This window comes from Melospiza georgiana, chromosome 11, assembly GCF_028018845.1.
Source record: "Melospiza georgiana isolate bMelGeo1 chromosome 11, bMelGeo1.pri, whole genome shotgun sequence".
NCBI classification, from domain to species: Eukaryota; Metazoa; Chordata; class Aves; order Passeriformes; family Passerellidae; genus Melospiza; species Melospiza georgiana.
Window position 1 is genome coordinate 4,683,499 of NC_080440.1, and position 113,854 is coordinate 4,797,352.

At 47.7% G+C, this 113,854-nt stretch overlaps 1 protein-coding gene across 1 annotated transcript; it reads left to right on the forward strand.

Annotated features, from left to right (window-relative positions):
* The first annotated feature begins 26,221 nt into the window (after positions 1-26,221).
* FRMD4B (FERM domain containing 4B) lies at positions 26,222-104,938 on the forward strand. Its single transcript, XM_058031847.1, has 23 exons — positions 26,222-26,383; positions 45,491-45,556; positions 46,245-46,339; positions 48,172-48,264; positions 51,325-51,409; positions 63,212-63,268; positions 64,169-64,191; positions 77,376-77,459; positions 78,646-78,711; positions 79,771-79,828; positions 80,725-80,811; positions 90,404-90,480; positions 90,865-91,003; positions 91,496-91,637; positions 91,767-91,900; positions 91,996-92,115; positions 93,349-93,577; positions 96,164-96,220; positions 97,677-97,824; positions 99,517-99,642; positions 100,726-101,531; positions 102,098-102,230; positions 103,215-104,938. The coding sequence occupies exons 1-23, from the start codon at positions 26,222-26,224 to the stop codon at positions 103,333-103,335; spliced, it is 3,108 nt and encodes a 1,035-aa protein (XP_057887830.1). The 3' UTR covers positions 103,336-104,938.
* The last annotated feature ends 8,916 nt before the right edge of the window (positions 104,939-113,854 follow it).

The following is a 113,854-nucleotide window of genomic DNA, read 5'->3' on the forward strand; positions in this document are numbered from 1 at the left end:
CTACTTCAGGCAGCCCCTTCTCACAGTGTGTGCTCTGAATTTGTGTCCCTTGACTGTAAATGGTGTGGGAGTGCAAATTGAGGACTTTGGCTACCACAGTGTGAAAAATTCAAGTCATGGTCGCTGACTGCAAAGTGACCAGACAGGGGAGTGTGGAGAACTTCAGATGGAGGGGACCAAAGTTGGCTGTCACCCATCAAACTTAGTTCAGAATCTGATTCCATTGAAATTAAAAGGGAAAAGCTTTTGTTCCTTACAAAAAACAGGGGAAACTTCTTACTGTGGTGAAGGAGCCTCGTGTGTGTAGGTGTTGTTTACATAATGTACCATATCAGGATATCTGCTAAATCCAAAGTGGCATCCTCAGCTGCAGTCAGCCACCTTCTTTTCTGCTATAAATAATGAATCTATTTTTTGCTGCAAAAGCAGTCCCATTGGGGAAAACTGATCAAGGCCATTTGCAGGGTTTTGGAGCTTTTAATGTGTTTTCCAGCTGGGATGCTTTTTCTGCTGTGCTGGTCCTCAGGCTGAGCTGCTCTCAGTTGGTGTGACACAGCCTCAGTGCAGTGTGGTCACCCTGTAAAGTTTGTCAGGGGCTCGGTTTGTGTCACATCTTTGGCAAAGAACTGGAGAAATCTGTGAGTAACTTCCCACCCATCGCTTCCAAGAGTAATCTGAAACACCCTCCCTTTGCCTGTGTCAGGTATGTTTTACTCTTTTAGACTTGAATGGATCATTATCTTGTTGTAGCTTGATCTGTGAGGATTCACTGATTGTTTGTAAAGCAGTCTGTGATCTATTACTGAGATGAAATCATGTTGTCTTATAGCTGTGAAAATGTAACTGGTGTTGAGTTTAAAAGCAATAAGGCTTCTGTCAGGCAAGCTTTTCCTGACTCTCTTCTGAGGATAAATTACTTTTTAGGAGCATTCTATTACACGGGGTCGTGTGGGTGGGAAGACTCACAACTCTGCTGCTGCATCTGTCTGAGAAATTAGAGGTGCAGCAATTTTAAACAGTCTTTGTGGGGAAGGAGTGGTGTTAGCTGGTGCTCTTGCTGAAGGGCAGTTTGAGACCCTTTAGATGTCATTTGAGTGTCAGGCTGAGACCCTTTAGATGTCATTTCAGTGTCAGGTTTCATGTGAAAGGGCAGCAGGGGAGTGGAGGAGGTTGAGGCTGCAGCCATAGGTGCTTCAACCTGGCAGTAGGTAAAGAGGTAAAGATTGCCTTGGAGCATTTCACTGATACTGCTGGAGACAGCAAAGCGTGGCTTCAGTGATCAGAAGCTCCATTGGCAAATTCAAACTAAAGGGAACTGTTTCTGTTGTGTGTTGTTCACACAAATTCAGCCAATGAATAGTGGGTTTGTGGTTACGGAATGGTTTGGCTTGGAAGGGACATAGAGATCATCTGGTTCCAATGGGCAGGGACACCTTCCACTATCCCAGGCTGCTCCAGGGCCTCACTGCCCTCACAGGGAAGGATTTCTCCTCAATATCCCATCCAGGCCTGCCCTGTGTAAGTCAGCAGCCATTCCCTCCTGTGCTGTGCATCCCCTGCCCTGCAGAGCAGTGCCATGGGCTGTGCTTGCTCATGTTGGGGGGTGCCATCACTTCTGCTGCTTTTCCATTTTAATTTGCTCTCCCACTCCAGCTCTGGGCGTTAAATACTTGCAGCTGGAATGGGATGGGCTCTGATTAAAATAAACATGATACAGCAGTTAGGCATGTGATTGTAGAATCTGTGCTCCCACCATTGTAGGTGGGTTTAAACAAAAATGAGGATGGGTAAAAGTGGAAACAATTTGTATTTAAAAAAAAAAGTTCTCTTCAGGGCTGTAAATCAGTTTGTCAGATTTTTAAGTGCTTTGATTCAAGCAAAGGTTTCCTTTTGGTGCCCTAAAATCAAAATGAAGCCAAAAATCACAGAACTCAATTAATTATCTTTGAGTTAAATCTTGCAAGTAATACTGTTTAAACACTTGAGATCCAAGGGGGATTACAGGCAAATACTGAGCTGGTGGAACAGTTTAGGGATGTTCTGAATTGCAAACCAGGCATTTAGAAATTATTTCTGGAGCTGCTCCTCTGGGCTGGGAGAGCATGGAGGGCAGGGTGAGGCAGCTGAGGGCAAACTCAGAAGGAACTGGACCTGGCTCTGAGCCTGGAGAGCCTGAATGAGAGGAAAGAGAATGGCTGAATGTCTGTGTCAACGAGGCTTTGCCCCCTGCTCCATCCCAGCCATTCTCAGGTGCTGCCAGTGATGTTTGCAGTGCTCCATTTGCTCAGGGGGTTTGGGGAGTTTCTCTCAGGAGCTGTGGCTCAGGGTGGGTGGAAGCTCTGCCTGCTCCAGTGATCTTGAGGAAACATCTTTGTGTGGATCTGTTGGCTCATCTGGGAAATGAGCATCAGCCACAGCAGGGAACTTAAATCAACTGAGCATCGGGTGCTTGGGATGGAATTTTACTTTGGCTCATTCCTGAAATAGAGTGAGGTGTGAGATTCTGTGTTACTGTGGTGTGGCATAAATCACCTCACTGTGACAGCAGGGCAGGGGAAGAGAGAACTTAGGTGTTTTTTGTGCTGAAGGAGAATAATTAGTGTATTGCATAGCTTTTAATGCTATATCAGGACAGGTATCGAGTGCCAAATTCTTTCTTGTTCAATACAAATGAGTTCTTTATCCTCTCTGTGTCTGTAATAAGACTACACATGATTAAATAATGGTTTCATTTCCCAAAGAACAGTAGATGAATCTAAAGTCTCTATCTTTCCTGTACAGGCACCTACAGTGATTTTATATTTGTTATAGAAATAATTTTTTCTAGAATTGAAATAATTATATCAAAACAATAACTATTTTCTTATAGAAAATAAGAAATAATTATTTCTTATTAGAAATAATAAGAATGAAGAAATTAATTTCATTCATAAGTGAGATGTTACTTTGTTTTGCTAGCATTGTGGAGTTTTTCCTCTGTTTGAAATGCTTTGACTTCTCTGCTCTCATTTTTTGCTGCTGTAACTAGTGGTGCAAGCTCTCCCTGCACATTTCATTTTCCTGGATGATTTATTTACCAGTGACACTGCAGAGCCCTTGACACAGTAATTGCAATGATGTGATCATCCAAACATCAAAGGTAGGAGCCCCTGGTTTCTCATCTTCCTCATGCTGCTGCAGTCCTCCCACCTCTGCCTTTGTGCTCCCTCTTTGTTGCTTTAATCCTTCAGGGGAAGGAAAGAATTATGTCATAATTGGATAAGAACTGGGGAGTGCAGGAGCAGGTTTCTGTACATGCCTGCCTCCCTGGCTGGCTTTGCTCAGAGGTGACAAAATGCACTTTGGGCTTTGCTGTCCCCATGTCCCCTGGCTGTGTCCCAGCAAGGATGGGCAGAGAGCAGGATGGTGCCTGCTCTGCCCTTCCTGGAGAAACACTGGGGCTGGGTGGGTGGGAGAGCCCTGGTTTTCATCTTCCCCACCTCTTTCTGCATCTTCAGGGCTCAGACACGTCTTGTGCGAGAGGGCAAGGTGCTCTCCCCTTGGTGGGCTGAGCAGGACCTGGCTGTGCTCCAGTCTGATCTCAGAATCACTGAGGCTGGAAAAGCCCTCCAGACCATTGAGTCCCAGCACTGCTGCTCCAGCACTGAACCACATCCCTAAGCACCACACCCACATGTTTTCTGAGCATTTCCAGGGATGAGGACTCCACCAGTTCCTTCATTTTCTCTTTGCCTGCTGCCTACAAGCTCAGCCTGGTCTCAGCCTGTGCGGGAGGGAGACCTGAGACTGGTGCACAGCTCAGACCTCTCTGTCCTTGTCACCTCTGCTCTCTGGAGCCTGTCCCAGGCAGAAGTGATGCTCTCCCTGGCTGTCACTGACCCTGGCTGGGGCTTCAGAGCAGTCCCAGTCCACTCCAGTGTGTGCAGCAGGTCCTGGGTACAGCGATTGCTGCAAACCAGAACCTGAGCGTGCTGCATTAACACAGCATCCTAGAAATGTTTCCTTTTCTCTTTGCTCTCTTCTATCATACAAGAAAATACATCTTGCAGGAGAAGATGCTGGCAGGATGAAGCAGAATCAGACTAGGTTTCATTCAGCAGGAAGGAATTTTACTTTTAACTTTGAGGCTCTTTGCTGGTCTGAGCTCATCTCGTGCACGCTCTCCTGCCAGTTGCTGTGGGCTGGGCAGATGTTGCAGATGTTCATCCCCCTGCAATGCCAGCTCCCTCTGCAGCTCCTGGGCTCAGTGGGAACTGGGATGCTGCTGTCTCGAGAACAGGCTCCCCAAGAGCTGGTTCTGGAAGAGGCCCCTCAGTAGGGAGCTAAATGTTAATGTGGGGGATTAAAGACTGCTTGGAAGGTGAAAGTCTGGCAGCGGTGTTGAAGTGCTAAATCACTGCTCAAGGCATGCTGGTTTCACCAATTCAGGTTGAGACCATTAATTAACTTGTTCTGTGAGTGTGCACATCTCATTTAAGCAGCTTTCTATTATTTGGGAGGAGAACAGAAGGGGGAGAAGGTACTAGGAAATATGATATTTCTTCATCTCTTGAAAAGCAGCTGGAGACTCCAGTTCCTGCTGAGAGCAGAGTGGGGTGAATTCCCACTCCCAAGATAATGTACTCTGGGATTTGGAGGGACCAGCTGACCCAAGGCAATGCACTTAGCCCTTGGCACAAATTCTCTCTCTTCCCAGACTGCAGGAGCCAAGGCTGCTGCTGCTCCATTACATGCTAATAGTCTGAGAAATAAAATACAATTATTAGTTGAATTGTTAAATGGACCTAGAGCCTGAATCAGAAATTGCTTTCCAACAGCAACTGGAGCATACAGTAACAAAACCAAAACAAAAAGAGGCAAAAGAAGGATTACTGCAGGGTTTATTTATTTTACATGCTTAAGGATAGTGCAGTGGACTGTTTGGTAGAGGGGATGCAGCTCTGGGTGAGGCTGGGATGTAGCTGTGCTCCAAGCTCTGGAACTGGATTTTTGTGTGCAGCCAGGTCTGTGCTTCACTTCCTTTATAATAAAAGAGTGAGGTCTGTGAGCAGATGGCAAAATCCATCAAGTTTAATGTGGTACTCTGCATTAAAGCAGTGAATAGCACTGTGTTCAGCCCAATGCATGTCAAGTCCAGCACTGCCATCCTAGAGCAGAATGGATTTTATTCTTCTGAATCTGGCTGTTGAGTGCTTCAAAACAGCCAGCAAGTCCTGGGGCTGCATTGGGAGGCCTTGTGGGCAAAGCTCCCCTCTCCCAGGGGATGATAGAAGAAGATGGGGTGGGATGGAAGCAGGTCCAACATGGAAAAAGCCTGGCTCTTTGCTAGGTGCTGGTAGCTTTGCTGCAAATTTTGCTGTGGGTTATAGCCTTTTGTCTCTTGGTGAAGGTGGGAGAACACAGGGAGCCACCAGCCTCTGCCTGTTCCCCTGCAACAAGAAGGATTCTCTTGGGAGACAGCTGCCCCCAGTCTCTCCCAAAAGAAGCCAGGCCAGCAGTGTTGAAGCTTGTCTGCAGAGCTGCAGGTCAGCATGGGATCTGCTCTCCCCACAATGGAATGCACAGTGGGGTGTGGAGGGAGAGCATGTTTGGTTCTGAGGGCTTTGTTTGTGCCAGGAGCTTGGCTGGGTGAAGGCAGATGGAAGTAATTTCAAGGGACAGGAGCCAGCTGACAGTTGCATGTTGATTCTGAACAACTGTGGGTGAAGTTGGAGGAAGCTTTTACCCTAACCCCTGTCATTTAGTGGTTGTTCTGTGCCCTAACAATGAGGGTTTCTGCTCCCTTGCTGTCTGCCCATGGTGTTTTTAGATGCTGCTGCAGCTCCAGCCCTTCCTGGTAATCCCAGAATGAGAGATCACAGATGATAGGGAATGAGGACTTCCATGATATTTGTAGCTCTTAAAGGGTTCTGGCCCTTTGCTTGAGATTCCTTTTCTTAAATCTTCAAGTCCAGACTCCTGGAGTGTTGATATTGCAGTAGCTGCTCTCCCTTTGGTTAGTGTGTGACTCTCAGGGCAGCTGAGGAGATGCTGGAAACAGGAACCTCAGAAGGCAGATGGAAAGGAGCCCAGATGATGATAACTGTATAATGCATTTCTCACTGCTTTATGCTGTCTTATCCCAGACAAAGCTTTATCTCTCATCCCATAATTATGTGATTCCCTGTAGGCAGCTTAAAGTCGGCTTTCCAAAGGTCGATAATTTTATCTATTAGATGCCTCCTATGATCTCTAAGTGCAGACATGGGTACTTGAAGGAAGGTTTCCAGGGCAAATTCCTGTAGTTTCAGTGAACTTCACTATGAGACTCAATTGTTTTGAGCCTGTTTAGCAGGATTGTCCACATTTGCATTTGTGATATGGTTGAGTAATTCACTGCTGGAGGGGGTTCCTTCCCCTGCCACCTTCCCTTTCAGCTTAAGCTTTGAATGCATTCCTCCAAGATCTTTTCTTTTACCATACCTGTCCCAGAAAATGAGCAGAACCAACAGCTGGCTTTATTTTTTTTAATATTTGGAACTTAATGGGCATTTAAAACATGTCCAGTTGTTTTTGCTTGTGATTTTCTTCTAGGTTGCATTATGTGTTATGGTTAGACTAAAGGAAAATAAACTTTCCTAGGTGGTGAAGGGAATAGATGTTTTCCAGGCTGAATTCAGCTGCAGCTGTGTAGGACAACCCTTGCAGAGAGTGGCTCAGGGTGCAGGGAGCACTCAGAGCAGTGATTACAGAGGCCACATCCATTCATCCCTCTGTGCTGCCCATGCTGGGACGTGGCCTTTCCCTAAGGAGAGGGGAAAAGAGCAAACCTGTGAGCTGCCGGCTAAAGCAAACAGATAAGGAGCTTTGAAAACAGATGGGACTGTTTTGAATCAAATCCTGCAAGGGGGAGTGGAAGGCATTTGGGGGCTGATATGCAAAGGGGAGGACTCAGTGCTGTTGTCAGCGAGGTCTCCTCTTGCAGAATTAGTGATTATTGCCTGAGAACATCATTTACCAGAACCCAAACTGGAGACAGAAGTTTTTAACCTGAGACCCCTTAGCACTGGGTCATTTCTGCAGCAAGGTGCCCCTGACTCTTGCTCAGTGCTGCAGAGGGTCCTGCAGGCTCTCAGGGCTGGAGATTCACCAGCCCTGCTCCCTGGAAAACCACAAGCACGAGGAACCCTTGGGGGATTGCATTGGGGGTTGATTTGGCTGATGCAGGGATGAAGTGAAATTGTTGGATTCATGTTTGGAGGGAAAAGTGCCTCTAATCCTGAAGTGCCTGATGCTGTGGGAGCCTGGGTGTGGAGTGTGCTGCCAGCTGAACCTCTGCTCTCCCCTCAAAATGCTTTCCTTCCTTTTGTCCCAGTAATTGTGAGTTTGGATGTGGTACCTGCAAACTGGCCCATCATTGGGTACATGTGGATGTGTGCTGGAGAGGGACTCTGCTGCCATCTTCTCACAATCCTGGTCCTGGCTGTGTCTGATGGGTTTTTAGGAACAGCTTCTCTTGCTGAGTCTCTGCTAGATCTAATCTTTAGTACAGCCTGAGTTTTATTTAGCTACAACAGATGCTAACCAGTGCTTTGGTTAGAGTGCTTCTGGATGGAAAAATATCAGAAAATATCTTTCAAAATGCCCCTACCAAATCAGCCAACCCGTACCCCTGGAGATGTCACAGATCAGAAGAAATGAAGAGCTGCCAACCTCCCCCCTGCTGCACAGGTGCCCGGTGAGAAGGCATCACCTGGAGAATGTAACAGCCCTGGCACACAGAGCAATCCCAGGGACAGGGATTCTTCCTCTCCTGGGTGATATGGCCCAGGTATTGTGTGCTGTGTATCCAAACAGCCTCTTGAGGAATTGGGCTCAGCAGCTCGAACCAAGCCCCTCATTGCCTTGTGGGGCACTGCAGATGAGTGCTGGGGCAAGATTGGGCTTTAATTAAAGTAACATGGAACAAAACAGGGAGAATTAGTTAAAAATAACAACTCTCACAAGTACAGCTTGTCTTTTTATTAGCCTTGTCCTCACTTTCTCTGCTGCTCTGATAAGGAGGATGTTCTCCCTCTGGGGTGGAGGGAATAAACTGGGATGGAACTCATTTGTTGGGGCATTATCTGTTAATTAATTTTGAACACTAATCCTGTTCCCCATACACTGTTGCTTTTTCTCCTGGTTTAGAATGTAGAACACAGTTCTGTTCAAGGAGAGGAGGGGCAGCTTGTGCTGTGGGGAGGTTTTCCCTAACCCTGTGCTGCTGCTCACTTTTGGGAAGGCGGGAGCTTTGCCAGAACATGGATAATTTAAAATTCACCTTAAAGGACACCCTGAGCCTGAGCTGCAGCAGAAAATTATTTAGTTGATGAAAAAGAAAATATGATCATATATTTTTTCTATACATTTTTCTTTTTAGAATAATCTGAAAGAATATTTGAGCCTCTGGACCATATGAGCTGGTTTCCTTTTGTACCCAGTCTTCTGATGGAAGACATTCTGGTTTTAAGTGGTCTCTTTAATCTGATGGGAAGTTTGCCATTCAAACAGGGGGGAATGTGGGCTTTCTTTAATCTTTTTTGATTAAGTGATAATATTTTTTTTCCTATTCTTTGTAGTCTTTCTCTGGCTCAGCAGTTACTCCTGGCTGCCCCTGCATCCTGCTCATTGAGCTTTGCCTAGTCTTTCAAAATCAATATGTGCTGCTAAATTACTGGAGTTGGAGAATAAAATAAAAAAATAAATCCAATATGAGGTTTTGGCATGTAAGTATGGCTTGTAAAGCCCTAGGATGGTCTTTAATACAAGCCATCTTGCTTTCTCATTTCTGGTGTATACATAAGAGTCCATAAGTGAAAATCCCTGTTCAAGGAAAGGAGTAGTAATAATATTCAGCAATCCTGGAGAAGGGCTAATTCTTCATTCTGTCCAAGTTTCTAAGCTGCTGCAGGTGTCTCAGGCAGTGACTTCATGTGCTGCCCTGCAGATCCTTTCCCATAGTGGCTCACTTTCCAGTAACAGAGTGCAGGGTGACCTCTGTGCTGTCATCGTGCTTGGAGTTCAGGTGGATTAAGGGACAGACTGGAAAAAATGTGTATGAAACAAATTCCAGCTTGCCAGGGTGCTCTTAGAATACACAGAGCAGGAAAACATTAATTACGTGCTGGCTATGGGCAAGGCTGATTTCTCACAGGGGAATTCTTGGATATGGTTTGTTTCATTCCTTAAAGCAAGGAGGCATTTGGGATCTGGGTATGGAATTGGGACCATGATGGCCTTGAAGTGCTGAGAGCAATTTACAAGGAGGAAAATAATCCTCTTCTTAAAAAACAATGTTCTTTTTGGCAGTATATCTTAAACTATGTTCCTTTCTAGTCCGAGACCAAAAAGAGAGATCATTTTTTGAAGACTTTTATCTGTAATAAAACTGAATTTGGTTGGTTGAAAGGTGGAGCAGAAGTGACTGAAGGGCAGGCCCTGCTGAGATGGGGTCATCCAGGGGTCTGTGCTGGGTTCTGGCCCCTCAGAGCCAAATGTTGGCACTGGAGGGGCTGACCCAGCCTGAGAAGGCTCCAGCAAGTTTTGGCTCAGATTGCTGATGGCAAAGGGTCCCCTGGGAATATCTGATCTGTTTAACTGTTGTTCTGAGCAAATCAGTCCCAGTGGAGGTTTTGAAATCCTGGTGAGAACTGACACTATCTGCCTCAAATCCTATTCCCGTGATATTTCCTACTAAGACAAGGTATTGTTGCCATACAAAGGCAATTACACCATGGTGAGCATTTACTGTAAATACCCAAAATGCAGAGCTCTCCCGGCACTGGGGTTTGATCTCTCTGTTTCTGGCATGAAGGAATTCAGCTGGTGAGGTCCTGGGTATTCCCATGGGAAAGGGGAACTTTCCTGTGCTGCTGTTGATTCCTTGATTTATATTTGTCTGGTATATAAAACAAAATTAGGGCCTAGGTTTGTTTTTTTTTTTTTACACGTTTGGTTTTTTGTTGGTTTTTGGGGATTTTTGTTGTTGTTTTTTGGGATTTTGTTGTTCTTTTAGGGATTTTTGATTTTGGGGGGGGGTTTTGTTGTTTGGGGTTTTTTTTTTTGGTTTTTTTTTTTTTTTTTTTTTTTTTTTGGTGTGTGTGTGAATTGCTGGGATTCTTCCTGAATTTGTGTTTCCCCTCTGTACGTAGCCAAATAACTCTCTGCCTCTCTCTCCTGGTATTTTGGAGATAAATTTAGAGGTTCTGTTGAAAAACCTGAATTGTCCAGTAAATATTAAATGCACTTTCATGGGGAAAACCATCAAAAGCTGGGTTTGATATTGGAGCTGGTGAGGGGATTTGAGGAGTGAGGGTGCTGGGAGCAAGGGATGTGCCTCTGAGAGTGCCTGTCAGTGCCACACCACAGCCACAGAACAGTTAATAAAGTATTTTATTAACTGGCCCTCAATATTTATTATAAATAAAATATATTTATTCCTCCCTCACCCCACTGTCCCTCCTGAAGTCGCTCAGTGCCTTCGTGCTGAGCTCTGGGAGCTGCAGAGGTTTGGTGCTGGCTGCCCTCTAGTGAGGCACTGCCCAGCAGGAATAAATAAATGAATAAATGAATGAATGCAGAGATCCCTGCCCAGCCATCCTGCTCTCCATCTGTGGCATCCCCGGGGTTTTGATCCATCCCTGGAACCTCAGCCTGGTCCTGCTCTGCCTTCCCGGTGGGAATCTGCTCTCAGCCCATTAGTGGGTGTTAAATGAGAGGGGGAAATTCAATTTTCCTCAAGAGCATCACCACTGCAGGGGGTGCAAGGCATCTGTGGGGTCGTGGTATCCATATAGTAAAATTTAAGAAACTTTTGGGAGGCTTTGGACAGTGTGTGCCCTGTGCTGGGAGCCCCCGCTTCCTCTCGGTGTGCTGGCATCCTTCTGTGCCAGCTGCACCACTGGGAAAGGCTTTGCTTCGTGTCCATAGGGCTGAAATACCTCGGGATGGGCTTTTTTTTATCCTGTATTTCTCTGTCTGTTTGTATATTGTAGTAATTGTGATGTGGGGAGAGTGCAGTCCTGCCACCATTGTCATTGTGATCACTGGGATTAAAAATGCAGTTTTTGAGGTGAGGTTGGCAATCCTGGAGTCCTTGGGGTTGGGACTCCCCAAGAAACGTGGGAAGCTCCCCTAGGCTTGAGGTTTATGTGTAAGGGCCCCCAAAACTGTGATCCATGCACGCTGCAGCTGCTGACGAGAAAAGCCAGGGAGAGCAGGAGATTTTGGCAGGGCTGGGTGTTTTTTAGGCTGGAGCTGCCCTCTCTAAGAGCAGGTGTGTGGATGCAGGAGGGGAGCCCAGCAGGGGAATTGGACAGATTCCTTGCATTAAAGGCAGCCTTGAAACCCTCACCAGCGCCCTGGGCCGTGGAGAGACCGGTCCTGCTGCTGCTTTTTGGGGATACCCAAGGGCTGCAGGAGGGAGATTGGGCAAACAGGGCTAGGAGAGCTTAGTCAGGATGTGTTTGTTTAAAGGATCTGCTCCAGCCTGACTCTTGTAATTTGGTAACGAGTGTGTTTCTGCTCCTTGGCAACATTTCATTCATTAGCCTAATGGAGGGGAGGATTATGCAGAGGTGAACCTGAAAGGTGCCAAGCAAGGAGGGGTTTGCATTGGGCTGTGCAGCAGGAGTGGCTGCTGGGCTGGGGGACACAGGAGTGTCACCATGGGGCTGTGCTGTGGGTGCCAGGGGCTCCTGGCTGTGTCCCTGGTGCTTTCTGTCTGCTGTTACAGGCTGGGACATGGAGCTTGCTCTGTGTGACTGCGGGTAGAAATCTGCAAAAATGGTTCCATTTAGGACGCATGAGTTTTTGCAAGGGAGAATAGATGTTCTGCCTTGTCGTGTCTCAAAGACACTGCAAAAATCGTGAAGAAATGAAAAGGATGAAATCCATACAAGGTGTATAAAACTGAGGATGGAGAACTGTGAGGATAAACTGATCAGGTTTCTCCCAGCAGAGCAGTCCAGCAACAGGCCAGAAGCACAGATGCTTTAAATCCTGAATGTCAGAATCTCCGAGTGGAGCATTCTGGATGCTGCAGGCAGGGCAGTGGCTCCTTTGGGAGTGCTGATTTTGCACACACCTCTGGGATGCACGGTGAAGCAGGTCAGTCTTTCCCCAAAAAGGTCGTTAGAGGGCTGAAATGCAGCAAAGCACAGGCACTAACAGTGCTGCAGTGGTGAAGGATGAGGTGTCCAGTGACTTCTCCCTAGGAAGTCATTTTATTGGGAGAAATGAGGAAAAAGCATCCCAAGGTCTGAGCTCATTGGGCTCTCTTGAGGAACTGAAGTGAGATTGTGTCTCTGATGGCATCAAGGGAGAGTCCCCCAGGCACAGGTGGGCCAGTGGCTCCTGTGCCAGGCTGGCTTGGCTGGAACCAGCCTTTGCCTTGGCTCTCTGCTGGCTCAGAGCTGTTCTGGTGCATTTGTGTGGTGCATCCCTAAGGCAACAAAGCAGCTGCTGAAACCTGCAACCACAGGAGGTGAGATATTCAGGGTGTCAGGAGAATATAACAGGTTGTACTTCCAGATCAGCTGGACCTTTTTGAAGCATTGGTGGATCCTCTCTTTTCCTTCCATGGGAGATGAGGGCAGGAGGTTTGTGAAGTGATGCCATTGTCTGGATTTCTTACAGCCTGTGACATTGATGGGGCAGGAGGGAAGAGAAGTGAGAACAAGACTCCCCATTCCTGACTGAACAGTAAAATTAGGGCTGTAGAAGAGGAGGTGCTTATATGTAAAACAAAATCTGGGAGGAGAAAGGCTTTGTTTTGCTACAACTTTGGCATTGAAATTCTAGGTCTTGTTTTGCCCTTGTTTCAGTCATCAAATAACCTCTTTGAACGTAATTAGGTGAAAGCCTTAAATCCTATGAAACCACTTGATTTTTGGGTTTGTTTTTTTTTTTTTTTCCAAGCTGGGGCAGGAGTGAACACATGACCTGCACCCCTCCCGTGCCGAGCTGGCCCTGAGCAGAGGCAGCAGCAACAGGCTGAACCAGTTTGCTCCCTGCTTTGTGTGCTGACAGGCGCTCTCCTCTCCCTGCTGTCCCGCCTGCCCTGGGAGGTGCTGCAGGAATTGCCCAGCCTGCAGCCACAGCTCGGTGCCCTGCTGTGTGCCCAGCAGCTCTGGCCAGCTGCAGCCACCCGGGGAAACTGTGCAGGACAGCCAGGACAAGGTGGGGACACTGAGAGGAGCATCAGCACACGGATCCAGGAGTTTTATGGCGTGTGGCAGAGCGTGAGGAGTGCAAGCAGCTTTCCCTTCCAGGAGGTGCCTGACTGACTGCTGAGGCTCAGGTGAGAGCGACTTTGAGCTGATGTTAATTGAACCTGGGGGGCTGTTACCAGCATAGGAGTTGGGGGGATGTGGTCGGTGGAGGTGCTCCTGGAGCTTGGGGCGGAAGGGACAGAGCATGAAGGGTATCCAGAGGGTTCTCCCAGGTTTCTTTTGGGTGTTGCTCGTGGCAGAGCTGCTCCTGGTGTGGTTCCTGAGGCTGGGCTGGCTGGTGGCTCAGCTGGCCATGATGTTGCCCGTGGGTGTTGAGGGGATGGAGGCTCACAGCCCCAGAACACTCAGTGCTGCTCCAGCTGAGCACAGAGCCCCACCAGCTGCTCTGCAGCAGAACAGCAGCGGTTTGGGGCCAGTTGGAGTGAGGGCTCTGCTCTGTACTGTCAGTCTGTCCAGCAGCAGCTCGAGGGAGCTGCAGATGGGCTCTGCACCCCAGCACTGGGGCCTGGCACCCCCATGGGGATGTCACCCTTGGGGTCAGGTCTGTGCTGGGCTTTGGTCACTGTTTGAGATCTGAAACCATTCACACAAGAGACTGGCAGCTGCCTGACTGACATCTGAGGCTCCCACAAGCACTTGTGTACCAGTCCCTTGAATTTCAGTCTAAAGATGTGGAACTGTTGGCTGCTTTTCTCCTCCTCCCTAATCATAGTGGAAAATTTGCAGCAACCCCTGGAATATTTAGAAGAGAAACTGCTGATCTGAATGTGCTCTGGCACAAGGCACCAACAGCTGGAAAATGTGCCTTCCCCTGCAATGTGTTAAGGATGTGTAGCATCATCAAGGGCTATTCACTGGAGCTGGCCCTGTGGGCCTGTGCTGTGTGACAGAAAATAAATGTTCTGTCCCCACCTTTCAGTGGGTTGTGTCCCCAGTGGGGAGGTGACAGATCCCTTTCTCTTGTGACAGATGCTCTGCCTGGGGAGGGCTGAGGGAGTCAATCTCTGCCATGGAAGCTGGCAGCAAGCAGATTGGGAAACAGATGGTGCTGTGCTACAATTTTACCTGCTCTAGGGCCAGTGCATCACTCAGCAACGCAGAAACATGAGTTGCAGTCCCGTGGCTGCTGTGTTCTTGGTGGGGGGAGGCATAATTTGATTTAACATTCAGCAGCAGGGGAAGGGGAAAAGGATGTTCAGTGTAACTCTTCTTATATTATTTTTTTTTAACTCCCTGAGGATTTGAAAATGTAGCACCAGCCAGATTTGGTTTTGAAGCCCAGAATTTATTTTCCCTTCCTGTGTGAATTCTAGCCATGAGTTAGTTCTGTGCAGAAGGGAGAGATGTCCATCCCCATGTCCCTGCCAAGGCCACTGGGTGCCTGGGGAGGGTGGGAAGGACAGGGCTGTGATGGGGGGACAGTCCCCTCTACCCGTGCTCCTCAGGAGCAGTGTTACTGTCTCTGCAGGCAGCCTGTGGGACACTGGAGCCCCTTTCAGCCTTCAGCTGTGCTTTCTTTGCCCTCCAAAACCCCAGTCCTGGGGCTGTTCCCACCCAAAAGCTCCTGCCTGCCTTGAGGAACAGGTACATGGGGAGGAGGGAATCAAAGTGGGTGTAGAGGGTCCAGCCAGAAGCAGCTGGAAGTTCTTCCTCCTGATGTAGAAGAGGACCAGGTGCTCTGGTTTCCCGGGGCTGGATGTTCCTGTCCCCCTCAATCCACATGCACGGGATGGAACTGAGTTTCTGGGAGCATCCTCCAGGACCAGCTGGGCAGGACAGAGCGACCTGCTCAGACAGGCAGGCAAAGGGCCCTTTATGCTACAATTCTGCCCGTTAATGTGAATGAGAACAGCAGGCTTCAAAAAAAAAAAAAAAGTCAGTTTGATCCTCTGACCGGGCGTAATGTAAGCACCCCAGCTCTACCTCCAAGCATCCTCTTCCTGCTCCAAATGGCTTCCTTTTTCCTTGGCTAAGGTCTCATGTCCTCTCCAAGGAGGAAGGGGAAAATTCATTATAATTCTGCAGTCTTGGCAAGTGAGGAATCACACCCATGAAAACAAATAGCTGCTAATCAGGGCCATGAGAAGCTGATTGAATCACAGTTCCGATAATGACAAGGGCAGTTTTCAAGTCTGCTTTACATCCCAAGGGGGCAGGGAGAGGGAAGCAATGGGATTTATTCTTTTAGGAAGAAAAGAATTCTTCTTTAGGAAGCCATTTTAGCCCCTCTTTTCCATTAATTTAAAAATTTCTCTGCCAACAGGTACTACTCAGTCCCCAGTCTGCATTGTTTCCATTGGAAGTGAGGGAGGAACTGAAGTTATTGCCTGGGATAATTGTTAACAAATGGAGAATTCTCATTTGTGCCCATTATAGCAGGAATAGCTTTAAAAGTGTATGGATGGTCTCGGATTGACCCCCATTGGGGAGTTCATGCTGTTGCAGGATGGCCAAAGAGAAATTAGGGAGCTGTGGGAAGCCTGGCTGGGCTAAAGCCCCCTCACAGCAAGTCTGCTGTGCTTCCCTTTTTGCCAAGGTGATGAGGAGGGAAAAGCTAAAAGGAGTTAAAAACTAGAAGAAAACACTGGGGTCTGAAGTATATTGAGTTTTAACAGCCTGTTTTATCAACGGTCCTCTGGCAGAATGGGAGAATGGGCTTTACCACTGCCTCTCCCCAGTTAGCCACAAAATGAGTGACTGAGCTGTGGGCTGAGGTGACATCCCTGCCTCTGTGTCCTTGTCCTCACCCTCCACAAGTGCTGGGATAAGTAAAAAAAAAAAAAAAAAAACAAAAAAACCAAACAAAAAAACCCACCGTTTTTCCTGTGGTTTTGGCCATGGCCACCAGCTGTGGGGACAGATGTGCTGGCAAGGGGAGGGTTGCTGTGCCCCCTGTGTCTGGTGGGGCTTGTGAAAAGGGTATGAGGTGTGGGTGAGCCCCACCCAGCAGGGACAGGGCTCCATGCCCACTCCTCACCCTGTTGCCTGCACAGTGAGGTCCTGTTGACCTCCATGGGCTGCCACTGCCCCCGTGGCCACCCCAGCTGTGCCCTCAGCCTTTCCCTCCCTCTTCCTCTCTCATTGTTTGTGTTTCTGACATTTCCCCACGTCACTGCTCCCACCCTGCAGCGTCCGATAGCGCTGCTGGCGTCAGGCCTTTCTCTTGGGGATTCCTTCATAAAAAAGAGGGAAAATTGCATCAGGACTTGAGGCTTTCAAAGGAGGTTTGCTCACTCTAAACTTGACCTCTCTTGGTGAGAACTTGGAGTTTCTGGAGCATCAGTGCAGGTTTTTGTCCAACTCCTGAAAACTCCTGGGCAAACATGAGGGTGGCAGCTGAGAGGGACTGAGCTGTGTGGTGGCTCCAGAAGGAACCTTGTGAAGCTCAGAAGCAGAATTCAGGTTTTTAATGCAGATTTTGCTGACAACAGCTACATCAGCAGTAGGTTCATGCCTGTATGAGTTCCTGGGACTGCATAGAAAAATTTTATTTTTATATATTTAATTTATACTTGTATTAAATAAGTCTATTTAATATAAGGGTGGCTTGAATAGCTTGTGTGGCTTGAATAGCTGATGACTGCAGAGTGCCTGCTGGGACTGAGGAGAACAGAGGAGCTGCAGGAGGTGAGGAGTCCCCACTGGGGTCACTGTGTTTGTTGGTGGGGCAGCTCATGGGGCTCCCAAGGCATGCCCAGCCTCCCCAGGAGCCTATTGAGGGCAGCTGGAGGCTTTCCACTGCTCTCAATGGGCTTTGGATGGAGCCCATGGCATGCTGCTTGTTTGTTTTGGATGCCTTGTGAGGCTGAAGGCGTCCTTTCAATGGCTGCTCTTTCTCCTTCTCCTTTGGACCAGCTGCTCCTTGCACCCCACAGCCACAGAGTGACCCCGATTTGGGGAAATGCCACGAGCTGCTCAGCTTGTTTCCTTCTCCACAGCCAAATTCAGCCAGGCTCACCTTCAGGAGATGCCTTACACCACAGCTCATCTGGTCTAACAACAAGACATCCCAACCTGCCTCCTTTCAAATTTTAGATGATTATTGCCCATTTATTTGTCCAGAGCTGGCAAATGAGCACTTTAACAGGTACTTTGTTAATAAAATGAGGCGCTAATTGTTGTAGCAACAGATGAGCCATTGTGAAATGGTGGTTTTGTGTTTCCTAGCTCTGGAAGTGCGATTGCGGCAGACCTGTGCTCACGGAAAACATCAGTCCACAGCACTAAAAATGCTGGCAATTCATTATATGGACTTACAGCACTAATTTATTTTTGCCTCTTCTATTAACAAATGCTCTCTCTTTCCCCTGGGCAGTGATTCTCCCCTGGCTGGGAAAATGCACAGCTCTGCCTCAAAGGATCTGAACTGAGCTCACCTACAGCAGGTGCAGCAAGATTTGTTCACTTCAGGTTGTGCAGGATCAAATCCCAGATGAAAACGTGCACAGGACCATTCTCTTGGGTGTGCTGGAGTGTTGGGGCTGGGCCCTGGTGGAGGTGGAGTGGATGTCACTATAGGACACAAAAGAACACAAGTGCACACTGCTGTTCTCGAGGTGAAGAAAAAAGGGAAGTTTATTTTCTGACTCCAACATTTATAGTTTTCTAGAAGGGACAGTGGATTGGAGGGTGACAGTGCCACCTCTCCAATACGCTGGACAAACCAACAGTCCATCAAATTTTTCTTCTTTCATAAAGGAATGCAAAACAATGAGTTATTTACAGAAAGTGTGGGAGAACATTCGCTACAAGAATGTCAACATCAGAAGGCTTAGAAAATCTTAAAAAATCAGGGTAACAAAGTGGGTGCTGGTGGCCCTGGGACAGCATCACCTGTGCTGCTGCCCTCATCCCCTGCCAGCAGCAGCCCTGAGGATGGGCTGCTTTAAATGAGGATTTTGATGGTATCAGCACTGGTGCTCTGCTGTGCCAGATGCTGAATGGCCACAGGAGTGAATCCTGCTCTGCTGGGTTTGTGGCCTGGAACTGGGGATGGAATGAAGAAGCAGAAAGGCATCCAAGATGTTGTCTTGGTTCGTGTTTGATGGAGTGCAGTGATCTGAGCTCTGTCATCTGCTGCCTAGGGAAGGGTAAGTCCTTTCCTGGGTGCACCTTCCCTGGGCTGGGCATGACCCATAAAGCCTAATCAAGGGCAGAGCATTGCTCTGTGTCATGGTTTTTCTGGAGGCTACAGCATCCTGAGTTACTCATGCTAAGAGAATGAATGCACTGAGGATATAATTATGAGAGTTACATATCACTTATTCTCACTCTTTAAGAGATTCTTGTCAGGAAGCTGGTAGGTTTGGGCTCTTTTTTTGTCTTTGTCCATATATATCATGCAGAATGCTGAAACTTTACTATCTCATTTATGCTTCCTCTTACAGAGCTGTAGATCTCTGCCCAGTATTTATGTGCTAATTCTGCCCCATTTGCCACAGATTAACGAGGCTATAAAACCACCCTAAAGCTGGGGCAGCCCTGGCTTTCTGTGCTCCTCACGTGCTCCCATCTCCTGTGAAACGCTTCACCCAGCAGTAATTAGCTGGCTTCTCCAAGCTCCCTTTAATGCCCAAAATGAGGGAGACGCTGCTGCCCCATGTTTGTCTGGGACATTATCAGGGCAGTGGCAGCATCCATGGTGGTGCCTGGGGGAATCTGGGCAGGTGTGGCACCTTTGGGGAGCAGAGTGTACACCTGAGTGACCAGAGCTGGGGAGGAGCCCCTCCTGCAGCCGGGGACAAACCTGTGGGGCTGGATGTGTCACCTGCCTGGAACCCTTTGGCCCTGCAGACTTGGGACCTGCCAGGTCTCTGATAAGACCCTGAAGCACCTCATGGCTCCAGTGAGGTGATGGGCAGGGGAGTGTCCAGCCAGAGAGAGAGGGACCTGGCCCTGCTCCAGCTGCTGGGAGGTGAAGGGACTGCAATGACTCACCTGAGTAATTGGGCACAGGAGGTGGAATTTTGTCAGCATGGTGTGTGAGTGCACAGCAGATGTTACAGTTTTGCCTCCAAAACTAGGCTGTTGGAAGTATTTTGTGCACTTTATTACTCCCTGCTGCCAGTCTGAGGGAGGTAGAGGTACAAGACCACTGAGATTGGAGGTGCAGAGGGTGTTCTGTCTCTTTCTATAATTTATGGTCATAGGGTGTAATTTATTTTCATGGGGTATAATTTGTTTTCAAAGGGTCACTTGCCCTTTGCTCTGCAGGGTCTCAGTCCCTCTTTGGAGGCTCTTTGTTCCTTCTCAGGCTTGGGGACCATCTCTGAGGGCTGGTATTGGGGCAGGAGGCACAGCACAGCCTGCATGGTGGTGAGAGTGACCTGCTGCTGGGCTGGGACCCAGTTAGGGAGCACTGAGGTGAGATCAGCACCTTCAGGTGGGTGAAATCAGCAGCTTGGAGAGGAATTGCTTTTCCTGCCCCAGCTTGCAAAGGCAGCCAGAGTCTCTCCCCTCTGTGCTGTCACATCCCCTGGGTGTTTCCCATCAGGACAGCCCTGAGCTGGGTGTTGGGGTGTCCTGCCTCTCACAGGGGCTGCTGGGCTGAATCATTTCCTCAGGGAGGCTTCTGGGTGAAGCCCTCTCTGTTGGTGGTGCCAACCTCTGCAGCTCTGAGGATGCTCCACGGTTCCACCCTGTGCCATTTGATCTCTGCTTTCCTCCAGATGTGACCTGGGAGCAGAACCAAGAGCAGGATGGTTTCCCATGTCACTGGTGACGACTGTGCCCTCCTGAGGGAGCTTTCCTTGAGAAGGAAGCCCTTCCCACAAGAACAGGAGGGTGGTTTTCCAGCGTCCTGCCCCATCCTGGAGCAGGGAGGGCAGTGTCACATCCTGAGCTGTGTCCCTGGGCTGGTCTCTGTGCCCACAGAGGTGCAGATGGTGCTGCTAGTGGCTGGGTAGGTGTCAGCCTCCCTGCTGGTCCCCATCTGCTGTGCTGGCCATCACCATGCACCTGGGAAAGGGCAGAAACCTGTATTTAGAAAGCATTCTATATTGGATGCTTTGTTGTGTTTGATAGAGACAAACCCTCTTTCAGTTGGAGATCAAACTCTTCTCTCCCATTTCCTCACCCTTCTTTCCCCACAGCTCTGGTGTTTCTCCCTGCCAGGTATCTTTTTGCTACAAACTGACTTTGAGGCTGTAAAGTTCTCCTACCTTAAACATTTAAATTATAAAAATTTAAATTTACAAACATTTGAATGCAGTTTGTGTGTAGCTACATGTTAACAGTGACCTGCATTGAAGTCATGCTGCCAGATGTCACGTAGCCTCCTGGAGCATCCCCACCTGATGGGGTTTGGACACGTGAGGTTTCACTGAAGCCAGTGGAGCTGTGCTAAATGACAGCCCTGCTGCACTGGCCACAGGGCATGGAGGAGCTGGGTTTGTGATCTGGGAACTGGGTGGTGTTGTTCTGCTGGTGATAGCGTGGCAGTGCAAGGTGATAAACCCTGACTCGTGAAACTGGAGCATCTGCTGCTTGTTTTGAACCTGACCTGATTTTGTACTTCTGGGTATGGCAGGTATGAAGTTTGCTGTTTGAGGAATCAGACAGCAGCTGCTTAATCATTTATGAAGTTAAAAGACTGTGGCACTTGGTTTCTGATGTGAAGTGCTAATTAGTTTACTGTGGAATCCAGACTGCAGGAAATTTGTGTTTCTGGCACAGTGGCTGTTCATCTTTAAAGATGTGTTCATCACGGTGTTGTGTTTATATTATTAGTGTAGAGCAATATAGTGCAGCCCAGGCTCTGTGAGAGGAGGGAAAACAGCAGCACCTCCTTTAGAAATATGTAAGGCTGCTGTTAAATAAGCTTATTAGAGGCTGTGCCTCATCCACGTAGGCATCAGCCTCCCTCTGGAGCTGTGCATTATTTTGGGTGTAGTTGTGGCTTTCAGCTACATCAGGCACTTGACACAGGTGCAGTTCAGTGGGCAAAAGCTGGGAATTGAAATTCCTGGTGTAGAACCTGATAAAGAAATAGCTACACTGGATGCTGTTGTTTGCCTTAAAGAAGAGTAGCGTGGCCCTTTCATTCTTTCTAAATTAAATTTTGATTATGTGAATGGGAGTGGGTAAATCTTTGTGGAAGTGTAGAGTTTATTTCTGAGAGGTCTCCAGATTTGCGCAATGTGAAGGATTAAGTAGGTTAGTTAGAGGCACATTGTGATTAATTCTTTTTTATAGTCTCAAGGAACAAAATTGGTTTGCAAACACTTTTACCAGAAGTTGAATCTTCCATCAGAAGCTCTCGAGCAGGGCAGGCTGGATTACAGATTTATCCTGTGCACTGGTGCTGCTGCTTAAGCATCTTATGCACTGAGAGGGTAGAACATCAAAGAGAGGGTGCCCAGTGCCTGCATTTCACTTTATATTTAAGTTGGTAATTAAGGGCCAGAGTGTAGCAAAACCGATTTTTGAAAAGTCACTTCATCTTTATTTGGGGTTAATTGCATTAATGCTCACAGCTTGACAGCCTTGGTTCATGACAGGAATTTAAAAAATAAAGTTGTAGGGGATATACAGCCTTCAGCATTGTCTGAAAGTCCTAATTCCCAAGTAATCCTGTTGTTCATGCTCACGAAACCGCCTACAAAACAGCACCTTTGAGCAGTGCTTAAGTTTATTTTTAAAGGCAGTGCAATTGTGTGCTGTTGCCTTCTAACTTGAGCAAAATGGGAAGATTTTCATGCAGATTTGCACAAAGATTTGTACAGAAAGGAGAAGCGTGTCTGGGTGAAGCAGGATGAAGTGGGGCTGCAGCTGGTTCCTGGTGGCAATTCAGAGGACAAGGAGGTTTTGGGGTTCTAGCACAAATCTCAGTGATGCTTCTCATTGTCCTGGGTGGGCTCAGGGCTTCAGGGCTGGAGCCCTTGGAGTGCAGGTAACAGCAAATGTCAGTAGTGGTGTGTGCCATGAACCAGAATTGTCTCTCATAACTTTGTGAGGGCTCCTTGTGGGTTTATTTTTGTGTTCCCTGAACTTTACTGCTCACTCTACAGAATGTTACAAATATTGGCTGCAATCAGGGGTAATCAATATGAGTGCAGAGTATGGATTAGAGCATGTTTGCAAGCTCTGGTCAGGACAGACATCTGTGAGCCTGCAGAATTATTAGACATTTTATGCATCTGCACAATAATTCACCTTCTTTTGTGGAAGGTTCAGAGACTGAAAATGATCAAAGCTTTAATTTCATTTGCTGTCACCAGGGACTTTGTGTGTGTGTGTCCTTTCCTGTATGCCTAATCAAAAGTCCTGTCTAGGAGCAATACTGCATTGTAGATTTAAAAGCAGATTGATGCTCTTGTCCTCTGGCCTCACAGGCAGATGAATTCTTTATTCATCTTTATTCTAAACTTCATATGAGCAACTTTGAAAAGAGGAGCAGCAATTCAGCTAAGCCTCATTCCATTAATTTTGGCATAGAAGATAACATGCAAGGAAGCCTGAGAATCCACTTGGGATCATCTTTTCCTATTATGTTGGTAGCAAACCTTTGTTCTTTTTATTACTCATTATTCTGGATCTGCAGTCAATAATGTGAGGAGATGCATGAGTCTGCCACACATCAAGTTTTCTGTTGCCTTTTCAAGTGACATTCTCCTTAGATCACTGTTGTGTAGGCTCATTCCTTATCAGCAGTGAGTGCTGTGTTGTTCATATGAGTGCACATCAAACAGATCTGCAGTAGCTGTCTCCTGTGCTCCCCTGACAGTGGTACACGGATCTACAAAGACATTTTCTGAGAGCTCTCTCCCCCTCCTTCCCCTCACAGAATGGAAATCTGGATGGTACAGCCTTTGGAAACCACCTGGGTATTTATCCTGCTGCCTTTCCCTTGCTGAATGTTGTTTTCTGTTCTGACTCTAAGGAGCCTGGGTATTATTTAGGAATTTCAAACTAACTCGCATGCAGTCAGGTTCTTAGAGTGGAAGTCAATAAAAGACTCAGACTGATGTGAATGGATAATTCATCAGCTGCATATAACTCCACCCAAATGATCCTAAATTGTATTTAGCTGCTCTTTGCATCACAAACTTCTTTTGCTTTTTATTTCTGTGTGTGTTTAACACTGCCCAGGTTCAAGGGACAGTGCACTCCTGTACTTGGGTCAGCTGGGAAGGTGAACTCCAGGTGGGACTTAATTCTTACTTGTTTTATCACCTAGGGATGAAAAAATGGGTGAAGTTCATGAGACTGGACTTGAAGTCCATGTGCCCTGAATAAGGGTGGAGAGAAGATTCTTGCCTTGCTCCAGCAAACCCATGGAGCTGTAACTTTGCTGTAGGAGCATAAAGCCTGCACAAGGTGATGGGAATATTGATGGGAAAAGCAGCTGGGAGCACTGAGGAGGGAAGGCCTGAGTACCTCTGGCTCTGCCCTCTGAGATGGAGCATCTGAGGCCATTGCTCAGGCTCATAGGAGCTTGTGAAGCATAAAGAAAACTGTGCAGAAATGTAATTTAAGTGTAAAGATACCATGGATCACAGAGCTATTGAAAAAAACCAAATATGCAAAGAAACCCAAAACCAAAAAAAACTAGCACAAATCTGCTGTGCTCTGTTGAAAGAGAAAATCATCATCCTTATTTTTCAATCTAGTTAGGTAATGGGGGAAAAAAGGCAAAACAAAAAGGCACTGAGGGCAGCAGGCACAGCACAAAACCACGTAAACTTTTCCTAGTGGGCTGGTTGGATTTTCCTGGCACAGGACAGTTCCCTGCACTGTTTCTTTAGCTACAAAGATCCTTTTCTTTTCTTTTAGAAATGGCACTTGAAAACGGAATTTTTTTTTTATCTCTGTGTTTAAATTTGGGTATGACTTGACCGCAGTGAGCGGATGCTATTGGAGATTTTCCTGGCTGATTCCTCTCCAGAGCAGTGTTCTGGGAGGGAATGGCAATTCCCTGCTGCCCAGCCTGGCACTGCTGCTGGCTCGGGTTATTGGAGTAACCCCATGGATGTTTGTCACCACTCCCTCCCAGTGGAAGAGGCAAACCTGTTCTGTTCAGTACCTGTGGATTGCTGTCAAAGTCCTCTAAACACAGTGGTGGGCAGCACAGGAGGAGGAGGAAGGTTTTTTTTTTGTGGTTACAGGCTCTTAAGTAATTCCAGGGGACAATAAAACCCATGGAGTGGGAATATGGATGCTAGATTTCAATGTAGAGCCCAAATCTTTGCGTATCTCTTGTTACAAGCAGCCATATCCTCCCCTGCTTGGGGCTCACTTTGCAGCAGCTTTACCCATTTGAAATGTGGTTGTTGTTTTCCCCATATGAAAGCAAGGCTTGGAGTGACCAAAACCCTCTGGCAACAGCACAGCCAAGGGATGCCAGCACCGAGAGCACCAGGGCTGCTTTCACTGTGCCGTGCACGAAAGGGAAGACGGAGATCCCGGAGACACAGGTCCACAGCCTGTCTCAGACAGGCAGGCAGGCATCTGCCTGCAGAATTACATCACCCAGCTGCCACGGCAGCGCTCGCCGTGTGCGAGCTCCTGCAGTTGGGAGCAGGCTGATGAATAAGGGATGAAGGGGGGTTTGCGAATGCCTCACGAACTGTGCTGTGGGCACACAGGTGTGTTCCTCCCTGAGGGCATTCGGGAGAGGCAGGCAGTGCCCTTTGGGGAGATTTGGTGGGATTTAGCTCTCCCACCCAGCCCGTGTGCCGCCTGTTGTGCCCCTTTCCATTCATTGCGCAGCACAAGAGTTCGCTCTTACAGGTCAGCCTTGCTGATGATTTTAGCCAAAAATCCGCTCCTTGAATCGTTTCTTAACAAGGTGCTGATGGTGGCTTCTGTCCCAAAAAAGCTTAGAAAGTGTCAAATCCTTTGAGGAGGGGTTTAAAAAGATTAATCATCTTTTGTCTTCCACCTTCCCTTAGCTTGTAATAGGGAGAAGTGCTCAAATTGGAGGTTTGGGAGCTTTAACACTTTAACCCCAGGAGGGCAGGGTGCTGTTTAATTTCAAACTGGCTCGGGGCAAGGCTGGAGTCTCTCGAGGGTGATTATTGCAGTGTTTATTTGCTGCGGGCTGTTGTGAGGAGCTCGGCTACAATGCCCAGCTTTGTTTTTCTCATGCAGCGAGTGCTGTGTTAATGGAGTTAGGTGAAGAGTAGAGTTTAATCATCTCTTCAGCACGTTTGGGGTGTTTTCCCCATAGGATGCAACAGCCGAGGGGGAAGTGTTGAACAGAGGTATGGCTCTGTGCTGTCAGAGCTGGAGGAGAAGTTGGTGCATCTGTTTTACTGCGAGGCACTGGCACAAGTTGTGTTCAAAGCCAGCTTGGATGGGGCTCTGAGTAACCTGATCTAGTGGAATGTGTCCCTGCCCATAGTAGCAGGAGGTTTGGGACAATATGAACTTTAAGGTCTCTCCCAAGCTATTCTATTTCTGCAGGACCGATTCGCCACCCTCCCCTCCTACCCCTCCCTGCTTCCCTGCGCTTGCTGGTTTCCCGAAGTGCCTTTTTCAAGTGGGATTTCTGCTGTATAATTTGAGCACGGGCTGCGCCGCGAGAAGACGATGACAGCTTTGTTCCCCGTGTAGCGGATAATGAGGTGTTGGAGGCAGACAGCTCGGGATTCGTGTGTGCAGCGCCTGCCCAGCTCCCCGGAGTGCGGCAGCGCTCCGCGTCCTCCTCTCCTCCCGCAGCATCTAAACGGGCTCCTTGTCGGGGCATCTGGCAAAAGGGTTAACATTTAATTAGGAAACACAGTGCTAGCTAGCGGAGCTTAACGGAGCTTTATATAAGCCGCTGAGGACAAGGCTGCTGTGTGAGCTGCTGGTCGCGCCGAGCTACTGCAGCCGCTGGCCGGGCGTCAGGAGCCAGGGCATGCCTGGGAACCTGCCCAGGAAGCGCCGTGAAAGAGGAGTTTGTTTGAAGGCTCGACCCCGGCTCTGAGCGGCAGCATAAAGCCGGGCAGCAGCCTCATGCCAGGCGTGTGAGCGGCGCCCAGCCCATGGCTCCGGCGCTGATGTGCGGCGTGGAGGATGTGCTGTTCGGCGGCGGCCGCCTGCTCTGGACCGTCACCGTGGCCGCGCTGCGCCGCTGCTACTCGGCCCGGCTGCGGGCGGCACGCCAGGCGCTGCGAGCCTGGTGCGGCCTCCGCGATGTCTACCAGGTAAAAATCAATATATATCCAGATCAGCGTGCTGGCTTTTCCTCGCAGCAGCATCCCGGCACCTGCCCCCGTGCGTGCTCTCTCTCCGATGGGCTGAGGATCAATGAGGCGGCGCTTGGAAGGTGCTCGGAGGGTCCCGAGCTGCCTCTGAGCTGGTCCCGGTGTTGCTCTGCAAGTGCTGGCGTTCGGGGGTTGGGGGGATGCTTTCTGTGCCAAGTGTGTTTTGTCAGTCAATCCACAGGTGTGTTGGCCAGCTGCTCCCCATATAACGCGCCCTGGGAGCCCCTCTTGCTGCTGTCACCATCCGTGCCCTCGGGATTTTGGGGCAGAGCTCCGGGAGCTCCTCTCTGCCTGTGCCCTCTCCCATGGGAGAGCCTGGCTGTGGCTTTTCTTGCTGTGTTTGTGTCACTGAAGAGCAGCAGCTTGTAACGTGATAGTTCTGTGCATGGCAAAGTGATTGCTGCTCGGGAGGGATGCAGTGGGTCCTGGAACAGAGGGATTGCTGCTTGGGAGGGATGCAGTGGGTCCTGGGACAGAGGGATTGCTGCTCGGGAGGGATGCAGTGGGTCCTGGAACAGAGGGATTGCTGCTCGGGAGGGATGCAGTGGGTCCTGGAACAGAGGGATTGCTGCTCGGGAGGGATGCCGTGGGTCCTGGAACAGAGGGATTGCTGCTCGGGAGGGATGCAGTGGGTCCTGGGACAGAGGGATTGCTGCTCGGGAGGGATGCCGTGGGTCCTGGAATGGCAATTAGGGGGCTGCCCTTAAACACAGCCCTGTGCTTGCAATGACTGTGTCGTCCAGTTGCAGTGAGGGTGGTGTCACTCCTTCTCCAGTCTGTTTTTGCTGGCATTATTTATTTCTGTGTGTCTGTATTTCTGTCTCGCACGTGAACTTGTGCTGCCTGCCTGCTCTCAGCCTCACTGTGTGTGTTTGCTACACCAGGGTGAATGTTCCAGAGCAGCTTCTCCCCTCTCCCGGGTGTGTTGCAATACAGAGAGTGGCACAGCTCATAGCAAACAGCTCTCCAGAGCCACCGGGGCGCAACTTCCATGGGAAAGTCCTCATGCTAAGAGGACATCTGTGCCTGTTTAATCCTAAGGTGATCTGCTGGTATTGAGCTTTAGGGAGGGCTCAGGAGTGGGAGAGCAGCTTTGCAGTGGTAAATGTACCAGTGTTTGGATGTACCTTGGGCAGATCATGCATGGAAACGCTGTGGGGTGTGTCTGACACAGGTATCACTGTGGATATGGATCCATATATGGATCATGATTAGTTAGGGAATGCAGAAGTAAAGGTGTCATTGCTCGTCCTTTGCCCACTTTTACTGACCTGTAGGGATGTGGTGGGATGCAGCCCTGACTCTATTATTCCCCTCTAAGTAAAATCCAGCTGCACCTGTGCTGTGTGGGTGTTATTTTCAGGTCCGTTCACATACAGAGCATGCAGCCTAGACTGCCTTCCCTCCCCACTGCATCCCCATGGAGGTAAAACCCCATCCCTCCAGGGCTGGAACAAAGACTCAGTGGGCACCAGCTCAGACAACAGCTGTATTCAGCCTCTTCATCGTACTCTGATGGCTGGCTTGAGGTGAAAAGAGATTTTTTTTCCATACACAGTGCAGCTGTATCTCTGCCCAAACTTACTGTGTCCTGGTGGCTGCTTTGTCTTCTCTTTTCTTTATGAAAAGCATCACTGACATTGTGCCAGTGTCTGAAAGTGGGGATGTGAAAATGGGGGAAAAGAGGAGATTGGGGGTATGAAAATGGGTGAAAAGAGAAGATTGATTCTTCTCTCAACCTTGAGCCAGGGAAGTGGACAGGGAGTGCCCTTCCCCTCTGCCCACAGCTTGTCCTGTTGGGGACAGGCAGGGGACCTGTTGCTCCTCACCTGCTGCTCTGAGAGCCCTCCCTGGGAGGTGAAACCTGGCAGGAGCAGAGCAACGCTCACATTTTAACATCAGGAATTTGCCAGTGGCAATTTGGGGTGTGTTAAAGTGAGATGGCTGAAGGAAAGCCCTGCAGCCCTTCCTTGCTGGGTTGTGTAACACTTTGCCTTTTGTGCTGGCCTTGGCTCTCAGCTGCTCAAGCCTCTGGCTGAGTCCAGTGAGTGCAGGACTGAGAACACGGTGCTAAAGGTCACCCAGCTGCTCAGATATCAGAGCCTTGCAGGAATCACATTGGTTTTCTTAATTTTTTAAGCACTTCAAGCTATGGAAACAGCTAGAGGCAGTGGCTCCTGCTTACAGGGAGGCGCTCTGAGCCACCCTGGGTTACATTTCTTCACCTCAGGCTCGGTGTAGGAGCAGCAGCAGTGCAGAGCACTCCATGGGGCTGTTTCTCTGAGGAAGTGGATGTTGCAGTGTCTGTGGAACAGGACTCTAATCTTGGGTGTGAGATTTTGTGCCCCATCATTATCACAGATCCTTGTTTTCCTCTGTTCCCCTGTTCTTTGTGGAAAGGGTATAGCAGCACTCCTTCCTGCCAGGGATGCTGTCTGTCATCTCAGATTTTTCCTCAGAAGTCCTGTAGTTATTGCAGCACCATGAAAACACCTTTTTGCTCTGTGTTCTTATTAAAATTAACTCCTGGACAGGTGCTTAACATTTCCCACCTTGGCTTCATGGAGAGCACTCACATTTGTGTGGCTCCTTTGCATTCATATCTCAGATGTGAAAAATGCCATGGGTGTCATATAGAGGTTTTTGTGGTTACACATGGGCTTTTCCCCTCTCTGAGGGTTCCCTGGACTGTGCATGATGTGACAGACCAGGACACCAAGCAGCACTCAGAGCACTGAGCTGCATGCAAGGGATGAGCAGGGTGAGGTGAGGTGACAGGCACTTGTGCTGCTGATCAGCCCTGGAAGCCTCAGTTTGCTTGATCAGTATTTGGGGGTCACATTTTGTGGGCCAGTGGCTGTTTTTGTGTGGGTTGGATGCTGCTAGTAAGTCTCTTATTTCATCACCAGTACATCTTTGTGGAGAAAGGAAAGCAAACAGGATTCCTTCTCCTTGGGGTGGCACGTGTGTTATTGTGGTGAGGGGGATTTTTTTAGTCTTTTTAAAATGCGAACTATTTGGTAGCCTGGTGGGCGAGCTGAGCTCGAGCTGCAGCACAGAGAAGCCCCAAACACCTCTGTGTGTCTGAGCAGGGTCCCAGCTGTGCTTGGGAGCTGGCAGGTGCAGAGGTGGTCACGGGGCAGGCTCCAATCCTCTCTGCCTGCACAAAGCCCTTACCTGCCCTAGCAGCTTTAAGCACAACTAAAACCCACCCCAGCAAGCACAAACCAGCCTTTGTCAGTCACCTTCTCCTTGGTCTTTGTGTTTCTGGCACGTGGATGTGGGAAACCTTTTCCAAGGCTTTACCTGTTGTCTCACCTGGGCACAGCAACTTCACCCCAGCCCAGGCACTTCCCCAAGCTGATCCTTGCTCCAGGATCCTTCCCATCATCTGTCAGAAGGGATGTCCTGCTTGCCCAGAGCCCATTCATCTGGAGGAGATTGTGAGCCAAAGCACTGCTGGGGTTTCCCATTTCACTCTGAAATAACCCCAAACCCTCAGGAGGGAAGAGGCTGCACAGTGTGAGAGTTGATTCTTGAGCCCTTGGCTTCTGTGCCAGGGAACATTACCTTGTCCATGGCAGGGAGCATTTAAAGCCTGTCCTAGAAATAACAGATTTGCAGAGACAGCTGATGGAAAAGCTGGCACTGGTCGTTTTTCTAACAGCAGCAAGTCAGTATGAATTACTGGGGCCGTTAGGGAAAATTCCTGGAGGAGAATTTGGCATAGAAACCTTTACTGAAGGGTTCCCATTTCCTACCAGAGAAAGGACTGAGGGCTGTATTTTGTTGTGGAGCTCTGGCACATAGTGCTGTGGCTTTGGGGGGTCTTCCCAGAGCCCCTCCTGATGCCTGAGATGGGACAACATGGCATTTCTTGGTGTCCTGATGCTATTCCCAGAGAAAACTTTCTGCAGGACCCTCCATGTGCTGGGTTTATAGGCCACCTGTCTTAGATTTAATTATAGGGCAGTAAAACAAAGTGAAATTTTTATATAAATGAGGTCAATAAGCAGCTGCAAGGCCAAAGACTTCTAGAATCAACATTTATCCTATGTTTAGTTACCTACATTACCACTGGCCTCATTTTCCTTGGGGTACTGACACAAAGTTTTCCTCTGAGATATCAATGCCAGTTGCCACCAGTACATCCCACAGCACAGGGATTCCTCAGTGGGGTTAAGCAGGAATGGGACATGGCATCAAAGTCTATTTAATGATGCAGCCAACTCTTAAAAAATAAAAACTGGTCAAGTGAAAGGTTTAGGGTCAGGGTTGAATGTGTGTCAGTCAGTCTGCTCCACACAAAGTGGTAAAAAATTGGGAAAACTGTTCCCAAACTCCCTGCAGAATACAATGGCAGGTTGAGATTGATCTGCTGGATTGATATGGGAGCATCTCTGTGATGAAGCAGTTTAGGAGTAACTGAAATTACCAATTGCACTGGTAATTAGCTGATAAATTATGGCATAACAGTGTAAACTTTTCACATGGGTCTTTTGGACAAAGTGCTTTTTAACCTCTGAAAGGTCATTTCCTCTGCATGAAGTGAAAAATGTTGCTGATGAAGCACAAGAAATCAGCTTTGTCCGTGTGTCTGGCCCATGGCACCTGGGGTGGGAGAGGAAGTGGCTGCCTTGTGTTTCCTCCAGTGCTAACGTAGTTGGTTTGGATAGTGAGCACCATGCTTCCTCTGCTGCCACACCTTAACTTTCCACTATGAAAAGTGCTGACAACAAACTGAGGTGCCTTTTTTCCTTTCTCTTTTCACAATGATGAAAAGCAGTGCTGGAGTGGTGAGGGAGAGCACAGAGCTGGGGCTGTGCTGTCAGGGCAGGACTTTGTTCCACGCAGACCCCAGGAGTGATGCTCAGCAGAAGCATCTCAAGGTGTTCTTATGGGTCAGGGCTTTCCAAAAGGAGCTTGAAAACCTTGTTAGAGGACACTGAATATGTGTCTGTGTTCCTTCAAAGATTTCAGCTTGTGCACTGGGGATTGCTGGTTACCCTGGGAAAGCTTTGCTCTGGCTGCTTTCATCCATCCAGCTGTTTTTCTTTTGGAAGGGGTCTGGTCTAATGCAGTGGTGCTGCTCCTGTGTCACCTGCTGAAACTCCATCATGTCCAAAGCTGCCATGGGGAGGTGTCCCCATGGCTGGGACCTTGGGGCACTGCCTCCTGACAGCTTAGAGTTAAACTTGGCTCTGCACACTTCCAACAGCAGCTTTCCAGAGCTCTCTGCCAGATCCGTTTCCATCTGAGCTCATGATACAGCGTTTTCTGTTCGAGAGAGCTGATTCAAACAAAAATATCATTTCTTTTTTATGGCTTCTCCCTCTTCCCTCGCTGACAAACTTCACAACCAGACTGTGAACTCCATCTCATTTCCTTCGGGGTGTGATGGTGCCAGTTTCAAACAGTGCCTTCTATTCACACACCACTTGGGCCTGTGTAAATATTTTCCCCCTGGACGTGACGCAGCTCGCAGAGAACGTTGGATTTCGAATGTCGCCGGCGCCGCTTCCCAGAGGCAGCAGCTCCTGCACAAAGGTGTCACTGTATGGGCTTGCCTGGATAAATCTCCATTCTGGCCCTTGCAGAGAGGCAGGCCAGCTTGCTCTGACTGGACACAAACTGTATGGAAAGGTAAATTTAAAAGTATTCCAGGCACGTGCTGGTTTTTCCAAGCTTCCTTTTCATCCTCCTGTGTGGTTGTGTCTCTGTCACCCCTTTAGCTGGCAGCACTTTGTGATCTTGGATGGACTGTCCATGTGCTTAAAATAACACTGTGCTATCTTTGTCCCCTCATTTTCTGAAAATCAGGCCACCCCTTGTACAGTCTGCGTTGCTCTTAAAACCTCTGAGTCATAATTAGTGATTAGTGATTCTACTAATCTTCTGTACAGATGGAGGCCAGTTCATTCTCAGAGACTGCAAAGAGGATAAAGCTATCAGTGCTGGAATATATTAGCTTAAATACCCTCCCACACACAAGTACACATGTACACTTTTCCCCACTAATTGATCTGTCACTCATTTAAATGTGCAGCAGTGCTGTGTTGGGGAAGGAGATGGGGAGAACAAGTGTCACCAAAAAGCTGAGAAAAGTTTGAATGTGCTGGATTTAGCCATTAAAAGTCTTCTTTGACAGTCCAAGCAATGCTAGGATTAAGACTGTGGTGTTTCTGTTTGGGACTGCTGGTGCTGTGCTGCTTCCTGAGCATCCTGGCTCCTCCTTTGCTTGGCCCAGTGGTTTCTGGACAGCAGGTGTGAGCTTTTGAGCAGGCTGGTGTTTGTTAAGCCATAGTGAAAGTGGCAGTAATTCCTCTCCCATATCAAGCTCAGTGCATCTGTTCACCTTGCTGAGGGGGCCAGGGTGTGCTTCATTCCCTGTAGGGTCACCCTTCACTGAAGGGTTGTGGCACTGCTATCCCCAAACCCAGCTCATTCGTGCCTCAGAATTTCCCTGTGCTCAACTCCCAACAGCTTCCTACCTCTTACAGGTGTGCTGTATTTCTTTTAAACTCTAATTTTTTTTCTCAGTGAAAATAAGTTCTCTGTGCAGCTGAATTATGCAGCCCTGCTCTGTGTGTGTTTGGAAGGCACGGATCCTCCCAGGAGCTGAGCTCTCTCTCCTCCAGCTATTCCTGTCATTGTGGTTATCCCAGCAGGGCAGGAGCTGGCACCACCCAGGTAACCTTCACATCATGTCTCTAAGGAAACATGACTCACTGTCTATTTTCCATCTTATTTTTGGGGCTTTGGAGTCTGTTTTGAAAACAGATGCAAGCTGGTTGCTCTGAAATCCCTTCCCAAAACTGTCTCTAAGGTTGCTGGTGCAGTCTGGACCAGCTGGCTGGACCTGACCTGGCACCCTCCTGCCTGATGTGGGGCCAGCTTATGGTTTTTTCATGAAACCTGTGATATTGAGCACAGGGTGGAAAGCTTTTGTAGTCTCATGACTATGAGAATGTTGGCTTTTACAAAGTAACTTTGGGAAAAAAGACAACTCTTTTGTCTGCAGCTATTGAAGGGGTGGATATTTGATCAAAGCTGGTTCTTCTGAATTAAAGGAGGGTGAGACACCTCTGGCACCTCACTGCATCCCAGTGTCTGGCGTAGCTGCCCCTGGAGGTGTCTGGATTGATGTTATTTAGGGAGAATGTGAGGGAATGCTCTCCCAGCATTGTTGGGAAGGCTCTGTCCCTACACAGCTTCATGGAACCTGTTCTTGGCCTCGAACACCGGGCACAGAGCCTCCTGTTTGGGGCACTTCAGCTTGGCCAAGGGGCTTTAGGACCTCTGAGAAGAGGGAGCCACATCTGAGGTGTTGCTGTCCAAAGTTTGACCTGTTTTCATTCTGGGAAAAGCAAGGTAGTTTGTTCCAGGTGTTGAACTTTAATAGAAAAAAAAATTAAATAGATCCCTGCATTTTTAAAAGTGGGCTAGGAGAGTCTTCATAGTTTGTCCTCTGACTGCTCAGTTGAGAGCATAAATAACTGAGTAAGAGTATTCAGATTTCTGAAGTAACTGCATGTGTAAATTTGAGACTGTCTGCCTGTTCTGTACCTCTGCCTGAAGGTCAGCTTGGAACTCTGGATGGTGCAGCTTCCTGGAGTTGGGTGCACAGCTCTTTGTTGTTCTGTTTTTCCCATTTTCAGTGAAAGCAGTGTCACTTCTTTGAGTTGTCTTTGAGGAGAGCTGTTTCTGTGTGACACCGGTGCTGTGCCTGACCCAGTACCACAGTTTGTGCAGCCTGCTGGGTTGATGTGCCAGTGGGGAAGGAATCAGGCAATCAAAGCAGAGCTCAGTGTTTGGCACACAGAGAACAGCAGGCAGGTGATTTACTCCTCTGCCAGCAGCCAAGGGCACTCCTGTGGGGCAGGAGCAGGTTCACAGTGATGGCCAAGGCTGTGACAAGGCCATCGCAGCCATGATGTCCGTGCTCTCGGCTGGACACGAGAGCATGTTGCTCTCAGTTCCCTCCCCAGAGTGCAGCAGCCAGCTCAGAGCAGCAGAGCTGTGCTCTGGGGGGCAGTTTGGGCAGCCCAGTGCAATGCTGTGCCTGGGGGTGTCTGATGCAGGGAGGGGCAGTGCCGGTATCAGTTGATGGATGGGGTGAGGGTGGCTGTGCTGAGCAGAAAGCTCTGGTTGTCTCTGTATCCCTTCAGATGCTGCCGCAGGGCTCAGCCTTGCTCCAGGGGGTTCAGACTGGGGGTGGATTGAGGTTTTAGTGCCAAGTTTTAGCACAAAGGCCCCTCCTGACCCCGGATAGGAGTGTGTGGGGTGGAGGAGCTGGAGGGGTGATGGCAATTCCCAACAAGCACAGAGCTGCCAGCATGGGGCACTCTGTGACACAGGGACCGTGATCCCACACTGAGGTGTCTCCCTGCCCCAGGACTGCCACCTGTGCTGTGCCTTTGCTCACTAACTCCTGCTTGTTCATTCAGTTTTGTTTTATAATAACGGGGTTAATATCACAGGCAGGAAAAAAAAAAAAAAAACACCAAAACCAGCCAGCCCACAATTGTAATGCTTTCCCATTTTTAACAATCCCATTTCAACCCCTTGTGTCCCCTGACTCACTCTGGAAGGGCTTTTGTTTCTGAGTATAATCAAAGCACAAACACTAAGGTCACTTCCTTCAGACTGTATGGCAACGGAAGGAGCCTGGGATCGTGTCTCCCTTCTGCCCCCAGCTCACATGCACGGAAAACATGAAGGCTTAGTGCATGCATGCATGCTGGGGATACTCCTTGGGTTTCTCCAGTCCGTTTAAACCAGCAGGCTGTGCAATGTGGAGGTAAGAGGCTGTATTTTAATTTCTGGTGCTTAGCAGTGACAGATAACGTTATTTAGTGCTCCTGCAGCGTGTCCTGGGGTAAACATCATGCAGAGCTCAGAGCTGGGAGCCCCAGAGAGCCAGGAAGCAGCACAGAGCAGAGAAAGTTTGGGGTGGGGTGGGTTGAAACCTTTCTGCTTGCTCCTCTCTTTGCCTTGGAGGATCAGTCCATAAAAATCTCTTTGCGTCTTTTGCACTCCATTGAGGAGATAAGGGGCTGCTTGTTTATCCCTGCATTTACAGCTGCTTTTTCCTGCCTTTGTTGGAAATGCTGCCTTGGCTACTTCAGCTAAATCCAAGCTGGATTCTGGTAACTTTGCTGCAGCTGGAGCAAAGATCTCTAACTTCTGGTTAGAGAGAAACCTCTTTGCAGAGATTACCCTTATGGGCTGCCCTGAGATATGATTTAACCCGAACAAAGCACGGATTCACGAGACAAGGCGGTCGGTGCCTGGTACAGTAACTCCTTTCAGAATTCAACTGTTAAATATCTCCTCATGAGGTCCCCTCCTCTCTCACCCCCTGAAAAACCCCTGGGAAGAGCGGCCTGGAGGTGCAGCAGTGCACACAGAGCTGGGGGGAACAGCTGCTGAGAAGGAGCCTTTGATCCAAGGCACTTGTTTTGCTTTAAAAGTGAAATGTGGAACCATCTGGATCAGCCCCCTGAGTGCCTGGCAAGCTGCTGGCACTGGCAGTGTTGGCTCCTTGCCTCCACAGAAAGGCTGCTCACTGCCTGCTCCAGCCCATTCCGACTACTGTGACTTCTCTTGCTTTAATTGTTTGCTCTCTGCAGTTTTTTTTAAAGAGTTGCAGATTTAAAGGACTTGTGCTTTAGCCTTCTTCTTCAATTATTTTTCATCTCCCTCTTACCTGATGTCAGTCCAAGGCTGGCATACGGGTTCCTGAGGGTCTGTTGCCAAGCATGAGTGGCTGGAAAAGTCCAAGGGGAAAATGCTGGGTGCAGGGACCTGGATGGAGCAGGGGAAGAAGAGATTCCAGATGACTTTGGAGGATGAGATGGTGCCTGGAGGGCATGGTAGTTATTTGATCAGGGCTTGCTCTGCATGTATCTCCTGCTTTGGGAGCCTTCCCTCAAAAACCCAACTCAGGGGTGAGCAGGGGACAGAGGAGCATCCTGTGAAAAGCCATCAGAAATGGGGGGAGCTTCAGGGCTGGGGAGAGGCAAAAAGGCATCAAGGACAGGGTGTGGGGCTCCAGGGATGTGAAACTACTCTTCTCTAAGGGTATTTTTTCATCTTCTGTAACTATTCCTGTAACAGGCAAAGCTGAGTTTGTTCTGTGGGTCAGGGATGGCTTCTGGAGTGAGGTGAAACTCAGGAGTTACCAGAAGCTCTGCACAGAATAAACCCCGAGATTCCTGTTGTGGAGACTTAAGCAAAGAAGCTGGAGCTTAGCTGCTTTGTGTCCTGGCTGAGGAGCAGAGGTCAGGGCAGGGCACAGGGGGGCAGGTGGCCACTCCTGCCCTCTGTGGGCACTGCTCATGCAGGGACAGGGGGTGCTGCTCCCTCATGGGCAGCATTTGTTGTGCCAGGTAGCAGCAGGAAAGCACTCTGATCCCACAGGAGACCTTTTTCCCCTGAATTCCCAGGAGATTGCACTGGAACAAAGCACCCCAGCGGGCTGTGTGCAGTAATGACCTGCCTGCAGTGTCTCAGCACCGCTGCTGCTGCTGAGTGTGTCTCCAGCAGACACCAATTTGCTGCCTGTGTGCTGCCAAGGAAAGCAGATGTTGGATTTCATTGACTTGAGATTTCTACTGATTGTTTCCTATTAATTTTCCAGATAGGTTTTTTTTTTTTTTAGTAGCATTAGTGTAGAGTTGCCTGCCTCTTCTTTTCTCACTGTTGTTTTAAATACACTCAAAGTGGCAAGAATGGTGTGTCAGCACATCTGGAATGACACGACCTGTTCAGTTTTCAGCTTGAGACACCTTTAAAGAGCATGCTTCTGCACTAAAGGTGCTGATCCTTCAGAGGATAGCAAACCTCTCCCCTCTGTCAGAGGGACTCAGCATCTGGGATAACACTGCCAGGGAGATCCTGTGGCCTTGAGCAGTGCCAGGATAGGTGAAATGCTGCCTGGGCCCTGCTTGGCAGCTGGAGAGTCTGCAGAGCCAGACTTTAGCAGCAGTTCTTCCCTCTGCCTCCTGCGCTTGAGTGCTTTCATCCTGTGCTGGTGCACAGTGAGCAGCCCCTGCACCCCCATGTGGGATGGAGCAAAGGCAAGGACAGGAAAAAGCCATCAGGAAAGGCAGCCACACTGCAAGATTTCCTCGTGAATAGGAGGGGGGTGAGTTTTTTACACTGCACACTCCTGGTTGGGAGCATAAAGCTGCAATTCTGCTGTTTATATTTTGCTCTTGGCAAAGGGCTTTAACTCCTGGCTGGGTTGCTGGATTTATTATTTTGAGGAAGATTGAATTAATTGGTTTCCTGGATTTTAATTTATCGCTGTTCTTTGGTTTTGTTCAGTTTTTTGGGGTCTTATTACAGCATACTCGTGAGATTTAGAGCCCCATGACCTGCTCTGGTGAGCGGGATCTTTCTAATAACCCCAAGAGGCCGTGCCTGTCACCCTGTACAAGCCATCAATGCAGTGAATCAAAGAGTCCCTTAAATCTGCCATCCCCTGCAATGAGGAGTAACAGAATAAATGGGGAAAGGAGGGTTGCATGAAAAGTCTGTTGGCACGTGGCCCTGCAGAGCCCCAGTCCTGCAGTGGGGGAGAGCACTTGGGCTGTTCCTGTGCCAGACTTGTCACTGGCTCAGCTGGTGGGGCTTACATGAAAGTCACTTGATGCTCTGCAGGAGCCAGCTTTTTCATCCTATCTCCAGCTCTCATGGCTATTTTAGGAAGGTGCCATGCAACCCAGGCAGCCTCTCTGTTCCAGGCACTGCTTTATCTCCAGCTCACTGCCAAACTGCAGCACAGCCAACATTTCCATGTAGACCATCATCAAAGGGGCTCCAAAGTGCAAAGCTTGCACTTTTTTCTCCAGCCTGTCTCATCTTAAAACATTTCTGTGCCTGTCATTCAGTTATAAGCGTCTGTCCCTGCCTGGCTGGTGCTGGGAAAGAGAATATCCTGAGGCCTGGGAATGGCTCTGCACAGTCCCTGAGTGCTGTGGGTAAACATCTGATGAGTGTGCAGAGCCCAGGTGGCCTCTGGGGCCCTTGGGAGGGATGGGGGATGGCACCTGGAGTTACCTGGTTGGTCCTACAGGAGGGTTTGCCAGAACACAGAGGATGAAAGATGCAGCCAGCCACTGTGCAGCATCACTGGCTATTGAGCATTAGGCAGATAGTGGCTTCTGTTAAAGGTTAATGGTAAGATAACAAATTATTTAAGGCAAAACCCTGACCCTACTAAAATTAATGGCAAAATTAATTGACTACACTGGAGACAGGACTCCAGCCAAAGGCTTCTTTATGGCTTGGAGATTAGGAAGGAGAGGCAGTATGTCTGGAGACGTGATCTGCCCCCATAAAGCTGGTGGGAGCTCTGCCCCTGCCCTGGAAGGGATCAGTGCAGGTTTGTTGTGTCTGTGTGAGCCAGACTGTGGTGTTGTGGCTGCCACACTGGCTGGTGTGAGCAGAGACTGGGGAAACTGGAGTTTGGAGCCAGAGCTGCCCCACTGGGCGCTGCAGGAGCTGTCAGTGAGTCCAGAGGGGCTCTGCTCTGATCTGAGGCTGCTGGAGAGGCACAGTGGGGTAGGATGTGCCAGTGGCTTGGGGCAGTGCTTCCCTCCCTCACATCTCCACTTGTGGCAGAGTGGAGCATTTCCAATCCTCATCCATCGGTTTCATCTCCCACCCTGGGACCCTGAGTGGTGGCACCCACACTGGTCAGGGCAGACAGGCTCCCCAGAGTGTGCACCAGGGTGTTTTGGGAGATCTGTGCAGATTGATTAAAAAGCTTCCACAGCAATGCTGGTGTAGCCCCAAACTTGTGTCTGTTATTTTCCTGCTTACTCCTTCCAGCTCTGAGTGACTCCAAGTGCTGGAACACGATGAAGCTTTGCTCTCCCCACAGACACACCAGGAAACTCTGAGGTCATTCCAACCATTATAACTTTTTCCCTCTTCCCCCCAGCTGCAAGCAGGCCCCTTCCTTCCAGAAGGACAGGCAAAGGTTTTTATTTTCCTGAGATGTGCCTGGCTGGGGCAGCTCCTTATGGCAAGACATTCTTGCGTGTGATTTCACATTTTGATCAGGCTGTGCACGTTCAGGGCCAGACATCAGCTGGCTGGTTGTACCAAAGTCAGTGAAGCAGTGCTGATCTGAGGAGCTGATCCCAAATGCCTTCAGAACCAAAGGAAAAACCCACCTCAATGCCAATGAAAACCTGAAGTGTGGGGGCTTCAGTATTAAGCTTTGAAATCTCTTACAGGCTTATGAGTTACAGAAGAGAAGTTTGGATTATAAAAACAGAACCTTTACATGAAATTACTGGTGATGCTTTAATGGGTGGTAAAGTGCAGCTCAGGCAGGGATTTGGACATGGTATCCTTTAAAGATCCAGGCTGGTTCTTTAGTGCACCTGGAAAGCAGAGCTGCTGCCTCTGTGCCAGTGCCAAAAGCAGGATGGAGGCATTTTGGGATGCCCTTTGTGAAGTCACTGTGCAAAGGGACAGCATTGCCTTGTGAGAGAGGGAATTTTGCTTTTTTTACCTGTATTATTTTCTCCAGTGCTCTGACTGCCTGAGATGCTGTGCTGTGCCTGTTTCAGGAATAAATGAGCCAGTTTTTATAATCTATGTATTAATCAAGTGCCACAGTCCAATTTCTCACTTTTCCAACTCCGGGTTTAAGGCTGTGTGCTGCCCATTTATGTAGTGAAAATGGTTCCCCTTTCTCTCTCATCACTGGATGCATCAGCACAGGTGACTTTTTCCTTCTTTTGGAGCTATCCATCTGCCAGTGAAGTCTAATTTCACACAGTTACCCTGCCAGGAGCTCATGGAAATAACATGCACAGTTCAGTGCACCTGGGACCGAATCCCTGGTGTCACCTGGGATGTTTCCAGGAGCACCCAGGCCTGAACAAAGGGGTTTATACTGGGAGAAAGGAAAGAGGAGAACTGGGGGGAGAGTCCAAAATAGTTCTCATGGAATTCAGAGCATTAGAGTGTGAAGCCTTGCTGGATTTGGGTGGTTTTAAAGCTCTGCTCATGGGTATTTAGGTGGCTGCAGGAGAGGGCTCTGAGCCTGTCACGGCAGACACAGCTCCCAGTTTTGTCTTAATTATGTGTAGCTTACGTGTAATCCTCTCTTCTTTGGCCAGAAAGTTTGTAGGCTTTGGATCTTGTTGGCTCCTTTTCTTTATTTTTTTTTTAATTTTCTTTCTCTAGACCTTAAAACAAAAAAGGCTTAAAAATAGACATCAGTGTCCATAGGCCAAGTGAATTCTTTGTAACTTGCCCTGTTCTGGGAGGGAGAAATCTGACCTGGAGGGAATACAGCACATTGGGGTTTGCTCCTGACCCCAGACCCTTCAAAATTCTCCATTCTTGAGCTTCCCTTCAGGAGATGTGTTATTCTGACAGCTTTGGGGGTTTTTTTTGGCTTAAGGGTGTTTTTTTGAGATTTCCTGTTTACACCCTGTCTAATTACTCTTTTTCTTATTTTTTCCCTAACGGGATGACACACATGGATGTCTAAAAATATTGCATGTAACAACCAGCTTTGCATAAGGAGGATGTTTCTGTCCAAGAGAAATAGCATAAATATCCTGCATGTGCTGTTTTCCCAAATAAACAGTCAGGCTTAGGATATTGTAGGGAATTTGTCTGAGTAGCCAAGAAGTAGGGGTTTTTATTCTCTGCCTTCTCTGCTGATTTTCTTTTTAAAGGATGCATGTTCTGGAAAATCTGCTTTGATTTTAGGTGGAGAATTTGTCTTTTTTTTTTGTGTGTGTGTGACAAAAAGGGAGGGCAACATGTTGTTTCCTCCCAGCTAATGAAACCTTTATGGTAATGCTAATTTTCTATGTAGAGCTACAATCTCACCATATGCTTTAATTTCCACACATGAGTATTTTGAGAATTGTTTGTTTCCCTTCATTATCTGCCTTTTTTACCTAAGATTTGGGTGAATCAGATTCTTGCTGACAGCCTGTAAATTAGGAGAGCTGCAGTTTTTTGGTGTAACTGTATTTCTGCAGTGGAAAGCGTGTTTCTCCTTTCAGTCCTCTCAGTTTTTGAGGTTTTGCTGCTTACTTGTGTACAGAGAATATGAGTGAATTTGGAATGCTGGATTTTTGTTGTTTCCCAGTCTCTCAGTATGGTTTTGCCAAAAATAGGGCTGTGTAATGTCTCTCTCCTAATTTCCTGTTGGGAATGAGATGAGACACAGAGATGCTTCATGAATTTTATGTTGCTACTTCTTTTACTGGATAATAGCTCAAATATTAGCAGGCTTTTAAAAATAACTGCTAAGATGACCAATTTGGGGGCACGTTGCAAAAACTGTTCATTTGTACAGACAATGCCAAATCAATGAGAATAAGCTGAAAACAGATGTGTGTGTGTATAAATATCTCAAGACTGTTCACAGCAGCTCTTGACTGAGGCAGACAGCTGTGCTCAGCTCCTTATGGATTGGTCCAGCACATAGAGAAAATCAATTATATTGTCCAGATTAGCTGGGTGTCCTGAATTAAAGATGAAAGAAAATATATTAGTAAGGGGTCCAGGGCTTTGGGGTTTTGAGGATCTTGGTGCCCTGGGATTGGGACACAGCACAAGTCCCTTCCCACAGCCTGAGGAAACAGACCTGCAAGCAGATGTGCTGTGGGGAATAAATGTAATAAATCACCCCAGTGTCACTGGGGGAGTTAAAAAGGAGTCCTTTGCTGCTGTGGCTCCAGGAGCTCAGTGTCTCCAGCTGCTGAGCTGGGGGCACCTTTCCCTGGCCAAAATCCATGGATGAAAGTGATGGAAGCCTCTTCAAGAAGCTCTCCAGCTTTTCTCCATGCAGGAGGATGGGACCAGGCTATTGGTACCTGTGACAGTGCTGGGGCATTGCTGTGCCACTGTCATGTCACACCTGGGGATTGACACTCCAGAGCCTGTGGGGTGAGCTTGCAGCCGCCACAGCTTCCAAAGCTTTTGGTTCTACCTCCTGTACAGAAAAGGGTTGTGGAATGAGTGCTGCCCTGTAGCTCAGAGCCCTGTGTGCACAAGGAGGCAGCTGGATGTGAGGAGAGAGCTGTCTCCTGGAGATGAGCTCTCTGGTGGGCGACATTCCTGCTGTGGGACGGGCTTGTGCTCCCCCGTGGTGGTAATTTGGAGTGATTTCCCTCTGATTGCAAGGACAGGGTGAGCCAAGTGCTGTGCTCTCTGCCCCACCAGGAATGGGGTGGGGATGTTGGAGTGAGCTCCTGCACAGCTGCAGGAACCAAGGTGCAGCAGGAGAAGGGCTCGGTCCAGGCTTTGGTTGGGGATTGGAGCCTGCAGATGCAGAGCTGATGGTCACAGCAGCAGATCTGTGCTCCTGGAGCAGGCTGTGGTGGCACACAGTGAGTATCCCTGTGTCTCATCCTGGCTGGAGGAGGTGTCTTAGCGGCAATGTGGCCCTCAGGTGTTCAGGAATGGGCTGGGGGGGCAGAGGGGTGCAAGCAGCTCTTCTCAGAGCTACAGCCACAGGCATTTCACGGCTCTGGACATCGCTGTGGCTTTGTGGTTATGTCCCCAGCTGTTCCTGGGGTGACACGAGCCCGTGGCCACAGAGCGCTGTGGATCCAGGTTTGTCACAGCAAAGGCATTTCACAGTGCTTTGTCATGGGCACCTCGGCATCTTCTGCAGCCTCTTCACTGAGCTTCCCACCACTCTGGGAAGTGGATGTGTGATTTCTGAGCAAAGATTGCTGGTGCCTCAGGTTTTAAATGTTGTCAGTGTGTATATTTGTAAATGAGACTTCTAAACTGTTTTCTTATGTTGTCCTCATCAATAAAATCAGGGATAATTATATCTTGCCTACTTTCAGGGCTGTTAGGAGTTTTATTTACTTTTAAGGTGCTTTGCAGTTACCTTGGATAGCTGAATTGAAGCACAGATGATGCTTGGTATTTTTTTTATATTTTAATCCTTCCAGATACCTTTCTTTCTCCACAGCATGAGGCTTTGTGGACGTGTTTGCTCTAACAGAAACCTTTTTTACTTAACAACAGACAATTGAGGCAATTAAAACAGTCAGAAGTGATTGATGTGATTCCACTGGGTGAAAACTGAAGCAGCTCACAATTAAATAATGGCAACCCTCGTGCTATCTCAGAGCAACAGATGGGGAATGATTTAAAAACAGTATTGGATCCGACACTTCCCAACAGGGGCAGATTGGTAACAGTGTGTCAGAGCCAGAAATCTGCTGCACCTTCAAGGGTGTGCTGATTAAATGATTAATTGATGGTAATGGGCAACTTAGTTATGAGCCTGCCCTGGCAGCCCTTCAGCTCTGGGGAACAAATGGAGCTGGGAGTGGATCATGATGGGTTTAAGGGTGCTGTGTTTGGGCAGCAGGGAAATCTCGGGGAGCCTGCTGCAAGCTGGAGTTGGGGTGCTGCAGCTCGGCTTCCAGAACCGAGGGATGGATTGCTGGAGGTGTGCCTTGGGCCTGGGGATGATGCTCTGCAGGGAGCAGCAGCAGGGGATGCAGCTGTGGGATCGCTGCTGGCTCAGGGCTGGAGCAGCCCTGTGCTCTGAGCTGCTGCTCACCGTGTGTCACTGCTCACCTGGCACTCCTGCACAGGTTCATGATTGCAGCAGCAGTACAGGGAAAAGAAGGGATTTCTGTCCTCTAGACTCACTCTGCAAGCAGTCCTTGTACCAGTGTTGCTGTTTTATGGGTGGTGTGATGCTCAGCAGTGCCCAAAGTTGCTGCTGCCCAATCTTCCAGACCACTTCAGGGAGTTGTGCCTGCAGATGCTCCTCTCTGACCTGCCTGCAGAGCTCCTCAGGAGGGCACTCCCTCTCGCCTTCTGGTCCAAACGAGCTCAATGGAGCTTTGTTGCTGTGGGAGCTGGGGGCAGAGGCTGGCTGGTGACAGAGGTGGCTGTGTCCGGGCAGCCCTGGCTGTGCAAACGGGGGCAGAGCTGCGAGCTCTCTGCGGCCCCACTGTGATCACACAGAAATTGTGTTTATTTTTAAGTCTCTGCAGCGTGCACAGGGGCAGGAGGCGATGAGAGGGGCTGATGGCACCACAGCTCAGCCCTGTCCTTGTCCCTGTCCCTGCAGAGCCAGAGGGATGTGAAAGGGGAAACCATTGTGTGTTGCTGCTTAATCGCTCTGGGAGCCTCTGTCTAAGCAAACACCCCCGGCCTCTGCTCACAGCTCACAATTTATGGTGTGCTGTCAAAAAAATGAGCTACTTTGAGGCTGGGAGAACAACTATGAAAGCCAGGTTTCCTTCACCAGCTCTCGCCCGGAGAGTGTTGCAAAGCTGGTCCTCACTGGAGCTGCTGAAAGGCCTGGAATTAGAACAGATATTAAATAATGTAAAAGCTTTCATTGAAATGTATTAGATTTCAAAGGGCAGATGCTAAAAGGGCATAATGGGCAGCTATTTCTGAATTGCTTGTCTGCTAAAGAGAGGAAGAGACTTAGTTTGCAGGAGATAAATGTGACATGAAAGAGGTTGCTCAGATATAGCATCACCCCATTCTTAGTGATGCAGTTCAAGCACCTTCTTGATGTGTGCAGCTCCTGTTTAAGAATCCAATGGAAGTGATGACTTTCAGTAGCTGCACAAGTGAAAATGTTACTCCATCTGTTCTACAGACAGGTCAATGGACCAGACCTGGGCTGACCCATCTGCAGGGAGGTTTGGATGGATCTGGGTTTCTTGAGTCCCTGTCATCTCCTCACCAGAGCAAAAGCCCAAGGCTGCAGCACTGGCCAGGCTGGTTCATCCTCACGTTTAATTCTCACGGCATTTATGGTTTTTTTAATCTGATCCTGAGTGCTGCTAAGCACCCTTAATTCCAGCGTGGGGTTGACAGGAACTGCCAGTGCTGAGGCAGCTCCCAGATGGAGTCCTTGGAGAAGGACTGGGCTCTGGTACACAGTCAATTCCCTTATCCATCAAAATCAGACACTGGCTTCACCCTGCCCTTGTCCCCAAGGCTCCCATGCTCTGGTGCAAGCAGGAATGCTGTCCTTGCTGACAGGCTGTGCTGCTGTCTTTGCAGATGACCGAGGGCCGGCACTGCCAGGTGCATCTCCTCGATGACAGGAACTTGGAGCTGCTGGTTCAGGTACTGACCTCGCTCTTTTGGGCACTGGCAGCCAGGGCCAGGCTCCTCTGCTTGTCTTCTTTTGGGGGCTGAAGTGAGGGCTGAAGACAAGTCATTCTAGAATAACTCACAGAATGGAATAGGTGTGCTGAGGCAATGTGTGCTTCTCCTGACACTTGGATTGGCTGAAGGATTTCCCCTGCCATCAGTTCTGCATTCACTTTTTGCTTTCACCAAAATTCACACAGGACATTAAACATACCCCTTGTGCTGGGGTGGTTTTTTTTGTCATTTAGATGGGAAGAAAACTCTGTGGTTTTGAGGATGTTTTTTTCCCCATAACGGAACTCAAAGCACGAGATCCTCCACTACACAATGTTTTCTTAATTGCAAAATCCTTCCTGCCCTAAGTGCAGGAAAGCCTGGATGCTGCCTTCTCCCCCAGCAAGAGGAAAGCAGCACTCAGTCTGTGCCCTTCAGCTTAATGTCATGGATTAAGCACAGAATTGCCTCTCCATGCTCCACACATCCCACACAGCTCCACTGAGACACCCTGAGTCTGATACATCACTTCTGTATTCACTTGTACAACAGGGGTTTAGCATGGCCATGTGTACTTAAGTGTCAGTATTTGTACAGAAAAAAAAATATCATTTTTTATTAAAAGCCTGGACTGAAATGAATACAGTTGATTTTATTCTTTCAACAGCCCAAACTTTTGTCTCGGGAGTTGCTGGATCTGGTGGCCTCACACTTCAACCTGAAAGAAAAGGAGTATTTTGGGATAACATTTATCGATGACACGTGAGTGTGTTTGTTTATTTAAACAGCTGTGTCATTATTGCAATGTAAATCCTCTGATACTGTGGCAGCTTGGCATGATAGAAAAATTTCTTTTTCTTTCAAAGAAGAAAGAGTTTCCTACTGTGTCCTTGTGCTGCTTGGCTGGGGAGAGGGGAAGGCCCAAAATAGAAAATATTTGGAAAATATCTTCTGGGCCCAAACCAGAGAATCCTTGTAAAATATTTTCCTGATGATTTCACATTTCATATTTGTCTCACACAGTGAAAAAACTGATTCAGGGATAATTTCCCATTTCCCATGTGAACACCCTCAGCTTTCTTCCTCTGCACTTTTAGTAACAACAAAAAGGTTTTGCATTTATTTCCAAAATGAATTGCTTTGCACCTGAATCTCAAATACATCATTGAGCCTTTTAACCCCAAATTTCCCGAGCAGAGTGAGCTGTGAGGTCAGCCCTGCCCAGGGACCATTTTGCTCTCTCTGAGCCTGGCTGTGATGCTGTGGGAGATGTGTTCCTTGGCATTAACCCAGAGTCAGATGGGTTCATTACCTGCAGTCTCACCTGGTGCTCATCTCCCAGCAGGGCACCGAAATGCTTCCCCACATCTGCTGGCAGTGTCTCTAGTGGAGTTACCTTCAGCTCCCCCAAAAAGCTGGAGCAGAGGTGCTCAGGGCAGTGAGGACGTGGAGCTGTGCACTACAACAGCCCCTAAATAAACCTCTTGTCTAATGGGAATAATGTTGTGACAGTGGTCACAAGGGTTGCAGGATGAAGAGAGAGACAAGAATGTTAACTTCATGTTCAGAAGGCTTGATTTATTATTTTATGATATATATATAACATTATGACTATACTAAAAAGAAATAGAAGGAAAAATTTTCAGAAGGCTAGCTAAGAATAGGATAGAAAAGAATGAATAACAAAGGTGTGTGTCTCAGCAGAGAGCAAGACTCAGCCTTGCTGTGAGTGGTCAGTAAATCCAAACATCTACAGGAGACCAATCCCAGATGCACCTGTTGCATTCCACAGCAGCAGATAACCATTGTTTACACTTTGCTGCTGAGGCCACAGCTTCTCAGAAGAAAAATCCTAAAGAGAGGATTTTTATGAAAATATGTCTGTGACATAACATTGCTTCCTGCTGCTCTCCATCCCCACTTTCTATGCAGCCCTGGATGGAAGCCTCCACCTACAGATCCCATCAGAGCCGTGTTTGGGGCCACCCTGCTGATGCCCATCCAATGTGGGACACCCTGGAGCTCGTGGAGCTGCTCCCTCTGGGGCCCTGACCCCAGCCCTCTGTTATTTTTTACCAGCCACTCACATCTTGGGCTATCCCTGGAATATTTTTGTCCTTTCACTTGCTGGAAAATATTACCCCCAGCTCTTCTGTAAATCCCTTGAGCATACTGTTTGTACTTGGCTTGTTTTTTTTGCCCCAGAAGAGCTGCCATGAAATCCTTCTGGATGTTTTTGGTTGCTGGCACCGAGTCTTGGTGAGGTTTGAAGTGCTGCCGGGGGATTATCTGAAAGCTGCTGGATTCCCCAGAAACTGCAGTGGGGTTCCAGGGCCTGCCTTGGTGTGTGTGCACAGGGCTGGGTGCTTGGAAGGGAGTGTTGGCCTCTGGAGGGCACCCATGGCTCAGCCTTGCAGGGTTAAGGGTTAGGAAAAACAAAAGAAAGGAAATTATTCCATGAAGTGTTTGCCTGCCTTGGGGCTGAGGCTTGAACTTTTTAAAGTAACACTTGGACTAATTGGGGGCACTGAAAAGAACCAATTTCTGTGTTTTCCATCCCAGTTTTTAACCCTCTCCCCAACCTGTTTGCACAGAGGTCAGAGTGTCTGGCTGCAGCTGGATCACCGTGTCCTGGACCATGACTTGCCCAAGAAACCAGGCCCAGCTACTTTGTACTTTGCCGTTAGGTGAGTAATTGTTTCCACCAAGCAAACATCACCACTTGGGTTTATTTGTCACCAGGGGGGTTTTGTTTAAAGGAGCTGATTACAGATTTGATAAAGGAAATAAATGTCAAAGCAATGTGTTATTTTTAGAAGAGATTAGGGCCTGGCTAAGTGCTGCTCTCTTTTGTATGTAACTGTGAAATAAAGTAGGTTGGAACCTGCTACTTTTTAAACTCATATTAGGACATGATTCCTAGGGTGGGTTTGGGTTTTGTTTTTCATTTAAAACCTCATTTTTTAAGTATCTTCTTTGCCTGACGTGTCTTTGAGTGTGCTAAATTTCAATACGCTTTATTCAAACAATTTAACTTACTTTTTTCTTTCTGTTTACTTAAGGGCTGTCTGTACTTTAAAGGGATTGCTGATGGCTGTTTTGCTCACAGCTTAACCAGGCCCCAGGAAAAAATAAAATCCCTGGCAAAATGATGATTTTGGCCAATGTAATTGCATTACTTTAGGGCTGTTGCTGGCAAAGCTCTGCTGGTTAAGGGCCTGAAAAAAAATCCACATCCTATGAAACAGAGCTGGCAGAAGAGCTCAAACATCATATTCTTAATATTGTTGGAGTCTTTGTTTTCCTTGCAGTCTGTGAGGGAACGTGAGAGCAGACTGACCTCATTTGCTTTTCAGATCTGGGTAAATTTATGCCTGGTGTGCTTAATTATTTGAAGCACTTCCAAAGCAGAGCCTCTTGTGTAGCTGGGTCAGTTGGCGCTGGTGCCTCCCCGTGTCCCCCACTGTCACCAGGGAATGGGACAAACAAGTGGCACTTTGTTCTGCCTCAATACGTGCTGCGGTGTGATGGTGTCCAGAGCTCCTCTTCCACACTTTGCAGAAAGAAAAAGCTCCATTTATAAAGGGGTCATGGGCTCTTTACTGTGTTTGTCATGATCAGGATCTGGGAGGCCAAAACCTGTGGCTGCCCAAGAAAGCTCTGAAGGCAATCCTATTATAACTTGAGCATTCTTTTGGTTGGAATTTATGCTCTTTGCTCATTTTGGCCCTCTCTGTTGCAAGATGGTTCTCAGCAGGACAGGGTGTGCAGAGACTTGGGCAGGAGTTAATGTGTGAGGAGTGGGCTTAGAAAGATCAATATTCAGAAAGGAATTTTAAGCCTGACTTACTCTGGGGTCATGAGATCCAAAACAGGTACCCAAGGAGGCGGGCAGTGAGATGCAGAGCAGGAGGAATAAGATACAGAAATAAATAGCACTGCAGAAACTGCCTGATCCATGGAAAATAGGTATTCCAGCAGAAATGCCGCTTCAAAACCTGCAGTTTCCAGTTGCATTACTGGAAATGGAGGAATCTCCAGATTGCTCGTTTTTCTTCACCTCATCCCTGAAATTTGCATTTGCTGTTCAATAAGGAAACATGATAATCCTTTGAGATTTTAATTATTGCCAGCTGGCATAAAGTCAATCCAGTCAGAGGTTTTTGGATGGCACACTCCGCTGAAGGGCTCTGTGATGCAGATTGAGGACTTCCAGAAATGTCATTTTAGTTTCAAGGATGCTGACAGCACTGGAAGTAGAAGCACAATTTGCCCTTTATGGTGCTCCCAAATGTGCCTGCCATGCCCTGAACATCCTTATCTGTCCTGGGGTGATGAGAAGGTGCAGCTTGGACCATGAAATGGAGCTGGGACTGGGGCAGTGCCCCCCGTGCCCTCACCCTAAATCCACAGATCCCACAGCTTCCTGCTTTGTACACGAGTGACCGGGAGCTGCCTCTCTTCAGAGCCAGAGCTGTCCTGCTCCTGAGCCACACCTGAGCCTGGCTGAAAGAACCTGGAAGTGCAAATGAGGTCATCAGCTGAGGAAAATCACTTCAGGGTGCAGGGAAGGCTGCAGCAGGCTGAGGAAGGTCCACTCTGGGAAGGGCTGGTCTGGCAGGAGGATGGGAAGGGAGGAAGAGTGTGGGTCCTGCCCTCTGCTCTGCATTTCTGAAGAGAAACACTCAAGGGTGTTTAAAGTAAAATTTAGCAAAGCTGTTGGGGGAAAAAAAAATATATCAGGTGAGATCAAGAGAAGGTGGAAATACCTGTGGTTCATAGAGTTCATGGGGAAAGGTGAGTCATGGAAATGTAGAACAGCTTTTCAGATGTCTGGGGCTGCCCCTTGGCCAGGCTGCATGCCTGTGAAATGGGTAAATCATCTGCAGAGGCGTTCTGGAGAGTACTTTAAAATTAATTCAATGGGACATGCTGCAGGAATGTGAAATATTAAAGCAATTACTATTTAATGCATCACTTTCCTGAAGTCACAGCATAAACACTGCAAGCATTCCTGACACCTGTGGCAGGTCCCAGCTTCCCTGCTGCCTAGCACGAGCTCTGTGCTGCTTGTTCAAGTGTCCTACAAACCCTCCGTGCCATGGTCATCGGTCAAAATTCGGGGGATGGAGCTTGAGGAGCTTGTCAGGAGCCTCAGGAGCAGCCTGGGGAGAGATTGGTCTGGCTCTGGTTGCCCTGTGTGGGTCACCCAGCCCCCTGCCCCCCGGGACAGGACATGGGGAAGCCCTGGGTGATGTGCATTGCTGAGGCACTGCTGGGCCAGGTGTTTGCTTGGCTGGGAGAAAGCTGTGTCTCCTGCCTGGCATTTAGTGGGAGCTGGAGTGAAGTTAGGGGTTCTTACAAACATCTCTGCTCCAACCCCTGTCCTCCAGCAGAGTGCTGGACTAACTTCCCCACCATGTCTGGAGTGGCTTTTCCACTGCTGTGACTTTCCCTGCAGAGGAGAGATGGGCTTTGCTCCTGTAGCGTTCAGAGTTTTCATCTAATTTGAAAAGTCATCAGATATGCAGGATCTGTTGAACCAGGAGTCCCTGTGTGCTGTCAGGCTGTGATTTTCTGCTTGCTCCCTCCTAAAAGGCAGGAAATTAAGTGCAGTAGCTCGTAGTTCCTCTGTGCTATTTTATTGCTGGAGAACAAAACACTGAGGAAATAAAATGACTTGGGAGGAAGATGAAACCTATTCAAGAGAGTCACTCACGGTTTTTGGTTCTTTTTTTAATTTTCAGGTTCTACATTGAAAGCATTTCCTTTCTCAAGGACAAAACTACGGTGGAGCTGTTTTTTCTGAATGCCAAGTCCTGTGTACACCAGGTAAGACTTGGAGCATTTTTGTGCATTTTTCTTCTATTGCTTTGCCACATGCTCCGTCCTGAGAACTTGGTAGGAGCTGTGTCTGATTTCTAGAGCTAATTGAAGTATTAAGATCTCAGCATGTTGACTCCCTCCCTCCTTGCCTTGAAAGCTGTTGTTTCGTGCGCATGAATGAGGCTGATGATGGTTCCAGCCCTGCTGTGTGCTCAGTGCTCTGCAATGAGTCTGAAATACTCAAAAGCTTTTAAGCTTCTTGAAATCTGGGCTGTAACTTCCCAGGTAGGCTCTGCTCAGTGGCACATCCTCCTGCAGTCTGCATAGCAAACACTCAGTGCAAGTGTCTCTTTACTGACCTTTAATCAAACTTGTCTTAAGAAGAAAAGGCCTGTGAGGAAGGTCCTGTGTTGTGGATTTGGTCCCTAATTCCTTTATTTCCTGCCTTAATTCAGTGAGATAGTAAAGTAACAGTAAATAGTAATAGCAAATCCTATAAAGTAGCAATCACAACCAGTTGTTTGAATATTTTCTGTATTTACTTTCTGGTTGAAAAGTTTCCACTGTTTTCTTAAAATATTCAGATTGGTAAAATACATGTTTTTAAAAGGCACATCAGGATGTGGTAATGAAAATCTAAAGAATAAGGTTGATTTGCTGCAGGTACATCTTTCTCTGGAATAAGAGTGGTGTGACAGCCAACTTTGCCATGCCCCTACACGCAGCTGCAGTTCTGTGAACTTTACTCTCATGCTTCTGGGATTTTCCAGTTAATGTCCAACTCTGGTGCCTTTTGTTTTCACTTGTGGTTCAATCAGTCTGAGAGGGTCACTTGGTTCTTACAACCTTTCCTTGGGACACAATCCTTGGTGGTGGAGCTCGGTGTAGCCAGCCAAAGCTTTCACCTTCAACATGCTTCAGATTTTGGAGGGTTCTTATTCAGGATGCAGTGTTCATTGTTTTATGAGAGAATACAGAAACCTGAAAGTGGTGATGGCAGAGCTGTAAGTGCTTTGTACAGGAATTGCTTTCTGGAGGAGTGAAGGAAATTTGGTGCATTTTTACAACATGCTGAAGTTTGAAAGATGCTCAAAGAACTTGGGGCCTCACTGGTTATGGTTATTAAAAAGCAAATCTCCATTTGATATATCTGCCACTTAAAATGAAGGGTCTTGGCAGCTTGTAGCCATCCTTAAATTGCTCCTTAACTGGAGCAGCTTAACAAATAATTTTGGAATTGGAAAATGGGTCTGGTTTTGGGATGGAATGTGGTAAATGCCACTGCTGTTGAAACAAACCCTACCCAATATTAACACATTTGGGTGCCAGTATATGTGTTTATGTGTAGGTATAAGACATATCAGAAAGCAAGGGAGAAGAGAAGCATAAAAAAAGAAGTTTGAAGGCAGACTGGCTCTTTTATTTTTCCCTATGGTTTGCAAAGTGTGTGCTCTAATTGTAGCCACCCAGAGTGTGGCATCCCTGTTCCTGCAGGCAAAACTGCCAGAAACAGGAGGTATCTGTTGTGTCCAGTTTCTGTGGGCAGCAGAGGGATGAGGATGAGGAGCATCCCTTCCTCCTGAGAGGAGATCTCTGTGCAGCTCCGGGTGATTCAGCACACAGGGAGAGCTGGGGGTGCCTGGCTCTGCTGCAGCCCTCTCTGTGCAGTTTCACAGCCCAGCTCAAGCCTCTGGCTCCTCCAGCAGGAGCCAGTTCCTCTACTCCCAAGCAGCTTTCAACCTTCCAATTAACTCCTGTAAAAATATTCTGTTCTACGTGACAAACTTCGGGTCAGTCCCAGGCAGTCATGAAGGGCACGTGGGGCCAGCCCTCATCCTGAGCCCTGGGATGGGGCAGGAGGATGCACAGAGGCCCCTCAGATGTGCTCCCACAGCCTGTGCTCTCCCCTGGTGCTGCTGGCTCCTTTGTGGGGCAGGGAAGGAGCCAGGGGTGTCTGAATGGGAGCATCCCCAGCTCCGTGAGGGAAGTGGCTGATGCTCAACGATGACAGCCAGGAATGTTCCCTGGCACTGCTCAGTCCTTAATCCAGCTCCAGGAGGTTAGCCTGCCTCAGCTTGGCTTTTTGGTTTTCCCTTTTTTTTCCCATTCCTTTTCTTGTCGTATTCTTGGAGTGAGGAACCCCCAGTGTGTGAAAAGCAGGTGCTCACACCCAGCCCATGTGCCCAGGCAGTGCCAGAGGATGCCCTGCCAGGGCAATATCCTAACCTGGATCTCTGCAGGAAGCCCGTGCTCTGTGTGGGCCAGGAATGTGGTTTGGGATAGATGCTGCAACACCTGGGCTGTGCTGAGCCCTGTGTGGATGAGATTGCTTCAAAGTCAGTCGTGTTTCTTTGCTTACACAAAGGTGTTTCCAAAGTTTTCGCTGCAGCTTTTCCCCATAGGGGAAACCCAAATCCAGGGTGGTGCAAATGCCTGATGCTTGAGTGCTCTTGTGACATTCCTGAGCACTGGCACGTGTTGACAGCACAGCAGAGTGTGGGTACCTGTGCTCCCTTGTCTTCAGGGGGCAGGGATGTTTTTGTGAGCAGGGAGGGGGTGATGCTGCCCTGTGTGTGCCATGGGGTGCCAGTGCTCCTGCTGGCACGTGGGCACACCAGGAGAGCCGGACACAGCCAGCACAATGGCAAAGCTCTGTGCCAGCCCTTCCTGTGCAGGGGATTTATCCTTGGCTAACAAAGTACAGAGGCTGCACTAGAAATGTATTTAGTGTTCTTTGAGATGTCTGTGTGTGAAATCCTGTAAGGGGCTGTTTCTAATCAAAGAGAATGGAATCCTCCTAAGGAAGTCCAGCGCCTCTGGGGTCAGGCTGGAGCTGCTGGGCAGTGTGTTCTGGCTGTCTTGTAACAGCTGGATAAAAACTTAGGGTAAACACTATACCATTTTATATTCTTAGTTACATAATATATTACAAAATATGATAATGAGTAATAAGTAATGAAATCAAAACCTGCGTGACAGCTCTGAAAAGGGTGAAGGCTTGCTTGGTGTTCTGCAGTGCACAGCCATTATTCTCTTCCTCACCTTTCAACCCCACATTCCTTCTTGCAAGTCTCTCTGCTCCTTTCTGAAATCAGGTACTGCTTCACCCTGCCAGGACTCAGAGGAATCTGGGCCTTGTGCGTTTTGCAATCTCTGTAGACATTCTGGCAAGGAAGGGACAAGACAGACAATGAAATCTCAGCTGCCAAAAATGTATTTCTTTCTACTCCCCACCCACTCCCCCACCTCTGTGCTCCTCTACTGTCAAAGCTGCTTTGTGCCTCTGGGACCTTTGCTGGCACCTGCCAGGTTTGTGCATCCTCTGTGACCTGTGCTGCTCTCTGTGCAGTCTCCTCTGCCTCTGGGGAGCTGGGGGAGACCCCTTTGCCTGAGGCACAAGAGGGCTGAGACCTCATTTTAACTTTTGTGAAGCCCCCTTTGCATGTGAACAGAGCACAGCGTGTGCTGCTGCACTTGGTGCCCCCTCACTGCACAGACCATGGCATCCAGCTGAGACAGCAAATGCTGCCAGAGCTCTCACCCTGCCCTCTGCCATGCCAAGCTGCCCGTTTTCCCCTTGGTCTGGTCCCTCTCAGTGCTGTGTGGTCCCAGCAGCTGGCTGGCTCCTGCTCTGCAGCATCCACGCTCTTGGAGCTTGGAGAACTCGCATCCATTGCCAGGAACAGCTTGGACCACCGAGGTGGGAGCTGCTGGTAATTATATATCCAGGTCTGCTCAAGTGCTTTCCAGTCACTTGGTTAAAAACTCATTTATCCACATGTATTCTGGGAGGATGCAAAGGCTGCAGTTGCCTTGTGTACATCTGGCCTCTCTTTTCCAAGGCATTGAGTGTCGCTGCCTGAGAACCTTCAGTGGTGACAACTTCACTTTAAAAGCCTTCTCACCCACCATTGACTTCAAGAAGCTGAGTTAAGATTTATAGCTGTCTGAAACCTGCTGGAATTCAGGAGAGGGCAGCCTGGTGCAGTGGGTATCTGGAATGGCTGTGTTTGCATAGGGAGCTCTGTAAATGTGAAGTGTTCAGTGTGTTATTGCACAGCCCATGACCATAGCTGGGGTGCTTGCAGGGAGGTGGGTCAGAGCTGGTCACGCACATGCTGGTGATAAATTTGGAAAGATAAATTAGTCTTTTCTTCTTTTGAAACAGCCAAGTTTGGAAAAATAACACCCTGCTTGGCTAGCAAAGCACTGTCAAGTTTATTATGCATTAGGGCTAACCTCCATATAGCTCTGCAGTCGTATGGTTGAGTCTTTGCCAGGCCTTAAAATATGTTCTGTAAACTTAAGATCTTGGTCAAGTTGGCTGTGTTCCCCATTTCCTCTGTATCTCTGGGTGTTGGGGGGTTTATTTAAATTCCCATTTGTTTCAAGGACTTGTAAGAGCTGCTTTAAAAAAGGGAAAAGTTAAAGGAAATGTAAGTTTTCAGGGGAGTCTGTGCTCGCTCCATGAACAGCAATGCTTGTGAGCACTTGGCAGCCTGGGGACCAGTGCTTACCAAGAAGAGCTGTTGAAACAGACCCCTGGTGTGAGCATGAAGTCTGGCTGGTTCCTAGCTCCTGGGGAGCACAGTGGTCATATATCAGAGAGCTCTCGAAAGTTTTATAATGGATATTTCCTAGTTCTCCCCGTCCTCCAGGGAGAGGGGAACGTTCCCATGTAGCCCTGTAACAGTGTGTAGTCTGATCCTAGCCAAGGCCATTAAACACCCTCTGTCCCTTGCCTGAGTTGGCTGTTCTGCTCCCAAAGACAGCACATGTGAAGCCCAGGTTGAGGTTCAGCAGGAGCAGTTGGCTTTTTCCTCCTCCAGGGCTGTTCTATCCTGTGGATTCTGTCGTGGCAGCCACCTCCATGGCCCAGCCTTCATGTTGGCAGGTGAGGAGGATGGAGCCTGTGAATAAAATGTGATAGGACCCCACTCTGATGCAGTTTGGCAGATCTCCATGGGGCCCCCATTGTACCCCCAGAGACCTCACCTGGGGCTGTGCTGGTGGCTTTGGCCATGGTGTGGGGACAGTCCAGGGCCTCCTGAGAGTGCTGAGGTCAATCCAAGTCCTGCTCTAAAAGGTGCCCCAGGGACCTGTGGGGCTCCTGGGGAGGTGCAGGTTGTGTCCCAGCTGGGCTGGCACACTGAATATGAAAATTCAATTGATTTGCAGCCAGAGTTCTGCTCCTCACATCTCTGGATGTACTCACCTCCTCCTGGGACTGACAACTGGGTTAATTGCCATGGAGAGTCCTGCACCTTTGATGTCCTGGCCACAGAGCAAAGGTGCTGTGACAGCTCAGCCAGTTCTGTTGTTGTGTGTGTTGATATCTCCCCGTGATGGTGGGGTAGCAAAGCAAAAGGCTGTGATTATATGTTAAGGCTAATGACACTTGCTATGTGCCCTGGTTTGCAAACCAGGGAAGTCTTCAGGCCTTTCCCCATTCTCTGCTTTTACTCTTGTGTTAATAAGAAAGTAGATGTGTTCCTGTTGCACAGTGCAGGTGAGTCCTGGAGTAGCTGCTCCTGTCCCTGGAGTTTCACCTAAGTGTTGGCTGAGGCACAAAAAAGGCAGAAGGAAATGAATGAGAGTGGCTGGCAGAGACAGCAAAATAAAGGGTGTAACAGGGAAACCTGAAGCTCTCCCTTACCATTAACAGCTTTTATTTTTGAGCTGGGTTGGCCTCAGCCCCTGAGGTGGGAATCAGCAGGAATGGCCAGGGAGGAGCTGCATCAGCCTCTGCACCTGCACTGAGCTGTGCTTGGTCTCAGCCTGTGCTTGGTGTGAGGGGCTGTGGGGCTCCATACATGAAACAGAACCCATCATGGACCATCTCAATGCTGTGGAGCAGCTGTGAGGCCTTCTGAGCCACCCAGGCTGCAGGGCCCATGGGGGAAATGCAGCACAAGTGGAAATCCGCAGTGTTTCTCCCAGGAAGGTCAGGAGGAGCAGAGTGCCATTTGCTCCTCTAGCAGCTCGTATTCTGCTGCTTTTGTGCTTTGCTTTACCTCCCTGAGGTGCTGGAGGCTGACACTTGCTTTGCTGTGCTTTTTCTCAGCTCGGTTTGTGTCCTTGGAGCAGAGTCCCAGCTCAGGTGCTCCGCCAAGCCTGGGGCAGCTGCTGCAGGAGGGATGGGATGGTGCCCCCAGTGCCCTGCAGGGCAGTGAGAGCAGCAGGTGACAGCACCAGGGCTCAGGTGTAGGTGTGAGCGCTGGTAATTGGGACAGGCAGTTGGAAGCTGGAGTTATCCATGTGTTTGTCTCTGTGCAGTAATTAATTCCCCAGCACAGGCAGGGTGAGCGGCAGGATCTGCCTGACCCAGTTCCTCCTGCACAGCCTGTGTGGTGGAACAGGTTGTGGCCAACACCCACTGCCCTCCCCAGCCTGGCACAAAAAAGCCTTAAAAACACTGAAAAGCTGCTCAGCTTTCTGCCCTGCTGGGCCGTGCCAGCCCATCTGAGCACACAGAGCAGGGATTCTGCATCCCTGGTGGCAATCACCTCACTGCTGGATCAGGGCATGGGGTGCTGGGACTGCTTTGTTCCCTTGTGCTGGCTCCACACCCAGATAATTGCCTGCCTCGGTTTGGGTCCTTTCTTTCCCTCTGCTAATTGCACCCTTCTTTCAGCTTTTTTTAAAGCACCTTTCGGTAATCACTGGTAATTATATTCAGTCTTGTGGCTGTCTCGAGGCTATTCAATCATGGTGTGTGCATTTTTGGGGGTGTCTTTGGCTAACACAAATTTTTAAGGAATTAGTTTGAGGGAACAAGCGTGTTGGTATCTCAGCTCTCAGATCTGCAGGTGAAATGATTTTGTTGTCAGCCTTTAACCTCTGGAGGTTACATGTGGTTTGAACAAACCATGTCCATTTCCACTTCTTGCTCTAAAGAGTTAAACATGACAGTTCCTGCGTGTGCTTATTTTTTTAAATCTGCTTTAATCTGAGTTTACAGCCTAAAGATTTGCTTAACACAGTTAATGCTCATCTGACTATCATCACTCTTGATCTGAGTTTTCATCAGGATTTCAGACTTGTATCTCTATGGCAGTAAATTCTAGTGTTGTTGCTGTGTCTAATGAGGGTTCAGTGCTCTATTCATGACCAAGCTTGTGATTTTTATCACATTCTAAGTCTATGTCTGTGTAGCAAGAGCTCTTATCTGAACTGGGGGCTGAATTCTGCCCATGGGCACTGAAGGTTGAGTTGTTCTTAACCAGATGCTGAGATAGTGACCCACTCCTGCTCTACAGTAATTGCCAACCAGTTTGGACACCTGCTGCAGCCTTTTATTGCTCTGATGTTTATCAGGATGACAAAAGCCAGCACCTGAATCCGCTGGACCAAGTTCAGTGTTCAGATAAGCCAGTGGTCTCCTGGCTGAATCTGTCTCACTGGTTAAAATGATCAGCCCCTGTGCAGACTCTAATTGAAAAATATCCGTTTCATCCCCTCCCTGGGGCTGCAGTCACCAGTCTGTTTAAACTCATTTACATCTCAAATGTAGAAGAGTCAGATTCCATTATCTGAATGACATACATCTGCTTAACCTCATGCTGCTGACCTTGTTCCCACTTGGATAAATTTAGGAAAATCTTCATCTTCAACATGTGGCTGTGGGAGCCCTGGCTGCCCTGGCTCTCAGGGCCCCCTCACTTGCCCACTGAAGTCTCTGCTGGAATTACCCTGGCAATGGCAGGCAATAAAAATTAATCTTCTTACAGTCATTTTCCTCAGCTATTTTTGAAATATGACCTTGCTGATAAAGCAATACTAAGAGAGAAACCCTCATCTGCCAACCTCCAGGCTGAAGGATGATTATAAAATCAAAATATTGCCTGAGTGAGAAGAGTCATGATCCTGCACTTCAGAGCAGCACATATCACTGTCTGGATTTGTGTCAAGCCAAGGGCTGTCCAAACTCCATGACAGCCTAGAGCAGACCTGGATTACATTACAGCAATGGCCAATTGGTGAGCCAGATGGCAAATAATGTTACATTATGATGAAAAAGTACTTGCAGGCTCAGAGGGAATTGCCCAGGACACTGTCACTTGGAGAGCATTAGTCTGTCAAACACAGGCTGAGCTGGGCTTTGGCATCCTTGGCTTCAAATCCTCGCTCTGCTGCTTAGCTACTGCAGCACTTCAGGGCAGTCCCCTCACTTCCCTGCACCTTTTCTGTGATCTTTAATCCCTTTAAAGGGTGGGTTGTTCTTAATGTTGGTTGGTTGGTTGGTTTTTTTTGTTTGTTTTTTTTTTTCTCCTGAGCCTTGCTTAGAGTGGCCTCAGTCTCCTTCCACTGTTACTGTGTGGGCAATAACTTGGGCTGTGAGGCTTGCAGCAGCTGGAGAGAATGATGGCAGCCCTGCCCCTGGGGTGATCTGTTTGTCCCCTTTGCTTGGTCAAGAACATCTTCAAGAGGACTCTCTTGCCTCTTCACTCTTTACAGCTTCTAAGCAAGTTTGAAACTGAGAGCACTGGCACAGCAAATCCCTCACTCTGACAGCAAATTGAAACCTCCTCACCTGGATAAGCCAGTCCCCCTTCGTGCTCTCTTTGGTCTCCTAAAACCCTGAATAAAGTGGTTTGTGGAATCACTGTTAACACTTGTGGCCATGCCATGGCAGCCAGTGAAATGACCAGAGTTTCTTAAGGCCAGTATCTAGGAAAAAGCAAATAAACACAGAAAAGCAGCCTCATAATTATTCTTGCTAATTAGTTAATGGCTGTGAGGTGCTGTGAAGATGAGAAGTGAGGAGGTGCTTGGTTATGAAGTCCCAAACACCCCTGTGAGGCCAGCAGCAGCTCCTGCTGTGGGTCAGCAGAGACTCTGCTGCAGCAGCTCTGAGTGCTCTGAGCTTATCTGGGAGCCAGCAGTAAATCAAGAGGGCTTTGGAGAGTTAAATCTCCTTGAGTTTCTTGTAGGCTTAAAAGGCAACGAGCCCCATGTAGCTGACTCTGCCTTGGGGCAGGGCAATGCTCTTGGTGAGCTTTTAAAGCCCCTTCTGTCGCTGTTTTCCCTGATTTTGTGATCCAGGGCAGCTTTGCTGAGCCAGATCTCACCTTTCCTGCTGAGCTGAGGTTCCCTGTGATGGCATTTTCTCATATCTGAGTTCTTTGTGTGCTGGTGAAGGACACCGTGGTGCTGGGGTGACCTGATCTCCTGTAATCCTCTCACCACCACAGCTGGCATCAGAGGTTGCTTGCCAGATGCAATTTAAGCTTTCAGAAAGCCAGCTCAGATGTGCATGACAAAGACTAACCTGATACAGACCTGGAAGTAACAAAGTGCCTTAAAATTGCACCTACATGAGGAGTTTTTGGGCTGCAATCTTGCCTCTTTTCTTAAACACTAACATGAAAGAGATGTGAAGGAAGGATGCACTTCAAGCTGTTTTTTTTTCTCTGAACTTCTGATGTGCCCCTCCTCTTCTTCTAATAAAACATGTTTGGGAATGCTTTGGGGGCTTCTCCTGCATAGCTGGTGCCACACCTGTTGGGAAGGGGAAATTCCTCCTGGTCTGCCTGTCAGAGAGGCCTGGGGGAGTGCTGCTGCTGGAATGTTTTATTGACAAAGCTGGCAAAAACACTTCCTTTCCATGAAAATTGAATTATTTGTTTGTTCAACTTTTGAATTTAGTCTCTGTGGGCCAGACCTGCAGCTGGGGTAAATTAGCTCAGCTCCAGATGTGCCCTAATATATTTTGAGATGTCATTTCCCTGTATCTGTATGTGGTTCTCTAGATTTTGCTGCTGCCCTGGTTTTGGCATTGTTTCAGCTTTTGGTCTGCTTTGTCTCCTCATTCAGCCAACAGATCCTGGGGGCGAAGGGTGTGCTGGGATCTCAGTGACATGAGGCAGGCATCATGTCCACTGTCTGCATTTGCAGAAGGTCAATAAGAAAACTCTGTGCTCCTGGGCTGCTCCATAGGCTCAGGTTTGTGCTTTGCCCACTGTGTGCAAGGTGCAGGAGGAGTAAAGAGTGCCACGGTCAGTGCATCTCCTTTGCTCTTCCAGTGTCACTGCTGGTCCCTGAGTACAACCAAGGCCAGGGGCTTTCCTGGTAGGAAACTAACGTGGAAAGTTTGTACTTAAGCTTGTAAGCAGGAGGGAAAAAAAAGGATCCTTGTGTATTTTTGATGCTTTGGCACCTGTGGAGTTTCTGAGTGCACAGTGCTGTTAGGACAGGGCTGGTTTTGGGGTGGGCTTCAGGCACACATTTTCATCATGGGGTCCATGCAGTTTTTCTGAACATTGCTCTAGAGCTCCAGTGGAGTTGGAAGGAAGGAAAGCTGTAGGATGCAGACCGAGCAGGACAAAGGACTCAGTGATGCTGTCCTTGTGATTAATCAGTATGGCTGGTTTAGCACCAGGGCCTGTGTACCACAATCACAGCTAACAAGGAAAGGCCCTAAAACTGTAAGCAGTAAAACTCTTTACGGAGAGATGGATGTAGTTCTTTGGTTTTCTCTTGGCTGGGACAGGGCTGTCCCAGTGGATAGATGCACCCAAATGAGTGGAGAGCACAGAAATGAGCTGGGGAATAAACAGCTTTCCTTGCAGATGAAAGGGGGGTCTAGATCTTGTCAGGGGTTTAGAGCTTGTCAAATACTGCTGTTTGTGGAGCTGACAGGTGCTCCTGGGTGCCATCCAACCATGTATCTGCCATGCCCCATCCCTGCAAGTGGAACTTCAAAACCAGCAGCCACCTTAAAACACATACTCGCCCACCGGGTTCACTAACACATAAGCCACTGCTCTGCATTTTTTGGTCGGGGTGACCTTGGAGCAAAATAAAACCTCCAAAAATTAGACCACACCCCTAGACTGAGAGCAACTCCTCAGCATGCTAACAGCATCCAGACCCAATCCAATTGATCAATGGACCAAGCTACCCCAGGGATAACAGCGGAATCACAACACTTGGCAGGGATGGAGCAACCTGGTCTAGTGGAAGTGATGGTGGAGCCCTGGAAAAAGTTAAAGATAGAATCTAAAATGTTAGGCTTTGTGCTTTCCCAGATCAATTGCACCTGCATAAGCAGTATGATAAATTATATAATTGTTAGATGTGATGATTGTTTAGTAATTAAATACAATTATTATATAACCATAAGAAGAATAATGAGAAACTATGTTGGAAATTCAGAGAGGGGCTAAATTTATGTATGCAATAGAACAATATAAGTTTAATAATTAACGTGAAAGTTATATAGCGATAGACTATAAAAACATGATCATTTTGGACGTATGGTCCGAATCAGATTTGGGTTGAATATACCCCGATTCCTAGAGCACTTTAATAAAAAGCACCGCATATAATCCCCCGTGATTATGTGTCTTTGAACGCTAACAGGAGGTGTCCCTGCCCAGGGCAGGGGGCTCGGGGTGAGATGGTTGTTAAGGTCCCAAACCCAGCCAGTCTGTAATTCCATAGATTGCAGTGTATGACAGCCGGTCTGTGATGCTGTGACCCTCCCCCTGAGGATGGGGTGTGCCTTGACATCCTTGGGGTGCTGCACGGCAGATTGGGGCGGGCAGCATCCCGCGAAATGCAGCAGCACCACGGGGCAGCATCCCGCGAAATGCAGCAGCAGCCGCGTTCGTACCGAGGGCAGGGCTCGGGCTCGGGATGGGGCTGGGTTTGTGAGCACGGGCTCTGTGTGTGTGTGTCGGTGGCAGCGGGGACGCGGGGCGGGAGCGCCGCTCCGGCAGCGCCGCCTCCGCCGAGCCCCTTCCCTTCCCTGCCCTCCCTCCGTCCGCCCCTGCTGCCCGCTCACGCTCCGCTCTCTCCGCACAGGGACGCATCGAGGTGGACAGCGAGACCGTGTTCAAGTTGGCCGCCCTGGTGCTCCAGGTGAGTGTTTCCCCCCCGGCTCGGTTTGGCTCGGTTTATTCCCTTCCCGGAGTTTTTCCCTCCCCGCTGGGCTGTTTGTGGTCTCCGCGGCTAGGGAGCTCAGAAAAAGCTGGAACACGCAGGAGGTTCTTTTTGAAGTGTTTGTTTGAGGAGTTTTAAATGGAAAGAGTAAAAGCTAATCAAGGGAAGTCGTTTATCTGGGCAGGTTTCCATTCATTTTATCACTTAACCGTAGTTTAAATGCATTCCAGAGATCTGGGAAGAAAAGTGTAAATATTGTAGCTCAATCAGCTGTGTTATGCCTGTGAATCTTCTTTTCCAAGCATATGGTTTTGATCCCTCTGTTATGTTAAAATACACAGTGTCAGTTTTCCCTCTCATTAATCTAGTTTTGCTCTAATGAGACTTAAATCCCAGTTTTTTACCACTTTCTATGAAATAAAATTCTGCCTGTAAAAAATTGGGGTTTTTCCCCCATTGCATTGTCACTTACAAAGTGCCACAGCAAAGCTGCAGCAGCAGCTTGATCTGCCTGAACAGTTGTTTTCATCTCGAGTGAGCACAATTCCTCCCAAGTGCTGACCTGACTGTACAGCCAACCTTAGCCTGGATGGGAGAGGAGGGAGAATTGTATTTCACTTCTTGTGCACTAAAAGCAGCATTTGATTTGCAATGTGAAACTCATCCCCGTTTTGGAAGCAGTTTTATTTGTGCCGTGGGTGGATTGTCTGCAGCTGGGAGCACGAGGGGCCAAGTCCAGCTCCTGAGCACATGCAGGGAGTGTGGTGGGGGTCAGGATCTGCCTGCAGAGCTGTGGGAGTGGGGAAGGGAACAATGCTGGGAAAACCGAGGGCTTTGAAGAGATTGTGTTTTAATTCTGTCACTGTTTTTCAATTGTAGGAAGCTAAAGGGGACTATTCCAGGTAATAACGTTTTCCTTTCTAATACTGGTGTGCTTGATGGATGTGTTTTTCTGTGTTGGCATTGTACTGCAAACAATCACGAATGGGGGTAAAGTCCAGCTGCGAGCAGTGCCCGAAGAAAGTGAAATGTGCTGCTGGGCTGGATAAAATCTGAGTCTGCAGGGTGAGTAATGCCTTTTGTGAGCAAGCTCTGAGTCAAAACAGCGTTTGAGGCCACCACGCTGTGCTCCCCTCCCGAGCGTGGGTGCCACAGTGGGACAAGGGGGAGCTCCCACACCTCCCTGCTGGGGAAACCTCTGCTTTGCCAAGCTTTGGCCAAGCAAACCATTGCCTGTGCTTCTGCTGGCCTGTGTTTGGGTCCCTGTGGGTGACCTTGCCCACAGCCCTGAGCCATCAGCTGCCCTGGGATCAATGAGCTGTGTTCTCCGGCAGCTGCCCGGGGGCCTCTCCCTCCCAACACTTGTGTTCTGGCTGATGTGCACCCCCCTTGCTCTGTTTAAAGCTTCATCATCAGGCCTGCCTTCCCCTTGGAGGTGCTGCTTACCCAGCTCTGATTGTGATAAGGGGCAGAGGGGAGCAAGTGGGGTCACCTGGACCTGCTGGAGCCACGGGGAAAGACCTTCCATTAGAAACAGCTCGCTGAGCAAATAGAGATCCAGAAGATTGGCTTTGGTCACGTTAATATTTTACTGCTTGCTGAGTTTCCATGTGTGGGGAGAGGTGTGTTTTACGCTTTTGCTACAAGAGCTTTGGAGAGGGCTCAGTACAGACCCAAATGCAGGGAGCGAGTCACGTTTGACTGCCTGAGTGGCTCTGCTTTCCCTCGAGGGGGCAGTTGTCAAGTAAATGCCAGTGCCAATCCCCAGACCCCTTCCCTTCAAAGGGCTGTCTGTTCTCTGCCAGAGGACACGCTCTGTGAAGTCCATCAAACCCCCTCCTCCTGTTTGTTGGCATGCTGTCACACCTGCAGGGACAGAAAGGTGTTGTTGGTCAGCTGGGTGGGCTGGCTGTGCAGGCCATTTCTGTTCCTGTTCATGCTGCAGACCTGCTCTGTGACCCCCAGTGTACTGCTTACACCTGCAATATGCTGCGTTTTTCTCTAGAAAGACCCCTTATCTTGCCTGATCTCCACAGGGACGCCCTAAGTTTAGCTCAGTTAGGCACAGATAACCAGAAAATCACTGCTGACTCCACAATAAGTAACTTGTTAAGCTGTAGCAACTGGTGGCACAATTTTCTTGATTCTCAGGAACAGGGGTTAAAAGCCACCTTGGTGGTGAAAAGCTCCCTTATGTGGTTTAAACCTAACACAGCCTCCTTATCATTTGCCATAAATAGGTTTGTAAGTATGGCTTCACAAGCCCAGGAACTGTGGCTGTGGCTGTTTTCCATGGACATGTTGCAAGGAGTGGATTGCCCGTGGTTACCTTCAGAAGTATTTAAAGAAAATTGTAGGGAAGAGCACTCTGCTACAAGAGTGATTTCCAAATGCAGCTCTTCCCCTAAGAGTTGCATGGAAATAGCTGCAGCAATTGTTCCCTCTGTTAAACTAAACATATGTTATGCCCCCGTGGCAAATGAGCACAGCCAGCTGTCCCAGGCCCAGTGAGCACACCAGGAGTGAAGGAATTCCATGTCACATATCACAAGTGGTCCTTTGGGCCAGTGCTGATAAAGCACTGCCTTAATTACCAGCATATCTTAACGAGGATACCGAAGGACTGGCCTCTGCTGCACAGCTTGCTGTGCTGCACGCACTGTGTCCCCGTGCACTGCCTTGAGTTTAGAGTGTTCTCTGCCTGCTGTCATTTGGACATTCTGCTTTGAATCACCTTTTGGAATGTGGCTCTTGCACCACCTCCGTGAGAACGTGCAGGTTGATTTTTCTGGTGCTGGATTAGTGCTGAATGAACGCCGGCAAATACAGGAATTGCCTGAAGTCCTGGAGATTAGCTCTGTGGAAGTGAGGGTTGGGCCAGTCCAGGCAATGCTGGGGATCTCTTCCTGTCTGATTTTTTTTCACACACATCCCCTAGGCAGCTTTTCCATGGGGACACATCCTGTGGTGGGGTCACCATGTGGCATTCCCCTGATGTCAGCTCCGTACCAGGGCCCGAACACTGCTGTGTTTCTCTCCCGTGGTTCTACAGGAGCCTCTTTCCCAATCCTCTGCTCAAATTCCCAGATAACACCCTGATGGCAGGAGCAGCAGCCTGCTGGGAAACACCCTCCCCTGCCCCATGCTGAGTGGGTGAGCACATTCCTTGGAAATCTGTTTCTTTTCAGTGAGCAAAACTGAGACGTGGGCGCTTGGAGAAAGTAAAAACCTTTCGATTTCTACACCTACCAAGGTCACTCTGGAGGGGCTTCACAGTCTGGTAGAACTGGCAGCATGGGAGTAGCAGGGACTTTGGGGTTTGGTCCTTGCAGGTGCTTTGCAGAACCCCAAGGTCCTGAGCTGGGCTCTTACAGGACAGGGGTTTCACAGAATTATGGAATGGTTTGGGTTGGAAGAGATCTTAAAGATTTTGTGCTTTATTATTTGGGGAGAGACTTTATGTAAGATGGTAGACCCAAATCCCACTTTGAGAGGACCCTGGTTTTGAAGACATCTTTATAGTTTGGGAAGAGACTTTATGTAAGATGAACCACCCAAATCCCACTTTGAGAGAACTCTGGTTTTGAAGACATCTTTATAGTTTGGGAAGAGACTTTATGTAAGATGAACCACCCAAATCCCACTTTGAGAGAACCCCAGTTTTGAAGACATCTTTATAAAACTAAAGTACATGCTTCAAAATTGCACCCCCAGCATGTCCTGGTTTGGAGAACTCTGGATTCTCAAAGGCAGCCACGACTGGCTTGGGGACACAGGAGGAATGAGGAGCAGAAGTGGCAGCAGGCCACCATGTACCCATTTCCTTTTCCTGTTTACCCAGCTGGTGATCCCAGCCAAGATAATTCCCTGCTGTGTGTGATGAAGAGGATGTCACAGGGATGCTCAGTGAGTTATCCCTCTTCCCCTGACTGGGATGGTGTCAGGACTGCCCTGGGCAGAGCAGGACAGTCCTGCAGCTCTGCTGTCCCCACGAGGGGCTGCAGGACAGTCCTGCAGGGCTGAGATATGCTGCAGATTCCTGCCCCTCTGCCTCCCTGAGCACGCTTTGCTCAAGAGGAAGGATGTAACACTGGCTGGTGTTTGCTTTTCACGACTCATGCATGACTTCCAGTTGACTGCTCCTGCGTTTCAGCTGAGTTCCCAGCACTTTTTACCCAGCTCCTCCTGCAAGAGGAACCCCAAGCAAGCATTAGTCATTGATTGGAGTTTTGAAACTTGGCGTGAGTTAATTGCGTTTCTCCACTCTCCTGTTTGCAAATGAAACAGAAAAATCTGCAGGCCTGGTTTTATAAAATCTTGTGTTTTAAACTCTATGTAAAGGTTTTAGAAAGATAATGTGATTCAAATTGCAGCTTCTGGCATGGCTCGGTTTTGGGGGGAAAACATACATATTCTGTTTATTTTAGGAATTCTTTTTGAATTTTAAAGAGACAATGTTTTGGCAGTCTGTTAATTATTCATCTTGTAGATATACAACATATAAAGCTTGGCATCCTTGGGAAATAAATAATTTAGCTGTATTTAGTTTACAAATTAAGCATCTGCCCTCAAAAATCCTGTAAAATATTATATGCTTTTATTTTCCCTTGTAGCTCGATGAGAGAGACAGTTTATAACTGAGAAGTCCTAAATGCTGTCTTAGCACTGGAAAAATGTTTATCAAAATCAGATTAGCTACAGGGACTATATAAGGAAAGCAACTTGGGGAAAAAAAAAAAAGAAGTTTATTTTCTGACTGGTAATCTTGGACTGTATTTTCCCCAGTACAATTTCCAGGACTGAAACCCAGCCCTGCTCCCTGGAAGTTAATTAAATTGCTGGAGGAGGGCTTCTATTTTCTTTAAATAGCTGACACATTCGTTTTTGATTCTGGCCTGTGGGCTGCAAAGATAACTCCCGACTGGTATAACATAACACAGACAAAATAATGAATTCCTGATAGCTGACATGTGCGAGGCACCGGGGTTTATCGTTCTGGGGGTGATAAAGGAGTTTGGAAAAGGGAAAGGTTTGGGTGAGAGATAGCCCTGCAACTGAGGCTATGGAGTAATTGGTTCAGAAAGTCCTGAATTTTAAAATCCTGCGTGGAAAAAAAGTGAAGTTCTTGATCTAGGTGCAGAAAGTATTAACAATTTGCTCTTAGTTAAGAGTGGTCAGAGTGCAATTTTTGGGTAGTGTTCAGTTGGGAAGCTGAATATTTTGCCAGGCAAATGGGAAGATCTCTTGGTAGAAAAGAATGTGGGAAAGATAACGTGGGCAGTGCTAGAAAATAGCTGTTGGAAAGAAGTTAATAATTGCCTGATAGCAGAGCACCTGCTCACTCCACCGCTAACCCCAAGATTAAGGAAGGTACCCTCAGGAACAGGACACACCTGAGGTCTGTTGGAGGTGGCTTGTCCAGCCTGTTTCTGGGAGTTTTGCCAGGTTTATGTGACCAGAATCCCAGGTGTGGCCACGCCCAGGGGTTGGAGCAGGAGGACAAGTTTGGGGATGAGTTACCGGGGCCCATCTCATCTGGCCGGAGCGCGGTCTGGATCCTGCTTCAGCCCCAGCCATCTCCTCACACCTGTGTCAGTGGCTGCTACAAAAGAGCTGGTGGGTCACCAGAGGATTCACTCTCAGAACACCCATCTGGTGCCTGTAGCAGCACTGCAGTTCAGTTTCTGATGTTCTTTTCCATGCAAATGCACTTTTTAAACGCCCGTGCACTGATACCCTGAGCCTTTTTGCAGGCTGTGTCTGCCTGGCTGTAAATCAGTGCTCAGCCCTGGCGCTGCCTTGTGCCCCTTGTGCTCCTGGCCCTTGTTTGCCAAGTGACTCATTGTGTGCTTTGCCTTTCAGCTGTGACTCCCTGCGCTTTTTCTTTAAATACCTGGTGAGGCACTGGCTCTGAACCATTAACTCTCTCTAGGTCAAACCCAGCTGTGTGCTTTCCTCAGCTCCCTCTTTTACTATAAACAGCTGATTCAGGGCAAGATGAGCAAATATCTGCTTACTCAGAGCCTGTTAGTTGAGGGGGTTGATTATTTATTTTGCTTTATTTGGGAGCATCTGATGAACCAATGTAGTAAATAGGCACGTTTAGGAAAAGTCATGTTTCATATCTATTTCATATAAGGATGATGCTCGCCCTGCTGACAGGTATCAGATACCCACTTTCCCAAGAGCCTAATTGAATTTTATACCCTTTTCAAAGAAAGCTGCTTGAAGACTACAGTAATTTTTCTCTAGCAGGGTGAAAATTTTGCTTTCCTTGGTGAACCCGTGCAGGTCTGCCATGAGGAACAGGTGCTGAGGGGAGCCAGGCAGGGAACTGCTGAGCTCCATTTCCCTGAACACTGAATTTGAATTGAATTAATTAATTATGAAATGAAAACATTGTTTTCTCCTAGAGTTTTATTTTTCATGCAAACCAGGTGCAAATACAAAGAAAAAGTACTTAAGATGCCATTTCTTGTGTAGACTTTTCATAGCAACAGGGTTTTTTTCCACTGGTGCTACTTGTAGATTCATCAGTTCAAGGCAGACTAAAGCATATGCAGTCTGCAGTGATGTCATTGTAATGGTTTTTTACAATTTCCTATTTTAAAGCAGTTCTGTGAGGACTCTCAGGGAATTGGTATAGAATGCTTATTATGGAGCAGATTAATTAGGTGGAAGCACTGTGGGTGGAAATGAGCAAAAAGGATTAGATGAAGAGGGGAAAAAAAGGATGTTTGCAGTAATTTAATAACCTGATCTCAGGGGATTTACTACTTGTATATAGCAATGTAATTCTTAATATTCACACGTAATTATGGCAGTTTGGTAAGGAACAGTGATTTTTAGATTTCATATGTGTGACGTTTGCACAGTTTCCAGAGGGGCAGAAAAGGGGTTACTGTGTTTTGTCCTCTTTAATAGTCCCTCCACAGTACTTTCTTTTCTTTGGTTTTTCTTTTTTTTTTTTTTTTTTTAATTATTTCTAACTCAGAGAGCAGAGCTAGAGTGGGTACAGTCCAGCCACCTAGAGAGGTCTTTTGTGTGTGCTCTGCCTGCAAAACAGATGAGAGACGAGGCAAGCAAGGTGCAAGGAAATTCAGCATCCCCCAGCTTGTCCCCCATGCAGGGGAGAAGCTGTCACGTGGGACAGCATCATGACATCCACAGCCATAAGTAAAAGATGCATTTTCCTTGTCCTAGCGATTCCCTTAAGTGCAGATTCAATATTAAAACACATGACCTTTCCTATTGTAAAAATAACATTTCATGCTGAAAAATCACATTTCACATCCATTTTGTCTAATAGCTGAAAAACTTTGTGAGGCCTACAGGGATTTTTTTTTTTCCAGTCTTGCACCCTCAGCTGTGAGCAGGAGTTTGGGCTCTGGTCTGAGTCCTAACAACATCCTCACTGTAGAAAAGCAGAAATAAATCTTTTGCTTTTCCTTCCCATGGTGGCTGAGATCTATCACATGAGGTGTGTTTTGTGCTTTGAGTAAATGGAGCGACAGCTTTTCAACGTCAGCTTTTTTTTTGCTTTTTCAGATTTGTCAGGTCTTTATCATTATTTGGACACTTTATTTTTCTTGTGGTTCCATGTATCTCCATGTATCAGCCGGGCTGTGATAACAAGCTTTAAACTTTGCTACTGTACTCAGACACGCTAAAAACCCACAGCTAATATGGCTAAGCTGACCTTTGTGTGAGCAGGAAGAAAGTGTGAATGTTAGAAATAACAGTCTGATTTGTGAGGAAGAGCTTGGGTCCTTCAAGCTTTGTATCAGCTGTGAATATCCATTTTTGCTTGGCAGTAAATCCCCAGGTAAAGCTGAGCCATGCTGCTTTTGTCTGGTCTGTTAGGGGAGGACTGCTAAGGGTGATGTTTAAAGAGCAAGCAGCTCTTTAAATGTGGATATTTCATAGCAGGTCTGTGGGATGGGATCCACCACCCATTGTAGGTGGTTGGTCCAAGGACCAAACGCGTTTGTCTTCAGAATATTCATGTTTCAGATCAAGGGCTGCAAAAGAAGACCTGAGGATTTAGGGCAGCTGCAGGTCACAGATTTTCTCTAGCCATGAAGAGCTGCTTCCTTGGCACCCTTGTCTGCAAAGTGGAAGTTGTGGCATTGTCTCACCTGGCAAGGTGGCTCTGGGAGCAGCTCATGTTCCTGCTCGCCACATCCTCATATGGAGAGGTGTGTGCTCACAACTGATGGGAGGAATGTTGCATTTTCCTTGGTGCCCCTGGCCCATCTTCCAAAAGCCAATGTATAGAGTCACCAAACCCCTGCAGATCAGCAGGTGCTGCTGCTCTGCCCAGGAGTTGGGCAGTGCTTGGGAAGCAGAGAAATTTGGCTCAGGAAACAGGACTGGAGCTCAAGGTCAGGCCTGGGAGCCCAAGGCTCTGCTCCAAGTGTGGGGAATGGTCATCCAGTCCCAGCCATGCTTCGTGTTTGGTGCAGCTCCTCCTTGAGCTGTGAAACCAAAGCTGTTGCAGCTGCACAAGGTGGGAACCCGCAGCACAGCCTAAATGTCCAACAAGCTGGGGTTGAAAAAGCCCTGTGCACTGCTTATCAGGGCCCTTCTCACAGATGGGGCTGGAGGGCTCTTAAATGCCCCTTCAAATACCTCTCTGAGCAGGCGGCTGCTATCTGCTGCTCAAGTGCAGCCTCTGCACCCTGCCCCAGCCAGGCTCTGGAAGGTCAGGCTCTGCAGTCCTGTACCAACATCAGCCCCTTGTTCATGGCCTTTCCACATCCTGGGCTCCCCTCAATAGAAAAATAACTTTCTTGAGTGGGCCAGCAGACCATGAACTGAAAGGTTGGGAAATGATGGGAAACGTCTGGCATTTGTCACAAAAGAGGATTTGTCGGAGAGCGCATTTCAAAATCCCGCTGCCAAGATCCTGCTGCTCTGGCATACTCAAAAGCTGCTCAATCCATCGTGTCTCCCTGCACCTCTCCTGCACTTTTAACCCTGCTCATGTTTTCCCCTCCACTGCCTCACTGCTTGCTCCTCACACCTGTTTCTTGTGGTCCCTCAAAGGGCAGAGCAGCCTGGGGTTGTCTTGCTCTTTATTTTACAACAAACCCAAAGCCTACAGAGGAGGCACCTGTTGCTGAAGCAGCCCAGCTACAAAGGAATGGTCCCATGTTGCTGGTTCTCATCTCTTGAGTGTAAAGAATGGGAGAACCTTGGAAACCTTGGTCATGTTTCCCTGAGTCTGCACCAAGCTGAGAAAGTCACTAGGACCTTGAGAAAATCACTAGGACCTTGAGAAAGTCACTAGATCACTTGAGAACGTCACTTAGAACTAGGCTGGGGTGTGGGCAGCAGCGCAGGATGTTCTTGTACAATTTGGTGCAAAGGAATTTGGTGATCCTTCTAAAGAAATAGGGCTGTTACTGACAGCTGATTGACATTTCCTAAAGGCAAGGCCACTCTAAATTCTACCTGTGCTATGCCTAAAATTCATTTCAAGAATTAACTGAACTTAAGATAATGACATTTAGGAGAACCTGGGAGTTACTTGTGTGAGGTCAACGAACTCCAAGAATAAAGTTGCTATACAGTGCACTTTCCCTAGTGATAAATTTGTACCTTATAACGTGTTATAAACACAATTCAGGCACACCTGCCCTTGCTTTAGTCAGTTAAGAGTTGTCTGAAGTCCTGTCCTCATCGAGTTGTTAATATTTACAAAGAATCTGTGGGCTGATAAGCTTCTATGCTGCAGTCCAATATATGGCTGTTGCTGCTGGGTGTGTTGCTTGCTCTTCACGTTTTGTTACTCTCGTTAACCACATCTTACTCCATCTAAGCTCTTACCTGCTTTAGCAAGGGGCATAAGCTGGTTTTTGACAGTGGGTGCAGGGAAACCGATTGACAAATGGTCCTAATTAGCACAGTTCTGTAAATCTCTGCCTGGCAGGGAGTGTTGTATCATTCCATTACAGGCTGTCAAGATGTACTTTCTGGGGGCATAAATGTGTAACTCTTTTTTAATTTTCAGTAATGTGCTCTAGGCAGAGCATGCCACAATGGTCTGGCTTGGTTCCTTCATGGATTTCTGGTGGGGGTTTTAGCAAGATGCCAAAAATCTCACTGTAACATCAGCAGGGTGTAGGAAGCTCCTGAGATTGGTCCTGTTTTGCTGCTGGAGTTTCAAGTGGGAAATCCTGTTGATAGTATGGTACATGGTTAAATATTTTTATATTAAATATATTAAATATTTAAATATATTAAATATTTTTAATCATGTTACCTGGTTGTTTTAGAGTCAAGCTCCCTCTCCATAGAGCTAGCACTGACGAGCAGGGCATGCTGGGGACAGCATCTTGCCCAATGTTTGATCATGTTGGGACAGAGAATTAATTATGGGCAGTACCAGGAGTGCAAGTTGAGGTTCAGTGTGAGTAGGCTCTGATGCAGATTTTCATTATTTCCATTTGCATTGCCCAGATTGATTCAAGTTCTGCTTTGTATCTGCCAGAGAGAAAACTCCTGTTTAGAGGGTGGAATAGGAAGGAAAGGGTCTGTCTGCTGCCTTTGTTTAATTCTTCTCCATAGTGGAAAAATACTTGAGTTGAGAGTTTCCTATATTCTCCTCCTGGGGAATAAACAAACCTTTTGCCAAAAAAATGTTCAGTCCCATTGACTCTGGGCAGTTTATATATTGAAATTATGCCAAAAACCGCCAGTCCAGAAACCCCCTCTGGTGCAGGGGTCAGATTAAATGCAAGTTGGGCCTCCCTGTCCCGACCTCCACGTCCTCCTCCTGGTGGGAACCCACCATGGACGTGCCAGATACAGCCCTGGGTGTTGGGCTGGCAGATAATGGGGATGGTGGGACATCTGGAGCCGGGGCTGTCTGCCCTGGGATTGCTCTATCATCTCGTGGTCCTTGTGAAACCAAACAGGAACAGGCCATCATTCAAAGTGCCGCTCCTGCTATCGGGAGTTGTCACCTCTGGGGAACAGCTGGCGCTCAGAGGGCTTGGGAAAGTGATCCTGAAGGTCAAGGGGAGACTTGCTTGGTGCAGATGAAGTGATAATGGACTCTGTGGAAGGAGGGGGAGGACCATTTGAGGCTTTCATTATCCCTGAAGCCGTGAATCATCCCTAATCCTGGGGCGTGCAGTCAGCAGATCCAGGCTGCTGCGTGCCAGCCTGCACTGTCTGAAGGCATCCAGCCTGCAAGGAGCTGTGCCCTGTCTCTCCCAGGTCTTTCACATTTTTCTAGGATTGTTTCATGCTTGATCCTACAATTATGCAGGGAGAAAAAAAAATCATGTTGCTTCTCAGAGAGAGTTTCAGCCCTTATAAGTCCATTTGGATGGACTTCCCTCAGTGCTTGTGGATAGGATGGTGTCTAAACCTCAGGGTGTGAGGTTGGGTCCTGTGAGGAAGACGAGTCCCAGGAGCCAAATTTGCCTCATAAAATCAGTGTTATTGCGAGAAATTGGATGGGTTTGTAGGTTGGCAGAAGAAGAGAGGAGGCCCAGCTCTGCTGTGAGCTGTCCCAGCCCCGTGGGCTCTGCCTGCTGACAGTGTTCTGGGTCAGTGCTGCAGGGACGTGCCCCCTGGCATGGCACAGACGTGGTGACAGCCCTTTGATCACTGCTTGCCCCAGGTCAGAGCCCACAGGCCCTGCTTGGAGCCAGCTCTGCTGGCTGGCCCTCAAAATTTAAATTCAGTGGTAGACATTTTCGTATTGATGAGCTGCTGCTCATCACTCGGGCTTAACTAGCACCCTCCTTTTGGCATTGATGAGGATAAAGTTGCTACTTAGCCAGATTTAGATAGTCAGGAGGCCCAAAAACCAAACAGAGAGGTGAGGGGCCCAAAAACCCAACAGGAATGCAAGTAGTGCTGTTGGAGGCTGCAAATGGTGCAGAAGGTGGCATTTCAGAGCATGGGAGATGCAGCTGCCAGGATTTGTGGCATTTCTCAGTGATGGGGAGGCTCCTGGCTCTGTGATGGTTGGGGAAGGAGAGTTTGGGGCCTCTCCACCCGTGTGTAGTGGTGACAGCTGGGTGTCAGCTGTCCCCTGCTCTGCTCTGGCTCCCCAGCATCAGCCTCCTTATTTCCTCAGCCCTTAAAACCAGGTTACTAAATAAGGGTTTAATGACCACCCGTTAAACCTCTGATTATGAATACGGGGCTGAGAATTGACATTTACAGAAACAGCCCTTTTGTTTGGCAAAAATTAGCTATTTTGTTAGTACTTCCTTCCAAAACCTCTCTCCTCCTTCACTGTAGTTCCCTGCCAACTCTGCCTGCTGGAGCAGCCATTGCAGAGATAAATCAGGTTTAAAAATAGGAGGAAAATTGTGGTTTAAGTATCATAATTATCAATTATCCTGTGAATCCATGATTGAAGTTGGACAGGACCTTGGAGAGCCAAGCCATCCATCTAGCTTTATGAGGGAGTTCAGGCCATGTTGTATTTTTTTTGTTGCTCTTTTTTGTTTTGGGGGTTTTTGGGTTGTGGATTTGTTTTTTGGTTTTGTGTGGGGTTTTTTGGTGTATGTTTTTCAGGTTTTCTTGTTTAGTTGGTTTTTGGGGGTTTTTTCTGGGTTTTTTTTTTTTTGGTTGGTTTTTTGGGGGGGGGGGTTATTATTTTTTATTCTTTTCTCTGGTTTCTGGGGCCTCAGAAGAGCATGCTCTACATCTGCAATTCCATGTGACCCTACAAACCCCTGGTAATCCACCTTTGCAAGCCAAGATGTCCTGCAGCCTTTTGATCCCATCAAAATAGGCCTGCAAGGGGTGAATAAAACTCAGCCTTTGTTTGAGCATTGCCTGCATTTGAGCGCTGGAAGGAGAGATCCTGATTTTCTACCCAGCTGTCCCCGTTTGTGGCGCTTGGGTGCTGGCCAGCTCACAAAGAAAAATGGATATTCCTGGCAGAAGAGAGCAGCAAGCAGCACTCCTCGGTGCTAATTGACCCCTTCTTGGCAGCCTCATCAAAGACGCTGAAGAATAAATAGGCTGTTGATTGAAGTGCTCCCTTGTCCCCAGAGGTGGTCCCCCTTACTCAGGGCTGAGGCTCATTGTCAGGGCTGGGGAAGAGCCTTGCACAGAGCCATTAGCCTGTGCTCCCGAGGAACAAAAAAAACAAAACGAAAAAACCTTTCATCTTCTGCGTTTTCCATGTGGCATCTGGGAGACGGAGTCCTGCAAGGGAGGGTTGCTCCATGTGCAGAGCTCCGTCCTCAGTGCCCATGGCAAAGGGGGACGTAGCTCTGGTGGAAACTCTGACAGTTCAGTCTGATGACAAGAGAGGCTGGGAGTAGAAAAACACCTTCAAGGAAAGCCTGGGCAAAGTTGAGGCAGATGCTGATGGATGGGGCTGGTGCATTCTTTGCATAGAAAAGTCGTGTTGGTGCTTGCTGGTGCTGAAGGCATGCAGAAATCCTGCCCAGATGGGGCGTGCAGGTTTCAGCTGATTAACTAATGGACCATGTGAGGAGAAAATATGAACCATTTTACTGATGACTGTAAATAGGTTTTAAATATTCTGCCGGGGTTTCGTTGTGACAAATTGCATTCACATACTTCAGCCCCCCTGTATGTCATTTCAGGTTGGGCCTAGAGTCCAGAATATTTGAACTTTCTGTACAATGCCAGTCCAGGAGAACTATTTTCACTGAAAATGTATGAACTGAAACCCTTTGTTTTGAATCAGATCACTGTTAAACTTCTCTGATTTAACAAATACCACACTGCTTCATGAAATAAATTGTTGAAGGCAGAGCAAAACTTAGCACTGCAAGCCTTACTTTTGGGCTCTCCTGCAGCTGTTTCAGGGCTCATTCTGCACTCAGCAAATAGAGTGAGGGTGTGCAGAATAAATATTGATACGGTGGTGGCCTGAGCATCACGTGTGTGTGTAATGAGCATGACACCATATCCATCACTGTCATGTGAGAGGACATCTCGAGTTACGTTGCTATGACAGCCTGACATGGGGCTGCACTCCACGTTTGTGAGCAGCAAATGCAGCCCTTCCTTCTGCCCAAACTGATGAGTCCATCTCTGATTCACTAGCACTGACTCTGGGCCATTTTTGCTTTTTCAGTGATGAGAACGCCAGAAAAGACTTGAAGACACTGCCTGTCTTTCCTACCAAGACACTGCAGGAGCATCCATCACTTGCTTACTGGTGAGCTGTTAATTTAAAATGTAAATCATTGCTATGAATGATAACAAGAAGATCACTTTTAAGCAGTCTGCAAACTCCTCTAAAAGTTTTCAGCCCGGGACATGGAGCTGATTGCTCATGTTCAAGCATTTCCAGTTTTTAGAAGATTATAAATTATGCAAGATCTGGTGGAAATTCCTCCTTGAAAGTTTGCTCAAATTAAATTTGCTGTGTCAGAAACTGCTGGATCAGAGTATGTGGGGACCCTGCAGTAGAAGGAGATGAATTCTGAACTCCAGCCAGGCCTGGGGTTGCAGAGAGCACCTCAGTTTTCATCTGTCACACAGTGGAGCCTTTGTGGTGGGTGACCTTTGCTGGCTGCCAGCTGCCCACCCAGCTCCTCTGGACAGGACAGGGGAAGAAAATAATCTAGAAAGGCTGGAAAGAGAAAGACAGTTCCAGTTCTGGGGCTTGAATTTGCTGTAGAAGGAACACAGCGTTTAGGATGAATCAGTGATATTGTTTCCTTGGAATTTATGCCCTTTGTGCAAATTCAACCTCCTCGTTTGTTTTGGTTTTTTAGGCTTGATGTGTACGTGATGGATTTTCAAGTGTACCATGCTTGCTTATTATTTGTTTGTCTCTGAATGAATACTGCTGGGTTTTTCTTTGCTTTCAAGTGTCTTGACACAGAAATGCATATTTTATTTCACATTCCTCCGAAACAAAGATGTTGAAATATGTAACAGGGAAAAATGCAAAAAGGTCATTGCTGACAAATGTGTGGTTTTTTTCACCTATGAAATGTCAGGGGGAGAAAATAGACAGGAATGAAAACAGCTCTGGTTGAACTTCTTCTGTCTTGCATATGGAGCATTAACCAGGCTTTGAAGTTTGGGTCCTTTAGAACATTAAGATGAATTTCCACAATTAGCACCATTCTTCTGCAGCAGCATCTGCAGCAGAACAGGCTGATCTGAAATGGTTTGTTAATGAGTCTGGAAGGCAGGATGTGATGGTGGGGACCAGCCAGGCAGCTCCACGCTGCCCAATGAAGGGTGGGAAAGAAATCTGCAAGAACCAGAATGTAAGCCAGAGCAAGAAATGGGCAGGGGGACCCTTCTGTGTGTGCTGAGCAGGTGGCTGAGCTTCGGCACATGAACAAAGTCACTGAGCCTCTAAACTGGGTTTTGTGCTTGGTTTGCAGTGAGGACAGAGTAATTGAGCATTATACACAAATTAAAGGTCTGACCAGAGGACAAGCCATTGTTCAGTGAGTATGACACTTGGTAATTTGTGAAGATGATATTTTTACTTTTCTCCTGTTCTTTTTTGGTTGAGAAGTGGCAAGGCAGACTCTTTGGGTCATTATTGCCTGCAAATGATGTCGTTTGTATCTGCCAGATTCTCTTTTTATTGAGTTACATTGCAAAGTGGAATTATTTGAAGTCTCACATTTCACAGGCTTGCAGTTCAGCATTTGTGTAGTCATTTGGGTACCTCAAAGGCAAAAGAAATTATTTGGATCTTACTTTATTGGAAGACTCTTCTCCATACCTTGCCTGCCATCAATTAATTTTCACTCCAAACTCTTAAGGGTGCATATGACCCCAAGTCCTGTAAGAAACTCTGAAGTGTTCAGAATTTGGCTTTCAAAACATCAAGGTCTTCCAAGCTGCCCACTGAGCCTGTGGAATTTTATTTTTCATTTACCATTAATATTTAGTGTTCCTCCCACCAGCAGATGCAGTAGGATGTGTTATGAGATGTTTGAGATGATGGCCATGACTGCACAGTGCAGACTCCTTGCAGTTTTTCTCACGTGCCTCAATGCCTGTAAATCTGTCTCAGTAATTTGTGGTCTTTTTTTCAGTAGAAACAAGGGAAAAATGGTCTGTTCAGTGGTTTTCTGAATTGCCTCATGAAACAGTTGTACAATGGCATAAACATATTCATTTGGAACCTGTCCTTTGTAACCAGAGCTTCATAATGGAATAATTATAGGCAGGTCTTTACTGCCAACATTTCCCAAAAGGCTCACATATTCACTTCAGAATTTTTGCTTTCAGTTCTATGACCTTCTGATAAAAGATTAAATTTTCTATTGTATGAGAAATTTTCCTTTTGCTTTAGCTGGGCCAAAATACCCCATCTTTCCCCAAGCCAAGATGCTAAGTTTTTTTTTCTGAAAATATGGGCCTTCAGCTATTAAGGCCTTCAAAATATGCAGATGATAAATGACGTGTCCTGCATGTATGTGTGAAAAAAATATGTTAATAGATATTACTTCCTCCAGAGAAAATAATCTGATGTGCTATAAATCTGTCTGCAGGTACATGAAAGTGGTAGAAGCTTTGCCAACATATGGAGTTCATTACTATGGAGTAAAGGTCAGTAACTGACTACAGATAATGTGATTGCTGAGCTTATTATGAGGGATTGCATTCCTAAAGGAGCAGTTGCATGATTCAGTGCCCTTCTATCAGTATGGAACCCCACATTTTTCAACCTCTGTAATTTTTCCCCATTCAATGTACTTTAAAAATTGTTTCCAGACAGCAGAAAGGAATCTTTGTAAAACCTTTATGTAATCCTATCAGCAGCTAAATTCCTATCATCTTAATTAAACTGGATATCACTTCTAGACTTGAAGCAGCTAATAGTTTCCCCAGAGACATTAATCAAGATTAGAAAAATAGAATGTGGAAAGGACTCCTCCTAAGTGGCAGGTGATTAGTGGTGCGTGCTTGGAGTGGGGAGATGCTGAGAAATACTTTTGGAGAGTGATGGAAATGCACCATTTATTCCCACTTGTAGAGCAGAGCCGGGGCCAGAGTGCTTTGTGCAGAAGAGCTCAGCAGAGATGATGTCTCCTTGCTTTTGAGTCATGGCCATGACTGTGGTACCTGAGAAGCTGCTGTTTTGTGCTGGTGCCTCCTCCTGTGGCTGCTCATGTCTGAATTTAGTGGTATTGGCAGTCACTGGCCACAGTTTTCTCTGTCCCCCGTCCCTCCCCATCACAGCCACTCCTCCAGCAGTGACACCCTGTTGTTCCAGCAGCACTCTTGCTTTTCTCCCCACGTTGCTCAGCCACCACCTGGGTTTGTGCCTCTGGGAGAAAGTTTCCACCTTCACCCCAGCAATCCACTTCACCTCAATTTGTTTGCCAGAAAAATCCTTGCTCTCTGTACCTACTTGTGCTTGTCACAGAGCGAAAAGGGCTCTAATCCTGGAATTGCCTCATTCTTAAGTAGCTCTTGGCTGACGCAGACGTCCCATTTTTCAGGATAAACAAGGAATCCCGTGGTGGCTTGGAATAAGTTACAAAGGAATCGGCCAGTACGACTTACAAGACAAAGTTAAGCCCAGAAAAGTAAGTTTTTTTCTGTATCTGATTTTTTTTTTTTTTTTTTTTTTGTGGGGGGAACATGGTGTGGTGTTGCATGTCAGGATTTACTCTTTTAAGCTGTTGCTTATTAGAGTGGTGGGCAAAAGACCAAAGGCTGGAGGCAGAAGGAGAGTTCTGCTGGCACTGAGGCAGTAAATCTCTGCCTCTCCTAGATAGTGGAAACTCCCTTTGGGAGCTTTGGCTCGTGTGTCTTGAGTTTGGTGGTCTCAGGATGGGGATTTTGGCAGCCCCCAGGGATAACTACAGAAATATGAGGCAGTTGTGTTTCTGCAAGGCCTTGTGCTCGGGCAATGTTTTCATTTCACTTTTGTAGGTGTTTGCTTTTTTTTTTGTGCATGGAACATAAAAGGCTCCACTGATAGAGGCAGAATACGAGAGGAACTGTGTGAAATTGAAGGCTTGTTGAAGTGTGTGCTTCCATAAATTCTAAGGGGAAATTGAGAATAAATGCCAAGTACTGGAGTTCATTCTTCTCCTTTTCCAACCCACTGCTTCCCAGAGTGTCTTCACTGAAACATCTAAGCCATGACGGGATGGAGACCTGGGAGTTGGCTGTTCTCTCCCCAGGAATGATCTGGGCAGGAGTTCACATGAAGCTGTGCTCCCTGCCAGGGAATTTTTACATTTGCAAAGTGATATTGTTTAGTGTATTGGTGCCAAAAAGCACAGCTTAACAAAACTTCCTTGTTAAAGAGTAATCCCCCTCTTCAAGCTTCCAACTTGATCTTGTCTTTTTCCAGAGCAGGCTATGACTTGGTTTCTTTTGGTGTATTTATGTACCTGTGTGTCCAAGGCTGAGCTCTCATGTCCTTCCTTTGCTTTGTTTAGTAAAATACAGAATTTTATCCCAGGTGTCTCTTCCCATGCCTGCACTAAAAGACACAGGAGGAACCCTCTGTAAATCAAATCAACTTGATGAAGCTATTGAATGTCAAAGGAGAGCATCAAGGAGGTCCTCTTGCCCTTAAGCACTTCCCTGATTTTAGGCAACACCCATAAGATTTTCCAGCCAGGAAAAGTTCATTCTGCAGCCAAGATGTCCAGCTGTGACCAGCAGTGCTCTCCAAGAAAATGGAGCCTGCCTGGCTGAAAGCATTGCTTCGCCAAGCATTTCTTATGCTTGTGGGATTTCAGTTTACAACATCAACCAGGCAGATTAAGAAAATTTTTTAAGGTCAGCAGGGCCCAGATACCAAGTCACACCCTGCTACAGTTAGTTACGAGGCGTTGCCTTTGAATGCAGCAGGAGTTGTGCTTTAGAAAAATAAAATAAAAACCGGAGGTCATCTCTGCAGTGGAAGCATGACAATGGAAATAAGAATAGTTGTTGGCTTCACTGAAATTATAATTATACCACAGATCATAGAGATTTAAAGGGGAGAGAGAGGAGCCTAAATGCAGGTGGAAGGTTTAATTACAATAAGCTCATTGAAACTGGGGATGGATATGGCTGTAGTGTCCTTAAGGATTTTCCTGGTGTCAGTGCAAAGGGACAAAAATGATGTAAGCCACAGCTTGTCCTGAGCCATGGTTGCCTTTAATAAGTGGGTAAATATACAAACAGTTTCTTTATATGAAAAATGTTTCAGAGTTTGAAATACAAAGAGCACTTTAGGTAAGTGACTGGAATCAGATCACTTTTGGGAGGAAAAGCAGACTTCAGGTCTAAAGGGGCACCCACACCCAGACTTGAGTTTGGAGTTAAAATGCTGAGATACTGCTGCTTATTTCAGTGTAGCTACAGCCCAGCTGCCTGTGATGCAGCAAGTAGAAATTCCTTTTAATCAGTGTTGTTGTTTGTTCATATTTATGAATGTATCAGAATTTATTTCAGAGAGAGAAGAGCATGGACAGCTTGCCTCAATCTCCCAGGAGTCTCTCTGGAGCAGCAGGCAGGAGGGGAATAGGCATGTGAACTATTCCTGTCTTTTGGAGCCGCAGTGCTAGTTTTGCTGGATTTAGCAGAATTTCCTTGCCTTGCTTTTTGGGAATGGATCCAAACTCACAACTGCCGTGTGCTGGTGTTATCCAGCTGTTTATGCCATGGATCAAAACTGCTGTTGTGTTTATCCCCAGCCATCTGGGAAAGAGCATCCTCATTGTGCTCCGCTTTTCCTTTTGGTGATGTTTAAATATACATGCAGCTGATAGATAAATAGAGAATAATAAGATGGAAAGGCTGAGTCCAAGTCTGATGAAAACCAAATCGGCCTTCTTGAATTTTAAAGCTACAGGAGATCTCTGAGTGTGCAAACCCCTCTGACACTGGTTGTGGTGGGAAAGCTGCAGCATTTTGGATGGGAGGCTTTTAACAGGAATTGATGCCTGTGCTGCAGTGGATTCACACCAGGGGGATTTATTCTGCTCCCTGTCTTTTCTGCAGTGCTCTCAGGTGTGTTTGCTCCACCGCAGAATCACAGGCATCCTGCAAGAGCCAAATCCATATTTAGAATAAAATTTTACTATTAATAGTAGAAATAAAATCTACATTAGCTGCACCCATTAATGGAGGCTCAGTTAAATCCAAAGAAACATAACCACCCTCTTAAAAAAGTGAAATCCTTTGGCTTCATCCAAGTAGGTCTTCAGGCCAAGACACCTAAATCCGAGCCTTGGAGCGCAGTGGTTATCCCAAGGTTTTGTTATTGGATCAACACCAGTGCATGGAGTCCAAGGCTGAGAGCTGCTCACAGGAAGGAGCTTGCAGGAGAGGCCTGGGTGAAGCAATCCCCAGATCCCTATCAGCCAGGGCTGAGGGGAGCCCAGTGTGTGACTCGGGGCCGGACCTGGAGAACCTGCCCTGGCTGTCTGTGTGTCTGTCTGTGCAGGGCTGGCTGGGGAGGTTTGGCTCCAGCTATTAATATTCTGCTGGCTGACCTGAGATGGTTTGGACAAGGGAGTTTTGTTGCTCCAAGTCACTCCTGGGAGGTTGTGTTGCTTTGGGAGCAGGTTCTAGAAAAGCCCAAGTGTTCCCCATCGCCCAGGAGTGCCAGCTGAGGCACTGAGGGAAGCACTGGGCTCCAGCTCTGTAACAAACTGAAAAGGGAGAGTTATTTTCTGTGTCATTGATGAAAATTGTCTCTGTAGATAAAAGCAGTGGCTCCATGCTGGCTGGAGGTTATACTGAGCTCACTTGATTATCATCCTGAAGTCTCACAGGGCATTAAAACAGACTGGATTTGGCAACCCTTGTTCAGATTTGAGCTCAGACCTGGGATTAGCTCTGCAGTCCTGCTGCTTTGCAAACATATTCTCATTCAGTTGCAGTTAATATTGAGAGTCACCTCCTGCTTGGAGAAATGCCTCTGCTTGCTGTGAGGTGGCATGCCAAGATCCTGTCCCCAGCATCCTCTGAATCAATTAGGAAAAGTATAAAACAGGTCCCAGGACTTGGTTTGTCATTTCAAGCCAGAATAGATCTCCCTTTATCTCCACCCCATTCTTCTCACTGGTGAGATAAACAATGTAAGTCTTGTCAATGGAGGGTGTATTAAGGCATGAGTGGAGTTTATTCTGCGTTCAGCCAATATGTGAGGATCCTCTGAGGGCTGGAGAAGGCAGCTTGCTGGCTCTCTGACTTGTTCTCCCACTTCATTGTGTTTCTGTGGGCAACTCCCTCGTGATAAATTAACTCTGTTATCTGAAGAGAAGAACTAATCTTGCTGTGGCATTGTTTCAGATGTCCAAGAATATAATTTCTGCTGCTTGATGTCTTGACTGCATTGTGTTTTCAGAAGTGTTTTTATTAGAATGTACTCGTTTTGAAATGATGGGGTATGTTTGTCACAGGATGGTGTGGGCTGGAGAACCTGAAAGATCATCTCATTTCAACCCCCCTGCCATGGCAGGGACGCCTTCCACTGTCCCAGGGTGCTCCAAGCCCCATCCAGCCTGGCCTTGGACACTCCCAGGGATCCTGTGCCAGTGCCTCATCACCTTCACAATATCCCTGGCTGGATTTAATACTTTCAGGGCTTTAGCTTTCCAAACCAGACCCCTGGCTGCTCAGACAATTTCTCTTTATTTCTCCCACCCTCTTTGGGGGTCTTTTGGTGACTGAGTTTGTCCAGGAGCTCTTTGTTCATCCTTGCAAGCATCCTGACACTTTTTCATTACTTTCTCTTTGTTGGGATGCATTGTTCCTGAGCTCTGAGGAGGAGGTATTATGATACTTCTTTCTTAAATCAACATATGCTAAGAGTTGATGCTGAAAATTTTCCCTTGCAGAACATTTACTTCATGTAAATTTGCTGTCCTGCTTTGCTGAATAGTTCAGAACACAGCAGCATTGGAACAGCCTTCTCAGCAGGCAGCTCTAATTAGGCAGAGATTTCTTTTATGGTGTTTATTTCTCACCAAGCCATTGATTTAGATAGAAGATACTAAGCTCACATAATTACTTAAAAAAAAAAAAACCACAGGGGTTTTATGAGGCTGCTCTGAAATTCAGATCTTTCCAGATGTGCAGAAAGTTGCTTGAACGTCACCTGCTGCAAAACACAAATGTTTGGGGGTATTTTGATGTTGAGACATCTCTCAGTCTTACGAGGCCAGTGCTAGTGAGGACCAGGCACAAAAGCATCATAAGGTATTAGAAAGATACATGACTGAAAAGGCTTTTAGAGGACTGGTTTAATATTTAAGGGATGAAGGACGCCTGCAGGTGAGCTCTGCCGGGTTGCGCTGGCACAGGTGGGAGCTGTGTCTGCCTCCTTCCCTCAGAAGTTGCTGCAGGTGGGGCAGTCTGGCTCTGCTGCCAGCTCCTCAGGTGCCTCTTTCCACGGGCAGGCAGAGCAGCAGTGGGACCCAGGGTTCCAGCTGAAGGCAGGGTGCCAGGCAGCTGAGAGCAGCGGAGGGGCTGAAGCACAGCCTGTGCTGCCAGGGTGGTAATTTCCCTCCTCGGGTGGGGTGCATTCCTGTGGGCAGAAATCTTTTTATGTTTCCTTGCTCTGAATTGCCAGATTTGTCTGCAGATTGCTGTTCCCAGCCAGTTCCTGAGGTGCTGCTTGCTGGGCACTGCACGTACCACGAGGTGCTTTGGAAGTGCTTCCTGAGGGAAAGGCTGCTGCAAACACTGTGCCACGGCTTGCACTTCATGCTGACCTTAACCTAAGACCCTGTGGGTGGAAAACCTGAGATTTGGGTCATTTAGCTCTTGGTCAGAATTTGTCACTAACCTTGGGAACAGTTCTGGCACAGTGGGCTGGTGCAGCAGCTTGTGGCCACACAGCCCCTGCACTGAGCTGCTCTCCACATTTACACCTCGGTGCAAAAAGAAACCTTGTAAAAAAATACTAAAATATTGTTTTTTAAACAGGCTCACAGCCATACTGAGCCAGGAGCCTGAGCAGCTCCTTGGGCAGGGTCTCTGGCAGCTCCTGCAATCCTGACAGGGCCGTTTTTCTGAGCCAGTTTGCTCCTGCTGTCAGGCCAGGACAAACCTGCATTTTATTCAAAACTGAATACCAGATCAGCCAGGTGAAAAACCAGCTGCAGCTTTTAAGGTGTTTCAGCACTTATCCATGTCTCCTTGGGCTGCCTTAACTATTGTGGTTCTTTTTGTGCAGGAAGGACGGTGATTCCTTTTTGTTCAGTGCTCCCTGGTATCTGCAATTGAATCCCAGCAGAAATACAGGGAAGCCTAAACTCGTGGGCTGGGGAAGCAGCAGCTGGGTGCGTGGTAGGAGTCTGGCTGGTGCACAGAGGTGCCTGGGTAATGAGATGTGATCAGAGCTGCACCTCTGCCTTCTACCAAAAAAAAAATAAAATCAGAAAAACAGCCTTGACCAGGCCAAGTTTTACTCAAGAGTCAGACAGGCAGCCCTCGGGATGCTCAGTAGTTTTCAGGAGCATTTAAGGATCTGACAACCTACATGGATGGGAAGGCTATTAAGAAAACATTAATTAGCTCAGGTGGACTTAATCATCTGGTTAAAGGGAACATACATTGCAAAACTTCCACAAAAACATTTTAATTATTCCTAATTGTTCTTCCAGCCCTCAAAAACCAGTTCCAGATTTCCAGATTTTTTTTTACCACTCTTTTGTCTTCAAATATGCATTTAGTTTAGGTAAGATTGAAATTAGGAATCATTTAGGAACATGTCTGTACAGGGTAGAGAGTATATGAAGGGAGCAGGATATCTCTGGAGCACTGACAGTTTCCTGAGTGTTGCCTTTTGACCACGAGGTAGAAAAATTTCAGTTGAAGAAAGTTTATTACTTTATTGCTTTGTCCTTATTTGTACTGAGTCCGTTTTTTCCCCTCTTGCCTTTCATGAATCTAAGTGTGCTAGGCAGGAAAGTGTAATACTTTCATTCAGGATTATTTTATTTGTATCTGTGTAAATATTACTGGCTCACAACTTACTCTGAAGCCGTTCATTTAATCACCAGCCTTTTTTTACAAGGACCTGAGTTAGGAGGGTTTGTCAGATGAGGTGATAGCTAAGGAGCTTAGTTCTTAAGTGAGATAGTCTGAGGACAGGGCACTTTTTCAGTCCTCAAGAGCAAAGATGTGTCTTGGGTACAATTCCCATCTGTGGGATGTGATGGGAGCAGCAGAGGGGGGTTATCCCAGACTTAGTGCAAGGAGGCAGAGATGTCTTTGTGCTGAATGTACCCAGCAGTGGATGCTTGGGGCGCCCGTCAGCTCCTTTTGGGCTGGGATGGATCTCACAGGGTGGGGAGGAAATGGAGCAAAGCTCTGCCCACATCCTGAGGCAGTTCCATGCAGGTTTTCTTAAAAATGCAAACGCTTTTTTTTTTTTTTTTTTTTTTTTCCTCGGCACTGGAAGTGATCCTGGTGTCAGATTAGCACAGACCCCCGTGTCCCTCTGTCCGTCCCTCTGCCAGGCAGGAGGCTGCTCCAGGGGCTGGGGCTGCTGCATTTTGCCCTGCTGCCAAACGCGCCCCTCCTCACCTTGGGACAGGTGCTCCGTTTTCCCGCAACCCTTTGGAACGCCGAGCGCATCCGGAGAGGGGGGAAAACCCCAAAGGAAGTGATAAAAAGGGGACGGGGAATCATCCCCCGCCACGATAAGAGGCAGTTTTTCCCGCAGAGGTCATGTTTGAAGCACGCCCATGGTTTTTACGGGCGTGGGAGCGGCGGCCGGGATGATGCTGCTGGTCGAACCTGCTGCTGCCCCGGGTGTGAGTCAGGGCTGGCGGGGCAGGACGCGGCTCCGCGGGGACCCCGGGCAGCCCCCACGGCCCTGGGGCTCACAGGAACCTGGGGAGGGCTCCCAGGGGTGCAGCCCCTCGCTGGAGTCCTCGTTGTTCGCTCGCTGTTGGGTTTTTCTCCCTGGATCTGGGGAGCAGCGGGGTGTGGGCGGCGCGGCGCGGGTGGGCGGTGATGTCAGGCGTGTGTCAGCACTGGGAGGCGAGGCTGCCGCAGCACAGCGGCGGGACGGACGGACAGACAGACAGACAGCACGGCTGTGCCCTGCCCATGCCAGCCCTGGCACTGCCCGGCGGGGCCGGGGAGCCGCGATCGGGATCGGGGCTGCGGGCAGGTGAGTGCGGGGCACGGGAGCAGCCGGGGCTGTGCCGGGGTCCGGCTGGGACCGGCACCCAGGGCACCTATTGCTCAGTGTCCTGACACGCTGCCTGGGTTGTTTCCTTTGGCGTTTGTGTAAATGTATTTATTTTCACGCGGGCAGGTGAGTGCGGGACATGGGGAACAGCCGGGGCTGTGTCAGGATCCCGGCCGGGATCACTGCTGGAGCACCCACGGGCACCTATTGCTCAATGTCCTAGCAGACTGCTTGGGTCGTTTCCTCTCGCGTTTGTGTAAATGTATTTATTTTCATGCAGCCAGGTGAGTGCGGGGAACAGCCAGAGCTGTGCCGGGGATCCCGGCTGGGATCGGCACCCACGGGCACCTATTGCTCAGTGTCCTGGCAGACTGCTCGGGTTGTTTCCTCTCTCCTTTTTGTAAATGTATTTATTTTCACGCGGGCAGGTGAGTGCGGGACGCAGGGGGCAGTGCCAGGATCCCAGCTGGGATCAGCCCTCACGGGCACCTATTGCTCAATGTCCTGGCAGACTGCTCGGGTTGTTTCCTCTCGCGTTTTTGTAAATGTATTTATTTTCAAAGTTCACGCGGAGTTGTAAAGAGGCGTTTCTGACAGCGCTGTGGCTGGGCAGGAGGCTGTGAGACAAACATAAACTTATTAAAGCAGCAGAGGGAAACTTCCACAACCGTTGAGAAAATAACTTATTAATTCTAGTAAATTGCATTTCCACTCGGCTTCGCTTTTTCTGTGGCAGGTTCTAATAGTCAGTTGTATTCCTAGGAAAGTTTTAATTAAACAGAGCGAAAGGCTGCTGAAAGTGACACTTTTCCCCTGAAATCAAATGTGCTGGGCTATGTTTCATGGTGTTATAAATGTTTCAGATGCATCACAGCCTAGTATGTCGTTTTTTACAAAACCTGAAGTGTTTCTGCAGTGGGAGGTAGCATGGAATGTCAGGTTTTGGCAAGGCCAGCGGGGATGTTGTGTGTCCTGGGGGTTTCTGGTGTGGCGGCTGCACCCTTGGAGGCTTTGGAGAAGCTCCAGTGGGGGAAGGAGGGAGCTGCTGTGAGGGCCTTGGCTGGATCCCTGGTGTCCAGGGCTGATCTCTCATTAACCCTGTCCCTGCCTGCCCAGCTGGGTGGAAGCACCGCCGGTATCTCCGTGTGAGCAGCTGGTGTGAACTCCGTCATGCTGCTGCACCTGCGTGCCCTCCACGGTCAGGGGGGCATCCCTGGGGACACGCCATGCACATCCAGGCACCCTGGCACTGCTGGGGAGCCTGCTGCTGCCCAAACCTGCGAGGCTGGGCTGGGAAGATGCAGCCCCTGGTGGCTCATCCATCCCCAGGGGGATCAGCAGGGCTGATGCTGCTCCTGCTAAAGGAGAGCGAATTCAGATGAAATTCTGATCCCACGGGTGCAGCTGCCAAGCCCCAACTGACTTTGATCTCTTCTCCCAGCTGGCACTTTGCAGGAAATATGTGGGTTTCTAGCAGGAGGATGTGCTGGGGGTGGCTTCCTCCTGTAGCTGCTGTTGTTCTGTACATGCTGTACCTCTGCTCCAAAATGTCACGCTGGATGTCTCACGCAATGTCTTCACAATAAAAAAATTTTGGTTTTTCCAAGCTGCTGCCATTCCCTGGGAATGTTCTGACTAGGGAACTAGACCATAGTTGTCTATACAATTACTTTGTAAAGAGATTTTTGCGTTTAATCAGAGAGAAAATTACTTGAGCTGCCCTGCCAAGATCTCTGGGAACTTCTAGCAGTGAAATTAAATGTGCTATTGATGGAGGCACATGTTGTCACTGGCAAAATCCTCAATTTGCAACACATTGTCTGTAAGAGTGTGAAATTACTGAGGGGGCATCCTATACTTATGTGCTTCTTTTAATTGATGTTATGAATGTAGTTACTGCTCAGTCCATGCCACAGCTGAGGATACACAGGAATTGTAATTTGCTGAAATGATATCACCTTGGGGTGAGAGGTTTGGAGATTTAGTGACCGTGTTCTGCTTCTCTCTCCCAATTCTCGCAGCTATTTCAATGGAAGCAGCTGGAAAATCTGTATTTTCGTGAGAAGAAGTTTGCTGTGGAGGTGCACGATCCCCGCAGGTGAGGCTGAGCAGGTTCTGCCACGGGGGTTCATCTTTGCCCACCATCATCACCTGTTGGTGGATGGGGTGGGTGGTGCCTCAGAGCTGACCCCTGAGTTTCCTCTGGGCTTTGGGATTGATCCTGATCCAGTTTTTGGTGGGGCAGACTGGGGCTGTCACAGCTCTGGGTGTCCTCTCAGATTCCCTCTGTGTCCATTCAGGGAGTTCTTGGAGCAGGGGGAGGACTGTTTGTCATGGCAGCACTGGGTGATGGGATGAAGGAAATCTGAGTTTTTGCTTCCCTAAAATAAAGGCTGAGCCTCACCTGGTTAAGAGAGAGGCATTGTGGACTTTAAACCTCAAAGACCTGTCTTGAAATGGCATTTTTTTTTCACCTCCTCAGGATTTCAGTGTCAAGAAGGACCTTTGGTCAGAGTGGGCTGGTGGTGCAGACCTGGTATGCAAACACTTCCCTGATCAAGTCCATCTGGGTGATGGCAATCAGTCAGCACCAGTTTTACTTGGACAGGAAGCAAAGCAAAGTAAGTTATGAGGCATTTTACTGCAAGCATGCGTTTCAACACCTTTCAGCATGTGTTTTTCCATGGGTGAACTACTCTCCAGAGAAAAAAACTGCAGATTGTGTTTGTCAGCTTTCTGAGCAGTTTCTTAGTGCTGATATTGGTATTCAGTCCATTTTAGCCTGCCTGCAGTTAAGGTCTGTGGAAGTGTAATCATGGAAGAGGGAATTCCCATGTCTGCTGGGTGTCTAATCTGCCTTTTCTTTTGTCTCCTTTCCTGTGTTTGTTTTGAAAGCTGCAGAGATTTTGAGCTGGGAGATGGTTCAGGTTTTTGGGGAGAGGGGAAGGGAATGCCAAGCAGACCTTAAATACCACAAGCACCTGTGTGATGCTGTTGCTTTAGCCCTTAATTTTTTGGGAGATGATGTGTGAAATGTCATCTTCTGTGATGTGTTCTGAAGTTAATTAGAGGTAACTCAATGAGGCTTTTGGGGTTTTTTTTTACTCCTTCAGGCAAAAATTCCATCAGCCAGAAGTTTGGATGACATCGCCATGGATCTGACAGAGATGGGAACTCCAAAAGTGTCAAAGCTGGTGACCTTGGAGGCCAAGAACCAGCTTATCATGGCCAGCAATGGCAGTTTGATCTCATCAGGTAATACTGCCCATAAATGTGAAGTAGCCAGGTTTAATGGGGCTTGTTTGTAAAAAGGGAAATGAGACTACCAGCCAATTAAAATGGCCTTTACCTGGAAATCCTCTGATAACAGAATGTGTTCTCCAGGCTCTCAGGACTCAGAGGTCAGTGAAGAACAAAAGAAGGAGAAAATTATGGAACTAAAGAAGAAAGAGAAACTCCTTCAGGAGAAACTGCTTCAGAAGGTTGAGGAGCTGAAGAAAATCTGCCTGCGCGAGGCGGTGAGAGAGCTGCACCCCACCCTGGACTGGGGCAGGTGGGAGCCCTTCTCTCCCCCTGGGCCTCACCTGGAGCCCCGTGCATTGTTCCCCACCAGGAGCTGACAGGGAAGATGCCCAAGGAGTATCCCCTGGGGGCAGGGGAGGAGCCTCCCCAGGTGAGGAGGCGCGTGGGCACCGCGTTCAAGCTGGACGACAACCTGCTCCCCAGCGAGGAGGTGAGCGCGGCACGAGTCCCTTGTGTGCACACAGGGCTGGGCTGCCCACACCAGGGCCCAAAGCCCTTGCAGATCATCCAGCTCTTCCCTGGGGCTTTAAGGGGAGGCAGCTGGGGCAGTTGTTTGTGTGGAGTGGGAAATTTTGGTGGGTTCTGGCGTTTTTCAGCCACGCGTTGAACTGAGCAGGAAATTGGCTGTTGCTAAAGGCCTGAAGTTCACCCAAGCTGAATCCCTGCATGAGTTTTAATGGATGTTTTGCTGCTAATTAGAGAAGATCAGGTGCATAATGCCATTTGGCAGCCCATGGCTTTTCTGGAGCGTTGATTTGTGTCGTGTTGGGATGGTGTTTGAACCCAGAACATGGCAAGGGTGTGCTCTGTCCCCCTTGCAAAATCATCTGTGAGCATAGTTCTGTGACAGGTGACAGGAGGAGGAGTTTTATCTGTGGCTTAATGAAGGTTCCACCTGAGTAAAACCTCCCTGCATTGCTCAAGAGGCTAAAATGAACTTTGCTGGCAGGGACTGACTCGAGTGATAGGGTAATTCAGATGTTTGCAGTTTCTGGACACACTCCATTCCCCCTCATTCCTTGTGAGATTTGTTAACAAGCTGTATCAGCCAAATAAGTAGGTGTTGGGCACTTGGCATCTGTCTTTCACCAGAAACTCACTGCCCTGCCTCTCAGGGCTGGTGTGCTCCTTGTCTGCAGCAAAGTGATTTTGTGGACTGCTTAAATGCTATTAAACCAAAATCCTGCTGACCAGATTTAATAACCTGTTGCTTAGCACTTCTGCAGTGCCTTTCATCTGAGCTTCTCAAAGTAGTTTACAAACAATTAATTAAAGCCTGAAACTCCCTCTTACGTAGGTATGGTGATACCAATTTCCATTTTTATATTCTCTGAAGTAGGGAGAGATTTTGAGTGATGTTTTCAGGGTTGGACTCATAGCAGGAGGTTTAGCAGCCTAAACCTGAATATAAGAGTATGTGTTATGTCACCTGGGCTTCAGAACTTTGGACCTTGCCCAAGAGATCTCAAAATTGTACTCTAGACAGAAATAAGATCTCAGACTTTCATATGCTGTGATTGTCTTGTGTATGAACTTTGGTATTTCTGCATTTTGTGCTCAAAATTTCACTTAATCACCACAAAAATAGATCTTTATATTAATGGCTTTCATTGGTAATTTCTCTCTGGAGTACAAGCAAATAACCCCTTTCATGAATTTGCAGGATCCTACTTTGCAGGACTTGGAGAGCAATTTTATCATACACCAAAAGCTGGTGGAAGCTGCAAAGAAACTTGCCAGTGAGCCAGACCTCTGCAAAAACGTGAAGAAGAAAAGAAAGCAAGAGTATGCTGATGCTGTAAAAAAGCTGCAAGAGATAGAAAACTCCATAAATGAATATAGAATCAAGTGTGGCAAAAAACCAACCCAGAAATCAACTCTGGCTCTACCAGGTGAGAGAATTCCCCATGTTCTGATGCAAACAGGAGGGGAAAAGAGCAATTTGGCTTACTTAGAAACTTTGTGTACGTTTTTCCTGTATGGTTTTTATCTTCTCCAAGGCAGTTAAATAAGAAAAAGGAGATGAGACTGCTGCATCTGATACACTCAGTGCACTGGTGTAGGCTGGGGGCAGAGTAGCCACAGCTTTAGGAACAAGGCATGTTCCAGCAGCAGGTATGGGCTGAAGGTGCTGTGCACAGAAAGGCTCCAGCAGCACCTTGGGTGAGGCTTTTCTGATGCCTGAGGAGTTCCTATTGTGATATGAGTGTAGCTGTACATCTGAGCTGCCACATGGAACATCTCTCCCATCCCTCCCGTGGTGCTGCAGTTCCAGTAGAACCAGAGCAGGCAGGGTTCTCTGCAGGGTGGAGGACATTGCTTCTTGATTCAAAATTCCTCCTTTCCCAGAAAACTTCAGGAGTTTATGAATGCAATTAGCAGCAAACAGATTTTTTTACTAAACCCAGTTGCCACTGATGAGCACAGCAAAAGCAGATACTCCTGGCCCCTGTCTAAGTGTGTTTCTCCTAAGGGAAGTGAGATTCTTGCTGCTTTGTTGATAATGTGTGCAAACCTGTTGGTATCCAAGCCAGTTGAAGGAGTTTTGGATCCTTGCCCCTGACACACCACAGCATCACTGGGCTATCCATCATCACAAATGATTATTCTGAAAGGCTGATGATCAGCATTTAATGTGGCCCAGCTTGTTCCTGATTGACAGAGGGGAGGGAGACATCTGTTTTTCCAGTCCCTTGCTCACCAGTGTGGATAGCGATTGTGGAAGGTCCTGTATTTCCTGGGCACCTGGTGTGTGGCAATGACCAGGAAGGCCAGTGAGCAGAGATCCATCCATCCATTGTTGTTGTTGGGTGCCACTGTTGTTGTTGGCAGTGTTTTTCTCTGTTGTCCAAGCCAGCAATAAGCACTGCATTCCCTTCCAGTGCCAGGCTCTCAGCCTGCAGTGTGTGTTTGTTTACCTGTTCCCTGCTCAATAACTGATTTTGTGTGTAACCTTGTCACCGTCTCCAGCAGTGCTCTCGAGCTCCAGGTCTGGGTTTCAGGAGGCTGAGCAGTGATGAGTCACTCGAGTCTGTGAGTTCAGGGAATTACTTGTTGCAAGTAATATGTTAAACAGTCCCACTGATTTATTGAACCAAAGCATAGCTGTTTCCAGCCCCAAGGGATAGGAGGTGAAGGACATACTGGACTGCTTTCCATGTTCCACTTGCTCTTCCCTTTCCTCCCTCTCTAGCCCAGAGTTTCTTCCTCCTTTGCAGGGAGTTTCACAGACCTGGGATTTCAGTTCAGATATGTCACCATATCTGAGTATGTCAGCCCTGCACACCCCCCTGAACCCAGCCCTGTAGCTTTAGGCTGGCTTTTTTCTTTCCCTCAGCAGGCTTTGTTCCTCCCCACTCTGGCCCCAGTTCCACGTTTCACCACCCTGTGGTCAAACCCACGTTCATCAGCTCCCCTGGAGCTGTTTCCCAGTGTCAGGTTGCAAGCAGAGCTGCAGCCCATCCTCGGTGGTCTGACAAGTCCCCCCAGGGCAGGGGCCAGTGCTGGTTTTTGCTGGTTTTGAACAGCTGCTCTCTTTGCTGCATTCTTGTAACCAGAGCTTTGCTGGCAGCAAGCTGTGGCAGCAGCAGCAGTGCACATTGCACTGGGGGCACAGGCAGGTGTCGTGCACAAAGTGGCTGCCACTCTCGTTTTTTATTGCTTCCTTTCTCCCATGCTTGAAGATTCATGGAGGTTTTTTACCCCACCAGTGCCATATTTTGCCAGGAACAGCCTAGGGATTGAGCTATCCATGGGTTAATTATGGGTTCAGCCTCATTTCTCTGCTGCTGGTGGTCTGCCCCAAACGTGAGTGAGCAGACAGGCTGCTTCTCATTGTGTAGCATCAAGGTGAGACAGGTACAGTGAACTGCTATGAATAAACAACAAAATGTAAAAGAAAAAAAAAATTAGTACGCCCATGGAACAGTTCCTGTTTTCTGTGTTGCTGGAATTTGCAATACCTTGATAGAAATCAGTGGAACTACTCTGGATTGATCTTTATTTTAATTGAAACAGGATCTGTGTGCTGATGAAACACTCAAAAGTGAGTGCCAAATTTTAAAAGGCTTTTTTGTACCTACCTGGTGGGGTTTCAGGTGTACCTAGAGGAGATTAGCTGCTAACAGCCAAGATCTGCATGTCTGTGTAGGCTCCTGACTCCTACTGAAGCACCAAAATACCCTGTGAGATCTGTTGGAAGTGGGGTGGAAAACACCTTTGTAAATCTTGGCCTGATTCCTGCTGCAGATTAAAAAAAGAAAAATAAAAATCTGCTTTGATAATTACCTGGGTCGCTTGCTGAACTGCAGTGAACACACAGAGTGATGATGCACCAGGACTGTCTTTAGGCTAAAGAATAAGGATTGCAGTGTTACAAGTATCAGCTGGCTCTGAAACTCTAGAAAATAAACTGTATTAAGATATTTGTAAGTTGATGTTGGCTCTTTTGTGCTTAAAGTGTTTGTTTTTATTCACAGATGACATAATTCCATCTGAGAGCAGCTCCCTGTCAGACACAACCACCTATGATGATGGTATGGTGCTTACCTTTTTTTTTTTTCCCAATAAGTTTGTCCATTCAGAGATATTTCTTTGACTTAATGTCCTTTAGCATGTCCCATCCCTGGAAGTGTTCAAGGCCAGGCTGGACAGGGCTTTGAGCAAAACCTTTTAGAGGAAGATTTCCCTGCCCATGGCAGGGAGTTGGGATGCTCCTCATCCATGAGGATGGATGAGCCTCAAGGTCCCTTCCAGTAAAAGTCATTATATTATTCTCTAATTTTGGCAGCTTTTGATGATGAATTGCTTTATAGCAGAGGAAAAAATAGCTACTCAGGAATGTCCTTCCTCCTAATGGGTTAGTTTCTGAAGGGTTCTGCTCTGTGAGCTGGCCTGAGTCATCTTCAGAGAAGGAAGTTGGTTTTAACATGACCAACATGCAAGCTGAGGACACTGTGAGTGTCCAATCCGTTGTCCCTAGAGCCTGGCCTAGAACTGAAGGACTTACAAATTGGGAGAATTAGCCCAGCCCTTCTGCCCTCACAGCCACCATAAAACTTAGAGGAAGGTGCAATAGTCACAGATACTAACGCTCTATTTACGTTTATCTGCTCCCTGGTGAGCTTGCATCTTGCATGGGTTGGTGTTTGCTCAGCTTACTCATTTCACACACACACCCACAGACACACTCACACCCTGTTCCACAAGGTGGAAAGGACTTGGCCTGCCTCTCCCTTAAACTGGATAATCATCATTTGGGGACAAACATTATCTCAATTATTACTCACTTTTCGGTTTGAGCCTGATTCTGATCTCACTTTGTCCCAGATTTAGACTTGTACAAACCAGGTGGTGCCATAAAATGAATTTACACCTGATTCCTGCTTGTACAAGTAGAAGTGGAGCCAGGCTTGGGAAGGTGTTCTCTGTGATGCTGGTCCTGCATTTATATGTATTAGTTGGAGTTTCCTGTTGGCTCTGTCGGGACCTGGTTGTGCCCTAAGCAAAGTGAGAACAAGGATCAAACCAGCATCTTCCCAATTGCCTTCAGCCAAATGTGTCTGTCAGTTCCCTTTGCTCATTCAGTCGCTTTTGAAGTCAGTCTCTTTCAGGTTGTGTTTCAAAACTAATTCTTAAAATGTCATTTTCAAGAGCTGGAAGCTGAGGGAGAGGAACTGGCCTTTGCAGAGGCTGAGCTTGTCTGCTTGGCTCTGGGAAGGATTGCTCTGCAAGCAGATGTTTTCCCCTTCTGTGATCTGGCACAGCCCCAAGCTGGGTGTAGTCCCAGTGCTGCTGGGATCTTTAGGAGCCTCCACAATGTCCTGTGTGTGTGGAGAGAGCTCAGTGCAAGCAGGAAATCTCTTCTAGACCCACAGCTCCTGTCATTGTCTCTGTACTGCAAAGTGCTTCTCCTTAGGGGCCACAGATTTGCACGCAGGGCAGAAATATCAGGGATTTTGCTCTCACAAAGTGCCTATTCCTTTCCAACAGTCAGCGAATCACTTCCTGCAGCAGCACAGAGACCCAGCTCTGCGCAGCTTTCTCCAAGGCTTCCCCCACCAAAGTCCCTTGGCGTGGAGAGAATTCACCTCAGGAAGTCATCCATAAACGAGCAGCTCTTGGAAAGCAGACACTCCAGGTAGGCAAATCCCGCTGCTGCTGCACTCTGCACCTGCTGCCATGAGCTGCTCCTGTCCCTGCTGAGCATCCCAGCAGAGCCCACTGCTCCTTGCTCCTCTGGGATTACAGGGTTTGGGGATGGGAGCTGAATTTCCTGGCTGGGAACAAAAGTGTGTATGAGCAGTTGACACAGTATCTCACACCAAAGAGTACTATAATTTTTGGGAAGAGGTTTGAGATGGGTGAGAAATATAATACCAAGGGCTGCATTTAAGGAGTTCTCATGCTGTCATTCTTTGTGTCAGTTTCTGGGGTTTTTTTCAGTGTTCATTTAACAACTTGTCACTTTCCTGATGACTGTGCTTAGTGGATTCAGGCAGCACCAAACCCTACCCATCCCTCCTGATGGTATCAGTGTTTCAGCAGGTACATTATCAGAGCAGACATCATTCATGTGAGGCCTAATGGAGAATTCTCTGTTTACAAGCAGAGTTACTGGCATTCAGACAGCTTCCATCATTAGTGTCAGCTGTGTCTCCATCCCAAATCTATGGGATTTGAGCACTTTATGAGCTAGAACAGCTCCCTGGAGCACATCAAGAGCAGTAGGTTTGCAGGTGATTGTGTGATCATGTCTGGTGCTAGCAGCTGTACCCAGTGTAGGGATTCTCACTGACCCTGAGATTTCTTGGACTCTCTTGGGTGAACAGGCTGTTAAAGACACACTTTAAAATGTTTTAGAGTTTTGAGCAATGCCATGTCTTGCTTTTTTCCCTCATCTGTCCCTCAAGACTAGCGAAACACTCCTGCATGAAGTTCAGAAGTCAAATTATAGCTATATGTACCCATGTGCTTCATCTGAAAGCCTGATTTGTTTGCTTCTCTGTTACCTGCTCTGTCTCTCCTCTATGGTTCTGTCCTTTGGCAGCAGCTTGTCCTGCTGCTGATCCTGTGAACACCTCCCTTTAACCACAGGAAGGGATTGAATTTTCCTTCCTGTTTACCAACTCTTTCTCCCACATCCACTTACGTTTGTTCCACTGTCACCATAGGACACAAAAGAACATAAGCACACACACCACTGCTCTCAAGGTGAAGAAAAAGAGAAGTTTACTTTCTGACTCCAACACTTAGTTTTCCACAAGTGACAGCGAATTGGAGGTGACAGTGCCACCTCTCCAATGACGCTGGACAAACCAACAGTCCATCAAATTTCTCCTCTGTAAAAGAAAGCAAAACAATGAGCTATTTACAGAAAGTGTGTCAGAAAGTTCGTTACAAGAACGTAAACATCAGAAGGCTTAGAAAATCTTAAAAAAAACCAGGGCGACGTTCCACCCTTCCTTTTGCTTCTCCGAGACTTCAGGTGCCCGTAAGTGGGTGTGCTGTGACTTTTGGGAGATGTTTAACCCCAGTGTGTGTGTCCCCTTTGCTGCAGGGACACGCTCTCGATGCACAGCAGCCATAGTGGGTGTGCTGTGACTTTTGGGAGATGTTTAACCCCAGTGTGTGTGTCCCCTTTGCTGCAGGGACACGCTGTCGACGCACAGCAGCCATAGTGGGTGTGCTGTGACTTGTGGGGGATGTTTAACCTCACTGTGTGTGTCCCCTTTGCTGCAGGGACACGCTCTCGACGCACAGCAGCCGTAGGGGGTGTGCTGTGACTTTTGGGGGATGTTTAACCCCAGTGTGTGTGTCCCCTTTGCTGCAGGGACACACTGTCGACGCACAGCAGCCCGTTCCGCGCGCTGGAGCGGCCGGCGCCGCCGCAGGGCGGCAGGAGCATGCCCACCACCCCCGTGCTCACCCGAAACGCGTACAGCAGCAGCCACCTGCAGTAAGAGACCTCTGATTTGGGTGCCACACCTGGCTGGGGAGGCACGGGAGTGAAAGCAAACGGTGTTAAGAAGGCAGAGGGTTGATGGCTGGGCGGTTTTGCCACGGCGGGGTATCAGTGTTTCAGCAGGTGCATTGTCAGGGCTGACGTAATTCATGTGAGGCCTGATGGAGAGTTCTCTGTTTACAAGCTGAGTTACTGGCATTCAGACAGCTCCCTCATCATTAGTGTCAGCTGTGTGTCCATCCCAAATTTATGGGATTTGAGCACTTTATGAGCTAGAACAGCTCCCTGGAGCACATCAAGAGCAGTAGGTTTGCAGGTGATTGTGTGATCATGTTATGTGTGATCATGTCAGATCTGGTGCTAGCAGCTGTACCCAGTGTAAGGATTCCCACTGCTTTCAGAATGTTAGAGATATGACTGTGGGAAGCCAATTCACAGTGGAGAAGGAGAGATGCTGAGAATCTTAAATAGTTAGCTCAGGGTTTGTTTGGTGGGGTAATGCAGCCTTGCAGAGACAGATCAAAAGGAAACCCATCTTCCCATGTTCTGGTCCAAGCTCATTACCTGTGTAGGCTTTTCCTTCTAGAAAGGAATGGAGATGGAGAGTTCAGATGTTTACATGATGTTTACTGATGGAGAGTTCTCTGTTTGCAAGCAGAATTTCTGGGATTCAGACAGCTCCCATAATCAGTGTTGGCTGTGTGTATCCATGGCATTTGGATATGAGCTAGAACAGCTCCATGGAGCACATCAACTGCAGTAGATTGCAGGTGATTGAGGGAGCCCTCCTGTAAATCATTACCAAATGTGTGTTTGTGACCTTAGCTCAGTGTGTCCCTGTCACAGATTAACCTTGCTCAGCCTGACAGATTATTATAAGGCAGATCTCCTGCTGTTGCAGCCAATACAAAATTCAGCCAAACCGATGCCTGTGCGTTGCAAATACTCTGTGTGGAAACATAAGGCTGGATTTGTGCTGTGCTTGGGCTGGGGAGGCAGCTGACCTGTCCTTGCATGCTCTGTGTGTTTGTTTGTGTGAGACTTGCCTTTAACCAGCCAACATCTGCGTTGCTGTAGGCCAGATGTTTCCCCACGCCACTGCCGGCAGCGCAGCGGGAGCCTGGAGTCCCAGACCCACCTGCTGTCCGAGGCTCCTGCTGACAAGCCAGCCTTCTCCCTCTGCAAGTCACAGCGGAGCAGCAGCACCGAGATCCTGGACGACGGATCGTCCTACACCAGCCAGTCCAGTGCGGAGTATTACTGCGTGACACCCACTCCCAACCCCTATTACACCACCCAGACCCTCGACAACAGGACCAGGGGCCGGAGGCGCTCCAAGAAACACAACATTTCCGCCGCGAGTTCGGGGAGCATGCCGAACCTGGCGCACAAGGACGCCCGCAGCGCCGTCTTCCACAAAAACCAGGAGCAGCCTTCCTCTAATTACTACATTCCTGGCTACTCCCCTTACACTGAGCCTGACGTTTATTACAACGGGGGGTACGTTTATGAGAGCGACACGGAGGGGCAGTACAGCGTGAACCCCTCGTACCGCTCCTCCGCGCACTACGGCTACGAGCGGTACCGGGAGTTCCGCTCCTACCACGAGGACGAGGTGGACAGAGTCCCACACAACCCCTACGCCACCCTCAGGCTCCCCAGGAAGCAGGTGGCTAAAACGGAGCACATAACCAAAAACATTCACAAGGCCTTAGTAGCAGAGCATCTCCGGGGCTGGTACCAGCGTGCCTCCAGCCAGAAGGAGCAGGGTCACGGCCTGCAGGCGGGCTTTGAGTCTGACCGAGGATCTCAGAGGAGTTTGGGCTTTGCTGCTCTGCAGACGCCGTGCTCGCCCAGCAGTCGGGTGTCGTCTTTCTCTTCGGGTAATGTCAGATTTCATCTGTGCCCAGTGGTTTTGGGAGTCCCTGCAGTGCTGTCAGCTCTGCCCCCCTGTCACTGCCTCAGTGGAGTCAGCAGAGCTCTGTCCTGAAAGGTGGATTAGGAGCCAAGTAGGATCTTGTTCTGTTCTTGGAAGGAAAGTCATGCTTGTTATCTTCTCCTAAGGGTAAATCAGCCTTTTGCTCTTTGTGCAAGCACAGTAACCCAGAGAAAGACAAAGAGCATTTGAGTTTCAGACAAGTATTTTTAGCAACTAGAAGCAGTGTACAAAGCTTCATGCCATGTAAATACAGTGGCTGTGATGGCTTCCAAAATAAAGCCCAGTGAGCATCACTGAATGTGTCAGCAAGCACTTTAAGAGCTCCAGAATACCACCTTTACAGGTCTTGTAAATCATATTTTGTGTTTGCATTGTCTGCCTGTGTCCTGCAAAACCCCATAGAGATTGCTGATGAGAATTGTCTTGTTTGCCTCAGCCGATTTAGCTGAAGGCAGGTGTAATTTGTTCTAAGAAAGGTATAATTTGTTGTAATCCTTTTTTTAATTCCAGCATCTTCTACAAACACTGCTGGGAACTGGAGAACCCCCCTTGCACTGGGACTTTCAGACTACGACACGTTGTCTCATTCCTCCTACGCCAGCTGTTATGGGAATGTTTATGGCAACCTTCCTTTGCAGAGCAGGTGAGTGGAATACGTGAAGATTTTCCTACCCTTCCTCCTGCATGTCACTGGCTCTTAAATCTGAGCAAATCAGCTTGATTTCAAAGAGGCAGAATGAAGGGTATTTAGAAAATTGGTGTTGTGAGGGCAGTTTTCTGTTTGGATGTGTCCCCCCCCCCACTGCAGAGCACTTGGCTGTGAGGACAGAAAGCTCCTGCCCTGGGGAATGGCTCTGCCCCCACAAATGCCATCACATTGAAATGCACTTATGCTCAGTGTAATAAGTACCCCACGTGTGCCTCCTGCTTTGTGGGTTGCAGTTTGTGCTTGCTGCCAGACCGACTTGTGTGAAAATACTGAATTTTTAATTCTGTTTGTTTTAAAATAAATGAAAGTGTAAGGGAATACATAAAAGCTGCTGCTAGATCCTTTTTTTTTTTCTAAGCTAAGTGCTATGGGCTGTTTTACTGAAGTGATTTAAAATATCTATGGCAACAGTGTTTAAAAATACTGTTTCTACTAATTTTTTAATTTCTCATAATTGAGCTTTGAAAATTCTGCTTGTATTAGCAGCTTTATCTAAATGAGGTTCATTAGCTATTAATTTTCCACATTCTTAATCACTTGTCTGATTGTTCGTCTGCTTTATTTTCTACTTTAATGTGATCATGGCAAACAAGCAATCAGTACACCCAACAGCCTTGACAGAGCTCAAGGCCAGGTTGGATGGGGCTTGGAGCAATGCGGTGTAGTGGAAGGTGTCCCTGCCCAGGGCAGGGATGTTGGAACAAGGTGAGCTTTAAAATCCCTCCAAGCCAAACCAGTCTGTGATACTATGACAGTTTGGAGCAGCTGGGATTGCTTTGCACACAACTTTAATGATTACAGCACGAAAATTGGATTTGTGCTTGGAGGCAAACTCCAAATAACCAGCATCACTCTGAGCCCAAGGGAGGTGCACGGGCAGGGCCCTCAGCTGACGCCGGTGCCGTGTCTGTGTTGCAGGACCTATGTGGAGCCGAGCCAGCTGGGAGGGGACGAGGAGGATGGCCTGGAGGCAGAGCTGCCCAGCAGTGAGCAGAGGCTGTTCTGGCACGAGGACTCCAAGCCCGGGACGCTGGTGTAGCCCCCGTGCAGCCCCTCACTCACTCACTCCCTCTCTCCTACCCCTGCGTGCCTTGCACAGAACGCCGCACCCAGCCTCGGGCAGAACTTGGCAAAAGGAGCAAAAAGAGGAAGCAGAGGCTGTTTGTCCTGCTGGGAAAGGTGGAATTCAGCGTTCAGAGGGACTGTAGCAAACTGACAAAGTCTTACCACGAATGGCGTCTCTTTGTGAATCCGTACAGCCCAGGGCAAGCCACAGTTCATCTACGAGCAGCTGCAGCACTTGGTTGAAGTATTTATATTTAGCAAGCACTTTTTGGGAAGATTGGAAGGTGTCGAAGGCAAACCTCAGAGAAAAAAAAAAATGTGAAAAGGAGACTCTTATGGAAAAACCAGGAATTATAAGAGCACAAGTCTGATGTCTGAAAGAAGAAGAAAAAATGAAAATTTATTCTGCCATGGCTTATGAGGACCTGGAAGAGGTTTCATAGGCTTATGAAGGATAGATCTGTGTGTGTGAGTGAGGGTGACTGAATCAGTATTGGAACATTACTTGAAGGAAGGCTGGAGTTTTTGTATTTTGGAGGTTTGAATGAGTCTGTCTAGTTTTTGGGGTGTTGTTAAGAGTGTTTGTTAGCACCACAAGCAAGTTCTGGAAAGAAAAAAAAATGTGCTGATGCATACATCGTGTAAAACTAATAGCTAGTTGTGGATTTGGAAACAGAAGCAGTGAACTTTGAATTCTCTTTTCCATGATAAAACATAATTAATTATGGCCCATTTAATGACCTTTCCATGGTACAGCCTCACTGTGTGGAGGAGTAGGCAAATTTTCACTGTGGCTGCACGGTGACCCCTGTTCAGCGGTGACAGTGACAGGTTGCTGTGCCACAGTGGGTCGAGGATCCACAGTGGGGAGCCCCAGGGACAATTTGGTAGCAGTGGCCAGTGTTCTAAGGTGGATGCAAACACAAACAGCCAAGTGGGTGCCTTAAAATGAGGGGCATTAGGATTGTACCAGGAGTCACCTGAACTGCCAGGTGCGTTGCAGAGTCAGAGTGGCAGAACAGCCTTTTCACAGAACCATTTGTGTAGGGAAAAAAAAACACATGGCTGCAGTCTGGATTTAAGAGGGATAAACCTACCTCAGGTCATCCATCTGCAGGAGCAAACTGGCACGGGGTTATCCTGCCTGGTTCCTGATGACTCGTCTGCATATGGTAAAATCTCTCTCGTTTCTCAGCTGTACTGTGCTTCAGGATTCCAGAAATGGTGCTCTTTTGTTCTTTTATACAGAAGATTAGTTACTCCTTGTTCATATTGTGAATAGAAAGGTTTCTGATAAACTTTTTTGACATTTTTTACCAGTATTCCAGAGCATGTAATATATACAGAAGGACACACTTGTTAAGCTGGTACTTAGTTGTTTGTATTATTAGAGTCGCAATTTGAAATTAAACGAACAAAAACAAAATAAAAAATAACTTATTTCCTTGGTTTTGCATATTTGTATAGCCTTCTAGAAATGCGAGAGCTCTTTTTGCTTATTCTTTTACTACTCCTGAATTTTTTAGACCTATTATTTTGTATAGGTCAATAAACTGAAAAGTGTGCTACCAAAACCACTTCAGCATTCCTCCTGTTTCTCCTTGAGTGCTTGGGAATGTGCAGTGTGTGATATTGCAGGGCTTTGAAGTAAATCATTGTGGTCTGATTTCTTTTGGCCTGTGGTGTTGGCTGGGCTGCAGAGGGTCAGAGGTCTCATCTGAAGGAAGGTTGGCCCCAGGCAGGTCAGAGATCCCAAAACATCAGAATATCAGGTCAGAATTTCTGCTTCTCCATCAGCTGTACTGAGTGAGCCAAGCTGGGCTCTCTCACCATCCCTCCAGTGATACAGACACAGAGGTGTCCTTGCGTTGTTGAAAATGCTTCTTGCTCATCTCTCCTTGCACTTAGGAATTGTCACAGCCTTTCCCATTTGGAACGTGGCTTTTAGGGTTTGTGTTGCTCACCTGCTGAGTCCTGTTTGGAGTTTGTGCCCCCTGAGACACCCCCTGTCTGTAAGAGTGACTTGGGTTTCAGATGTACAGCTGCTTCTGCAGCCTGGGCACCCAGTAGCTGAGGTTATTCAGTTTTACTCTCCTCTCTTCTGAGCTGTCATTCCCTACTTTTTGAGGTGTCCATAAATTTCACAACCACCACTGAATTTCATTCTTTTTTCCAGGTTGCTGGTGAAAATAGGTGTTTAAAAAAAACCTGCATGTGTGCCCATTAAAATTACCCCCATGGCGCTGTACTTTTGCATTTCTCCAAGCAGCATTTGAGGTTTGTCTGCTGGCAAGTTCTTCATGCCCTGACTGCTCCCTGCTGCTACAAACCACCAGTGCTTGGAGCAGGAAGCTGAGTGGTCCCAAGTCTCCAGTTCCTTATCCAGAGCTCATGGAATCAGCACTATCAAAGCTTTTCCTGCAAAAAGGAAATGAGATGTGTAACAAGGCTTGTTCCCCGTTTAAAGCTTTGTTTGCAATCCTTTGTTTTAATGCTGCACCCACAGAGTTCTCTGTTGGCTTTTCTGACAGCATTCAGGATTCAGCTCAGCCCAACACATCCGTGTTGGCACAGCCCTGGCACTCAGCCTGGCTTGCTGGGACAGCACCAGGGTGGTTTTGGGTGCAGTTGTTGAGAAAATGGGGATTTGAGGTGGGTTTGGGTTGAGGTCAGAGCCTGGTTGCAGTTTCCAGTTAGCAAGAGCCGAGCAGAGGAGCTGGAAATGGAACAGGGGTGGTGGAGCTGTGGCTCTCAAGCCCCTCTCGTCATTCCCCACATGCCTGGCTCTTCAAGGGTTTTGTTTTTAGGAACTTCTATGAACGGTGAGAATACAAAGTGAAGAAGGAGGCCCAGAAGAAGAGAATTAGAATATCCAACTTTTCTCAGGTGTTGCTCAGGGTCAGTTTTGGGTGGCACAGGGAGGGAAAGGGAGACCACGATGTCTCTGTGGCATCTCCTGCCTATCAGGGGAGCTGCTGCTGCACCCAGTTGTTCCCCAGGACCTTTAACTTTGCCTTTTGCAGATTCCCAGCTTGCTTTGTTGCATTTCTGGAGTGATCTTTTGATGCAGATGTACAGCTGTTCACAGAAACAACTGCAGCTGAGGAGGTCATAAAGACATACTTGTAATCATGATCTTATTTGTTCACAGCTGAAATACAAATTGCCTGTGCTTTGTTTGAATTCCTATCTCATCTCTGTGTAGCTGTTTAACCACAGCCTGCCTCTCCAGGATAACTGAGGACATCTAGTGCCTGACAGCAGAGTTGGAGAGAGGAGCAGTCCTGCCTCTTGTGCTGCTCTAGAATCCTCCCTCACCCTTCCAGTATGAAGAAATATCTGGAAATTGTTATTTGGTAATATCAGAACAAAGCCAAGAGGTGAACAAGGTAAAACACCAAACCACAGGGTTTGATTTTACAAACATCTTTCTCTTCAGAAGGTAGATGCTGCTGATGGGAGTGTGGAGGGGAAATAAAACCCCACTTAAATCTGTGTGTAGTGGAGTGGTTTGGAGTGCTTTGAGTTAAAAAGAAGACCCAGTCCTTGCCAGGAATCCTTAAAAAGGAATTTGGGCACTGAGCTAAAACAAGCCATGCCTGATATTTTTAATTACTGTCTGCTTCTTCTCTGCTGTTTTGAACAAAACCACTGAGATAAGGGAGGACAAGCACTGATGGGAGTCACCAGAGCCCTGTGGGAGGCTGGTGCTGGACATTCCTCCAGTGCAGGGACCAGGAGGGATGGGGCTGAGCCAGGAGCCCCTTCTCCAACACAGGAAAGTCTTTTAACACCACTAATCTTTGAAATTCACCTGGTGAAACTTTCTGGCCAAGGTGGCTCAGTCTGTGACTCTTGCAGGTTTCTGCTGACTTCTCCTTTATGATCTTGGACTTGCTCAGCTGAAGAGTGAAGAATGCAGCAGCAATGTTTGTAACTCCTGGGTGGGTGAGAGGCCTCCACCATGACCCAGCCAGTCCCAAAACGTGTGTAGGAAATCCTGTTATCACTGAAGGTTTGCTCCATCTTCTGGGCTTTGGGATCATTGCAGGAGAGCTCTTGAGCCTGGGGAGAAGTTCCCAGTGCTTGCCTGGCACTGTCTGGATATGTTCACACTACTCCTAGGAAAGTTTCTGCATTCTACACTGTTCTTCCATCTCCTTTGTACTTTTCTGTCGTATTTAATACATTTTTAAGGTTTAAAACTGACAGTGTCAGCTACAGTAGGGACTCACCTGTCACAGACATCTTTTCATGAAAATCCTTTCAGTAGGATTTTTCCGGCTGAGAAGCTTCAGCAACAAAATGTAAACATTGGTTATCTGCTGCTGTGGAATGCAACAGGTGCATCTGGGATTGGCCCAGCTTAGATGTTTACAATTAATGGCCAACCACAGCCCAGTTAGCTTGGACTCTCTGTCTGAGACACAGACCTTTATTATTTATTCTTTTCTATTCTTAGCTTAGCTAGCTTTCTGAGATGAAACTTTTCCTTCTATTCTTTTTAGTATAGTTTTTATGTAATATATATGTAATAAAATATTAAATCAAGCCTTCTGAAATAGGGAATCAGATCTCCATCTCTTCCCTCATCCGGAAAACCTCTGTGACCACTGTCACACTCACCTACTGAGTAGTGAAATCTCTCTCAGTGAAATCTCTCCCAGGGCAGGATTTACCATCAAAGTTTTTTACCCTGTGCTCTGCTGGAGCACATGAAGTCTGAGGTGACATTTCCTGCTTGGAAAAGGGGCAGTGTGAGTTGTGATCAGTGCTGGTGGCCCAGGAGGACACACGGCACCAAGGTCAGGGTTCCAATGACACAGAAGCAAGACTCCTGACAAGCAGCAGCTCCTTGCCATCCATCCACCTTGGTTATCCCTGCCTGTCCCCTGTGATGAAGGGCACCACCATAAATCCTTCAGCGGGTGCTTGGCTGCAGAGGGATGTGCTCTGCCTCCCTGGGCACCTCCTGCCCTGTTCAGCACAGCAGGGAGGAGTCTCAGCTTCTGTTTCATCATTAGAGTGCCACCAAAGAGCTGCAGATGGAGTTTGCAGCCAGCCAGGGCTCAGCTGGAGTAACTCTAGAAGAAATCCTTGCACCTGCTGCAGCCTGAGGTTAGGGCAGGACGTGCCCCATGCGTGCAGGACGAGGTGCCCACGTGGCCTTTGCAGCATCCCTGCCTGTGGGCACGTTTTGGTGGCAGGAGGACACGAGGTGTGGGGCTGTGATAGGTTTGGATGCTGTAAAAGAAAGATACACCCTATTTCAGAGTGAAGGGTGACATTGTTTCCTAGGATGATTGTGACGGTGGTCACAAGGGTTGCAGGATGAAGAGAGACGAGAATGTTGACCTCATGGTCAGAAGGCTTGATTTATTATTTTATGATGTATATACTACATTATAACTATACTATAAGAAATCGAAGGAAAAGTTCTCAGAAGGCTAGCTAAGCTAAGAATAGAAAAAAATGAAAAACAAAGGAGCTCTCTCCAACTCTGTCCCAGAGAGAGCTCGGTCTTTGATTGGCCATTAATTACAAACATCCAACATGGGCCAATCACAGGTGCACCTGTTGCATTCCACAGCAGCAGATAACCATTGTTTACATTCTTTTTCTGAAGCCTCAGCTTCCTAGAAAGGAAAATCCTAAAGAAAATATTTTTATGAAAAGGTGTCTGTAACAGATGACTCTGTTTCTCATCTGATCTGCTTATGCTGAATTCAGTGTTTCATAGAAATGTGGAGGTGATTGCTCCTTGCAAAGGTTTTGTTGTTGCTTGTGAAGAATCCTTGACATTGTATTATTGCAGTTCTGATTTAATAGTGCTGCCAGGCAACATTGAGAGTGAAAATAGAGATTTGGCCTAAAAGAGAGGGTATATTTTAACATTTAATTCTAGCCACTGCTTTTAGCACGAGGCTTTTGTCATTCCTAGGTTTTGGATTTTTGTGGTTTTTTTTTTTCCCTGCAAACCCAGAGCGCAGATAAATTGTGAGAATAAAGGTAGAGTTAGCAGTAAATAATTGCTGAATTGCACATGCTGTCACAGACAGGTTCTCACACACTTCTCAGGGAGATTAATGTCTTGTCTCAAGGTCTGAGCTCGCGTTTCTGATGCCAGTGTTGAATCTCCGAGCCTGTTTTGCACAAAGATTTGGAATGGCAAGCCCTGTGTTAATAGCAGTAAACATTTGGGTGAATGCCCTGTGCAGTGCCCATGGGCAGTGTGAGGTTCAGTACCATGTGTGCCTCGTGCCCAGCCCAGCTGTGCCCATCACACAGGGGCCAGTGCTGCCCCAGGCACTCCCTGTGCAGGGCTCAGTGTCCCCATAACAGCCTCAGCTCTGTCCCAAAGCAGGCAAAGCCACTCTGGGCCAGCTCAGGGCACCTTCTGGGTTTGCCCATGGGTGAGAAGCCCCAGGTAGAGCCATAGCTCAGTCCCTGAAGTCGTGGTCAGGTAACAAACACCATGAATTGCCTGCTCCCCATAAAATAACAAAATTACTCATGGTCTCTCACAGACCTGGTTTTATTCACCACAGGCTGGTTTTCTCCTCCTTTTGGCAGCTGGTAGCACTGTGCTTTGGGGAGAGGAGGTAACAAACCACTATCCAGGGATGAAAACATTCAGGTGTTTGCAAGAGCTTCACCAAGGTCACATAAATAACAAGCTGGGAAAGGAAAACAGCAAGTGAGCAGAAACCAGTGCTCTGTGTTTCAGCATTTTGCCCATGTTTGTGCTATGAGTGATATCTGGGAGCAGAAACTCCCTCCTGTAGCCACAGAACTGCTCTGTGTAACAGGACATGGTGCAGAGCAGCCCCCCTGGCTGTACTCCAGCCTCTTCAGACTGTGGTCAGTAAAAAATGCTGGGAGATTGCAGTGGAGGTGTGGTGCTGTTCAGTGGCAAGCAAGCACAGAAAGTCAGTCTTTAGGGGTCAGATTTGGAACAGGTTTTGGCTCTGAATGGGGCAAAGGTTTGTCCTGGGTCAGCCCAGACTGCCAGGAGCAACTCAGTTGCCTTTTGTGTCATCTCCAGACCCCCACCAGCAAAATCTCAGGGTCAACAGTCATATGTGGGGCTGTCTGCTACCCCAAAACCATGGGGATTTTGATATTTTTTAATGGCTTTAAAGAGTTGAAATTATTTAGAAATCCATTTGCTGATTATTTAACCCTTTTTGATACAAACGTAGGCATACACGTGTGACTTACCAATGCATTTCCCTACAGGATTGCTTTGGGCAGGCCACTGTGGGTGGTCAGTGCCCTGTCCCAGGCTGAAATGTTCTGCCCTTGATTTCTGTCATGACCAAAGCCTTCTCCATGCTCCCCTTTTCTCCCTACACTTGTTGATGTTTTCTTTTGCTGTAATCAAGAAGGTGGATGATGACAGAGGTTGTTTCCTGCTGCACAGGTACTGTAGCTGCTCTCAGATTTCTCTAAAAATGGAAACTCAAATAAATAAATAAATCACCAAGCTCTTTTTTTTTGGGGGGGGGGGGGGAGGCAAATTAGAAGCATCCAGGTCCCACTGAAACAGGAGATGCAGCTCTGCTTGTTTCTCTAGAGGCAGAGGAAATCACAAGGCATCCACACAGTGATGATGGGAGAGATCATGGGAGATGATGAGGGGTCTCAGCACAGTGACACGGGGTTGGCTGAGCTGGGGCAGCAGTGGAGGGCTCAGATCCCCATCCCTCTGCCCCCTCCTGCCCTGACCCAGCCTGCTGTGCCTGCTGCTTCTCACAGGGTTTGCCTTTGCAGCTCCCTGTCAAACAACTTGGGCAAATACCTCCAAATCAGGTGTCCTTACTCTATTTAAGCCGCAAACTTAATCTGATATATTTATGTCTGGAAGAGTTTGGAGGTGTGGTGGGTGATTTTTTTTCCCACAGGGTGTCTCTCTATGACTGCTCCCATTGCTCAGTGGTTGTTATTGTTCAGACCCCATCATCTGACCCTTTATAATCCCTGTATTGGGTTACACTGCGTTGCTGGGCATGCTTGCTGTATGCTACTGATTGTCAATTTTAGACTCTCCCATCAGCCTAAGAGTTTATCAAAGGTATTGCAAGGTTATGTTACATGGGCACATTCCTGACTCCTCCAGGGGCACTTGGAAATGCCGTGGATTGGTAATAGAGGGGAGTGAATGTGGGGGGATTTATAACAAAAAAAAAAAGAAAGCCAACATTATAGAAATTGCTCTCCAATATTTGGCCACAGCATGTGGCAAGCATCAATTACCTTAAAAATAGAACAGTTTTAGGCACTTGAAACATGGGCTGCCTCCTGTCAAGGGGTGACACAGCAATCAGGCCTTGCTGATATTCAAGATAAGAACTTAACAACTTTTTGGCTCTCATGAGGGATAGGTTGAAATTTTTGAAGAGAATGTTTAAATGAGGAAAAAAATCAATGATGTGAAGCAATCCTGCAGCAGAGGCTGCTGGTTTCATTCCAGAGTTCATCCATATGTGAGTACTGCCTTACAAACGGTGAGCAGGGAGGAAGAATGGTTCATTACCCAGGGCAGACCTCATCCTTTGTCTGAAGTGCTTTTGTTTAATGCTTGTTGGGTACCTGCTTAGTGTGAGTTTTGAGCTGCTATTACCTGTAGGAATTGCTCTGTGATTGTTGCACAATCACAAGTGGTTTTCGAACACCTGATAATGTTCTCAGCACCCCTGTTTTCCTTCTCTTGTCTTCTGCTGGGGCTTTGAGTGCAGCTCTGGCTCAGCACAGCTCTGCCCTCTGGTAGCAGTGCAGCAGTTTGTTAGTCCAGGGATTCCTGAACAAGTGTCAAATTGGTGTGGAAATAGCAAGTGTCACCAGTGGAAGTGGCTTTCCTGCCTTAATGAAGGTTGAGAAATGTGTGATTGTTTTGGAAAGCTCCGAGGGGAGCACCAACAAATGTTTTTGGGAAGGAGATGGGAGTTTAGACTTGGAAAAGTGTTTTAGACCCACTGTGAGCGTGTCCTCACCTCCAGGGTGTTGTTTGTTGCTCTAATGTGCTGTTACCAGAACACCAAAACACTAAGCAGTGTGTTAGGAAAGGAAGTACATCCTGGAAACATAATTTATGGAGGAGAGACCTAAAGTAGGCAAAATATGATACCCACCTTGGAAATCTGTAGGATTAGCACCCATGTCACCAGGAGAGGTGTCACCAGGCAGCCCCTTGCTCTGCATCTGATGGGGAAGGCATCATTCCCAGTCTAGAGTTTCCTAATGGTGGTATTGACAAGTGATATATTTCTGCTTAAGAGAAAAAGTGGTTTTCAAACACCTGATAGTGTTCTCAGTACCCCTGTTTTCCTTCTCAAGAGGAATTCATGGGTTTGACCCTGCTTAACTTGGATGATCTGATAAGACCATGGCCCAAGATGGCCTGGCTGAAGATCATGGAAACCCAAGCAGGTGGCATGGGGCTTTATTTACAGGCAAGAAATCAGCAAGTGAGCAGCAAGCACTGAACAGACACCTTCTGGGGCCCAAACTGCACGGTTTGGGAGAGCAGCATGCAGGCTGCTGAGGAGCACTGATTTATTTGAGAACACCAGGAAACCATTTATGGGTTCTACTATGGGCAGCAATCACTGGGGGTTAGAGCTGCTGGAGGAGACAGATTGATGTGTGGGTCTGTTGTTGTGCTTGCCACTGCATAAAATAAAACAAGGATAAGGACATCCCTGAAATACTAAAGGGGCAAATGGAGCCATTGCATTCTTGGCTTGTTTAAGTGAGAAACATTTATTATCTTTTCCTTTGCCACTTATGCCGTTCCTAAATTTTTGCCCTCTTCCCTGCTGTGTAACAGCATGAATCAAATGAGGACCTTTGGATAATGGACTTTTAATAGAGGTGAACAGGGCTTAGAGCTCCATGTTTCATGTTACAAAACACAGCAAAGAGACACCATCATCATGCAGAGCCTATTTTGCTGCTGGCAGACTCCAGCAGAGCATGGCTGAGACTGTGATGAGAAATATGGTTTAAAAATTGGCAGGGCATGGTTTCAGAGCCTCTCCCCCATGGTTTTGCTCCTGTGGAAGCTGCATTTGCAAGGTGAGGATTTGATTTGATACCCCTGCAAAGAAAATTTGAAATTATAAGAAATCTTCCTAATCCAATGAATGGCCCAAACTGTGAGTTGCAAAATGAGCCACCCTTGCTACTCTACTCTTACAAAGAAACCATGCACATGGTGATGCTGGAGGTTTGCTGTGGGAATTTAGCAGTCTATAAAGTATTCTGAAGAAAGAAGGAGGCACTTGGATGAAATGGACACCTAAGAAAAAAAGGATTTTAGGGTGCTACATCAGGTCTACAAATATAACAGTAAATCTTTGTGGCTGCATATTAATTCTGAAAAAAAAAAAGGTAAAAAGTAGGAGAAGGATGATCTGGAGATGAGCTGTCAGCCAAGAAGAGTTGATGTTATGGACACAGAAACCTTGCTGGTTTTTCCCAGAGGCCACATT

Coding starts and splice junctions, on each gene's coding strand:
- FRMD4B (XM_058031847.1), top strand. CDS start 26,222: ATGGCTCCGGCGCTGATGTGCGGCGTGGAGGATGTGCTGTTCGGCGGC. Junction 51,410..63,211: donor CCAAGTCCTGTGTACACCAG/GTAAGACTTGGA, acceptor CTCTCCGCACAG/GGACGCATCGAGGTGGACAG. Junction 102,231..103,214: donor AACCTTCCTTTGCAGAGCAG/GTGAGTGGAATA, acceptor TCTGTGTTGCAG/GACCTATGTGGAGCCGAGCC.